The following is a 141,961-nucleotide window of genomic DNA, read 5'->3' as shown; positions in this document are numbered from 1 at the left end:
AGGAGGGCGGGGAGCCTGGAGGGAGAAGAGGGAGGGGATGCAGAGAACAGGGGAAGAATTTTAAGTCTCATGTGCCGCCGCCTTCTTCTCTCTCTGCTGAGTCTGGCTCAAGCTGCTTGTTGCTCATGCCTGCTCCACCCTTGTTCCTTGGGGGGAGACTTCCCTGCTGAGCTCAGCCCCCCACCAGCAGGCTCCCTCACTGGGGCCCTGCACCCCGGGTCCTGGTACGGGCCAGGCGACCCTGCAGGTGTCAGCGAGCGCCTCATTCCATGACAACCTGTAGGCCTAGCACGCTGAAGACATCCAGGCAGGCTCTCCCCGGACACCTCATCTCTCGCCTTCTGTTTAGAACACGCTCTCACGACTGGTCCAGGCAGAGAGACTGCTCTGTGGAAGGTAAGGAAACAGATCCAACAGCCCCCGGGCTTTAACCCCAAGAAGAGCAACAGGTAGATGGTTTAGCACGTGCAAAGTGCTTTATACGCACCGGTTCATTTCATCTCTACAAGCCCGATGGTGATGCGGGTTCATTTGTCTTTTAATGGAGGAGGCAGCTGAAGCACAGAGAGGTGAAGCGGTGTGTCCCAGATCACACAGCCAGTGAAGAGCCACCAGATTTGGAACATGGGTCTCTAATTTTAGACACTGTGCATAGAGCTCCTAAACTACCAGTAGCCCCATCAGGAGAGGGATCAGGCTTAGCCCAAGAGCAGGTTGCAGTGGGGAGAGGCTCAGCTAGACACTGGGCCAAATGGAGGGCACCAGTTGTCTCTAGGAAGCTAGCATGGCAGAAGAGGAAGGTAGGAAAGGGGTCAGCGGCAGATGGCCCGGGGAGGAATCGGAGGGATGAGCAGAGCCTCCGAGCCACGGGAAGAGCTGACTGCCTGCCAGGCATTGTGCCTGGCCCCTTTGTCCTGGAACCCCTCAGACCCCAGACTCTGTGCTGTGTTTCTGAGAAGTAGACCTCCCTCCACTTTCACACTCTTTGAAATCCCCAACAAATGAGATATTGCAATTAACGAGGAATAAAAGCACAGGGGAAAACAGGGCTTCACTGATGAACTACACAGGCCTCCAGCCCATCCTTGGGTGCCCATCCTTGGGTGCCCATCCTTGGGTGCCCGGCCCTGGCCAGACTATCATGTGATCCTCCCCACAAGGATGCTGGATGTCCGCCCACTCTGCAGGGGGCATTGATATGTCAGTGATGGGGCTGGCTTCCCATAGAAGTCTGTGGCCCCAAATCACAGGGTCTCTAACCATTACCCTATACTGCCTGTTGGGCTGATCTATCAAACCTTCAGCCGAGAATCTACTCTGATGATCAAGAAGCCATATCCCTCACTTGGTGTCAGTCAAGCCTGGTTTAAGTCTGCCGTTTTCCAGAGCCTATAGATGGGGGAAGGGACCGAAGTGTGGGAAACGGAAACTCAGAGAGGGTAAGGGACTTTCCCAAGGCCACACAGCAAGAGCACGGGAGCCACAGGACTAGAACTCAAGTCCTGTTTGCCCTGCCTCCTTCCTGCCCCTCCACCCCAGCATACATCCTACACCTCTGAGACCCACCCCCCACCCACCCTGCACCACCACCGCCACCCCCCCCCCCCCCCGCTGGGGGCCTGCCGAACAAGCGTGCAGCCTGGATTTAGATGAGTGTGTTTCGCTTTGCCTGGCAGTCTGCTCAGTGATTGTTCTAAACCTGCGTGTGGGCTTCTCCACTCCCCCAGTCTTCTATTTCTTTCTACGCCCCCAAACAGTGCCCCATCCCCCACCCTCCCCCCTCCAGCACCCAGCACAGCAAGCCGCACTCAGCAGGTGTTAAGGAATGCTTGCCGAGTGAGTAAAGCTTTGGACCATCTGTGGGGGCCAGAGTGGGTGTCAGACTCCCCCACCCCAGGCCAGCACCAGCCCCAGGGTCCCCCAGTAGGTGAGCCCACTGGGGTCCACCAGCCCCAGGACCCACAGGTGTCCCCCAGCAGGTGAGCCCGCTGGCACCCCAGTTGTCACTAGGGATGGGGGAAAAGCACAGGACTTCTGAGAGAAAGAGGCTTAGGAGACCCTTGCTGGGTCCAGAAAGTCAGGGGCAAGCTCTAGGCCAGGAAAGCCAGCACCCCTGGCCTGCGGCAGGCTCTCTCGTGCCTTCCTTGTGCCCTGCCTGTAAGCCTCAGAAGAAGGGGACCCCGGACGCCTCCCCAGTGGGCAGCCTCTCTAGGCTGGTGCCTAGGGAAAGAGAGTTGACACACAGCTCAAATGGCCCCATTTTGAATTTAGAAACTGCGGGGATGTGTGAGCAGTGTAGGCAGCTGGGGAGAAGAGAAGGCTCAGCCGCAGGCTTGCTCATCGGGACAAACTGACTCCCTGGCGTCTTCCAGGAAGTGGGGTGTTGAGACACAAACTGTACTAGGATTCCTGATACCGAGGGCTTCCCCAACCCTGTTGCCCCTGGACCCCAAGCTTCTCCAACCTGAATGCACAGGGCTCACCCGGGGAGCTTGCTACCGTGAGGATTCCCAGTTCACCAGGGGCCCCCCACCCCAGACTCGCCCTTGCAAGGTAGGGAGAATGGCATGTTTCATGAGCCTGCCCCTCCCCCAGCCCCAGCTGCTTCTGGGGCAGGTGGGCTTTGAAACACACCTTGGAAGCTCCTCCTTGGGTCTTGTCCCCAAGGACCGGGAGCACCAGGACAGATCTGGAAGAGGTTCTGGCTTCACATAGGCCCACCCAGAGCCCAGAGCAGGTCCCCTGAGGGGCCCCACAGTCTGCCCTGAGAATTCCCAGACTCCAGGCTGGAGCCAGAGCTCCTGAGAAGGGGTGGCGGCAAGGGCCCAGGAGAGCACAGAGAGGAGCTGTGCAGCAGAGATTGTAGACGCACTAGGCCCCAGGATGGGGGAGACAGACTGTGTGCCGGAGACAAGGAGGTAGTGACCATTCCCCATGGCCAGGACTAACTAACTCTCCTGGGCCAGCCCTGGGGGTGACAGTCACAGCCAGCAGAGCCGGGAGGGACCAGAGATCAGCTCGCCCCTTCACAGAGCGCGACAACGGAGTTTCCATCTCGAACACTTGGAGGATGGTCCCAGCAAGCACATGCCCATAACTTGCTGTGGTACCTCAAGCTCTGGGAACAGTGAACTCAGGGGACGGTGAACGCCGGCTCTGCTTAGTCACAGAGACCCCGGGAAGGACTTCGCGTCTCCCGAATGCACTGTCCCCATCTCCAGTGGGGAGAGCCAGTTAAACCAGGTAAAGCAGCCATCCAGGGACAGTGGCTGCCTTGAGCCCCACATGCAGCAACACCGGAGTGGGGGGTCGGGGCTAGGGACCCCATGCCTGGCACGAGCTCACTGAACCCTCGCGACGGCACCCTGATGAGCGTTCATGCTGTCTCCATGTGGAAAAATCTTAGGGACCTTGTACCAGGATTCAGTCAGTGTAGGGCCGAGCTGGGGTCTGAACCTGGCCTGAGCCCTTCTACACCACATCACGCAGCCTCAAAACTGACAGCACAGAAGCTTGCCAGGGGCTAAAGGCCAGCGTCTGCGCCGCCGGGCACAGCAGGCAGGGACGAGCGCGCCCCACATCTCAGTCCCGGCTGAGATTTCTACTCTCTGGTTCCATCAGCCGCAAACCAGCTCACACAGAGGAGAACGGAATGGAGCAAGACCACACCACAGGTCCCAGAAGACTGGAAAGACTGGAGCCCAGAGGTGCCATGAGGTCTTCCCATTTCATGCCTCCCTGGACTGGCCCATATTTGGGCGAAAGGATGCTGCTTACTATTGTTGGATAACTTCTCCCTCGTCCCACCTCTGGGCCTTTGAACATGCTGATCTCTTCCTCAGAAACATCTTTCCTCCTACAGAGTGCTGCTCGAATAGTACCTTCTCCAGGAAGCTCGTCCAGATTCTCCTGCAAGCACACGGAGCCTGCCCTTGGTCTGCAGCCCAGGCCAGGGCCTGAGTCGCATCCGGGCTGCCGTGTCCCCCTGGGGATCACGGCTCTCCAGCTCTGCGGGTGTCACATGGATCCAGGTGCATGGTAGGGGCTCAGTTAGAGAGAAGGGCACCGAGGGGAACTGAAAGCCTTCAGGATTCTGCCTCATGTATTATATCACGTTTATTCTATCAAGCTTGTTTTCTTGAAATTAAAAAAAAAAATGAATTCTAGGCCTGCCTGTGAATAAGGATTTAAAATTATATCAGTCAGAGAAACCTGATCTTTTCTCTCCCAGTGTCTGGTCGGTTGACCAGCTGCCCTTGTCAACCATATCGGGCTTCTGGTCCACACTGGCTGTCGAATTTGCAAGTCTGTCCAGCCTCCTGAGCCTCTAGCGGCCATCCCTACCCTGCTGGGGAGTCAGGGCAGGGGGAGATCATGGCACATGTTCCTCTGCCTTCCAGGAGCCGCGAGGCTAAGAGCTAGGCTGAACACACACAAACACATCCACACCAGCGTGCTCACTGCTCCAGAAGCCGGGGGCTTGTGGCCCAAGTCCTGCCAAGGAGAGGAAGTGCCAGGAGCCCTCCACATTCTCTCAGCCCTGGCCTTTTCTCCCTCTCCTTTTTAGAACAGTCCTCTTCCCTGTAGGGCCTGCTGGGAGGGTGGACAGCGGGAGTGAGGCAGGTGCCTGCAAAGGCAGGGGTTCCAGCGAGGGGAGGAGCGGCAGGGAACCCCACACGGAGGCCCATGGCAGCCAAACGTGCCAGACAGTTGTCCTGGGGCTCTGCTGGGAAGGCACCTCCTCTGGGAAATGGCTCTGACCTCCCAGCTGCCATAGGGGTCCCTCCTTTGTGCTTCCACACCACCGCCCCCCACCCCCACCCCCGTCCTCATCGTGCATGCGCTTCTGTGACTGTTTACTATCTGTCTTCTCCCAGGAGAATAACATTCCTGGGAGAAGGAGACCCATCAGGTCCCAAGCAACCAGCGGGAACCCAGCAGAGTCCACATGGGCCCAGTGGGGAGCAAGGAATGAATGAATGGAGTCCACACCGGGGATGGGATTTGTGGGGTCTGTGCACAGGTGTCTGCTGGGAACACCTGTGCGTTCTTGCTGTCTGCACTTGGCATTTGACAATCGCCAGTTCTGTATTTTCTTCTCCCTCCTACTTCGTCTTCTAAACCCTGATGCAACACTCCGCCTACATGTACTCACACATGTAGGCACACACCCCCACACAAACCATAGACACATGTACAGTTACACGCACACGACTTACCTACCAACTCTAGGCACATGACACTCACACCCAATAGTACAGTAATACCCATACACCACACACAGCAACACAGGAGCGCTCGCCAGCAAACCACAGCTACACTCTGACCTGCCTGCACACACAGTCCCACAAATGACACCCAGATACACAGACGCAGACATCTGTGCGCGGACAAGCAGGCAGATATACCTTCCCCCTCAAGGACAAACTCTGAGTGGTGGTTCATCCACTTTTCCATCTAGGGATTCCTTCCTTTGTCTTTCCTTCTGCTTTGATTCGCTTCACAATGAACAAAGCACTGTTCCTTGGTTCACTTACCTACCCAACAGCCCTTCTTGAAGACTCCCTCTGCTCCGGTACTGTATGTGAAGACAAGCAGGGCTCAGACCTGCCCCCGAGAGGCTCCCAGGGTACAAGAGGAAACAGACATAGAAAATGCCAACCATAAGGCTGGTGGGATCCCTGGATCAAAGAACTATTTCTTGAGTACTTACTGGGGACTGGGCTTGTGCTGGGCTTTGGGAATCCAGCAGTGAGTAAGGTCCAGTCTCCCTCGTCTCAAGGAAGCTCCAGACCTGGGGGAAGGGAAGAGAGACAGGCCAAGATAGACTATCTTCCTGTGATTTACACAGATCAGTGGCAGCCCGGAGAAGGGAGTGATTAACCCTGTTGGGAGATAATCCAGGAGGGCTTCACGGAGAAGGTGGCACTGGGTTTTGTAGGATGCAGAGCAGTTCACAGGGAAGACTTGAGCCTGGAACAGGTTGGCATTTGATGCAGAACAAAGGCTGAGACCTCAGAAAGCTAGATCAACAGTTCTGTGGGTCTGGACTATAAGGACGAGTATGTGGGTGGTGGTGGGGCGTGGGGTGAGCATGGGAGAGGGGGATACACGGGACAGAGAACAACGTCTCCTTACAGTCGAGGAAACAGGCTCAGGTTGTAAACGCAACTGTCTTTGACCTCTGTTGGACTCTTTCCTGTTCTTGGGACCAGCCGCAAAGCCCACTGCCCGTTCTCTCCCGAAAAGCTCAGAGCTGGTGGGAGACATTACTATTCGCTGCGATGATTATTCTCTAAAGTCCAGCTTGGCAGGTAATCAGCAGCTCAGCAGGCCCGGGGGGGGGGGGGGGATCTGGGCCTTAGAGGTGGAGCAGGGCTCCCAACCCCCCAACCTCCCCCAACCCTCCCAGCCCCCTCTCCCCCAGGCCCAGGCCCCTGCCCAGCAGCTGGTTGGCGGCTGTGGGTCTCGGTCAGCTGAGTTCCTGAGCCAGAGCCCACGTTCCCTTGGGGCTGCCTCATTGCCCCCCCCACCCGCCCCCTGCTGGCTCTTACCCTCTCATTCGGCCCACCTCCCCCTCCCACGGCCAATTAGTCTGCTCAGGCAATTAGCGGTTCCCTTCTCCTCCTGGGTTTCTACTTCCCTCAGGGCGGGGAGCTGGTTCTGGAAGGGGCTGAGTCATTTTCCTGAAAGGAATGCTGCCTGAGGAAGTGGCCGGCTCCCCCTCCCCCTGCGGCGGTGTGATCTCTGGCAACTTCACCTCTCTGAGACTGTTTCCTGGCCTGGTAAATGAGGGTGTTAACCCAACTAGATAATGACTACAAGGGGCTCACACCTGGACAAGTCCCTTGGTCATCCTGGGCCTCAGTTTCCCCCCTGTAGGGGAGGGTGAGGTCAGAGGTCAGTACCTAGTGAGGACAGAGGGACCAATCTGGCTAGCCATTTCTTTTGACCAACACCTTATTTTTTTTTTAAATTCCAAAACTGGCAGACAGTTTCTCCTTTGTTGTCCTGCCTACTGCTCCCTGTGGTGTATTCAATAAATATCTAAAAAAAAAAAAATTGCAATTTGAAGGTGCACCCCGGTATGCCCAGTTCCCACCATTTTCTACTGTCTCACGCCAGCTATCTCCTATGGCCCCCGAGAGCCCCTGAGTTTGAGACCCCTAGACGAGCTGGTCTCAGAGTTTGCACAGGGCTCTTTTCAAGGCTTCTGTGGCCGTGGGCTGGGCCCACCCAGCACAGGACCACTCACCCATGGACCTCCCTCCCCCATTCCAGACCCTCCTCTTCTCCCTCAGACCTGGCACTCCTTCCCTGCCTTCTCCACTAGGGAAAGCCTGCAAGGCTCTCTCCCGTGTTGCCTCCTCTGGGAAGCTGTCCCTGGCTGCCCCGCGTGGAGGACGGGACTCCCTCTTCTGGACTTGCCCCCCGACAGCAAATACCAGGGTATAGTGGAGGTGGCTGGGGCGCTTCTCCCCCTTTCTGTGTACTCAGTAGACACTAAACATTGACCCCCTGATGTCAGCAGGGCCTCGAGCAGGAAGGCAGCCGCTTCCCTCCATCACCTCTATCTGCAGAGCCCCAAGAGGATGCTGGGCACGGTTAGTAGGAGGTCAGTAAATGTTTGTTTCGGGAATCAGCAACAAGGAAGGGCAGGAGGCCTTGCCCATCGCCACCCTAACTCATTTAAAATGCAAGAGGATGGGGCACCCGGGTGGCTCAGTGGGTTAAGCCTCTGCCTTTGCCTCAGGTCATGATGTCAGGGTCCTGGGATGGAGCTCTGCCCGGAGCTTTCTGCTCAGTGGGGAACCTGCTTCCCTCTCTCTCTCTGCCTGCTGCTCTGCCTACTTGTGATCTCTTTCTCTCTCTATCAAATAAATAAATAAGGTCTTTAAAAAAATAAAATAAAATGGAAGAGGAGAGAGAGCTGGCCACCTCGAAGCCCCACACCTCCCAGTAATGATTCCCTCCCTCCGCACCTCTGTAAGACATTACCCCTGACAAAGCAAGGTGCCGGTGCCCTCCTTGCCACCCGTCCCCTGCAGATGGGAGACGCTGTGATGTGTCTTCCCTGCCCTGCACTCCGGTCCAGAGAAGTGCGATGCTTGCTGGGGACCTCCGTACCAATGCTTGCCACCCGCAACCCCCCTCCCGCACCCCGACCCCGAGACCCTCCCCCCCCACCCCACCCTGGGGGCTGCCTCTTTCTCCTGTCACTCAGATAGGGACACAAATCCATCTGTTTGCTTCTTTGTGTCTCTTTGTCGTTCTGTGTTTCCCTCATTCTTACCTCCTGCCTTTCTTTCTGTCTGAGGTCTCCAGTCTCTCCACGCTTCTCTTGTGTCACCTCTGCTGAGCCCTGCCTCTGTCCCCACCTCTCTGTCCATCTGCCTCTCTGTCTCTGTCTCCATGCCCTTTTCTTTCTCCTGGGCTGTCTGTCTGGCTTTCTCTCCGTAATTAGCTTCACTTCTAGCTTTTACTCTCAGGTCTCCTGGGTGGGGGGGGGGGGCAGCGGGACAAGGAGGGAAACATCTTTCCAGCATGCAGAAAATGGGCCAATTAAAGCCACAAGGCTGCTCAAGCAGCCGAACAAGGAGGAAGCAGAAATAGCCCCAGGCGGGTCTAGCTGGAAAAATAACTAAAGAAACTGGGAGAAAGGGCAAAATGGATGCAGAATCCAAAGTCACAGGTGTTCCTTGTCCAGATCCCCCCGGAGGTGGCTCCCTCCCTCCCAGATTCCGAGGGTTGGTTTCTGACTACTGCTTGGCGGGGTGTCCCAGGCTCACCCTTTACTCCTGCCGGACCGGAGGAAGCCTCAGAGCTTGCCAGACCTCCCAGGGCCTCCCCCCAAGTGCAACTGTTCCCCTCACACCTTCAGGCTGAGCTGTGGTGACAGCTGCCCCCTCCCTACCCCAAGGCCTCCTCCAGCCTCTGGGAATACAGGTAGCTGGGAGACCCGGGTGGGGGAGGGGAGAGGAACCCCCCCCCCACCCCCGACCAGTCTAAGGCCTTCTAGCTCCTGCCCTTGGACCCCAGGAATGTGGGGCCTGCTCCACACAGGGCACTGCCAAGCCAGGGATGGGATGGCCGTAGAACAGAGAGAGCCCCGCCGTCTCCTCCTAGGAGCTCCAGGTCCAGTGGGGGCACCAAATAAACAGGTGACAACAGGTGTGGTCCTGTGGAAGAGGTAAAGCATCCCCAAGGACTCTGGTATCTGTCCCCAGCCTGCAGAATCTGCAGGGGGTCCCGCACCAATGGGGGCCGTGGGAGCTGAAGGCTATCTCAAGCAGAGGAACATGGAAGGAGCCGTTAAAGAAAATGAAAGCAGCCCCAGGAAGCCTAGGAGGGCTGGGGGGAGTAAAATGTATGTGGTGGGGGGGGGGGGCTGCTCGCAGTCCAAGACAAAGAGTTTAGAATTTATGCTCAGGACAAAAGGGAGCCACAGAGGACTATAGGCAAGGGAGGGGCACCATGATATGTTCCTTTAGGGAGAGTCTGTGACCTACAGGGGCAGGGGAGGACAGACAAGGCTGGTGGCAGGTGGAGCAGGCCACGTGCTACCACAGACCATCAGGGAAGAGACAATAGGCCCCAAAGAGGCAATGTAAGATGAATTCATTACCCAGTCTATGGTTTTCAGCAGGCCACCAAGGCAGGGGCTGTGATCTGGACCAAGCCCCTTCCTAAACTCTCTCTGTGTCCTCTTCCCACTGCCTTTCCCTCCAGACTGCCAGATTCCCTGGACCTGCCTTGATTTATCCCACCTCTGTGCCTTTGCTCCTTTAGTTTCTTCCTTCTAGAATGTTCTCCCCTCGCTCTCATGGATCTAAATCCTACCCATCCATCAAGATCCAGTTCAAATATCCCCTTCTCCATGCAACCTCCCTCCAGGTTCTCAGGAAACACTACCTCAGCCTCTCTCTCTCTCTTTTTAAAAAGATTTTATTTATTAAAAAAGTTTTTTTTAAAGATTTTATTTATTTATTTGACAGAGAGAGAGATCACAAGTACACAGAGAGGCAGGCAGAGAGAGAGGAGGAAGCAAGCTCCCTGCCGAGGACTTGATTCCAGGACCTTGAGATCATGATCTGAGCCGAAGGCAGAGGCTTAATCCAGCCACCTAGGTGCCCTACCTCAGCCTTGCTCATGGCCCAGGACACTTAGTGCCTTTTGTATCATTTTTTTGTACCTACTCTAGGATCCCCTATGTATTCAGAGCATCTTCAGGGCTGAAATCTGGTCTGATTCAACAGTCCGCAGGATAAGGCCTAACCCAGAAAAACATCTCCACAAAGGCTTGGTGAAGGAAAGAAGAAAGGAGGGAGGAAGGAGGAAGGGAGAAAGGAAAAAGAGAGGAAGGTGGGGTGGGGAGTGAGTGTCTATATTTATGGGCTCACTGTGCCTATGTGAGACTTGAATCACTTTAGCTAGGTAATCCATTTCTCTGGTATTCCCTGCCTAGGTGCGTTTGCAACGTGGCTCCAATGTTCTGAGTCTGATCTATATTCGGGCATTAACATCAGACATCCTGGTTTTCTTCTTTCCCTAAGACTTACTATAACTTCAACCTCATTGTTTCTGCCTAGCCATAGAAATACTGGGAGGGAGGAGAGGAGGGGGGGGATGGAGGGAGGGAGAGATGGGTAGATAACTGGGCGGATGGAGGAGTGAATGACCAAATTAAAAACTAAGAGAAAGCCATCCAAGAACTATGGATGATGAATTGTAAGATACGTGACACCAGCATTTGGTGGAGATCGATCCGATCCTGGCCATGTGTTCATTCATTCCCCCAGCCCTAACTGTGCACCCACCATGTGTCAAACACCATAGCAGACCCTAGGGATCCAGCAGTGAGCAAAATGTATGACGCCTGCCCCCCAGAACTTAGAGTCTAGTGAAGGAAACAGACAAGAAATTGAGGAATTGCCGAGCAATACCATAAGCATTGTGATAGAGAACACGTGGGACCGTGTGGGAAGCTGTCTGCACTCATTCAGAAGTGTCAGGGAAGGCTTCCTGGAAGAAGTGACCTGTAGGCTGGGCAAGGAGAGACTGATGAGCAGCATGTAGGGGGCATAAGCAAGCCCAGCAGAGGGAACAGCACGTTTTGCAAAGCACCAGGAGGGGGAGAGCACAGGACCAATTTTGTTTAGGAAACTAGAAAAGTTCGATCCACAGGAGCACAGAGTGCTGGGGTCAGCAGATGAGCAAAGAAGGGTCATGGAAGCCAGAACTTAGGTCCATGGAAGCCAGGACCTGTGGACCCCCAAGGAGCTCAGGCTCTGTTCTAAAAGTACAGGGTCCCGGGTGGGGGAGTCCCTTGCAAGGTTCAAGCCAGGAGAAATCTGACCACAAACGCAGAAAGACTATCCATTGCATGATGTCTTTTGAAATTCCTCCTGTTATGCAGAAAGATTATTTTCTTCTGATGTTTCCCCATAAATAGTGTTGTTGCCAAATCTATAAATCATCTGGGAAATTAAAAAGCAGGAAATCTTGTGTTGCTTTTCTTGGCGATCAAAAACCAAGGAAATGAAAATTAACCTCATGCTCTCAAATTGAATTTGCTTATTGACAAAGCCGATGTTGTTCTATTTCAGTTTTACCATTTCAAAGGGTTTAAAGGTTCAAAGTTTAAAGTTTAAAAGCCCATAAGGTTAAAAGTTCAGAAATCAAAACTCAGGCCACTTAAAATTATATGAAGCTTCACTGAAGAAAAAGAACCAGAAAGCCAAAACCTATTCTTTTGGTGAAATGGTACATTTTCCGGCTTGGTTACATTTCAGAAATCATTCTCCAGTGTTCACAATGGCTGGGATTAACCTATCTCTGGGAGTATAGAGTTCACATGCTAAATAAATGAACCACTTCCAAAAGCTTAGGTAAATCCAATTTTTTCAAAGTACCATTGGGATTTTCTGCTGTAGCTGCAAAAAAGGGAACCGAAAACAGAATTTGCTGTTTAAAGACAACAGATGCCTGTCCGAAGGCAACCTACACCGGTCTATCCTGCAATCAGCAAGCCTCATTGATCCAGCAGGACAATGGGGTGACTCATAAGCAGAGGTGTGGAGAGGTGGCCCTTCCTTTAGGCAGCCACAGGGAGGGAAAGCCAAGCTGAGAGAAAGCCAACTCAGGGGGCGTGGTTTGCAGACCTGAAGAATGAGGTCAGACATCAGAAGAACCAAAGGTGGTCCTAGGCTGGGAGCAGATCAGGCGCCAAGCTCAGGGGCAGGAAAACACTTAAAGGGAGATGCAAAGGGGCTCGCAAGTGGGAATCCCCACGAGGTCACTAACAGGCTGGATGGATGCCTGCTCCCCGAGTGCTCCCCTCAGCTCCCCCCAGATGCTCCTTGTCTCCTGTGTCTTGTCTCTTTCTTCTTAAACTCAGGGGAAAGGTGGTCCCAAGGCTGTTCGGGACCTGCCTTCTTGGTCTTCTGGTCTACCTATTCTCCCCCAGTTCCTGTCCAGGCTGCCCTCTGGCTACTGACGCCCTAGCCATCCCAGAGATGAAGTCAGCTGTAGGCGCATTTTTTTTTAAAGATTTTATTTATTTATTTGACAGACAGAGATCACAAGTAGGCAGAGAGACAGGCAGAGAGAGGAGGAAGCAGGCCCCCTGCTGAGCAGAGAGCCCGTGGGGCTCCATCCCAGGACCCCGGGATCATGACTTGAGCCGAAGGCTGAGGCTTTGACCCACTGAGCCACCCAGGCGCCCCAGCTGTAGGCACATTTTTGAAAAAAACCAACCATGGTAAGAACACGATGTCCCTAAATAAACACTACAAGCCCCGCCCCTACCCCCACTTCTCCCCAAAGGAGATGGAGCCAGCGCCTGAGTCAAAGATTCCGGGTGAGTGGGGAGGGTCCAGAATGTGGCGGGGAGGCCAGTTGGCTTGTCTGGTCCCCTTCCTCCAGGGTCACACCCTCCAGACTCCAAGAACTAGCTGTGGCTGCTCAGGGCCTGGGGCTGTTCTGCAGGTCTCAGTGGGACTGGTGCCAGGAATAGGTCCAGAGTCAATCCCTGGGCATTCAGCAAGGACCTGGCTTCTGTTTTCCTTTTTATGTTAACGTGTTAATGTGTACTTTTTATTGGGAAACATACTATGTACATTCAAATCATGTTTAAAACATACACATATTTTAAAGAAATGTTTATTAAAAAATAAGCAAGCCCGGATCTACCAGTCTTCTTAAGAAGCCACATTTCCAGAATCTTCTGAGCCCCCTCCCGTGTACCCCCCGTGCACCCTGCCCTGTGCATGCTCCCCACACCCCAGCCCAGTTAGCAGCTGGGCTGAATGTGGTGTTGCTGAGGCTGACACACCCAGCCCCCAGGAAGAGTCCCACAGTAAGAAAACATGAGGTTTCCTAAGCTTGAGGCTATAAGGAAGCACACGGCCAGGGCAAGTCAGGGGTGCCTCAGTGAGGGGGGTCTGAGAAGCATCCCCCACGGTCTGGGCTTGTGCTGGATGAATCTGAGGTGGGCTGGAGAAGGTTCTGGCTCTCAGCCTTTACTGTGTGACTTCTGACAGCCCTGCCTCTGTGTGCCTCAGTTTCCGCAGCTATAACGTGGGAATAACAGTCACCAGTCTCAGTGATCTGTGGTGAGGTCAGTAAATTTCAGGGCTATCCTGGTGACTAGCATGGAGCTGGAGCTCAGCGAACAGAGGCCCCTGTCCCCATCTGGGGGAGAGCTGGAGCCCCAGGCCAGCGGGGTCACCTGCCACCCAGGCTGCTCCTCGATGTGCTCTGTCCCAGCCCCACCCTTGGCAGGTGGGCAGCCCCCAGAGAGTGGGGCACTCCACAGGGCAGGGTAGACAGCCAAAAGGGCGGGGAGAGGGGAGGGATTCTGACAGGAAAGAAGGATAAGAGGCAGGAAGAAAGGAAATGTGGGAAAAAGGAATGAAGGGGAGGAGGGATGAGAAGACCTCCGAGAGGGAGGCCAACAGAGGAAATCTCTCAGCGAGGACCAGAGGCCAGCCCTGCCCCCTGTCCAGGTCTGGGGGAGGGGGAGCTGCTTGGGGTGGGGACAAAGCTGGCCGACCTTGCCAGCTGCTGAACCACTTCTCTCCTCCCCCACCTGCTGCCACAGCGGGATCCCACCAACCTGCCACAATGTCCACTGGGAACAACGGGGAACTGTCAGGAACTGTATCACCAGCTGCCTCCCCAAAAGGAGGTGACAGCAATGTCTCCCTGCCCTGGGCCTCAAGGTCAGCTGCTAGCCCAGTGAAACCATGGGGGAGGGCCCAGCAGCTGGGTCTCCCTCTGTCATGGCTTGTTCCCTGGCACCCCTCCTCCAACCTCTACTTCCTCCAGGCCCTTCTCCGCAGAGGTTCCCCTACATTTGGCTGCTATTTGTTCATTTCGGGATGGGGGGAGGCTGCTGGCTAGGGCAAAAGGCAGTGTGGAGAACACTAGAGTGACAGGACATGTGGGTTTCAGTCCCCACATTGTCACTGTGACAGAGATGGGCAGCTGTCCCTTGTTATCTGTTCTCCCTTTCTTCCTGATGAATGGCAGCCCTAATGCTGGGCTAGGCACAGAGCTGTCCTGAGTAAAGACTGCATTTCCAGCCTCCTTTGCAGGTAGGTGTGGCCACATAACCAAATTTTGGCCAATGCGATATGATTGCACCTGAGACATGTCCTTTTTGGGAAGGGCACACTCTTTTTCAATGCTTCTGTTTTCTTTTCTTTTCTTTTCTTTTTTTTAAAGCTTTTATTTATTTATTTGATAGAGACAGAGTGAAAGAGAGCATGAGAGGAGAGGTCAGAGGTAGAAGCAGACACCCCACGGAGCTGAGAGCCTGATGTGGGACTCAATCCCAGGACTCCAGGATTATGACCTGAGTTGAAGACAGTCACTTAACTGATGGAGCCACCTAGGTGTCCCTCAACCCTTCTATTTTCTAATCTGGAATGCAGACATGATGGCTGCACCTATGGCAGCCTCCTTGGGTCATGAGGTGGAAATCACATGTTCAAGATGGTAGAGCAAATTAGGAGCAGACTAGGTCCTTGATGATTGTAGAGCTACTGTAACAGGCTAGAATGCTTCCCTCTCTTTGCTTACTAGAGAGAGAAATGGGCTTTTAAAACTACTGATTTGGGGTTTCCTTGTGACTTGTAAAAGCTTATAATCCTAATTGGTAGAGTCTGTTAGTTATGGTATTTCCTTAGGCAAGTCATTTTCTGTCTCTGGGCCTCAGGGGATCCACCAGAACAACGAAAGTCTCGAACTTGTAGCTATCGCCAAGGACCTTTCTTGTTTTGACTTTTAAGGTCAGAATCTAAGGTGGAGGTTCATTGCTAATGTTAAAGCCCCCCCTAGTGAACTGGCTTTATAGCCTAACAACAGACTCTGAAAAGTAGAAAAGTTTCCAAGAGCTGAAGGACCATCAAGGCTGAGAGAAAATAATATAAGTAGTTAGAGGCTCATCAGGGCCCTTAAGGTCCTAGCTGAGTGGGGCCCTGCCCACTTCTCTGACCTCATCTTCTGTGATCTCCTGTCTTGCTGCCTATGCTGTAGTCACACTGGCCTTCTTTTCGGGGCACCAAGTTTACACCTACCCCAGGACCTTTGCATCAGCTGTTCCCTCTATCGTGAATGCTCTCCCTCCAGATCCTTATTCAGTCCTCTGCTCATTGTTATCTCCTCAGAGAGCTCCCCCTGAACTCTCCTATCTAAAGAGGAGATACCATCTTCCACCTCCTAACAAAATAATGCTCAGTGCTCTTTATAGCACTTCCAAATAGCTACCATTTTCTTGCTTATTGTTTGCTTCTTTCCCTCTGACTCCTCAAGTAAAATGTAAAGTCCATGAGAGCAGGCACCTAGTGTGTTAGCTGCCAGATCCCCAGGACTCAGAACAGCCCCAGGCATATAGTAAGTGCTCAATAAATCCTCAACAAATAAACACTAATGAGAGTAGAAGGACAAGAACTGACAAGGGAATTGACATTTATTGGGCACCTACTATGTGCTGGGCACCATGCTCATCTCACTCATGCTTTCTTAACACTTTCAGGTGTTTCCAATCTGGAAAGGAGGTTCTCCGATCACAGGGGACTCAAACTGTGATCCCAGAGCTCAAAGCTGTGGGACTGGGAGTGGAGCCCAAGTGCCCTGGATGGAGTCCAGTGGGCTTTTGCTACCCTGGGTAGGCCTGGCTGTGTGCTCTCGGGAGATAAAAGGCATCCTCAGATGTCTTTAATGTCCCCCATTCAGCGCAGCCTCTCTCCACGCTTGCTAAGCAGCTCCTGGCGCCTTCCAGGCAGCCACTTCACTGGCTTTGATTTTCATCGTCGTTCCCATTATCTTCTCAGGAGAATGTGCTGAAGGCTGTGGAATCACACCGGGTGGCGTGAGCAAAGATGCTTCTTCCCCGCTCTGAAATGTGAGGATTGTTTCCTCCAGGAGAGGAAAGAAGATAGCATGGTTTCCAAACAGATCCTCTCCTAGGCCTGCTTCAGGAACTCCACTCCAGCCTGTGTGCCTTCCCCATTTTCACGCTGACCGTGGCAGGGAGACGGCAGTTGAGCCTCGTGCTGGTCTCCTAGCCCCTCTGGGCCTCCATTTTCTCATCTGGGAAATGGGAATAATGGCACCGCCACCGTTGCTGTGTGGTTGAGAGGTCAGTGGGAGGAAGGTGGGTCCAGGGGATTTGGTTTCAAGGCTTCAACCAAAAACATTTCCTTCAGCTAAATAGGAACACCGTGACCTTCATCCTGCAGGCGACCCCACCCCAAAACTTCTCTATCAAAGAAAAGTCTCACTTCAGTCTCTTTAATATGGGTCTCTGGGTGAAGCGTCCAAGTTTGGAGGTGCCTACAGCTGTGGGAGAGGATGGTGGGGAGCATGACAGTTCTCCAAGGAATTTGGAAGGCAGGGGAAAGAACTGCACAGGAAACATCACGTCATTGGCAAAGGTGCCAAGGAAATGTCAGAACAAAATGTGCTGGCTGAGATTTGGAGACGAAAAATCCACTCCTGGCGTCCCTGAGGCAAATCCCTCCACCTCCCAGCATCCATCTCAAGCAGAAGAATTAGTCACTTGTCAGTTCTCTTCAGCACCCTGGACAGCACCCCCAAAGTCACCTTTCAGGTCCCCAGCCCTCATGTACCAGGCACAGGGACGGGCACCACTGCCAAAGGAAGGGACGGCCTCCCCCCACACACACACACCCTTTTCTTCAGGAACTTACCATCTGGTTCAAGGGAGAAGAGTGACAGGCAAGGAACACTCAGTCACACAGCACTGGGTGCTCACTTGTGCTGTGGAAGGACCCTCCCAGCCAGTGTTGGACTTGATTTCCATTCATGAGTTTGGCTGTGACTGAGCAGCTGCTGTGTGCCTGCTTCAGCACCAGACATTGTGGAGAAAAAAAAATACAGATGAATGAAGACCGTGCCTGCCCTTGAAAAGCTTGGGGTTAGTGGAGGAGAGTAGACACCAATCATTACAAGACAGATAAGCAAACTAGCTCCCCCTATTTGGGGGCTTACAATGTGCCAAGCATGATGATATCAATGAGCTAGCTATTGCTTTTAGTCCTATTTTACAGGTGGGGAAACCAAGTCAGCTGCTGAAGGCCACATGTAATGAAGAATAGAGCTGGGACTTCACCCGATGGTCAGGCTCCAAAGTCTGTGATTTAAGCCATGATCACTGTCCATGAGGCAGTGGTGGGGAGGCATTTGGATAAACCTGGAAGAGGCAATGGAGAATTCCTGGAGGACAGGGCACCTGGGCTGAATTTTCCCAGGTGAGGAAGTGGGGGAAGAGCAGAGAGAACAACTGATGTGACACCAGAGAAACACAGCACACTCTAGGGCCTCCTTGTGGCTGCAGCAAAGGGCAGGGGGACAGAGGAGCAGTGGAAGAGAGGCTAGAGGAGTCCCCAAAGGTGGTCTTTTGAGAAATGTTGTACTAAACTGGGGAGTTCCTCTTCATTTTGAGAAAATAAGAGTTTCAAGCCTTGAAGGGAGGTGGTCATATGTGTTTTCTGGAAAGTAGCTGACCCAGCACTGAGGGGCGAACTGGACGGGGACTACCCATAGGTGGGATATCCAGCCAGGGGGATGTTGAGGAAGACCAGGTGAGGGAGGGCAAGGGGAGGCTCGGGTGCGGCAAGGAAGGGCGTAACCACAAGAGCCCTTGAGGAGGACATGACCTTGTGGGTAAGATGATGGGCCCTGGCCATGTACCTCCAGGGTTTCATACCAAGACCAAAAGCAAGGATGCCAGAGCCTCATATAAAGCTCATGCACTTTGTTCAAGAACCTGTTGCTCAAGACCTAGTTACTTTCAATTTACATATAACTCTGACAGAGTTGAGGGTCTGACTCCCAAATGCACAACAGATTAGAGGTGGGAAGTTTTCTAGGATGGAGGAACTGTTAAGAGGTGGGCACACTGACAGCAATGAGATGCTGGCTGACGTTAAGAGACGAAAACTTTTTTAAAAAAGCATAACATGGGCATGTGGGTGGCTCAGTCGGTTAATCAGCTGGCTCTTAATTTCGACTCAGGTCATGATCTCAGGGTCCTGGGCTCGAGCTGTGCCTCAGGCTCCACACTCAGCAAGGAGTCTCTTTCAGATTCTCTCTCTCACTCTGCCCCATCCCTCCCCCCCTCAAATAAATATATCTTTAAGAAAATAAATACAATCATAACTAAGGGGCATCAGTAGATTTTAAAAGCATCAATACAACTTATATTAAAGGATCCTTTAATAAAGTACATAAATAGGTCATATTTTTAAAATATTTTCACCCTAAGTCTAAACTGTAATTTGAAAATTTGAGTAGATAAAAGAGCAGACCCTCAGCTGTACAGGTTGTCCAGCTGCCCCAGGATCCAGGAGACTGAAACCGTTTTGTGCCTTGCATCTTCAGAGCACCTTTCAGAACCCTGTCCTGTCCCTCAGCTCGCCTCATCTTCACACCTACTCCATGAGAAAAATAGGCAGAGGGACCATCGCCGTGTCACGGGTGAAGAACTGAGGCTCCTCTGTTCAGAACCTGCCCAAACAATTCTTCATCCTCAGGATCAGGCCTGGAGCACAGGTCTCCAGAGGCCAGCTAGAGCTCTCCATCCTCCCGGTGGGCCTCCCAAGTCCTCCTTCCCTCCCGGGACAGACCACACCCACCCGCAGTTGCTGTTGCTGATTGGCTGGTAAGATGGCCCTGCCCCACAGCCCGCCCCTTCTATTGACTATGTGTGATGACATCATAAACGTTATTTGCATATCTTCAGCCAATCACCGACACCCTCTTGCAGACCCTCGGTCTCCACAGGGGCGAGCCCTCTCAGTGGGACTGAGTTTGTGAGAAGGAGGACAATTAACTGCCTTCCACGGAACCCTGGCTTGGCCACCTTGCGCCCTGAGTTCTGCGTCAGTTCTCTCCCTGAACGTGCATGGTTGACTGAGGTCCAAACTCTTTTTATTCCCATTCCTCAGATTAAGGAACTTGGTGATCGGGCTACGACATCTGCCACCAACCTCACTGATCCCCAGGGGCGACTCGGCCCACTTGGCTGGCGAAGGCTATCCTGTCGCTCTCTCCCTGCTCCATGTGCATCCCTCCGGAAGCTGCGGCCGTCAAAAGGGAGCACCATGCCTGAAAGAGGAGGACTATTCTTCCGTTGAGGGTATACAAGTGGCTAGTCTCCCCTGCACCGAAGAAGTTCTCAAGGTCCGTTTGTGGGACAACGTAGGGTAATCACACCTCCAAGACTCCAGACACATCCAGATGGGGTACTCTGTGTAGTTGTCTGCTATTAGGAAGGAGGGAAGGAAGGAAGGGGGGGAGGGAGGAGGGAGGGGGCTTCTAAAGTGTAAAAATTTGGCTAAAGTCACTCATATAAGTGGTAAAGAAAGAATCTGAATCCAAGAGTGTCTGACCCAAATAGTGGGTTCTTAACAGGCTTCCAACTGTCTTCCAACAGAGGTACAAGGGAGCCCCCACAGGACTTCGGCCTGAGAAGGTAGCTTCTTCAGACCCCGTTCCCCGCTGGATACACGTACTTGTTGGCTCAGAGGAGCGCCCCCCCCCCCCCGCCCCGGGTGCATCTCCGTCAGAGGAGGAGACTGGCGAGGAAATTCCAGCCAGGGAAGGCATGTGACCAGGTCCTTAGACCCGGAAAGCTGTCTGTTGCGTATTCTGGGGACCCCTGAGTTGAGGGCCCAAAGCAATGCTGGGCCACGGGCTTGAGCACCAAGGTGCCATGTGACCTGGACTGTTGTATGATTAATGAGCTCTGAAGGCTCTTCCCGACCGGCTTTCTTTGAGGCTGACCTTCCAGGGGCTGGAGATGCGCATGCCAGCTGGACACAGATAAGGGAAGACATCTGACCAGCCTCTCAGCAACCCCCCCTTGCCTACATCAGGTGAAGCCCCCAGCTGGGACCCCTCCTATCCGGCTGCTACCTGGAAGCAGGGCGAAGACCATTAGCCTCAGGTTGTCTCCGTCTGCCTGAGTCATCACACAGAGGACAGCACTGAGGGTGCAGTCAGGGAAGCCTTCTGGCGGTGCGGGTGGAGCAGGGGCGGTGTTGGTGGCAGGGAGCTTCTTAGGCTGGCTGGCCGAATGGGCAGACCGGATGGGAGAGTCGGCGAGGTGAAGGGAGAGCAAATGCAGAGGCAGACTTTCCTGGTAGAGAACACTGCCCACTGACACAGGGCAGGTCCGTGACTCAGAGAGCGGGGGACAATGGAGTCCCACTAGAACCTGGGTTTCTTTGCTCCCAGCCCAGTGTTGACCTCAGTCTGAGCCCCAGCCTGCATTCCGCCTTTTTGTCCATCTGGGTGTCAGTAGACAGGGACCTGGGACTGCACTGGGGGTCACCTCTGCCATAGCTGCTGGCCAGGGCCCAGGATGACCACCAGCAACTTCCCCTGTCTCCCATTTGAAGCCCAGAAACCCTGACCCCTCACCAGGCCCTACAATTGAGGCCAGCCTCAATTCTGCACCTTGTCCTTTGGCTCCATCTGGTGGTAAGTTTTTGAAATGACAGCAAGGGAGCCCTTAACGAGAGGTAACGAGAGGTAGCTTGCGGGACCAAGGGGTAAAGGAGGAAAAGTTGGAGGCCGAGGGACAGGAGAAAAGTGAGAGGGGGCGGAAGAGGGAGAAGTCACTGCCTTATGGGTTATATGGATCAGCAGAAGCTTGGGTAAGAGAAGCTAATCTTGGTCCTACCCATTAGCAGCTGTGCACAGCCCCTCCCTGTGTCCCCAGTTTACTCATCTGTGAAATGGGCACGCATAACCCCAACTTTATAGTGTTACCTTTGTTTTAGTTTATTTATTTGTTTTTTTAGTAATCTCTACACTTAGCGTGGGGCTCGAACTCACGACCCCGAGATCAAGGGTTGCACGCTCCACGACTGAGCTGGGAAGGTGCCCCTATAGTGTTACGTACGGCAAGGTGGTGACTGGGGGGCTGGAGGGAACCTTCGGGGTGCTGGAAGTGATCTCAGTCACAGCACTGGCTTCGCGGTTGTAAATGGTCACTGAGCTGCACACTTCAGGCTCATGCACTCTGTATCTTAGAAACATACAGATCAATACAGAGCAATAATAATAATACCGACTCGCAGTGCTTTTGTGAGGATGCAGGGAGACCATGTTACCAAGGGGGTTGGCTTGGAGCCTCACACCCAGTAAGGATGCCCTGAGGGTGACCATTCCCGCCCTGTCATCACGCACTTTCAAATATAGCTTCGCTTCTGGCTTTATTCTTCCGTAAGGTGACCTGCATTTCACAGCTGAGGAACTGAAGATTGGTGGAAAGTGCCCCAGATTGTCTGATTCTGTGTCCCAGGCTTTTTCTCCTGGGGCTTGCCCTCAAGCCAGCATGGGCCATCTGATCTGTTCCTGGGGCCACTGTGTCTGGCAAAGCCCTGGGTCAAGGTGTTGGCCACAAGCCCCCAGGACACCTGGATCTTTTGGGTCACAAGGCACCTGAGGGGCCCCTCTCAAGCAGAGTGAGTGGGAAAGGGCCATGCAGCCCACTGAACAGAGGGTGACGGGGGCAGTGTGGGAGTGTGGGGTGGGTGAGAGAAGCAGGACAGATCTGGGTCTCAATCCGGGCTCTGCTGGGTGACAGAGTCCAGTCGTTTCTCATCTGTGGGCATCGATTTCCTCATCTGACACATGTCCTTCCCGCTGCTTGGGGTTGCCATGCCAGCAGGGTGACACGTGGGGTGGGGTAAAGACACTAGGGTCCTCCTGCTGACCTGGCGAGGCTGGCAAGGCTGAGGACACTGAGGTCAACAGGCTGCAAACCCTACAGGGCTCCCACTTTGTCTTCAGCCCTAGATGAGCTGTGGCATAAACACAGCCCAGGAAAGAGAGGGGAACGAAGGTCTAGGAGTGTAGGGTCCTAAGGCCAGACCAGAAACCAGCTACAGTTAAATGGGAAGATGCAGCCAAAGGGATTGGAGAGCAGGACATCCTAGAACACAGTCCTTTGGTTAACTCAGATCAGCACCCACAGCCTTGGCCCCCACAGCTGCAGCTGACCCGGGGGCCCTCCTCCTAGCCATAGTGATCCAAACTCAGCAGAAGAAACAGGTTCCCAGGGTCAAGTCTGTGGAGGGTGGCCCAGTTTGGCCCTGGCCCGCCATCTAGTGGCCACACTGAGGCACCAGGGTCTGGTCCCGCCTTCCCCTAGGCGGGACTGTACCAGTCTCTGCTTGAAGCCTGGTGGGGGAGCTCCTGGCTGACCCCTGAAGCCCTCTGCTCTGGCGGGCAGCATTACCTACAAAGTGCCTGTTGCCAGGCCCAATGCTACTGAGTGAAGCGAACAGAGGTCTCTCCTGGGGGCAGGGTTGGGGCATCTCTGAGACCATGAGGTCGGGTTGGCTTGGGACAGAGCATTCTAACAGAATTTCCTCTGGGCCACACAGAGCGCACGGCGCTGGCCCGGATCTTACTTTACAAACTCAGACGTGCAAGAAATCACCCATTTCAAGTTTCCTTCCAGATGTTCTTCTGATTTACTCCTCCTCTTGGTCTCACCCGTGAGTGAATGTTCCCCACCCAGGATCACACAAGAACAGACATTTCTGCAGCCCCGAGGATGGGGGGGCCCTCTGGGGGTCATCGAGGTCCGAGAGCACCTGGTCCGTAGAGGCAGGAGAGTCTGCCCAGGTGGGGCAGAGCTCTCGCCGGGGTCTGGCACCCCTCGGTAAGCTATGAAGTCGTCCCTCCTTGGAGGCCCCCCTTGGGTGTCCCAGCAGGCAGGGACTGGCTTCCAGAGACTCTCTGGTCCTGTGGCCTCTGACCCTTAGCAGCCTGGAGCAACTTTTTCTATGTTGCTTCTGTCACTATCCACTTGGCTCTGTTGCTAAGCAACCCCAAACTGTCTGCCTCAGACAGCCGTTTCATTACTAACATCATGGGTCTAGGGGTCAGAAATTTGGACAGGTCACAGTCTGTCTCTGCTCCCTAATACCAGGGGCCTTGGCGGGGAGGCCTGAAGGCTAGGTGTGGGGGACAACCTGATGGCGGAGGTGGGGGGCCATCAGAGGCAGCTGCCTCTCTCAGGGATCTGGGGGTCCACACGGGCTATGGGCTAGAACACCAGGGCTAGAACACCCCTCCATGAGGGGTCTCTGCATGGCTTCGTTGGGGCTTCCCCACAGCACGGTGGCCAGAACCTGAGTATGGGTGTCCAGAGACAGCAAGGCAGAGCCTGTAACCCCCCAAATCACAGTGTCCTCTCCCATACTTTCCGGGGTGAGGCAGTCACCAAGTCGTGCTCAGGGCAAAGGGAGGGACACATGTCCTAGCCCTTGATGGCGGCGGTGTCAGGGTCACCCTACAAGAAGAGCGTGGGATGGGAGATAGGGTAACTGTGTCCAGGCAGCCCTTTGGCCACACCACCGCACCTGGAGGGTCATTGGCTGAGAACGACAGGCAGACTGCTCTCCAACTCCGAAAAGCAAAGCAGCAGGGAATTGGGCAACCACCTGGGCTTGCAGAAGGGGAAAACGCCACAGTAAGAGAGGGAAGATGGAGCTCGGAGCGGAAAGCTCTCCTGTAAGCAGGGAAGCCTCTCCAGAGCCAACGCTGGGTCCTAGGAACAAGTTTCCAGGGTGGAGAAATGGAGCAGGTTGGTTAGAACCAAAAGACGGAACTGGTTCTGTCCTAGGGTAGGAGGTTACGGTCCGAGTGTTTGCTTGGCTGGCTGTCCTCGCTGGCTGAAGGTAGTTCCGTGTGGGGTCCACCTGGGGTTCGGGACACAAGGCGCCTTAGCCAAGCACGAAACACACAAACATGGAGTCTGAACTGTGGCCCGTGATCAGCTCTGCCCCCGAGTCGCCAGGCAATCCCAGCTTTGTCAGGACACAGATGAGTCTCTCAAAGAATGATGGGACTCAAAGTCCAGGCACGGCAGGGGTGGCGAGGCACAAGGTCATGGGGTCAGATACCCCTGGCTCAACACTGGTCTGCACTGTCTGTGTGACCTTGGGCAGATGACGCCTCCAAGCCCTACTAGTTCACCTGCAGCTTGGGGATAATTCAAGTTCATAGAGCCACAGCCTATCTTGGGACGAGGTAAAGCGGTAAGGCAAAACTTGAGTACAGACACGACGACCCTGCAAAGCTCCGTGATTTCCCCCCAGCATGGACATATTCACCTGGTTTTGTGTGTGCAACCGCGAGGAGTGACTCTGATGGAAACCGAACTTGGAAAAACCGAAGAGCTAAAAGGGAGAGGGGCAAAGGGGCAGCCAGGAGCAGATGGCTGGACGGTCACACCATCTGCCCTCGAGAGAATGTCCCAGCCCTAGCCGAGTGGAGGCCCGGGCGGAGGTGTGAATGGGATTCTACGTGGCAGGTCTGCTGCTTGGCTTCTCCCTCTTCTTTTTTCCTATTAACGCTCTCGAATGTGGGTGGGTTAGATTTCTGTGCTCTCGTGAACATCACACTGGGTAACATACACTAAGCCTCCCAAGACAGTTCCCTGCACGTAGTAGGGGCCCATTAAACATGGGCTGATTTGAATCTCCCTCTTGCTCCACATTACAGGTCTGTTTTCAAGACAGCTGTCCCAGTTAACACATCAAAACCTCCCTTGGCAGTAGGTAAATAATGGCTGTCCCACTCCCTCTGCATTTCCCATCCCCATCCCCCAGTGTCCCTGGCCTCTTACCTGGGACTCCCACATCTCCCAATGATCCAAAACCTTGAGGTTGTACCCTGGATCTGTGGGGCCCCCAGGACCTCGTTCAGGCACTTAGGCTGAGGTCTGTTCCTAAGAGTTGTTTCCATGAGCTTCTAGGGTTAAAGATTGCAGGGAACACCCTGCCTACGTGCCCAATGCTCCGTGACAAGCTACTAGAAGGCGCGGACACCTGCTTCCTGCTCTTCTCAGCTAGCGAGTCCTGCTGGGGCCTGCAGATCCCTCACTTGGCCTGGGCTCAGATTCTTGCCCTTGGGGCCGGTTTCTAGAGCCGGTTATGGCCTCTGATGGGTCTGCACCCCTGGGGCGGTGGGCATGAGGATGCGCCAGGGCCGGCAGGAGCACAGAGCTGTGCATAGGCTGGCCCTAGCAGGAGCGGCGGTCTCTGCCGTGACCTGTCGCCTCATTGACCTGACCGGCAGTTGTGGGGAGCCCCAGACCCCGAGCCCGGACAGTGGGTCCCAGGGCCTCTCTTCCAGCACTTTCTTCACTTCCCCCTGAAATGCCTGTGAAGGCAAAGCATGAGCAGGTTACCTGGCAGACTTGGCAAGCAGCCCAAAGCGCCTGCCACAGGTGGGACATTTCTCTGAAGTCTTAGGTTCTGACTCAAGATTACATACAGATTCTGCCTTCTGCTGCATGATGTTTCTGTTTTTGTTTTCTCTAAAAATAGTGCTTGAAATTACTTCCACTGAAGATGATCAACTCTCCGGGAAGGTGTCAGGCTCCTCCTGTGGCTTCATAGACACCCCAGGCTCCCTGCCACCGACCTCTGGGCACTCGGGGCTGGAAACCTGAGAATGCTGGCGTCGCCCCTCAGTGGGCAGGACCTCTGACTTTCCACCTCTGATCTGTGTGTAGACACCCTTCTGGAGCTCCCTCTAATTCCAGTCCCTCTACCACTGTTGCTAGTCTTGACCAGTGTCCTGGGGCCATCAGGAAAGACCGTCTCCTTCTGCCGGGGACCATCCTTCCCCTCCACCCTGCCCAGGAGTGAAAGCAGCTCGGCCACGGAGAAGGGAGCCCTACAATGACAGCTCCTGGGTGGCACTGTTGGCTTTCTGGGAGCCGGCTGCTCCCTGCTCTCCCCGGGGAGATGCCTAGACCTTCCTTTTGTTTTACTTAAGCTGGTAGGAGCTGAGCTTTAGCACTCACAGCTGGGAGAGTCCTGATTAATCAACCTGCTCTAGAGAGCGGACCACTCAGGGAACGTGCTCTTTCTCTTCAAATGCTCGGAGGCCGTCATGGGGACGAGGAAACATGGGTCAGAACCAAGACCGAGATGTAGGGGATGGAATGAGGCAGGTTAAGGATGGGAGAAAGAAGTGCTGTGGGGGCACCTGGGTGGTTCAGTGGGTTAAGGCCTCTGCCTTCGCTCGGGTCATGGTCCCGGGGTCCTGGGATCGAGCCCCACATCAGGCTGTCTGCTCCGCAGGGAGCCTGCTTCCTCTCTCTCTCTCTGCCTGCCTCTCTGCCTACTTGTGATCTTTGTCTGTCAAATAAATAAATAAAACCTTTAAAAAAAAAAAAGAAGTACTGTGAGTCAGATCCTTCAAGAAACAGCAGGTAGTGAGCTCCCTGTCACTGTGGGAATGTAGACAGAAGCTGAGGGCCTCCTGGTAGGGAAAGGGTAGAGGGAGGGATGGAGGGGCTGGGTGGGAAAAGGTGGGCTCTTGGTCCATAAAGTCGTTTAATCCCATGATACTCTAAGCCCTGTCCAAGCATGTCGCCTTTTGGCTCCGGTGATGACACCAGCTGGAACTGACCGCTCCTCTCTCAGAACCTTGTGGTCGGCAGGTGGGTGCAAGGACCGCATGAGACTGTCCTCAGCAAAGGTGTGGGCACCGCTCTCCACCTGTCGGGATTCTAGCGAATAGGAAGACTTGTGACCCTTGCTTGAAGCTCTCCGCCCTTGCCGTGACTTCTGCCCCTTGTGTGTAAGCCTCCCTGCGAGGGGCAGTGCACACAGTCTTGGTGATGCTCAGTTTAGTCCGAAGAATTTTTCATCCCCTCTCTGGCGGGGCAACTTCTCCCCCAGGAAGGAGGAGACCAGAACCAAGACGTGGACCGTGTGTTGCCATTAGAAAAGTGCAGACCAAGTGAAGCGTGCTTAGGAGCTCTGAGTTCCCTGAATCCCACTCTGACCCTGACGGAAATAACCTAGAAAATGTACAAGGCGGGGGGGGGGGCAGGAAGTGGGGATTGCAGGTGCATTAGAATAAGGTAAAGAGACAAGGGCACACCATGGCTTTTGGGGAATTTCTAAACACATCATAGATGAGGTCAGGTTGGAGAACATTCCTGAAAGTGAACCCCAGCCCTGTAGATGACAAACATCCAGTGGGCCAGTAGGGCCAAGGGGCTCTTCTTCTAAAGTGGACAAGAGCACCCAAATGGAGGAACGGCTCCTGGTCTGGCCACGCTGGCACGAGGATCTATACCAGACACCCTGAAGACAAAGGGCCCGGTCAGAGTGCCCCCTGCATCGGTGGCTGCCTGATGGCAGAGCCCCGGCTCCCTAACCAGCACACCTGCTAAGCCCACTCCGGGGCGGGCGGGCGGGCGGGGTATTACTTCAGGCTTCCAGCAGAGGGCGGTAAAGTGCCCCCAGAAGAGGCGCCTTCACCATATCAGCACAGAAACCATCCTGGCTCCTTAAGCTGCAGGAATCTTGGAAATGACGACTCTCCAGACTCAAACTTAAGGGTAAGATTCCTTTTTCTATTTACATAGCTCTAATTTTAGTCAAAGCAATACATCGCTCTTTTTAAATGTCCAGTGGTTCTTTAAGACTTATAACAAAATCCAGGGGCGCCTGGGTGGCTCAGTTGGTTAGGCTTCTGCCTTCCTTCAGCTCAGGTCATGATCCCAGGGTCCCAGGGAATCGAGCCCCGAGCCCCGCATTGGGCTCCTGCTCAGTGGGGAGCCTGCTTCTCCCTCTGCCTCTGCCCCTCTCCCCCACTTGCACGTGCCCTCTTTCTCTCAAATAAATAAAATCTTCAAAAACAAGAAAAAAGACATAACAACATCCAGCATTCTCCTTTCTGCCTCATCCCACCCGCTACTCCCATGCGACCCCTCTTGGTTAGCTGTTTCTAATGTCATTTAATCACCGTATTTCTAACCTGCTCATAGTTCTAGTGCTTGATTTCTCCATTGTAGGCACCACTCTGACTCACGATGATGGAAGATGAAGATTTCTGTTTCTTACAACCCTCCCCAAGCTGACCCCTTGCACACATGCACACACACACTCTCCTCTCCCTCCCAGGGTAATTATTCCCGTATTCTTAAATTAAATCAGTATCTTGCATGTGTATAGATTTCTTCCATCTCTGGACAGATGGGATGCCTGATTTGCCATCATGACTTTCTACCCAGTTGCTCCTGATCAAGATATTCATTGCATGGCAAGAGTGACCATGGACTTGGCCCGTAGAAATCCCTAGTCTTGCCACACACTCCATCATCTGGAAGCCAGTGGCCTCACTAGAGGGTGGAATGGCCTTCAGAAGACTCAGTCCTGCTTGTGCTCTAGAGATGATGTCTTGGGAGGAGGAGGCTCTATCCTAGGTTGCAGAATTTGCTCTCACTCAGCCAATCAACACAAGGCATATCCCCTCCATGTCCACAAGAACCGCGCCAGAAAACAGAGACTGGCTGTGACTCCTCTCCCTGTGATACCTAATAGCCACCTGCAAAATTTCTGTTGCTTATCCCCATGACCATCAACTCTGCTGATATAGGGATCTTTGTTCCCAGGGGAAAAGGCTTCCACTGCTGAACCCAGCAGTGGGCTGCACTCTGTTAGCAGGTAAGACTGGGAATTCTGGGTTCATCCTGCCATTGAACCGACAGGCACATAGAGGAGGCAACTCTACCACCTGACTGATCCTGGTCATCAGATTGCTTGGATTTTTGCAATGAAGGGACGGCCTATGTCTGGAACCCAGAGGACTTTGTGGGGACGCCTCTTAACTCCTCCACATCCAATATAAAAGCTAATGTAAAGCTACTGCAAGCCAAAAAAAAAAAAAAAAAAGGCAGGACCCGTGTTGCCGAATGCCCAGTTGGGCCACAAACCATCTAATATGGAACGTGGCATGGACAGTAGAAGAAGGAAATTGTAAGGTCAGCTCTGAGTGGGTGCCCAGTATGGGAAGCAAGGATGATTGCAATGATGTGTATGGGCTCCTTGCTTATTATGTGTGTGTGTTTATATTTGTATATATTGTTAATTTCCTTTTTGTTCTCTCCCCCTCTCCCCCTAGGATTTCATTAAAGGACTGTTGATGATAGTTGGTTTCACAGTTTAGTCTTTAGGTCATAGGATAGTCAGGTGAGAGTGTGATTCAACCTGAGGGTTAATTACTGTCCCCCATGGATGAGCCGTGTGACTATCACCCCAGGGCTGGAAATGATGAATGTTAGGACAGTGTCTCCCCCTTTGCGACAGTTCCACGCCCACTCTTCTCTCTTCTGCTCTTTGATGCCAGGCTCAATCTGAACATTTCTTCTCTCGCTTGCCAGCTGGCTGTCTGCCATTTGAGGGCGATTAGCTGGAGAGCAGAGGCAAGAGAAGGGAAGGAGGGACTGGCATCCTTTCCTCCTTGCTTGCGTCTATTCCTGTCAGTTTAACCCCAGCAAAGGCTGTTGACCTTGGCAGTGACGCTGGCTCTGGAGGACACTGGTTCCTGTTTCCAGCTTCCTTCAGCAGTCCCAGGACTAGCCTCATTGTATCCCCTTGGAGGTGCTAGCAACAGCTGGGCAGTGCCCCTTCCTTGAGGGTCAGAGTCTCAGTGACATGAGGCTCTCCTCTGAGATCTTGACATGCAACCAGCAGCCGACAGCCCCCTTGCCCCAGGAGTCAAAGTGACAGCTCTGCAGAGCCCTTCCTTTGAGCTCCAGAAACCCCTAATACCAGCCAGGCAGCAGCTCCTCCAGAGAGGTCTGAGCCCCAACCCCACGGGATGCCTCCTCCAAAAATATCGTCTGAGCCAGGACAGGCGGGGTTCGATCCCAGGACCCCAAGATCATGACCTGAGCAGAATTCAGACACTTAACTGATTGCTCAACTCAGGTGCCCCACAAAAACTTTTTTTTTTAAATTACTAATAGTTTGTGATAAATTGTTCAAGGGACTAGCATCTAGAGGAAGAAAACTACAAAATGCTTATGAGCAACATAAAGTATGAGAGAGCCAAAGGAGATCTCTACCATTAGGGGAAGAAAGTTCCAATATTATAAGGATATTGAGCAATAATTGTACATATAAATCTACAGATGTAGGGGAGCCTGCGTGTCTCAGTCGGTTAAGTGTCCAATTCTTAATTTTGGCTCAGGTCATTATCTCAGGGTTGTGAGATCGAGCCCCATGTCGGGCTCTGTGTTCAGTGGGGTATCAGATTAAGTACTCTCTCTCTCTCCTTGTCCCTTCCCCTGCTCGCACACACACACAGACTCTCTCTCTCTAAAATAAATAAATCTCTAAAAAAAATCTACAAATGTTAAGAAATTCCATTCAATATCCTTTAAGGATTTTTTTTAACATAACCAAATAAGTCTAAAGTTTATCAGGAGGAATGAATCAGCAATAGTCAACGAAGTATTGAAAAGAAGGGGAGCCTGCATGACAGTTATTAAAATACATTACAAAAACGCAGCTATTAAAACAGTGCGAACCGGGTTCAGTGAAATGGGTTTCATTGAGTTAAAACTTCTTTCAGGTAGTACTTATACCCTCTGAACAAACTATAAAAGCACAACTATTCTGAGGTACTAAAGAGTGAACAGAAGTCAGAAATGAGCGATATTGACCCATCAAAAGAAGGGAAATAGGTTGAAAAATCATGTCTGTTTTTCACCTGAGAGCACGCTCCTCGGTCCATGCACTAGGGGATGGCGAAAACGGAAGCAGAAAACTCTAATCTCACTGAGGAGGGCAGCTCCTGGAAAGGGCTTGAGGAGTCATGTGATAGAATTCAGGGCAGCCAGAGCAGATAGAATCTGATAGATTCTAATAGATGGCGAATCCCAGAAAGGATGAAGCCATGAGAGGGGGAACAATACAGTGGGTATAAACTCTACAAAATCCCAGGCTGCCCCTGGAGATTCCAAGGTTACTGGTGAAAAGCAAGAATAGAAGTCCAAAGGAAATGGTGGAAGATATCAGCCACTGCCCCTTGGAGAGGAGACAGTTGGTAGTGTGAGTCCAGCCAAGTTAAATCATTGCTGGAATGCATATCAACGCTCCTCCTAGGAAGATAACAGATTTTACACTCTCTCAACATAACATTCACAGTTTTAAAAATTACAGGACATGTAGGAAGAAACAGGAAAATATGACCCAGAGTTCAGGAAAAACTAATTAATAGAAACCAAGGTTTTGGGGTGCTTGGGTAGCTCAGTGGGTTAGGCATCTGCCTTTGGCTCAGGTTATGATCCCAGGGTCCAGGAAGGTTGGGTTTCCTGCTCAGTGGGGAGTCTGCTTCCCCCCATTCCTCTGTTCCCACTCCCCTACTCCTGCTCTCTTTCTTTCTCATAAATAAAACCTTTTTAAAAATTAAAAAAAAAGAAACCGTTTGTGTGACAAAGATGTTAGAATTTGCATAAGGCATTTAAAACATATTATAAATATGCTCAAGAACTTAAAGGAAAAATGCTCACAATGAATAAACAGAAAATTAAGACAGAGAAACAGAAACGCTTGAAGAAGAAGGAAACAGAAATTTTGAAATTGAAAAGTACAATATATGAAATGAAAAATTCACATAACAGATTGGAGTTGGCAGAAGAGCCTGCAAACTTGGGCCTGATAAACAGATTATTCCATCCGAAGGGGGAAAGAGTATGAAATAAACTAAGCAGGCCCTCAGAAATCCATGGGACTTTATTACTTCTCCCAACACGTGTGTGATTAAAGTCTCAGAAGGAAAGGAAATTGATACTGGAGTAGAAGAAAAATATTTGGAACAACCACAGGCTGAAAATGCCCCAAACTTGGTGAAAAATATAATCTACATATCCAGTCAGCTCACTGAATCCTAAGGAAAATAAAAACAAAAGGAAGTCATACTTAGGCACATCATAGTTTAAAGACCAAAGAGAAAGGGGAGGGAACTCTTGAAAGCAGTTAGTAAAAACAAAGCCAACAAAAGACATACTGCGTACAGAGCTGAGCCTATGAGTGAGGGATGACATGTCTTCAGAGACCAGGGAGACAGGAACAGAAGGGACCAGCGTCACTGATGTGCTGAGAGGAAAAAATAAATCCAGAATTATATATCCAGAAAACAATAGCCTTCAAACATGAGGGGAAAAAAGGGTTCACTTTCACTTTCAAAAAAATTTTCACTTGCAAATAAGGGAAAGGCAAGAGAAGTCATTGCCAGCAGACCTGCTCTGTAAAAAATAGTAAAAGAAGTTCTTCAGGCTGTAGGGAAGTTACACCTGAAGGAAACTCAGATTTAGAGAAAGGAGGGAACTCTAGAAATGGCAAACAGGGAAGCAGTTATTGGGAAAACAAGTGTTATTCTCTTAATTTAATTTAAAAGATATAAAATATCATTTAAAAGATTTAATATAATTTAAGTTGATAATTTATATATATTTCATATTACATATAATTTATATTAATATAAAGTATAATTTAATAAGAGTTAAATGATATAATTGAAGTAAAAAATCATAATCCTTTGTCACAGAGTTTATAATGTATATAGGAGTAATATATATGAAAAAAGGAACACAAAGAAACAGGAGACTGTTACAAAGTTCTTATATCCAACGTGAAGGGAGACAATCTCTCTGGGAAGGTAAGGGTTCACACTAGAATCCCTAAAGCAAATACGATAAAATAACACAAGGAAGTGTAGCTGAAAGGTCAATAGGGAAAAGATTGTTTTTAAAATGCTTAATTAACCCAAAATATCAGAGGAAAAAAGGGACAAAGGAACAAAAGATGCATGAGACCTATAGAAAATACACAGCAAAATTGATAGGCCTACATCCAACAATATCAGGGATTAATGTTAAATGCAAATAAATTAAACATTCCAATTAAAAAGCAGAGCTTAGGGTTGCCTGGGTGGCTCAGTAGGCTAAGCGTCTGTCTTCAGCTCAGCTCATGATCCCACCATCCTGGGATCAAGCCCTGTATCCCGCTCCCTGTTCCACGGGGAACCTGCTTTCCCTCTCCCTCTGCCTGTGGCTCTGCCTACTTGTGCTTGCTCCCTTGCTCATTCTCTATCAAATAAATAAATAAAATCTTAAAAACAAAACAGAGCTAATCAGACTTTCAGCTCTTGCTAAAAGAGCAAGAATCCTTACGATTTTCTTTTCTTTTTTTTTTTTTAAAGATTTTATTTATTTGACAGAGAGAGGGAAGGAGAGAAATCACAAGTAGGCAGAGAGGCAGACAGAGGGAGAGGGCGCAGCAGGCTCCCTGCCGAGCAGAGAGCCTGATGTGGGACTCTATCCCAGGACCCCGAGATCATGACCTGAGCCGAAAGCAGAGGCCCAACCCACTGAGCCACCCAGGCGCCCCTCCTTATGATTTTCTTGACGATATTTTCTTTTCCCTAGCTTGCTCTATTGTAAGAATACAGTATATAATACATACAACAAAAACATGGGTTAACTGACTTTTTGTTATCAGGTTTCTGGCCAATGGTAGGTTATTAGTGGTTACATTTGGGGGGAGTCAAAAGTTATATGCAGGGGCACCTGGGCAGCTCAGTGGGTTAAGCCTCTGCCTTCAGCTCGGGCCATGATCCCAGTGTCCTGGGATCGAGGACCACATCAGGCTCTCTGCTCAGTGGGGAGCCTGCTGCCTCCTCTCTCTCTGCCTGTCTCTCTGCCTACTTGTGATCTCTGTCTGTCAAATAAATAAATAAAATCTTCATTAAAAAAAAGTTATATGCAGATTTTCACCTGCTTTGAGAGTTAATGTCCCTAATCCTCCACATTGTTCAAGTTCAACTGTACCTTAATCTAATCATCATTCACAGAATATCACACCAAACAAGTGCAGAGGGCATATCCCTTGCAAGTGCACAGAGAACATTCACCAAGAGAGTCCGTGTGGTGGGCCGTATAATAAGCCTCAAAAATTTCCAAAGTATTGAAATCTTACAAAGTCTGTTCTCTATGAACAATAGAATTAAGTTGGATATTAACAATTAGATACCTAGAAAATTCTCAAATAATGAGAAATTGAACAATGTGTCTTTAAATAACTCATTGGCCAAAGGAGAAATCATAGAGAAAAATCAGAAAATTTTCCAGACTGAATAATAATGAAAATGTAACGTCTCCAAATGTGTAGAATGCAGCTAAAGCCATGCTTAGAAAGAAATGTGTGCTATTAACTGCTTATATTAGACAAGGAGAATAGTTTACATTCAGTGGTATCAATTTCCACCTGAAGAAACAAGGAAAAGATGACCAACTAAACTCTGTATAACTTACAGACTTCAGTTAATAATAAAGCATCAATATTGCTCGTTAACTGTAACTACTGTATCACAGTAATGGGAATGGGAGTGATGGGGAAATGGAGTGAGGGCATGGGAACTCGGTACTGTCTTTTCAATTTTTCTTTAAATTTAAACCTTCAAAATTAAAATCTATTAAAAGGAATATATATTAGCAGACGTAATTCAGCCACACATAAAAGGGGCGGCGCATCATGACCAAGTAAAATTCATTCCAGGAATGTGAATTTGTTTTAACATTCTAAGATCAATCAGTTTAATTCACCCATTTTACCAGTTTATTCTGTTAACAGAATTTGACAGTATTTAATACCCACTCGTGGTTTTTTTTTTTTTAATTTCAACAAATTAGCAGTAGATGGGAACATCTTCCACCTGATAAAGGAGATTTGGATAGATAGATAGTCAGATGGTAGCTAATTTTCTACAAATGAATGACTAGATGTTTTTCCTCCAGAATTAGCAAGACAAGCTATCTGCTCCTATTACTTCTACTCAACATCATACAGATATTGTACAGTGAGCTAGTGCAATAAGGAAAAAAGAGAAGGAATACAAAGAGATTGAAAAGGAGGAAGGAAAACTGTCAAGAGGTTTGTATAGGATTGACATGATCCATGGCCTGAGAGTCTGGCTCGGTCCCAGCAGAGGGACTCTGTTGAAGGGAAGAGGTAATCCATGTTCGTGGTCGCCTGGGTCTGGTATACTGTTTTCTAAACTGAAGGAGATAAAAATGCAAGGTCAATATTCTCCCATGGGAGATTAGCTCTGTCCCGGGGAGCACAGGAAGCTAAGGCAGGAAGCAGTAAAGACAGAGTGAAACTCTTGGCTTAGGTGGTTAAGAGACCAACTCATGCCAGAGGAAGGGTCTGTAAGAACCACACACTAGTTTCTTTCTCAAGATGTGTGTCATATTTTGGACCTGTGTGGTGTGGGAGGTGAAAGTGCTAAGTGTAAAACACCCAAAGGACAGATTTTCCGGGTTCTTAACCAGAAACCTGGGAGGGTCACCGCTGAGGAACAGGGATGAACCAGAAGTGGGCTGAATCCTATTCACACAGCAATCCATCCACTCTATGGCTCAGTCTTAGACTGAGATGATCAGCCTCTCCCCCTATTTTCCCAACAGAGAAAAGAAGAAATCCTTGCTGCTGAAAGATATAATTTATTTAGTCTCCATGGTCCTTTTATACACAATGTCTGGCAGTGACAATTTAAAAAGTGGTAGATATGCAAGGAGGTAGGAAAAAGTCACCCAAAAATAGGAGACCCACTGATGATCCAGATGGTGGAGTTAGCAGGCGGTACATAAAAATAACTATAGCTAATACATGAAAATAAATGGAGGGGCGCCTGGGTGGCTTAGTTGGTTAAGCATCTGCCTTCGGCTCAGCTCATGATCCCAGTTTCCTGGGATCCATGTTGTGGTCCCTGCTCAGCATGGAGCCTGCTTCTCCCTCTGCCTCTGTGCTCTTTCTCTTTCTGTGTGTCAAATAAATAAATAAAATCTTTAAAAAAAATAAATGGAGAAAAAAATGCATTAAATGGTAAAAAGAGAGAGAGAGAATTCTAATAGAGTATTAGAATATTTTTAAAAATCTAATGACTGCTCTGGAATTTTTAAAAAATCAGAATTTAAGAACTTATTGGATGGATTTTTAATAGCAGATTGAACATAGTCCATGATCAGATTAGTGGATTCAAATGAACTCAATAGAAAAATATCCAAATTAAAGTATGCAGAGAAAAACCACATGGGTAGGAGGGACAGAGCAAAGCATAAAGGGAAATAAATATGGAAGGTACATTCAAAAGTTCTAACACACATGTTACTGGAGTGCCACAAAGAAGAGAGGGTCATAAGGCACAATCAGGGTTTGAGAAATGATGCCTGAGACTTTTCCAAACACCACAGATTCAGTTATATGAGGTTATATAAAGCACAGCAAAATCTAAGCAGGTTAAATGTAAAGTAAATCATATGGAGGCTTATAACAAACTGCCGAAAAGCAAAGACAAACCGTAAAAGCAGTCAGAGGTGAAAGGAACTATTTTCTTAAAAGAAGACAACTGACTTGTACTAGAATCTATGGGAGCTAGGGAACAGTAGAGTAATCTTTAAGGTGCCGAAAGAAAAAGCTGCCAACTTAGAATTCTATACCTACCAAAAATGTCCTTTAAAGTCAGAGGGGAAATAAACACAGTTTTGTACAAACAAAAACAGAATTATTGCCAGCAAACCAGCACCGAAAGAAATCAAAAGGAAGTCCTTCAGAATGAATGAAAAGAATCCTGGAGGGAAGGACAGAACCACAGAAAGGAATGAATGGCACCAAAAAAAGATAAATAGGTAGATGAATATAAAAAATATTGATTACTCAACCCAGCAATAGCGATAATGTATCCTAAGCCTGGAGTAAATGTACGAGCACAGATGAAAGGTGATAATGGCACAAAAGACAAGAGGATGTAAAGTTCTTGCCTTGTTCAAGAAGTAAAAGTATCTTAAGGTAGGCTACAACAACACAGGGATGCAACTCAGATCCACTAGAAGAAAAAAATATATATCTAATAAGTGTTAAATATATATCTAACTAAGTGTTAAATCCAACCATGTCAGTAATTGGATTAATTATAAAGGGATAACTGGTTCAATTAAAATTTTAAATTGTCAAGTTGGGCCACAAATACAAGACCCAACTCTCAGGGGTTTATTAGAGACACACAGAATATATGAGCACAAAGGTTAAGTTAAAAAAAAAATGAAAAGAGATATCGCATGAAACTGTTAGCAAAAACCTGGTGATTATGTTACTACCAAACAAAGTAGATTTAAAGGCAAAAAGTATTATAATTATAATTAATTATATTATGTAATAGATAATTATGTATAATTAATATATTTATTAAATATATGATTAATATAATCATATTATGTACTATATAATTAATTATATAATAAATATAGTATAATTATAAATGCAAAAAACAAGAAACTTTTTAAAATTCATATGCTCCCAGATTAAAAGTTTCAACGATTTAAAATTAAAATTACAAAAATTCTTTTTTTTTTCAAGATTTTATTTATTTGACAGAGATCACAAGTAGGCAGAGAGGGAGGCAGAGAGAGACAGGGGAAAGCAGGCTCCCCGCTGAGCAGAGAGCCCGATGCGGGGCTCCATCCCAGGACCCTGGGATCATGACCCCAGCCGAAGGCAGAGGTTTTAACCCACTGAACCACCCAGGTGCCCCTAAAATTACAAAAATTCTTAAAAAGAAATAGAGAAATTCAAAATCAGAGTTATAGATTTTTTTAAAAAAAGATTTTATTTATTTATTTGACAGAGAGAGTTGGCGAGAGAGGGAATACAAGCAGGGGGAGTGGGTGAGGGAGAAGCAGGTTTCCCACTGAGCAGGGAGCCTGAGGCGGGACTCGATCCCAGAACCCTGGGATCATGACCTGAGCTGAAGACAGATGCCTAACGAATGAGCCACCCAGACACCCCAAAGTTATAGATTTTAATGCATTTCTCAGTAAATGATAAAACAAGTGAACAAACAATAAAGTAAAAAAATATGGAATAGTTAAACAAAATGATTAACCAGATTGAGCTACTCAACACATATATAAAACATTATATTCATTAACTTCAGAATGAATACTCTTTTTAAATGCTTGTGGAACATTTACCAAAATAGACTGTATGATGGGCCATAAAGCAAATAACAAAAATTTTCAAAGGGCTAAAATTATACAGAATATGATCAGTACTGGAGTGAAATTCAGTAAAAAACCTATCCAAAAAGACAACTAGAAAATGTCCAAATGTCTCGAAATTAAGCAACACATGCCTAAATAGTCCATAGGTCAAAGAAGTAATCACAATAACAATTAGAAAATATTTTTAACTAAAGGCTAAGGAAAGCTTCTCAGATGCATCATAAAGCAGTGATTACAGAGAGATCGATAGCTTTAGATGTAGTTATTAGAGAAAAAGACACATGGAAAAATCAACTTTTCTAAAATTCTATCTCAGTAAGCTAGAAAAACAAAGGCAAATTACACCTACAGAAAAGTAGAAGGCAAGAACTTATAAAGATGAAAGCAGAAATCAAATTGATTGAAAAAAATAGGTAATAAAGTCAACATAAATTAAAGGTGGGCTTTTTTATATGTAAATAAAATCTATAAACCCCTGGCAATACAGATCAAGAAAAGAGAGAGAGAAAGAGAGAAAACACAGATTATGCGACTGAGAAAAGAGATCATTGCTACAGATCCTACAAACACTAAAAGATACAGTGATATCAAGTACCATTTATTTACTTATCCCAATAAATTTGACAACTTAGATTAAATTAGCAAATTCCTTAAAAACATAACTTACGATATAAGAAAAAGTAGAAGTACTGCAATCTGATATTCATTTAAAAAAACTGAATCTTTAACTAAAAACTCTCCCTCAAAGAAACCTCTAGGGCCAGATATCTTCACTGATGAATTCTTCCAAATATTTAAGGAAGAAAGAACACCAATCATATACAAATACTTTCAGAAAACAGAGACAGAGAAAACACTTCCAAACTTGTTTTATAAAGCTAACATAAGTCTGATAACAAAATCTGACATTTTTATTATTATGTATTATAAGAAAGAAAATGAAAATTACAGGTCAATAACACTCATATATATAAATGTAAATATTGCAAGCAAAATATTAGTAAATCAAATATAGTGACATATAAAAAGGGGAAATAAATCATGACCAAGTGGTTTAGTCCAAGAATGCAAGGTTACTATAACATTCTTTCAATGTAATTCACCACATTAACAGAATGAAGATGAAAACCTACATAATCCTCTCAATAGATACAGACTTATTCTTTGACAAAATTCAATATTTGTTCATAATAAACTACTGGAAAACTGAGAATTAAAAAGGGACTTCTTTAGTCGAATAAACAGTACCCACAAAAACAGTTAGGTAACATCTTTTAATAGTGGAATAGTGAATGTTGTCGCCTGCAGTTAGAAACAAGACAAGGAAGCTAATATCACTGCTCCTATTCAGCATTGTCCTGAAGATTCTAGCCAGTGGAATAAGGCAAGAAAAAAGAAAGGCATAAGACTGGAAGGAAAAAAAGTAAAACTAGCATTTATTCACATACGGCATAGATGGTGTATGTCAACAATTCAAGAGGATTTGGGAAAAAACTATTAGAAAATAAACAAACCTGGAAAGTTTGTTTAAACAAAGTGACTTCACAAATCAATTGCATTTCTGCACCATCTTAAGGCGAATTAGAAATAGAACTTTAGCATACACTATTTAGAAGTGGATTTTTAAAAATCAAATGCCTCAGAATGAAAATAATGAAAAAATTGCAAGATGTGCACACTGAAGTCTATAAAACATTGTTGAGATAAATTAAAGAAGACTAAAAGAACCAGAAAGACATTTCACATGTATTGATTAAAAGACTCAATACTGTTTCTCTCCAAATATCAATTACCTCTCCTAACTGATTTATGGACTCCAAACCCTCTCAATCAAATCCCAGCAGGAAATTAAAAATCTGACTCTACCATATACATGGAAATTCAGGCAATCAAAAAAGCCAAAATGGTCTTGAAGGAGACTCACACCACCAGATATTAATACTTAAAATATAAAGCTACAATGGTTAAGAAGACTATATAGTTTTCGTATAAGGTTAAATAGATAAGAGAAGGAAGTGGGATAGATTCCAGCAACAGACCCACACTTGTATGGTCAACTGATTTTTTTTTTTTAATGGTCAACTGATTTTTGACAATGAGCCACTGCAATTCAAGGGATAAAGGAAGCTTTTTATTTATCTTTTTAAAGATTTTATTTATTTATTTGACAGAGAGGCAGGCAGAGAGAGAGGAGGAAGCAGGCCCCCAGCTGAGCAGAGAGCCCGATGCGGGGCTCGATCCCAGAACCCTGGGATCATGACCTGAGCCGAAAGCAGAGGCTTAAAACCACTGAGCCACCCAGGCGCCCCTAAAGGAAGCTTTTTAAATAAACGTTCAATGTTCTTCCATCCACTGGCTATCCATACAGGTAATAAGAAACCTTGATTCTCACCTTACGTCATACACAAAATCAACTTGAAATGGATCATAGATCTGAATGTGGAAGACAAAAAGAGTCTAAAGCTTTAAGCTAAAAACACAGAAGAATGGGTTTATGGCCTTGGGAGAGGCAAAAAAATTCTCCATCAGGACACCAAAACCATGAACCACAAAACAAGCTTCATTAAATCAAGACTATCTGTTCATTAAAAGATATCAGGAGAGTGAAAACGCAAGCCCCATACTGGGAGAAGATATTCACAATAACATATATGTGAAAAATCAATAAAACAAAGATTAAAAACTCAAATAGACATTGGGCAAAAAACGTAAGCACTTCACAAGAGAGGATGTCCAGATGACCAATGAACACATGAGAAGGTGCTCACCATCATTATTCGTCAAGAAAAAGCCAATGAAAACTACAATGAGATATCACTACACACCCTCCAGAGTGAGTAAGAATAAAGACTGACAATACTAAGTGTTATCAATGATGTGGAACACTTGGAACTCTCTCACCTAATGTTTTGAGGAGTGTAAATTGATAGGATTACTTTGGGGAACTTTTGGACAATTTTGTATAAAGAGAAACATATACACCTAGCTCATCACTGAACAATCTGAATCGAAGGGTAACGACCCAAAAGAGATTACTATACACGTGTCCATCAAAAGCATCCAAAAATGTTTCTAGTAGCTTTGTTCAAAATAGCCAAGAACAGGACAAAACTTACATGCCTACCAACAGTCAAATGGAACCCTGGGATCATCACACAATGGGGTACTATACAGCAATGCAAGCAGCAAACTTCTGCTCTTCTCAACGATATGGGTGAATTTCACAGGCATAATGATGTCCAAAAGGAGTAGATATTAAAGTCTATACACTGATTCTATCATCATGCAGTTCAAGAATTAGCAAAAGTAACTTGTGGTGATAGAATCCAAAGAGTGGTTGCCTCTCAGGGATTTTGTCTGGAAGGAGTCTTCCGTGATGGAAATGCTTGACCATTTCTTGACTTGGGTGCTGGTTATATGGGAACATACGATTTGTGTGCACTAAACCTGATTTGCGTAATTTTCCTTATGGACATTATACTTCATGACAAGCTAAAAAATAGCATGCTAACAAGGAAAGTAGATGACAGTGGGAAGGGGCAATGGGTCGCCACATACTTTGCTGGAATAATTATGAATCCATGCAAAGTTTTGGAGGGAAAATGAAAGAAAAACCTTAATAATAGACATGCTGTTTATCCAGTAATATCATTCTTAGAAAATCCCTAGAACCAGACAAACACGCAAAGATGTGTGCACAAGGGTGTCATGACACAAAGATGTGTGCACAAGAATGTCACTGTCATTATCACGTGGTCATTATTATTACAATATAAAAAAAAAAACTTGACAACACCTGAATGTCTTGCGACATGCTGAATACAAGGCAGCTATTGAAAATCCTATTACAGATGAAAGGTTATGGACTTGTGAAGATGTTCCTGGTAAATTGCGACATAAAAAGAGTCATATGACTCTTGCTTCTTGGTCAAGGCATTTCTTCCTCCATTTCTTCCATCTGCTTAAATTGTGATGAGATTTCTGATGCCTCCTCCCTCTACCAAAGTCAGATTTGATGTTCTGGTTTTTTCTCCTTGTCAGAGGCTGGTCTTCAAGAGAGGAGATGGAATTCTCTTCGCTTCGCCTTAACTCGGTAGGCACCCATGAATTTCGGAAGGGAAATCTCATCCTGTCAGTAGCCAGTTATTATTCCTGGTAATGTTCAGAATAAAGTTGAAAATTTCCCCTTTAGTCTGCCTCTCACAAAAATATCCCATTGAGATTCTTTAAATGGGCTTACTTTTTAAAGAACCTGTTCAGATTTGCAGAAACATTGCAAAGATATTATGGAGTTCTCATATACTCTGTACTGTGTTTCCCCTATTAGCAACATGGACATTAATATGATACATTGGTGACAGTTAACGAACCAATATTGATACATTTTTGTTAACTGAAGTCTAGAGTTAATTCGGATGCTCTTAGTTTTTCCCTGTAGACGTTTTGCTGTGGGATTCCATCCGGGATATGAACTTACTTTAGTTATCATATCTCCTTGAGTTCCTCCTGGCTCTGCCAGTTTCTCAGATGTTCCTTCTTTTGGATGACCTCAATTTTGAGGAGCAATGGTTGGGTATTTATAGACTGTCCCTCTATTGTGGTTTACCTGATGTTCTTCTCATGGTTAGATTGGGGTCATGGGTTTGGGGGAGAAAGCCATCGGGAATTTGATTACATTTAGAGGATAATTTGAACAGAATTGACATTTCCGCAATCCTGAGTTTTCCTTCAGGGATGTGGTCCATTTCTCCAGCTGACTCAAGTCTTATTTCACGATCATCAGTGAAGTTTTAGTTTGCTTCTTGTGGACGTAACATATTTCTTTTTAGGTTGATTTCAAGGTATTTTATAGCTTTTACAGCTATTGTCAGTAGGATCTTTTTAAAGATCCTAAATTACATTGATTTCTTAAATTAACTTTATTTCTCAACTATCCTTTCTGGTCTTCTGGAAAGCCATTGATTTTTGTAAATTTATATTCAGACTAGCCATCCTACTAAACTCATGCAGAGTTTATTACAGTTCTGAATTGAATCTCATGATTTTTTGATAGACAAGAATCTCTTATGCAAATAATTATTTTGCCTCTTTCTTTTAAATATTTAAGCATCTAAGTTCATTTTCTTTTCTTATTACATTCATTAGAAGCTCCAAGGCAGTGGTGATTGGGAATAGAGACAGAAGTATCTTTGGTTTTTCACTGACATCAGCCTTTTGCTTGTTTTTATGATGTTTCCTATACGTTCCTGATAATCTCTTACATTTTGGAAATGTCCTTCTATTCCTATTTTAGTAGGATTTTATATTAGGAGTGAAAATTGAATTTTATCAATGCCTTTTTTGATATGTGAGAATTAATACCTATTTTTTTATATTATCATCTTAGTAATAATTATGACTCTGTTTTGTTTCCCTCCATGGTACTAATTTGCTTTCACGACAAGGCAGGCACCCTCAAGGGATCTTCTCTGCCAGCCTTTGCCCTCTGCAGCTGGGGTAAAGCTCACCTATGCCTCTAGTGCCTCAGAAGGCAAGGCATATATGTGGAAGTCAAACAATGACCCAGCTATGCCATTGCAGACAAAGCTCACATCAGCTACTGATGGTGAGTGCCCAGTGGGGGGGGGGGGGGGACACGGGAAAGGAGAAAGTCAATCTGTTCACCCAGAACCACAGGAAAGGCATATGGATAGGAGGGACCAGGATCCTCATAAGGTTGAGGTCAAGTCTATGGCTGAAAAATATGGGAATCTTTATTCAAAACCTACGCAAGAAGTAGTGAGACCCCCCAGATTGCCGACCTCAACCTCTCCCATGGCAGTTAAGGAGTTAGACCTCTCCTTATACCTGCAGACCACTAGAAATGTCTTTTCTAGAGAAATGGACACAGAATCTTCTAACTTGATTTCACCAGGCATTGAAGAGGGCAGGAAAGTGCTCAATTTAAAACTAGATACTTGGGTGCCTGGGTGGCTCAGTTGGTTAAGTGTCCGACTCCTGATTTTGGCCCAAGCCATGATTTCAGGGTGGTGAGATCAAGCTCTGTGCTGAGCTCTGCACTGGGCATGGAGCCTGCTTAAGATTCTCTCTCTTGGGCGCCTGGGTGGCTCAGTGGATTAAGCCGCTGCCTTCGGCTCAGGTCATGATCTCAGGGTTCTGGGATCGAGTCCCGCATCGGGCTCTCCGCTCTGCAGGGAGCCTGCTTCCTCCTCTCTCTCTGCCTGCCTCTCTGCCTACTTGTGATCTCTCTCTCTGTCAAATAAATAAATAAAATCTTAAAAAAAAAAAAGATTCTCTCTCTTTCCCTCTACCCCTCCCCACCACTCAAAAACAAAATAAAAAGCAAAATAAATAAATAAATAACACAAACACACAAAAACACAGATGCTCAAGCAGAAGTTGGAGACCTCCAGCTTCCTCCCACTCAAGTCCGAAATTAAGGGTCATTTTGACCTGGCATCACTTTGAAGTCACCTAGGACTAGACTTACTATCCCAAGTCCCACCTCTGCTCCCCCCCCCAACACACGCACACACTGGTAGAGTGGAGGATCGCTGTTTGTCAAGGAAGGGAAAGCCTGCATCACATGGACCACAGGAAATCAGCCCACCGTAGCCTCCTGTCCACAAGTCCATCCACCAGGCACACAGAGCCCACTTAGTGTCCCACTCTCAAAAAGGAAAAGGCAGTCAAAGATCACTGGACATTTGAAGAAAACCCCAACATGAAAGAGAAAGTAATAAATAGGGGAGAAAGCAGATAAAGGAAGGAAAGAATCAGATAAAATAGAGAGTGGTGGGAGGGGCGATATTCGTAGGGAAGAGAAAACATGACACCCACTAAAAATAAAGGAAGCTATCAGAAACAGAGAACAAGAAATCTTATTTCTATTTCCTTTTTAAGATTTTATTTATTTGAGAGAGTGTGAGAGAATGAGAAAGTACAAGTGGGGAGAGCAGCAGAGGAAGAGAGAGAGGAGACATGATGCAGGGCTTGATCCCAGACACTAGAATCATGACCAGAGCTGAAGGCAGTCGCTTAACTGATTGAGCCACCCAGTCACAAGAAGTTTTGATTCTTTTTTTTTTAAAGATGTTATTTATTTATTTATTTATTTGACAGACAGAGATCACAAGCAGGCAGAGAGGCAGGCAGATCGAGAGAGGGGGAAGCAGGCTCTGTGATGAGTAGGGAGCCTGACATGGGGCTCGATCCCAGGACCCTGAGATCGGGCAGAGGCTTAACCCACTGAGCCACCCAGGTACCCAAGAAGTTTTGATTCTTAATAAAAATTTAAAATATGAGAACTGAAAAAAATTTTTAAAAGAGTTTAAATGTTGAAAGATAAGGTCATGGAAAGTACAATAAAAAGGCAGAAATTATGGTATATTGATAGAATAAAACACTACTCCACACTAAAAACTAACAGACTGCTGGTTCAAGCAACAGCGTGAATGAATCTCAAATATTGCTGAACAAAGGGTTGTAAAAACATGAACAGAACAAGCAGAAATCAGAAAACAAAATAACAAGAATATGTGACAGAGGGGTTCCTGGGTGACTTAGTCAATTAAGCGTCTGACTTTTGATCAGAGCTCAGATCTTGATCTCAAGGTCATGAGTTCAAGCCCTATGTTGGGCTCCACATTGGCTGTGGAGCCTACTTAAGAAGAAGAAGGAGAAGGTGGAGGAGAAGGAGGAGATGGAGGAGGAGGAGTGGAAGGGTAAGAGGAAGGAGAAGGAGAAGAAAAGAAGGAGGAGGAGGAGGAGAGGAAAGAAGAGGGGAAGGGGGAGGGGGAGGAGGAGGAGGAGAAAGAAGAAGAAAAATATGTAACAGTGTCATAGGTGTCCCATGAAGCTGATGGTATTCATTGTCTGACTCTTTTCAGAAGGTTTGCTGATCCCTGCTAGAGGAAAAAATGTTTCTAGGACAAAACTAAAACTCTGATATATAATCTAACAGATGTGAGGATGTTGAAAATTAGGGTGAAAGGTGTTCTCTATAGTGTTGGAGGGTGGATAGAATCTCAGCTGTTAAAAAATTAGCAAATGAGAAAAGATGATTCTATTATGATCTTTTATAAACTCTAGGAAAAACAAAAAGCTGGAAAGTAAAGGAATTTAATTATAGTGTGTCTTTGGCTCAGCAGCTCACAATATTCATGTAGTCATTACAACAAAAACACTGGGTAGGAACACAACTCAACATTGAGATCTGACTACATTGAGCCTGTGGTGGTGGAAGGTGGGGGCCATCACGGAAAAGAAATTCAAGAAATGAATGAGTTAAAGACTCTCATCTACCACATCAGAAAAATCAACAGATAATATCTAAAACTGATTAACCAAAAGCTAGAAATCTAAGCATAAAATTTAGGAATACGGAGGCAAGTGCTAGCTGCACCAAAATAAATTCCAGATAGATCAAAAATTTAAGCAAAATATTAAAAGTCAATTAGGAGAAAATCAAGGATCACATTTTCACAATTTCCTGAAGGTCCTTCTAACTATGCCCACAAAGCCATAAATACAAGAAAAACAGAAAACATTTGAATTTCCATATAGCAAAGGACATCATAAATAAGCTTACAAAAAATTTCCGAATTAAGAAAATAAATTGCGTTATACATTTCAAACAAAGACTTTTGCTATCCTTAATATGTAAACTACACTTACAAGTCAATAAAAGGACACGAGTTTCTGAATTTAAAATGGACAAAGGATATGATCAAGCAATTCACAAAAGAAGTGTAAAAGATCAACTTGTGAAACTACGTTCATCTTGCTAACAAAATCATTTCACTTAAAACAACAATGAAATATATCACTGGCACATCAAATTATTGAAGCTTAAGCAGATGGGTGACATTCAGCCCGAGGGTGTAGAGAAACCAGCCCACTCATACAAAGTCAGTGAGAACTGACGTCAGTTCGATCTTTGGAGGGCAAGTTGGCAAAATGGCTTCAGAATGTACAGCTGGGCATAAGCTTTGACCCTGAAATTCTACTTCTAAAGCTTATTCAAAGGGAATAAGGAGAGAAGCACACTAACTATACATGTAAGGACATCTACTTCATCATTTTTATAAGAGAAAAATAGGAACTCACCCAAATATTCATTTGTTTCTGTGTCTTTACATTGGTCTCTCCTGGGTCCCCGTGAGCTTCACGTTAGAAGGGGCTCTGTCACACATTATCCGGTGTGTGGTCGGCCTTAGTGTTTTAGGAACAGATGAATGGAGGAGTGAGTCCACGGAAAAGGAGAGGGAAAGAAGGGGAAACCATGTTGAAGGTTATTTTCAGTCATCTAGCTCAGTGATTCTTGTATTTCTTAATTTCATATACTAATAGACAGACATTCCAAAAAATTGAGGGAACTAATTGCTATGCATCTGATAACTTTTTATTTGGCCAAGTAAGGTCACCGGAGGGGGGCAATCCACGAAGCTACCTTCATCGTTTACATATGTGTAACCACCAGTTCCCAAACAAAAGAACATGAACACCACACTAATAGGGAATTCATCATCTCAAATATAAGACCCTTTAACTTGAATGGATTTGCTTTATGAAAGGATCCGCATTGCTCTATGGTTTTCATCTTCTCCACAGTCAGGGAGACATTCTTCTGTGGCAGAGCTGTCTCCACAGACTGGCATGTAGAAACTGGTCTGTTATTTTACAGACTGTGAGACTGAGGCTCTGAGCTGTCTCTAGTCCCCCCCACAGCCAAACAGCAGAAGGGGGACCAGAACCCACATCTCTTGACTCCGGGCCCAGAGCTTCTTCACGACAGTATCTGCGACCCAGCAACGTGGCTGCACTTTCCTAGAATTGAGACTATTTCCCTATGGTGGGTACTTTGGAACTCATCAAACCTGAGATGTGATCTGGGCATAAATGATCTCCGTAAGAGCTCCAGCCCGGGCTTCCATACATCGGGCAGCAGGAAACTCACTATTTGCAGTAATAGTCCCTTTTGTGATGGGAGAGGTCCATTGTTTTGGCCGTTGACCTCCCCTGTCCCCCAACCCCCAGCTGACATCTGTCTGGATGCATTTGCACCCAGCAGTCCTGAATCGCTCCCCCATCTGCACGGGGGTCCTGCAGGTTTTGGAATGTGCGGCATTCAGGAGTCTTTTCCCAGAGTTGGCAGGGACTGGGAAACAGCCTCTCTGATACACCAATCTCCATCCCTCCCTCCTTTCTGATGTCTAATGGACAAGGAGGAAAGCACAATGCTGGGAACATCTTTTATCATTGGCATGATGATTGAATCCAACATTCCCAACCCAATATAGAGAGGAGGAGACAGAGACTTGGGGAGAGAGAGAGCTGTAGAAGCCATCTGTTCCAACACCCCACATTGGGGAGGTTCCCCAACATGCAGGGAGTTGCCTGGATTTTTGAATTTGGGAGCAGGGCTGGAAGTCCAAGATCAAGGCGGCAGCTGATTGCGAGTCCGGTGAGAACGCACTTCCTGGTGCAAAGATGGCTCTCTTCTGTCCGTCCGCTCACATGGCACAAGAGGCGGGAGATCTCTCCAGAACCTCCTTTATAAGGGGCGCTGCTGGAATTCATGAAGGCAGCACCCTTCGGACCCAACCACCCCCCAAAGGCCCCAGCTCCTGATACCGACATCACGGGGATTAGGTTTCAAGATATGAATGGGGAACGGGGTGCAGACATTGAGTCTACAGCACCCAGGAAAAGAGTTTTGGTGTTTCTCCCTGGGCACAAATAAGCCTCCGAAGGTGGGAGGCTCCCCCAGTCACCAGAAGGGATGTCAGAGGCCAGGCAGCCAGAAAAAAGAGATGTGTCCACATCAACCTTATCTCTAATGTGGGGATAATTCAACAAGAGGCCAGTCTACTCACAGGGCACTCAGTAAATGTAGGACGTCCCATGGCAGCCAAGGCGATGGTGTGAAACTTGAATCTGTTTGTACATCTCTCCAGACTGCTGCACCTCCAGTCAACCCAAACTGTGGGAAAAGCACGGGGCCAGATCCCTGCACTACCCCCCCATCTCCTTCCCTGGTCCCCCTCCATGCCACATTCTGGGCATACTGGCCTTCTGCCACCTCAGCTAGGTCCTGCTTCACGCCCCTGCATGGGTGGGCAACTCTTCCCAGCTCGCGGTGGGTCCAGCTTCTTCATCTGTCAAGATCCCACTGAAACACCGCCACCTCAGTGTGGCCTCCCCTGTCCTCAAGAGGTCCTCTGCCACCATCCCACTGTCCCCCACCTCTGCCCTGATCACCTGGATGCATGGTAAACCGTTGTAAGTGGTGCTCGCTTCTGCAGAAACGAAGAGTCTGTTTCCTGCCATACCTCAAAGGGAGGAAATAATGGGGGCTACTTTTGGGGGCATAGGTAGGGGATCGTGGTTTGGGCTTCCTGGGGAGATGCAAGCTGTTTGTCAGTTGTGCAAAAAATAGCAATGCCAATCTAACCCACGGCATTAGCTCTTAGCCATCATCGGCAGCTGGGCGAGGAATCCCTTGGTCTTAAGCCAGTTCCTCCTTCCTTCCAAGAGAGGGATCCCTCAGCTGTTGGGCAAGTGAACAAGACCAGACCAGAAGAGGACCGGGCCTGGCTTAACACAAGGCCGGTGGAATCCAGGTCCCTTCAGAAACTCTTCCAAATGTGGATTTATTGTAAATATTTATTTCTTGCAATTAAAAAGGGGAGGCATCTTTAATAGAAGGCAGACAAAGCAAAGCTGAGTCAGTAGGATTAGAAGTGAGAAAGAGGGAACAAGGAGGAAGCAACTGCCAAAGCTGTTGGGAACAGGAGTGGAATTTGGCTCAGAGCTTCCTGGCAGCCAATGCAAAAAGGGAAACCTGATCAGTTATGGAGCTCTTCTTATTAGCAAAGGACATGCTTGCCAGTTCCACGGGTGAAATGCAGTTGATTTTCAGGTTTTGTGTTTTCCAGGCACTGAATCTTGAGTGAAATTTCTCCCTTGAGGGTTTAGGAGGGATCAACAGTTGATGCCACAAACAACATCCTTGTTTTACAGCAAATGTGGAAGGGAATTGCTAGTGAACCAGGGGCGATTCAGCTCGTATCACTGGATGTATATTTTGCAATATCATTATTGGTAGGTAAGAAAGGCCTCAGATTAGCTTTTCTTTCCAAAGAGCCAAGCTTGGTTCCCTTAGAGCATCTCAGTGTCCTCACAGGGCCCTGGAGGTGACTCGGTTAGTACTTTTTTTTTTTTTTTTTTTTTTTCTGTCAGGGGGAGGTCATGAAGTACCTGACCTCACACCACAAAGTTCTGGTCAAATCCTTTTGTGCGATACCCCCAAGAGAAAAAATTAGGAAATATTTACCATTAGGTTGAAAAGCTGCATTATGGAAAAGGACAATAAATCAGAAGTATCCAGGAGCAGAAGACATTGGGCTAGGGAGTCAAGCAGATCTGAGTTTGAATCTTATCCTACCTCTAACTAGCTGTGTGGCCTTGGGCAAATTTCTTAACCTCTCTGAGCATGGTTTCCCTGTCTGTAAAAACAGTGATGACGATATCTGCCTTGGATTACTGAGTCAAACGGTAATGTCCCGAAAGCGTGTGCAGTGTGTTCTGTTTGCTTCCATCCCCATCTCACCTCCCCTGCTAGTAGTTCCAAGGAATTCAAGTGGAGCTCCCCCCCACACCTACTTCTTTGTTTCAGGCCCAACTCAGCCCACAGAGGGAAGCTGAGGTACAGCCTCACAAGACCTGCCTTGTCCAGACCACTTGTCCATGGCAATGACCTTCAGACCTCAGAGCAACTTTCTGTCCACACTTGCCCAGAGCACCTGTGCTGACCCTTGGGTTGCCATGGAGTCCCTTCGGAGATGGTTCTAGCAACTGTCCCATCTTCGTTTCAGATTCCTTCCTGTGCCTTAGTCTCGATTATGTGGCTATGGGGCAACTTCTTGAGGGCAGAATGTGCCCAAACTCTTTGGGTCTTGTGGGAAGAACCCGGAGCCCACACAGGAAGAATCCCGTGCTCCAGGGGACACGGTGTAGGCAGGAGGCTATGCCTCAGACCTAGGTCTCTGACCTGTGCAGTGTCTCTCTGCTCTCCGAGGGTCACACCTGCGACCCCTGCTCCCCAGCCTGCAATGCCGGAGGACCCAGCCCCACTCCACAGATGCAGCCCTGGGACCCAGTGTTCCTGGCAAGGGAAAGCCACACTGGGCCACACAGATGGGGAGATTTAAATAAAAAAACCAGCACCACAAGATAAAATTCCCTCTTTGCTTCACTTACCAGCTCATTCCCTTAAAGACCTTTTGTGCTTTTTGGAGGCTGTGACCACACTCTCTCTTTATCCACTTGGCTTTCTGAACTCATCTCCAGGTCCTCTGCCCACCTACTCTCCACTCTAGCCACTTCCTGGCTCCAGCTTCTTCCTGTAAGACACAAAGAATTTGGACCAGGGGTCCCACATTCTGCCCTCAAGAAGTTGCCCCATAGCCACATGACCCCATGCCAGTCACCCTGGGCACTTTACCACGTCTAGGTCTTTGCTTGTGCTGTTGGCCTTCCTGAAATGCCATCTTACCGCTGGTGGAAATACCAGTGCCCCCCACCCCCACCCCGCCAACACTTCGAGGCCCACTTCTGACATTGCTTCCTCAGGGAACTCTACTCCTGGAAGAGAACGAACGGCTCCTTCCTCAGTGCTCTTTCATTGCCCAAGCACTCGGCCTCCAGTATAATGCTTAGGACAGTTGGGTGTGCATTAATCACTGAATTATTTCGAGTTCGCTGTGAGTCCCTCCATCTCCCGGCCAGGTGGAGACCTCCTTGAAGGATCCCCCTTAACTATCTTGGTGCTCCCCTGTACCCAATACTCTCCCTGGCATGGAACAGATAGACTCTCTGGGAATGTTTATATTTATATTGGCTGTCATGGAATTACGGCATTAGTTACTGTTCCTTGAGCATCTACTGTGAGCAGCCTGGTGATGGGCCCTTTAAATATGCTTTCATGGCCCCTCACACAGAGCTGGCAGGCAGCTGGAGGGTTACTAGCTCGCCTCACTTGCAGAGGAGGGAACTGAGGCTCAGAGAGGGGAAGTCACTAACTCAGGATCACCCGTTAGAAACTGGATTCCACGAAGCTGTGTTCTTGATGTCAAAGTTAAGGGGGCAAGATGATGTGGTACAATAAGTTTTTTCACTGCCCCCCCCCATCCGACTCCCAGAGCCCCCAGCGCATCCTGGGCCCTGACCATAGACACCCGTCTTAGGGCGGGGCTCCCAGCCAACCGCGAGGTTGACCTGAACTTCATTCCCTTGGGAGGAGGCCTCCCTAAGGTGGTACCCACCAGAGGCCCCCAGTGCCAGCTCTTGCAGGGCTTGGATTGATGGACATTTTGGGGAGCAGGGTGGGGCGCTCCTCACTGGGCAGCGCCCCACCTGGGCGCCTTCTTGGGACTGAATCCCTCGAAGCAAACTCCGACTTGGGGTGGGGGAGGGTTAGGGCTCGCTTTTTAGAGCCAGCGTAGCAAAGCCTCCCTGGGCAGGAGACCTTGCAGTTCCGCCACAAGCCTTGTGGACAATGCCAAGAGAAAGCGGTTATTTTGGGAATGGTTGTCGTGGTTACGCCATCCCGCAGTGTCCCCTGCCCCATGGCCGCCCCACTGGCTTTGTGGGCGCCGAAGGAAGCCTTTCAGACTTTTCAACACTTTGTCTTTATGAAAATTCCGCCCCACCTTTTCCTGGCTACCTTGTCTCTCTGGGATATTGAATCCCATTCACGGATGGAGAAACTGAGAAACTGAGCAACGGAGGGAGGCTTCAATCAACGTCTTTTCCAAATCAGCCAGGGACCCGCCTGCCGGATTCTCAGAATCTCAAACCCTGTAACGAATTTCCATTTGAAGAACACGTGCGGTGCCCGACTTAAAACCGCAGCCCCACAGAACCAGTTAACATTACGAGCGAACCCCCACGTCCCTTACCCTCAGCTTGCCGCGGGTCTCCTATGTTTTACAACTTTAGTTTGTATCTCCAAACTGCTGGGCGTTCAAAGGGTTAAAAGGGACCAGGAGGGGCCCTGCTGCGCGTGATGGGGTGTCTCGAAAGGGTTAAAATTATAAACGCTTTAATCACCCCCGACTATCTGGTTCAAAGTGGGCAGCAACGGGGCCGGGGAGCCAGGGAGCCCCCCCACGGAATGACTTTTTAAAATTTTAGAACTTTTAATTCCGACCAGAAAAAAAAAAAGTGTCCCAGTTCGAAAGTTCTTTTAACCTTTTCTTTTTTCATTTATTTTTTTCTCGATTTCTCCGCGGGCAGGATTATAAAACTCGCCCTCTCCTTTTGGGTTCGAGGAGTTAGGTTCCCCCCTCCGGGCAGCGCGCGGGGCGGGGGCCGAGGGGCCCCCGGGAGTTTTCTCCGGGGCCGGGTTGGGACGCGGCTGGTGAGTCCCGGCTCCGGCCCCTGAATTGGGGGGTCCGCGTCTGCCCCAAACGCCGCTTTCTTCCGTTTTCCATGTCATTTCCTGTACTAATAAGATGGTGGTCAAAGCAGGGGAGGAGAGCAGCAGCGAGTCGCCGCCGCCGCCGCCGCCGCGCCGAGGCTGGCGCTGAAACTTTGCCTCGCCGGGGACCAGCGCGCCCGCAGCGCGGCCGCTCCCGCCGCGGGGGCCGCCAGCCGGGGCCGCGCCGCCTCCGCCGAGCCGCCCGCCGGGCCGCCCGCGCCGCCCCGGGCCCCGCGGCTGCCGCAGCATTCCCGGGAAGGTGAGTCAGCCCCGGTAGCCAATGTGGCCATTGAAAATGGCTTCGGAAAGCGCTCGGCAGTTTGCCAGCGAGCGCGGGGGCCGCGGGTGCTGGGGTTGCGAGCGGCTGCGGGGGGCGCGGGCAGCCGGGGGCCGGCGCGGGTGGCCCGGGGCGGCGCGGGCGCGGGCTTGGGGGGGGCGGTTCGTCCCGGCCCCGAGGTGGGTTAACCCTCGGCAGGTAGCTGCCGCCGCCGCCGCCGCTGCGGGATTCGGGGGCCGCCCCTCCGCCTCCTTCCTCCCCGCTCGCTCCTCGCTCGCTCGCCTTGTTACAATGTAGCCTTTTCTCTGCGCCGACGTTCCGCCCGCTGACGGACGTGGCCGCCGACCAATGGGAGCGGCGGTCCGGGCCGAGTATTCGGAATGAGAACGCGGTGACAGGGGCGGGGCGGAGCACGGAATGCTGGAGGGCTCTATGCGGCCGCTGGCCTAGTTCTCGGGGGCACTTTCGGCTCGCTGCCTGGGGCTGATGTGGGGGTCTCAGGACCTTCAGGAGGCGGTGGGGCCTCTTCCAACGCCGCCCGCGGCGATTTCCCGCGGAAGGTGGCCGAGCCGGAGGCCGTTTCTTTAATATATTTTAAGTCTTAGTTGCCGTGTAGACTCTTCGGGAAATCTCTGTGGAGTGTAGCCTCCATCCCCCACTCGCAATCCCCAAGGTGCTCTCTTCTGCAGGAACTGCAGAAACTTGGCGGCCAGTGACCTTTCTCCGGTCAAGGCCAGCACGCCCTAAGCAAGTCGCCGCAAAGAGCATACACATGCTTGAGCGCTGGGCGATGCTGGTTGAAAAGTTGCTTCTGTCTTGAACTGGGTTGGGCGGGAGGGGTTTGACCCCTGGGATGGGCTGGGACTTAGGAGAGAAAAATGTTCAATCTTTCTTCTTGACGTTGGCTTCATGTGGGGAAAGGCTGTGGTATATAATTTAGAGTGGCTGAGAGGAAACACACCCAGTTCTTTGTGCGCGGGGACAGGAGGCAATAATGAGAGATTGCTCTTCATGCCTGGAAATCCTATAAACTTAGGGGGGTTTGTCTGGGCTGGGGCAAAAGAATTTTCCGTGGAGCCATATGTCAGTGGCACCGAAGCTGACCTTTGTCCGCAGTACCCCTTGAGAGCAAGGGAGGTGTTAGGGATGTGGGATCCGTGGGTCTGAGCCTGTAACAGGCTGTGGTGTCCTTACCTGTGGGGCGGGGGCATGGTGTTCACCCACCAGCTCTCTGAGAGGTGGGCAGAGTTCTGTGTGGCCAGATGTCTGAGAACCTGCTGGGAAGAGTCCCATATGATTGCTTTAGTTTAAGGAAAGTGGTTCTCTGTTGGAGTCCTTCCCCCACCACCGTGTTAGAACTGTATGACTTTGGATTTGGCATGGTTAATTGATCTCTCTGAACCTTGCTTCTCCATTCTGAAAATGGAGCCAACAGAACCTGTGTGGCAAGGCAGTTGTGAGATTGAAGGCAATAGAGATAAAATGCCTAGTCTGTGCTCCACACATGATTCAAGAAGTGTTGTTCTCTATCTGGGATTATCGCGGAACCTACTATCCTGGGACCATCAGAATTGCCCAGCCCAAGACCATCCAATTCCAGACAGGGCCTCCAAGGAGCAGCTGGGGCAGAGGCTAGTTCTCTTTCCTAATGACATTCTCAAAGACGAGGGGCTCCCCTCCCTTGTCCCAAGAGCCGCGATCAGCCATCACAACCATCACTTATATCCAGTGTTGACATGAGTTAGAGTTCTGTCCTCCAGACCCCTTGGATTGATGTGTTTCATAAATTTGTTCTCTTTGGTGTCAGTAAGACTTCTGTCATTTGAATCTTTCCTCTCGAAGACTTGGATATGGAGACGGGGTTTCCCTGGTTCTAGGTCACTGGCAAGTGTGAAGGAAGTCAAGACCATCGGACTAGGAGTCAGGAGTCATACATGTTTATTCAGCTGCCTTGTTGGCCAGTCCCCTTGGCTGTATCATAGTCATGACCAACACACAGCATCCAAGACTGTCCCTTGCCTCCTGTCCGTCCTCAGGAAATATTCTGAGCCTCCTAACTGTCCACCTGCGGCTTCCCCTCCTTGCCAATCTCGCAATCAGAGTGTTTCGTTCCGAAAAAGCTCACATCAGGCCTCCCGTTTCTTGCTTAAAACTCAGAAAAGTCTTCTCAGTGCTTTTGGGATAAAGAACCAAATCGCCCCCATGACCTAAAAAATCTGGAGTGATCTGGCCCCTGCCCCTTCCTCAGCCTCATCTCGCACCCTCCCCCCGGATCTCCCTGCACTCCAAGTTTAGTTCTCTCCTGCATGTGCTCCGCCCTTCTGGAATACTGGACCGCTTATGATCTCATGAATGAGTTGTGGCTGGTAAGGGCAATGTGGAGCAGGAGAGGGTCTGGGTAGTTCTTGATACTAACCGCTAAACATTTCCAGTTCACCCAGGCACAGGGTAGGATTGAATCTGGGGCCCCTTGTGCTTGGGTGGGGCCGTGTGGCTGGTGGGTGAGTTGTGAGCTACAGTGACACAAATCAGGTTGGGCCAAAGCATCTAGTGGCCAGTTCACAAGCCTCCAGAGTGTTCTTTCCCTGTGACGTGGCAGGTAGCCGTAGGTGGGACAGCGGCTGCCTTTGCTAGCCTGGGTCCCTGGGTGGCTGTGTGGCACGGATCCCCTTGATGTCCCACGATGGACATGCAGCTTGAGCGATAACTAAACCTTTGTTATTTGCAACTACTGAGATTTGGGGGTGGTTTGTTACTACAGCATAACCTAGCCCAAACTGGCTGATACTAGGACTAGAGAAACATTCCAGGCAGAGACGAGTACATACACACAGGGACTCAGCAAGGCTCACCATTAGCAGCCAGGGTGACCCTTTGGACAAACAAATGTGAGTCTATCAACCCCTGCCTGGAAAACCTTCAGGGATTCCCATTGCTGTTAGGAGAAAGCTAGAAATCATTTAGCTGCCTTTCAGACCCTGTGTGGACACCGTTTTACGTCCCTCCATTCGCTATGTTCCACCTGACATGGTGTATTGTCCCCTCAGCCCTGACTATGCACCGCATTCCCCCTGCTTAGGCTTCCTCATTGGTCTTTTAGCTTCCAGCTCACCTCTTCAGGGAAGCCCTCCCTGATTAGGTCGAGCCCTCCATGACAGCCTCTCATGGCCCCACATACCTCTCCTTTGCAGCACTCGTCTCTGTAGCGGTTTTACAGTTGTGGGTGTGATTACTGATTCTGGTCTCCCCCTTTCATCAGACCAGGAGCTCTGCGGGGACAGGGCCTGGGTTCGCTGCTCTATTTCCAGGGTCTGCACACAAGGGCTGCTTCTGAAGATTCCCTGAGCATTGACTGCAGGTTCACTGGGTGCTGGGGGCGAGAGACAGGGTAAATGATCCCTGCTTCCTGGGTGTAAGGGCAGGTGGGTCCCGCTGGAAGGAGGCATCGGGCGTTGTGGGCAAACTGGTCTGTAGGGTACAGGTACCAAGCTCCCCACACTTGGAGGTATCCATGCCCCACAAGGACCATGTTTCTGGGAGGTCTGAGAGGACACCCAGGAGGGCAAGAGTGTGAAATTTAACAAACCCTGAGGCTTCTGCTGATCTAGAGAGTATATGATAAGGTGACGGGGCCACAGAGTAGGAGATCCAGGGGTGATGAAAATAATGACAAAGGAGTGAATGTCTCTATGTAGAAAGCCACTCCACAAGGTATGTGTTATTATTGCCATTTCACAAATTGGTAAACTGAGGGCCCAGAAGGTGGCGTAAAAGATCCAGGGTTACACAGGGATATGGCCACGATTGGAACCCTGGCATTCTGATGCCACCTTCTTAAGGATGCCCTCTTAGAATGAGGGCAGAAAACCCCAGACCTACCAAGGAGACACCCCTTTGGAAATGTCACATGGGGTTATAAAACCCTTCTGGAGGGGGGTAAGTTCCTAGGAGGTGACACCCACCTACCCTTAGAGTTTGTGCAAACCGGTTTCTGGCCCAGAGCTGCCTGGTGGTCTTGCTGCCAGGGCTGGTCTGGAACCATCTGGTACATCTCCACCCCTGCTGGGGCCCGAGAATCCTTGGAGGCCCTGGAGCCCCATGTTCTCAGAGTGGGGCCTGGGAGAGGCTTCCCCACAGCTGGCCCAGGGGCTGCGCCGGAAAAATAAGACGTGCAGAAAGGGGGGAAAAAAACAATGAAGAAAAAAGAAAGAAATGTGCTGTTATTTTTAAAAAGCCTGTTTCCTATTGCAGATTTGTCTCTGTGTTGGAAAGCCCAGTGTTCGCGTGGTGCAGCCACACTCATGCTGGTGTCCCTGGCCAGGGCTCTGTAAGAGGGGAGGCCTGGGGCCTCCTTTAGTCCTTCCTTTCTTTATCAGGTGGTCAGGACTCATGGGCCATCCCTGTACCAGGCACTGTGCTGGGCTTGGGGGTGTAAGGGGAACCCAGTCTCTGCCCCTGAACTTATGGACCAGTGTGGGAGGTGAGCAATTAACCAGGCAGTTAAAGATTCTAGTACAAGGATGTAAGGCAGATGGCCACCGACTCTAAGTCAAGGAAAGCTTCCTGGAGGAGGTGGCCTTCGAGCTGGGTTTTGAAGGATTGAGGAGATAGTAGAGAAGGGAGAGGCATTCTAATGTGGGGTATGGCTTGTGCAAAGGCCTGGGCACACAGAAGGGCTTGGAGAAACTCAAGTAGTTCGGTTTCCCTCCCTATAAATGGACACCGTAGGATCAGTCAAGTGCCGCATTCTTTGGACAAAAATTTTTTCCTCCCTGTCCTCATGACCAGATTTAAGAGGAACACATATCATGCCCCCTGAGGTCCCTTCTATATCCATTTTATGGATGGGGAAGCTCATGCAAGTTCAGAGAGGTTAAGTGACTAGCTCCAGATCACCCAGCTGTAATCTAATCTTTCCAGTCACCTTGAGAAACCCACACTTATAAACGTAGCCTCAGGGGTGGCCTACCTGTGTTAGTTAACGATTCCTCGCAGGTCTCCTGGGTGCTTTAAATGTGGGATTTGATTTATAAGCCCTTGGTTTACACAGCTGGTTTTAGGCCCTTCTCCCCACCTGGGAACCTCATGGGTGAGAACTTGGAGGCACATTTGGACAGACCAAGAGTCTCCAATGAAATGACATGGGCTGAAGGAGGAGGGGAGTGGGGAGGGGGCAGAAGGCTGCTGGCTGTCCTGTTCCCTAGCATCAGCCCCAGATCTCTGGTGGGTGCTGAGGAGCAGGGTCCCTTTATGCAAAGCCACACCTGGGCCTCCAGCCTTCAGTGCCTTCTAGAACTTTCCTTTCCACCACTCTCTCTAACCTCCCCAACCCAACCCATAAGGCCAACAGGGACTCCTCCCAACTCATCTTTTTCCAGGTCCCCTGTCAATGGCCCGTGAGGCCTGCGGGCTGGCTCTCGTGAACCCCATTTTAGAGCTGAGTAGATGGGGGCTCCCAGGGGAGAAGTGGCATGCCAGAGGTTGTACTGTTTAGGGAGTGACCAAGCTAAACCCCAAATCTAGGACCCCTTCCTCTGCACCCACTGTCCTGCAATCATCAGAGTAGGATAGGGAATTCTGAGAGCTTTTGGCCCAGTCTCTGTGCCCTGCTTTCCAGAAGGAGTGGCTGTGGGGGTACTGCTTGACTCTGCTGTGACAGCAGCTCACCCCTTCCCAAGGGGACAGAGGTTGCAGACCCCGGTCATGTGCATGAGGACCTGGGGAGGGGGGAGGGGGGAGTGGCCAGCGGGCCTTCTCCGGCTCATGGCGGGGCTGGGGGCCAGAGTGGGACCAGCAGACAAGGCGAGCAACTTGACCTGGGCACCGAGCTGGGCTGGTATGGACGTCACCAAGCAAGTAAATATGGAACCACCCCCACAGTGTCAGCTTTCCCAGAGTGGCTTCTCCCACTATCTCCCACTTTCCCAGAGGGAAAGGGGTGAGGGCCGGGAAGGGATCCTGCTGCCTGATGCTCAGAGGATGGAGATGGCCAGCTTGGGAGGCTCTGGGCCGGCCGACGGGCCTGGGGAGCAGCCCACCGGACCCTCGGCCCCAGCAGGGAATGAGCCTTTCGTGGGGGCGGCTGACTGGGAGCCAGCCCGGGTGGACTCAGCATTGTCATGGCCCAAGGTACAGGGAGGGTGGGCTCTGGAGGGTGGGTGGAGGTGGTGTGGGCAGGGGGGGGCGGCTTTTGCAAGCCGGCAGCTTGTCCCTGATCTCTTAGCCCAGCCCTTCCATGCCCCAACCCAAATAGGGTGGCATTTTCCCAGGATGGTGCAAGATACCTCTTTAGACAGCTGTACTGCAGAGGAAAAGCTGGACCATCCAGAGGGCTGGTATTTAGAGAGGAGGTGAAGAGGTCAGAGGCTCAAGGTGTCCCAGGGCCGGGGGCGGGGTACTTAGACCAGGGTAGGGAGAGCCAGGGGGGTGAAATCTGCGAAGGAAATCAGCAAACTTAGCAGCCAGGGAAGAATTTACTTCCCCCCTTACCCCCCAAATAAGACTTTGGGTCTTGGGTGGAGGAAAAACAGAAAGGGAGGACACAGGGCCAAGTTTTGGGCTGGGTGAGCCAAGGCCTTTATAAACATCAGTAATAGCCAAACTTTGAATGAAGCTTATGAGTGTGGGGTGGGTCCCAGCACATTGCCCCATCCCGCTGGTGTCATTAGCCTTCACTTACAGAGGAGAAAGTGATCCAGAGAAGTGAAATGACTTACCCAAGGCCACACACAGCTATGAAAGGCAGAGCTAGGACCTGAACCCATGTCTCTCTGATTCCGGAGTCTGAGCTCTCCTCCACTGCATGGGAACTGCGGTTGGAGGGTATGCTGGGAGGGAAGGAGGGAAGGGCACCTGGGAGACTTGTAGGCTCCAAGCACCTGATGCCAGGTGGTCCCGAGAAAGCACAGCGTGGGCCAGCTGTGGCATCTAGTGCTCACCCAGGAAAAGGGTAGCGTGGCCCGGCGCCGGTGCTACCCATGTTACTGGGTTGTTGGACCTTCCCATCCCATATTTGGGTCAACAGATGTTCATGGAGTGCCCCCCTTGGCCCTCCAAACATAAACACGTGATTTGATGGGTCCTGTGCCCAGAAAAGGGTGCTCTCCAGACCCCTGCCCACCTGTAAGCGGGGTGTTACTGATCTGCATGTGAGATAGTTACAACATTGAAAGTGTCAAAAAACTCCTATGGCAACTTGACTGTTGCTGCCTCGTTTTTTTTAAAATTGTAATTTACAAAAGCATCAGTTGGCAACAGATTGGAAAACTCTCCTCAAATAGTGTGAGCAGCTCTGGCCCAGATCCTAACTGTGTTTGAAGGTAGGAAGTGTCCTACTTGCTCGTGGATGTGATGGGGAGGGGAGCAAGTCATTCTGCCACCAGCGATGGGAGAGGGAGAGCCTGTTACGCTTCCCAGAGGAAGAGGCAGGGAGCTGGACCTGGAAGGAAGAGTGGAAGTCTGCCAGGTGGAGGAAGAGGGCAGGACATTTTAGGCACCGGAACAGTATGTGCAAAGGCAGACAACATGAGGATAGAGCGGTTCAGGGAAGGGCGAGTGGTCTGGGGTGTTTGGAGAACAAGTAGAGGAGATGGCTCTGGAGAGGGAGGCTAGGGCCAGACTACGAGGGCCTTGAATGCCAGGCTGAGGCGCAACTTAACAAAACTGAGTCCAGGGTGTTCTGGAGGTGGGAGATAGAGTCAGAGCTGAGGATGTTCTTTAAGTGACTGCAGAGGCCATCCAGGTAGTGTTTTCCTTTCTGTCTTCTGCCTTCCGGAAGGCTGTTTCTCGGTGCCCGGTGGCATAAGTTGCTGGAGAGCAGGCCTATCCTTGTTCCTTCTGAGACAGCCAGCCCCATGGTTCTGCTGGTGCCCGGCGGCCCCCGAGTCAGTCCTGACTGGACAGGAGGGCAGTCCTCGGCCATGTGAGCAGCAGGCCTTCCCAGGCTGTCCTCCTGGTCTGTGCGTTGACCTCTGGTGTGGTTGGCTGGCCATGGCAGAGTTCTTTTATCCCCTGCCTGATGCTGCCAGTGCTGTGAGCTGTCAAAGGGAGTGTGCCAGCTGCCCCGAGGAGTCCAGAGCCATGCCAGGGAGTGTGGGCAGGAGGCGGGAAGGCTGAGCTCTGAGGCAGAGATGGGGGCTTGGCCAGGCCTGGGGCCTGGCATGTACTGGTGTGGGGTCCGAATAGGAGGTGAACTGTGGACAGCCGCCTGAAGTGGCCTCCGGCTCAAACTGTCTGTCGGGTCAGGGTCAGGGCTAAAGCCTGCATCTGTGGCCAGAGGAGTGAACGCGTGGTCAAGGGGGACAGTTCACATCCCGTCCCGGGCCAGCTCAGGAGAGCAGATGGGGAGCTGCTGCCGTGGCACAGTCTGGGGAGGAGAGGAGTCCACCCTTCCCATCTGGGGGCTGCTGGGAACAGCCCCTGGAGTGTCTGGGCCTGCATGTGGCCACAGGTCCCCAGAGAAGGCTGGCCTGTGCAGCCCGACCTACACCCTCCTCCTCGGGGGCCCCTGTTCCGAGTGGCCTGGCCTCCCGCTCCCTCCCTGCGGCTCCCCATCAGCTGGGCCCCACAGAGCAGGCAGGACTGTCTGGCTGCCCTTCGGTGGGGAGTCCAGCTGCCCGGGACCCTGCGGGATGGGCTGGGAGGCGTTCGCAGCCTGTCTGGCTGCCGGCTTCAGGACCAGGAGTCACTGAGGGGCTCTGGTTTTGATAGTGGCCTGGGTTGTGCTTGGAGGCATAAGGCTTGTGTCCTCGGACCTCCCTGGCTCTCTGCCTTGGGGGGCTGGCCCCACGCTGGACTCAGCCATAGCCCTCGGGTCTCCCTGAGGTGGGTCAGGTGGCCCCGGGCCCGCTAAGCCTCCTAGCTCAGACTTCATGCTGCTGCCTGCCCTTCCCAGAGCTGGCGCTGTTCCCCAGGAGCAACAGGCAGGACCTCCTTGCTTCTCGGGGGCCCCTTTCCCTGCACAGGACACCTCGAGCCTGTTCTGTGTGGCCCGGTGCCACTTGTATCCCAGATCGGATCCTCTGGGGCTGTGCCCTGGACCCAGGGGCAGGTCTGGCCTTGGGCTCACTGCAGCCTGTCGTGGGCTTCTCGGGACTGAGCATTGCTCTTCCTCTTCCTGATTCCCCTTTGCGGATCTGTCGCTTGCCTCTGCCCCAGTTCCTGGCTACCGGTGAGGCAAGGACTCTTTGGCCTGGCTCCCAGGGTCCCCGCCCCCAGTTTCAGGTAGAAACTGTACTCTTCCTTGGCACCTGCTAGTGGCTCCCTGCCCTCCCTGAGCACCCTGGCCCTCGGCCCAGGACAGTGGCCAAGAAAGGCTCCACTGCTCTTTCGGACTCACTCCTGTCTCCTCTGGTGCGCCCTTGTCTCCGCCTGGAGAATCCCTCTGCTTGCTGCTTCCTGGTCCCCGCCTGGGGCCACAAACGGGCCCCTTTCCAACTGCCCCCAGGCTCCCGGATCTGCAGCAGGTCTAACTGCTTTTGGAGCTCGGTTGTGGCCCCCTCCTTTTCTCAATGCCGTGTCCGTGGTGTGGATGGGGGCCTCACATTTTGTGGGAGTCCACAGAGAAGCTCTGTGGATGACATCCCATGTGGTCTAACGCGGCGGGCTTGGGAGTTAGACCCTGTCTGCCTATTTTGCAAGGTTGCAAAGGTTGAGGCACCACAGGGTTCAGTGACTTTGTCAAGGTCTTATGAGAAGTCAGGGGCAGGGGCTGGGACTCAAACCCGTATCTCTTGGCTCTTTTCTTGACCCCATTGCTGTCTCGCCAGGTAAGGTAAGGGCTCATTGACCTTTGCTTATTAGGTCAATGAGCCCTTACCCCGTTGGGGACTGGGGCTCACCGTGTGGCCACGGTCACAGCTGGGACTCAGTGTCACTGGAGCAATCAGTCTTGGGAGCATTTCTTCTCCTTCTTCCTTCCTGAACTCTTGTCCCCAGTGTGAGGTCCTCCCAGAGACACAGTCCCGACCCTGGGAGCCTGAGGCTAATACCAGGCCTGCTGGCCAGGGGCTGGGGGCCTGCTGGAACTGAAGGGCTGGCTCTAGGAGTCACTGGGGGGAAGGGGAGAGGGAGAAACTGGCCTGTGCATCCCTGCCCAAGTCATTGTGAGGGCCTGCACCTTCCCTGTTCCAGGCGGATGCCAAGCGCTTCCTTAAAGCCACTCTTGATGCAGGGACAATGTGGCCATTGCTCCTACTCGCCTGATAAGCCTCTGAGGCTCAGAAGGGCCAGCTAACCCACCTAGCCCCTGTGTTCTTGAAATTCTTTTGAATCCCTCTGCCCCAGTGCAGACGCTAGCATACCTCCAGGGACCAGTAGCTCACTCGTTCCAGTCAGCCCACTGTGTCTTTTTTATGGTATTTTACTAAGTTTTTAATTATGTAAGGAATATACAAATATATTTTTGTTGTACTAAAATCAAATATTATTTAAAAAGCTAAATATCGTCTTCCTTCATTACCGCAATATTCCAGCCTCCTCTGCAGGGTTAACCATCGCGGTTTATTACTTTGGTATATATCCTTCTAGATATTTCTCTATACATCCACTCACAGAACCTACAGGGAGATGTGCCATCCCAGTACGCATGCGTGTGTGTGTGTGTGTGTGTGTGTGTGTGTGAGTGTGTGTGTGTGTGTGTGTGTGTGTTTAAACAAATGGTTACAGATCATGCCTGTAAATGCTTTTCTCACTTAACATTAGAGCTAGGAAATGTAGTCATGGTTTTACATAGCAAGCTGTCATAATTCCCTTTCTTTCTTTCTTTCTTTCTTTCTTTCTTTCTTTTTTTCTTCTTTCTCTTTCCTTCTCTCTCTCTCTGTCCTCTCTCTAAAGTAGCTACTGCTGGGAATGCTAGCCTGTGGCATTTTAAAAAAATGGTTGTACGATATTTAAAAGCCGTCCACGGAGACTTCTCTGCACGGAACCAAATGTCTCCCTGTAGGGCCCCAACTATTCCTGGGTCTCTTCTTTAGAGGCAAAGAGAAAGGCTGCTCCCCTGTCCCCAGGCAGTCCCCAGACGGCTGGAAATAGTAGCCGCGGCCCCTGGAGACTTTTCTCCTTCACACCAGGGTGCTTCTACCCGCACTCAAAGGGCATGTTCTGGAGTGACCCATCTCTTGAGCGCCTGTCGTGGTAAGTGGACTCTGGGGTCACTTGGCCATGTTGTTCAAGTCCAGGTTGTTTCTGGGAAATCTCCTTAACCTCGACCTCTGTGTGCCTCAGTTTCAGCCTCCGTAAAATGGAGAGGACAATAGTGTCTCTGTCACAGAGCCGCCGTGAGGACGGAGGAAGCGAACACGTGCATTGTGAAGAATGCTGTGCCAGGCACTTCGTCAAAGCCCAGTAATACTCTGTCCTGGGGTCTCTGGTCTGTGTTAGCTGCAGACCCCTCCCCCCACCCCCACGCTGCAGGCAGGGGCCCTGTGACCCGGTGGGCAGCCTGGGATGGCTGTGGCCGCAGCCACGGTTTCATCCCACTGTCCACTCCCTGATTTCCCAGAGGAGGCTGCTGCCTGGGAATGAGGCGGGTGATTGGAATCCTTCCCGGCTCACCCAGCAGGTCCTGGACTAGGACCTACAGGGAGGGAAGGAGGTCAGCCTGACCCTTCACTTGGCGGCGGCGGCCAGGAGCCTGGGTAACATAACCCCACACCTTGGGCAGATTTACCAGCTCTCAATGGAGCCCGTTGTGGCTGGGGATTTGATCTCGCTTGGCCTGCAGGGTGGGCAAGAGAAGAAAGCAGCTTGGGGCCAGCCTCTCCCCGGAGAGGCCTGGGGCCCCTCTGGGCCACACTGGCCCTGGTTTGGGTTTGCCTTTCTGCTCCGGAGGCGAGCCTCTGCCCGTGATGGTATGTTTAGTGCTGGAAAGGATGGCCCTTTTGCCCTTTCCTCCCCTCCTCCCCACCCTGCAGGTTCTAAACCACCTCTCATGCCACTGTCCCGCCAGCTCTCTCATCACAGCCACCCTGTGAAACGGGCAGCCTGGCTGAGGCCATTTCACAGATGCACACACTGCGGCTCAACCATGGAGTGACTTTCCCAGAGCCCCACAGTGGGCCGCCGTGGCGTTGAGAATATACCCAGGCTCTCTGGCTTCGTGTCCAGCTCTTTGTCACGAGGCCACTGAATGCGAGGGTGTTGGCAGAAGGTGACCCACCGATCGGCGGCCTATGCGGTTGATGAGCTCAGAGGGTTGGGATTATTTCCTGAGATAGGAGAAGCACCGTAGCTGGCCCAGGGCCTTGCTCTTCCCTAGCTCTGGCCACAAACCCTCTTGGTGGCCTGAGGTAAGTAGGGGACAGTAGCTGGAGACAGGGTTTGCTCTCTGAGCCTGTCTCCTGTGGTGTGGGCAGAAGACTGCAGTGACCCTTGGGACTCTGGGTGCTCCTCCCAGGGAAGCAGGAGCTCAGCCGTCCTCGGGCCCTTTTTAAGACTGGAGAGAGCAAGGCTCAGAGAGGGCGGGGGCTGCTGTGGGCTGACAGTTGGCAGAGGGGAAGCTCAGACCCCCACTTCCTGATTCCAGATATAGAACCCTTACCAGTCATGCCATTGGGTCACCAAAGACCTTGAGCTGGCCCAGCTCTGAGTTACAAGCATGACTGTTGGGATCAGAGAGATGTGGGCTTGGGTCCTGGGTCAATAGTAACTTCATATTAATTGAACATTTACTATGTGTCTGGTGCTGTTCCAAGTCTTGACCCATAACATTTTACTTAATCTTCAGAATAACCTCATGAAGTGGATACCATTATTATTGTCCATTTACAGCTGAGGAAACTGAGGCACAGACAGGCTAAGTGACTCCTCGGAGTCCTAATGGGGATGACACTGGGATTTGAATCCCAGCAGCGTGGCCCCCAAGGTTGTGTGTGAACCATTCCAATGCTTCTTAAGACCAGGAGGATCCTCCCCACACCCAGGACAAATCATACCTGTCTTCTTCCTGGCAGTGCCTGACCCATGGCCGGTGCTCAGTATACACGTGTCAAGTGAATAAGCAACCGCATCTTTCCGGATGGCAGTGAAGTGAATTCAAAGCTGCCTTTTTCCCAGCATTGCTGGGAAGTGTCTGCTTAGCGTGTTGATAGTGCAAAGTGCTGACGAGCTCAGGGCTTGGGCCATGGCAGTCTCGGGTCCCTCTGGGGAGACATGGGGTTCCGCTGCCACTGAGCTGCTCAGAACCCTGTCCCACGAGTGAGTGGTGCTGCTCTGAGCTACCGCACGGGCAGTCAGCTGCCTGCCCCGGGGGCAGAGGTGAGTTATTTCAGCATGGGTGGCTGTGGGATGTTCCCATGGCTGGCCTCGGGCTTCCTCTGGGCCAAGCCAGGGGCCAGAGGACTGAGGGTGAGCACTGTGACTGCGATCATGAGGGACCCTTGCATTCCTATTGAGCACTCGTGGCCTATGGGAAAACACACGTGTTTTCTTGTCAATTTCCCAAGTCTGTTTCTCACCCAGGCTCAGGAGGTGAGGGGACTTGCAGGTTCCCACAGGCCTAGAGTGGGACTCTGGTCTACTCCCAACAACGACCTTCTAAGGAGCCCCACTCCAGGTGCTCATGTGTCCCCTGTGGGTTCCAAAAGTGCGCTGGGTATCAGACATAACCAGATCACGGGGCCCCGGGAGGTCTCCTGGATGACTCCTGCCTCAGCTGTCCCCCTAGTTGGGGAACTAAAGATTTGCTGTCTTTATAAATAGTTTTGACGGCAGGCTTCCTGTACTGGGACTCAGGAGATGCAATTCCATCCCAGGCTCCACAGGTTTGCTGTGTAGCCTTGAGTAAGCCCCTTCCCCTCTCTGGGCCTTGAAGGACAGCCCTGGAAAGTGGGTCCATGGGGCTCGCTGATCTCCACTGTTCTGTGCTGCTATTAGGGGTATGATTTATACCTTATTTTCTCAACCCCTTTTTAAGAGACTAGGATATTGGGGACCCTTCACCTAGCCAAGCTGGAACAACAGGGCTTGGTTCTGATGTTGACTTGTCCTGATATGGTGAAAAGCACATTTGAGGACTTGCCAGGGAATCCCCGCTGGGTCCACTGCCCTTGGTCCACCATGAGAACTTGAAGTTTGGCAGACAACACCCAGCATGGGGGGAAAGCACATCTTTTGGAGTGCACGAGATCTGGGTTGGATTCTGGCTTTGCCCCTGACCTTTGGCTATCTACCTGACCTCTGAGTGCCTTTGTTTCTCACCTAGGAAGTGGGGAAGGTGAAACCATCCTTCCAGGGTCGAGATGAGGATGGGATGCTCGAGCTTCTCCTCAGTAACCCACTGACACTTAGCAGGTCCCTGGTGGCAGGCATGGGTCTGCTGAGTATGGGGGGAGGGCGGGTGTCAGGACCATTCTGGAAGCCTTGCCAACAGCCCCGGAGGCTGAGTCCTGAAATAGAAGACCCCAGAGACAGAGGCTCCTGATGGCCAGGCTGGCCTCTGCCAGCCCCCAGGAGGCCGCACTGAGCTGGCAGCGTGGGCCTTCCCTCCCTCCTGGGCCTGTTGGCTGCATAAATTACTCGGCAGCCTTTGGGCTAATTTTACCTTCTTGGTTTTCATGAATCATTTCCCATCCGGGGGCATGTGAGAGGAATGGCAGCGGCTTTGCCAGCTGGATGCCCCTGGGCCAGCCGCGGTGAAACGGCCGTGGTGGGCCCTGCTTGCACGCTCTCCGAAGCAAGGACAGGACACCTGGGGACCCCACGAAGGGCTCCCGAGGGCTAGCTCCTTCCAGCTGTGTCCCTGGGCCTTTGGGTTATCAGGACTGGGAGTCAGTGAGCCACAGCAGGTCCCGGAGCTGGAACTTGGGCTAACTCTAAAGGAATTTGGCATTACGTGGGGCCTGACTATGATGGCCCCCAGGGTCCCTTTTGACCTCAGTGGCAAAGCAGTGCGCAGAGAGACCCCTGTGACCTCAGGTGTGTCTACCTGCCCAGCACCAGGAGTTTGCTTGAATGCTGAATTTTCACAGTGACCCAGGGCCAGAGCTGGCAGGTCCTGATGAAATCAAACCCAAGCACCTTGGATGGACTGGGGCTTGGACCGGGGAAGGAATTCATCTAAGGTCTGTTTGATCAGTGGAAGAGGTCAGTCTACTAGTTACTGACAGTTTACCCCTTTGCTGGTAGAACCCCACACGATATAGTTATTCCCATTTTATAGAGGGGTAGCTGAGGGCACAGAAAGGAAGAGAACTCCCCGTCCCCTGCCGCCCCCGGTGACACAGTTATAAGTGGTGGGCAACCATCCACCCTGAGCTGTCTCACCCCTGAGGCCCAAGTTCTGCACCACACTGCCCCACTGAGCGCACTGACAAGGTTGCTCATACCCTCTCATCTGCTTCGTCCACTCACCAAGTGTGTGATGAACGCCTGCCGGGTATCAGGGACCTTCCTGGCCCCAGGGAGACTTGGGAGCAGCCGGAGTGGATGGAGGCTGGTGAGGTCCCACCGCAGCACCCCATCTTGCCTGAGGCCAGGTGCCCAGAGTTCGGCGTCTGCACAGCATGGTGGTCTCAGCCACGTGGGCCGTGAACTCAGATCAGATGCCAGGCCGGGCAGGGAACGCATCTGAGTGGCCCAAGCCGGCTGGAGATCTGGAGAGTTAGCACCTTGCCTGGTTGAGGAGTGCCCCCGCCCTCTGCCCCAGCTCTGGCACACTGTGGCCACGTGGGACCACCTGCCTGCTGTTGCCAGGGCTTCCGATTTTCCTAAAAAAACTGAACATGGGATTTTTACCTAAAATCGTCTGTTTCTTCAGAGTTGGCAACTAAAGCAAAAATAAAAATTGGAAACCAAAACCAAAAGTCAGCCACCAGTTTTTAACGTGTGGATCCTTTCTACAGATGTGTCTCTGGTTGGAGCAGGTTCTAATTATCCCCCCAAGAGCCACCTCTCTCGGGAAATCCTTCACTACCTGTCACGAAGCCCCATACCCTACCCCCTGATTGTTGTTGGTCACCCTCCATGCAAGACTGCCACCCGGGCGTAGCGGTGAAAGCATGGCTTTGACTTGAGTAGATTCCAGACGGCTGCTGTGCAGCCTTGCTCCAGGCACTTGTCTTCTCTGAGCCTCTATTTCCTGTCTGAAAAACAAGTAAGGTAAACTGTACTCGCTGGGTTTTTGAAAGGACTAAAGACCATAAGACAGAAACTCAAGTCAATCAGGATTAGGCAAACATGGAATTTATGCAAAGTCCAGGATCAGGAACAGTTGGATCCAGGGCTCACACAGAGTCCTTGGGACTTGGTTTGTTCATCTTACTCTGCTTTCTTTTGTACTGACTCCATTCATAGGCAGGCTAGTGTCCATGGTGTCACAGTGGCTGGCTACAAGCAGATCTATAGTGACATCCCATCCTTTCAGCACTCCCTCTTTCCAGCAGATTCCTCCAAAGCCCCCAAATCGCCACTCGTGATTGGCTGAGCCCTTTACCCTTCCTTACACCATTCCCTATGAGTTGCAGATTTAAGCACTGATTGGTTGGTCCTATCCCAGAATGGAGCATTTGGAGAAGGGGACTCTCCAAGGACACCAGGCTCCTTGGTGCCAGAAGGGGGACTGGAGGCTAGCAGGAAAACCTACAGACATTCTGCCCAGGCTGCAAGCCTCACGAGGGCGAGGACCCAGTTCACCCTGGGGTTCCTAGCACCTAGGACAGTGCCTGGCAGGCAAGAAAGTCAAGCAAATGAATAGCCTCCACAGAGTGCATTGAGCCCCTGGCACAGAGCCTCGCATCAGCCACACCGTGCCCCTCCTGCCTCCTTCCTGGAGGGCCAGGAGAACGGTCTTGCACCCTTACCAGCTTCACCTGTCGATGGAGTGTCATGGTTCTGCAGTGCCCGCTCAGTACGGAGCTTGCCAGCTTAGCTGGGGGAGCCCCAGGACACGCGCTTGTTAGGACCATCCCGACAAAGTGTAATTATACTCATTGGCGATCACAGCACCTTGCATTCAGAGATATCATTTCCTCCAAATCCTCTCATTCCTTGCTTCTTTACTGCGCATGTCCAGATGATTTATGTTTGTTACTGTTCTGAGACCCGGCTACAGGTAGAGCTCCAATTTCAGCAGCTGTAAGAAGGGGCTGTAATCCACCCTGCAGGGCTGTGGGGAAGATTAGGCGACATAATGAAAAGGTGGAACACCAGGGGCGCAGGGGTTAGACAAAGTGGGTGCTCAGGCGAGCCCAGGTTCCCTGTGAATGCCTTCAGATCAAGGTCTCCCCAGGAGTCTTTCCACAGTGACCTTAGTGAATGACCACTGGGGGCACAGGGAGAGACAGACAGACACGCCCATATGTGCATGTGGAGAGTTAGGGAAGGACCCCAGTCTTCTGGCCAGAACTCTACGGATCAGCAGGATGATTGACTCCAGCATGGGGAAGAGTAAGGTCATTACATGGGGGCGCTGATTACTGCACCCCAAGTCCCGTGGGGTGACATGGTGGACCCAGACGGTGACTGTGTGAGCAGTGGGTCACACAGCACCGGAAGAACTCGGTGCTAAGGGCCTGGCACCTCGGGTAGCCAGCAATGAACAAACCGGTTCCCTTCCTCTGGGCCCGGGCACCGTGCTGCCGTCTCTTTGACCTACTTAATTACCTACGTGACCAACATGGCTCAGCGTCGGAGGTGGGGAGGCCTTAACAGTTCACACACTCAGCAGGGATGCTCAGGACCCTCGGACTACCTCGCTACCCCCCCCCCCCCCACATGCCTTACTTGTCCAAAGATGGGGCGGCTACTGGCCTGGCTACTGACAGTGAGCTCCTGGGGGATGTAGTCATTACTCTTGGTGACGACAGGTGCTGTGGCTTTGGGCACCCTGCCGTTGCAATGGGTGCTTCCCAACTTTTCTGCTCATGCCCGTCACCTAGGGCAGCCTCTAATAAGCGGCGTCCCTGCTGCTGGTCTGCGGGCCACACACTGAGAAGCCAGGATTTAGGTGACTTTTGAGGTTTCTTTTGAGATTCTGGGCAAGACAGGATGAATAGAACAATAGCCAGGGAGAAGGGCAGGGGTGGGAAGGAGCAGTGAGGGAGGAGGAGGAGGAGACCTCAGGAGAGGTAAAGGAGGGTGCCAGGCCCCCTGGACCCCTCACAGTCCCCAAGTGACTCCCTCCCTGGGCCTTTCCCTCTGATCTCATGGTGCAGTAGGACCCTATCCTTGGAGCCAAAAACACCATGTGGGGGAGAAAGGAGGGCTGGGTGAGGGGCAGCTGCCCAGCACAGACCATGGCTGTGGGTTCCTATCTCCCACTGCCTTCCTCTGGGAGGCCTTGAGCAAGTCACTCCCACTCTGGGCCTCCAGCTCCTTGCAAGGAAAGCAGGTCCTTGGACCCAGCGGTCTGGGGGCAGGCTTTCAGCTCCAATAGCCCAGAGGAGGCGGTGGGACATAAAAGTTCAAGTTCACTTTCCCCAGCCCTACGCTTTAAAAGCCAGAGGGGACTTGGGTGCAGAGGGCTTCAACTCCCTACCTTGCCGTCCTCGTTAGCATCTGGGAGAGGGGACCTGAGGAGCTAATCAAACTAGAGGTTCTGGGGGTCTCCAGCATCTGTCAGTCTGGGAAACCATCAGTGTGGCATGGCCCTGACCTTCCTTAAATGATTCTACACATCCAGGCCTCTTTCAAATATGGCTGCCTACCCTCCTGAGGCGTCATGTGCAAGTGTGTCCTCCCCAAGACCCTGGCTGCCTCAGCCCAGAGACCTCACACTGGGGCAGCTGGACCCCGGCCCTCCACAAGCACCCCTTCTTCTCCCCCAAGCCTCATGTGTCTGTGCACAGCTTGGTACTTGGGATCTTATAGCCACGTCGGCCTGGAGGGAATGGGTGTGGACTTCAGAGTCCCCTTCCAGGGGCCAGCAGGTGGTAGGAAGGAGCCCCCTCTGCTCGCCCCCCTCCATCAGCAGATGCCTTCTCCCCTTCTGCTCCCCGCCTGGGAGGGAGCAAGACCACCCCCAGCTTACTTTTGATACCATGAATGCTAAGATGCCTTTTAAAATTTGTTGTTTGGCAAAAAAGATAGGAGAGCGTAATAAACTTCCTCCATAATCAATAACTCAGAGGCATTACTAATCTGTTTTTTAAATCAGAAATGCATGCATCTGGGGGAAACCCGGTGAGAAGTAAGGCCCTTTCCTCCACTAGACCTCAGCCCCAGCAGCTGTCACAGCTCACGGCTCTTCTGCGCGGACGTGAGCATGAATACCTGTGCTTTCTATTTTATGGAAATAGGGCATGTTTATTTTACATAACATTTATCCAGCTTACTCGCTTTGCTTCCGATGCCATTCTGAGTATATTGCAAATATTAACTCGTTCAGTTCTCCAGACAGCCTTACCAAGTAGGTGGTTTATTCATGTCCCCCAAGCACAGAGAAGCTAAGCACACCCCCCCCCCAACATGACACAATGTTAAGTGAAACAGTTGGGAGTTGAACCCCCAGTAGCCAGGCATTGGGATCCACGCTCTCAACCAGGCCTCGCTGCTGGCTGTCTCAGGAAGCATATGGTCTTTACCTTGGTTTTGTTTTTACCACCGATTATGTAATCCATTCAACAAATGTTTATCGTGTGCTCACTTTGCACCAGGCACTGTCCTACTTGCAGGGGATACAGCAATCAACAGAAGATAAACATCTCTGCCTTCCTGGCCTTTACATGCTGGCTGGGGAGATGGCAAAGAATATAAATGAGGGCTACGTAAATTTGCCGGTGTGAGTCGAGTGCAGGAGAAAAATATAGCAGGGAAAGCGGGGTAGGACTTGCCCAGGGACTGCAGTTTTGTCCAGGTGGCAGAGAATGTGGCATTGGGTAAAGGCCTGAAGGGATGAGGGAATGAGCCCTGTGGGTACCTGGGGAAGGAGCCTTCCTGGCAAAGGGAACAGCCAGTGCGAAGGCATAAGATGGGAGCCATGCCATGGGGCACAGCAGTAGGAACGGGGTCACAGAGGGCAGACTGTGTCTCTCTGGGCAGCTTTGCTGGGTGCTGGGCATGTGATGGGCTCCGAGAAGGATTTGGAGCAGGGACCCATTTGATCGGACTGGTTGGAACAGATTCACCCTTGCTGCGGGCTGGAGAATGGACAGCAGGGGCAGAGTGGACCCAGGGAGACAGCCAGGCTGCCCCTACACCCCCCTGGCCTAAGGGAGAAGGGGCTCAGGCCGTGGTGGTGGCGTTTCTTCTATCCCTTCCTGCTTTGTCCAGAGACCCTGTCGTTGACTTGCCTGGCCTCCAGATGGACTTGTTGGTTATTTCCAGTCTTTTGCTATTCTAGACTGTACTGCAGTGAATCGCTTGCCCATGTGTCTCAGTGAAATTCCTAGAAGTGAAATTGGAGGACAGAAGATTATGTGCATCTTGTAAAGGTTCCCAGGCTTCTACAGCGCTCCATAAATACACCAGCTTCTGCTCCCACCGGCAGCGCGGTGAGCGAGAGAGGGCTCGGGTTAGAGCTTCAGGTCAGGCCTCGGGCTTGGGGAGAGCCATGGCTTGGGGGCTATGCTGCAGGCCTTCCCAATCTGCCCCTTTGGAGGTCAAGGCACTGTGGAGGCGGACTCCTCACAGAGGCACAGCCAGAGATCAGGACCCCAGCCAGAGCAGGTTGGGAGGAGGCTGTCCCTGTGGGGCGGATGGTGATGGCTGTGTCTAGTAGAGGGCTGTCCTGGAGGGGCTTGAGCAACACGGGGGCCGAGCAGGAAGTGAAGTAGGACAGATTCCATAAGCAGTCGATTCTGTTAGTCAGTTCAAGTCCTGGTCTCTGAGGCACAGCCTGACACCAACCAATTCTCTAATTCTGTGACACCGATGATGTGCCCAATGACTCCTTTCAGTTCTAAGCCTCAGCACCCAGAGCCAAGCATTGATCCCACAGATGGAAGGCTCAGTCCCACCAGACGGTCCCCACCTCAGACACCAGCTGAGCGTCCTGGGACACCCGTGATTCTGACCAACATAAATTGGGCGTTTCCACCACCTCCTCCTCAGGTTCTATGATTTGCCAGAATGACTCACAGAACTGAGGAAAGGGTTTTATGAACAATCACCCGTTTCCGATAAAGGGTATAAGCCAGAAGGAAGAGATGCGCAGTGGAGGGTGTGCGGGAGGGTTGCATAGAGCTTTCCTGCCCCCTCCAGGCCCCCTCCACTGCCCTCCCAGCACTGCTCCCTGTTCACCACCCAGGAAGGTCTCTGAATCTTGCTCAAGAACTTCTGAGGCAACTAACTGAATGAGAGAAAATATTTGCAAACCAGCTATCAGAGAAGGGAATTCATATCCAAAAGACATAAAGAACTCCTACGATCCAACAGCCAAAAACCCCAAACAAATGGATTCAAAAATAGGCAGAGGATCTGAATAGACATTTTTCCACAGAAGACACATGGGGCAACAGGTACACGAGTCAACACCACTCATCATCGGGGGAGTGCAAATCACAACCACAATGAATATCTCAACACTTGTCCGAACGGCTGTCATCAGGAAGGCGAGAGAGAGAGCATGAGCGTTGGCCGGGAGGTAACAGGGAAGGAGCCCTCATGCACTGCTTTGGGAATATCAACTGGTGTGGCCACTGTGGAAGACGATATGAAGGTCCCTCAAAAAAAAAAAAAAAAAAAGGAAATATCCTATGATCCAGTAATTCCACTTCTGGGTATGTACCCAAAGAAAACAAAAACACTGATTTGAAATAATATCTGCACCCCTATGATCATGGCCGCACCGTGTGTGGGGCCAAGGCTTGGGAACAACCCAACTGCCCATGGCCAGATGAGTGGATGAAGATGTGGTAGAGATATAAAATGGAATATTATTTATCCAAATGAAAGAATGAAATCTTGCTGTTGGTGACCCCATGGATGGACCCTGAGAGCATTAAGTCCAACAAGTCAGACAAAGACAAATACAGTAGGATCTCCCGTAGGTGTGGAATCAGAGCAAATCATAACCAAGCTCACAGATACAGAAAACAGACTCCAGGTTGCCGGAGGAGAGTGGGGGGTGAGGCGAAAGGGGAGGAAGAGTGACAGAAGGGACAGACTTCTAGTTTATTTTATAACTAGTTTATTTATAAAATCAAGAAGTCCTGGGGATGTAATGTGCAATGGTGGCTATAGTTAATAACACTGTGTTGCATATTTGGAAGTTGCTACAAGAGTAGGTCTTAAGTGTTTTCGTCACAAGAAAACGAATTCCGTAACCACAATAGATGTTAACTTGACTTACTGTGATCATTTCGCAATATGTACAGATAGCAGACCAGTATGTGGTGCACCTGGAACGAATATACTGTTGTATGTCCATCACATGTCAATTTAAAAACCAAAGAACTTTTGTAGACCCCCATCTCCAGGCCCCTCCCCTCCCAGGAGGTCAGTGGGTGGGGCCGGAAGTTCTAACTTTGAGTTTCCGGTTCTTAACCCTAACCTGGTTCTGGTGACCAGTCCCATGCAGGGGCTCTGTAGGGGCCCCACCCTTACTTAGTCACTTACCAGCATAAACTCAGGGGAGCTAGAAAGGGGCTCCTTACGAATAACAAAAGACACTCCTATTACTTGGGAAATTCCAGGGGTTTTAGGTGCTCTCTGCCAGGAACTGGGGACAAAGAACAAACATTACTTATTACACATAACGTAATTACACATAAAGTTATTACACATAAAGTACACACAAAGCTGGTACAGCTTCATCCTCGGGGGCTTCCCGCCAAAGGCCTTTGCACAACGTGTCTGCTATTCGCGACAATGGCTGTGTGCTTCCTTGTTCAAGTCATGAAATAGAAGTCCCTTTCTTCCCTCCGACGGGCCTAAGTAGGTCAGGTATCTGACCTGGGGAGGGGAATGACAGGTGCTGATGAATGAAAGGCCAGGTTCATGATCTAATAACTGGGGAGGGGGATGGTATCACCGTAATAGGCTTAGATTAGTTGGAAGCCCACACCTGGAGCTGAGAATAGCCTCAGCTTCTCCTAATCTCAGCAGGTCCTGGGAGGGGCATGTCATACCTGAACAATGTCCGGTTCTATTAGTGGGGAGGAATGGGGGATGGGATCCAGGTAAGCCACCGGCAGGGTCTACTGTGAGAAGCAAACACACACACACACACACACACACACACACACACAAGGTGCCACCCTTGATCACCTCTGTGCTTGTCTCAGGGAGCTCTTCCAACCTCATTCTGTCAAAATCTGATCAAGGATGGAGTCAACCTGTTACCCTGAAAAGGTTCCTCAGGAGGGACCACCTTGGGAGAATGTGTTTTCTTGCCCATCCCCCTCTCCCCCCACAGCCAGCTGTGCTCACTGGAAACTGCTCCGCAGATGAAGACCTGAAACCCAGCTGGCTGGACCCCAGTTCTCCAGCTGCATGATCAGGGGCTACACTGACTGGGCCAGAGTTTCCCCCCATGGGAGCTCTTGGCTCTTAGGACCCCTTCAGATATTTTCCCTTTGTTTCTACCAACGTATAAATACACACAGAAAAATCCGCATTTTCTATTTTCACAAACTTCACACACCCAGTGGACTAGCACCAAGATCAAGAAATAGAGCATAGCCAGCCTCTGAGAAGCCCCTGGCTTATCCCTTTCTAGTTCTTTCCAAGGATTACCACGCACACTTCCAACAACACCAGTTTGGCCCATTTTTTTTTTTTTTTAACTTTATATAACTGGAATCATATGGTATGTACATTTGGGGTCTCACTTCTCAGCATTGCGGCTTCATACCATAGCACGGAGCTGTGGTTTGTTCAGTCTCGTTGCTGCATAGTAATTGACCCACCGAGGTATTCTGTAAACATAAAGAAGCTTAATGAATATTGTACAGTTCCCTGTAATCAGCAAGGCAAATGAATGAGCGGGCCAGATCTCTTTGCTTTTCCTTAGGATGATAGTAACTAAGAAGTGTGGTTGCTGGTTATCACATGCCAGTGTGTATAGGAAAAGCTAGGAAAAGGAATGAATTTTTTTTTAGATGTATTTATTTATTTCAGAGACCGAGAGAGAGGGGCCGAGGGAGGGGCAGAAAGAGAGGGACAGACAGTCTTAAGCGGACTCCCTGCTGAGCACAGAGCCCAGTGCGGGGCTAGATCTCATGACCCTGAGGTCAGGAACTGAGCCTGAACCAAGAGTCAGGATGCTTAACTGACTGGGCCACCCAAGGTGCCCCGAATATGAATGAATGATCATACAACATATACAGCCTTTTCGGTAGACGAAATCTTTCAAAATGGGAATCATAAAGTAAAAATAGAAGTCTTTCATGGTAGAAATATTGGGGTCCTTACTGATCGATTAGTCAGTTTGCATTCATTCATCAAATGGGCAGTATGCCTGGCATTCAGCCTCTAACTTGGAGTCCTCCTTCCTCCAGTCAGTTGGTTGGGTCTCAGCATCCAGGGACAAGTGGGTGAGGAGGCAGAACCTTAAACATTATCTTCTCCAGCAGTTTCTAAATTAAATGATGGTAAAGAGTTCCCTGAAAGAGTTTTTAAGTGACATTTTTTTCCCTCCTAAGCAAAAAGAAGAAAAGAGACACTCTTTTTCTTTAACACGCTGTGCCAAGTAACCACAAGCGATCCCCCAGAATATATCCTCCCAGACCTGTGTGTGCAAATCCATATGTGTATATATTTCTAAAATGGGATTATTTTGTATCTATCTTTTCACAATTTGCATTTTTAAAAAAGATTTTACTTTCTAGAGAAGTTCTAGATTCACAATAATGTGAGGGGGAGAAAGCATAGAGTTTTCACATTCCCCCCATCCCCACACGCCTGCTATGGGCCCTCCTCCCACCCCTTCCCACCCCTCCACCCCCCCCCCCCCCGCACCCCTCCACCCCCCAACCACCCCCACCCCCCCACCCCCCACCCCCCCCCACCCCCCCACCCCCGCTGTGGGAGAGTACGGGGAAGGGTACATTGTTACAACTCATGCACATGAACTGACACACCATGCTTGCCCAGAGTCTGTGGTTTACATTAAGGCTCCCTGTTGGTGCTGGACAGTCTATGGATTTAAACAGATGTACCCAACTGTGGACCCATGGGTCCACAATTATCCTACCACACAGAGTAGTTTCACTGCCCTAAAAATCCTTTGTGCTCCTGCCTGTTCATCCTTCCCTCCTGCTAACCCTGGCTAACCACTGAACTTTTGACCATCTCCATCGTTTTGCCTTTTCCAGAATGTCCTGTAGTTGGAATCACACAGCAGAGAGCCGTTCAAATTATCTTCTTTCACTTATGACTTTCACTTTTCATTAACAATATGTTGGGTGTGTTGTTTCCGTGTCAATAAATATTCTTCTAAAGCACTGTTAATTGCTGCCTAATATTTCACTGTATGCTATATATTAATTTCTCTCCTATTTTCATGGTGTATATGTTTCCCTGGGGTTGTTTGTTTCTTACTAAAAATAGTGTTGCAGAGGACAGCCTTGTGGGTACATCTTTGCATACCGCTTAATTACGTCCTTAGGAGAAATTCCTAGACTTGGGGTTGCTCCTACGAAGTTTTTGCTCATTTCAAGTCTTTTGATATATGTGGCCAAATTGCCCTCCAGAAAGTTCATACTGATTAATTTTTCCAACCAGAAGAGTATGTAGGGTCTTTCCCTCACACTTTTGCCAACTTGGAATATTATTGAGATTTTTAAAATCTTTGCTAACTTAATAGAGGAAAAATGAGTTTATTTTAATCTATATTTATTTGGGTATGAAAGTTTTGTGGTTTTCCATAAAGCATATGGGCCATTTGTCTTCTTTTACAAATTGTTTTTTTAATAGTATTTCCCATTTTTTCTGTTGGGATGATCATCTTTGTAGTATAGATTTTTAAAAAGTGTTTCTCTTCTAAAGGTAGTAACTGCTTATAAATGCCCCCTTTTTGGTGTCAAAAAAATTTTTATCAATGTGCCCACCTGATGCTCTACTTTTAAAACAACAAATAAAATGAATGATAACAAAAACTCATATTTATAGAGTGCTTATTATATGCCAGGCGTTATGCTGTGTAAAACAGCCTTATGAGACAGGTTCTGTTCCGCTGGACAGATGGGGAAACTAAGGTAGGAGTGGTTCATTTTCTCCAGGTTACATACCTTGTAAGTGGTTGTGCGGGTATCGTTTGATTAACCAAATGCGTGGTGACATTCGGCTTCCAGGAATTCAATAACATTTAACAGTAAGTGTATCATTCATTCATCCTAGAAGTATCTCCATACATTTACAACTCTGTTTTACATGTAAATTAAAGGCATATATTTGTTCTAAGGGCAGTGTTTGCTGGACATGTTATTGAACATGTAAGAATTCTGTGCTCTTCCTCTGTTACCCCCGTGGTTTACCGTTAAGAACCACATCGGACCTTTGATTTTTTCAAGAAGGGGAAACTGAGGCTCAGGACAAGGCAGGAAGGAACTTGCACAAGGTCATCTAGAAAGTTTACGGCACAGCCAGGACTAAAACCCAGAGCTCAGGATACCCAGCCCAGGTCCCTGTGTGGCTTGGCCCCGCCTTCTAATCTCCAGTCCCTTGGGTATCAGAGGGAAGTACAAGGATGCTGTGCTGGTCCTGGTGCAGACCCGTCACATTCTCTGGGTGCCAGCCGCTAGGGAAACCGAGAGGGCATGGATTCCCAGTCCTCGGGCCACATCGGCTGCCGGGCATTCCAGGACCCTGGCACCCCGCCGAGGGTGAAAACAGAGCTGCTGCTTCCCGAGTTGCCTTCTGCCCCCTCCTCTTGGGTTTGCATCTCATTGCTGGGTTTGCAACATGCCTAATCTCTGCGTGTGCAGACTCAGAGGAGCCAGCTGAGAGGAAGCATTGCCAGCAGCTCGGAGTCCTCCACAAGACCTGCTGACCACCCCTCCCCCAAACCCCTTGCTGGACGAACAGGTCCAGAGCGGCCTGCAGACACGGCTCCTGGAGCTTCAGCGGGCTCAGGCTTTATGGCGCCCACTGAGATGGACCCAGTGAAGGACACTAGCCTGGGGTGTTCTCTCTCTCTCCAGATGGAAGTTCTGCCACATCCCGCCCCACCCCCACAGCCTTCCTTACAGACACAGAAATCAGCTGTAGTGCGCATCATGCAAGTGAGGCTCGATTCTGGTTCCCCCAGGCAGCCAGACTCTTCCAAGAATGGAGAGAACTTAATTGTGCGGTCAATAAATAAATATCAAATACTGAGTACTCTGCAACCCATCATAGTTCCCTTTTTGCTCGAGCTGCTGGGAGACTCAGAACTGAATGGGCAGCTAGATGACTAGCCATCTTCTTTTTTTTTTTTAATTAATTAATTTATTTTTATTTTTTTAATAAACATATAATGTATTTTTATCCCCATGGGTACAGGTCTGTGAATCGCCAGGTTTACACACTTCACAGCACTCATCATAGCACATACCCTCCCCAATGTCCATAATCCCACCCCCCTCCCTCCCCCCCTCCCCCCAGCAACCCTCAGTTTGTTTTGTGAGATTAAAAGTCATTTGTGGTTTGTCTCCCTCCTGATCCCATCTTGTTTCATTTATTTTCCTACCCCCCCAACCCCCCACGTTGCATCTCCACTTCCTCATATCAGGGAGATCATATGATAGTTGTCTTTCTCCGATTGACTTATTTCACTAAGCATGATACCCTCTAGTTCCATCCATGTCGTCACAAATGGCAAGATTTCATTTCTTTTGATGGCTGCATAGTATTCCACTGTGTATATGTACCACATCTTCTTTATCCATTCATCTGTTGATGGACGTCTAGGTTCTTTCCATAGTTTGGCTATTGTACACATTGCTGCTGACTAGCCATCTTCTAACAGATGCTTGGTATAATTGGCATCAAGCTTTCTCCATGAAATCTCTGTCCCGTTAAGGATTCTGTGTTTGTGTTACAAATCATCACAATGCCTTTACGTGATGAAGGTAGGATGCTAGTGAAAAATTAAACATGAAAGAAAATGGCCAGTAGACATCTCTACTTTGAGATGGAAATGCTTTTCTCAGAGAGATGGTTTTCGGTTTAAGACTCAGAAGAGTGGCTGTACATCTCTTTTCCCCTCTCTCCCTCCCTTCTCTCTCTCACTGTCCATCCTTTCTTCTCTTTTTCCCTCCTTCCCTTCCCCTTTTTGGGTCCCCCCCGCCCAACACACATCTTCTTCCTGCTCACCCCTTGCCTCTGCCTCTGGGTGGCGAGTTTAATACTAACATCCTTTACAGACCCGTAGCACTTGGCCCTTCCCAGGGCCTCACCCCAGCCTTTACCTCATTTATTCCTCATGGGGATTGCCTGGCAATTATGATTTCCATTTTACCAAGGAAGACACTAAGGCCTGGTGAGTTTAAGTGATGTGTGCATGCTCACAGCATACCCTCTTCCTATCAGGTTCAGATCCAGGATGCATGAGTCTAATTCCATCACACTCTCTGCTGAACCTCACTGCCTCTCAAGGCCAGCCTCACCCACCGGGCCACCCACGTTGCCTGGCCAAGATCCCTGAGAGTACCCCAGAGAGAAGGGGATTCAAAACAATAACCTCCCCATCCTTTTGAGATCTCTTTAAGAGCCGAGATTCTCAGTGGGGCCAGCAGGACCTAAGGGGGGGGTAGTGAATTACGACATGGACCATCTGGTCAATCATTTAGTAAACATTGATAATGAGCTATGTGCTAGGCAAGGCTGAGACTAGGGTGCGGCAACAAGACACCTTAGGTGCCAAATTCAAGGACGCATTCACTTTCAGGTACCGTTCCTACAAGTGTAGGACCCGGAGAGGCGGTTCTCCTTAAAGTTTCTGCCCTGGCATGTTGCTTGCCTTTCACTAGTTCTGCCCTGGTGCTGGGCACGGTTACAAGTACTGGCTCTTCAGTGGTCAGTGCCTGCCCTCATGGAACTTACCATGTATTATGGGAAACAGGCATTAATCAAATAGTTGTGCGAACAAAAGACTAAGGGTGACAAGTGTCATGCAGAAATGGACATGGGGCTGGAGGTATTATGGCAGTAGGGGGTGGAGGGGGGTGGGGAACAACAGTGAGAGCTGAAGGATTGTAGGCATTTTTCAGGTGTGCTCCGAGGAGAGGACACAGCAAGTTCACAGGCGCCACAGCAGGTTGGAGGTGGCATGGGGGCAGGGCCGGGGGAGGAGGAGGCGCATGCTGGTGAAGGATGGAGGGGCCAGAGCAGGAGAAATGCAAAATGGTCCCAAGCAGTCTGTTTCTAATAAATTGCCAGAGTCTGCAAATGATTGACTTAAAAAAAACAAATCCAATCCAATGGAGAGAATTCAAAGCCACCTCTTAATGAGGTCACTCATACCCACCTTCCTGATCAGCTTCCTTCCTGGGCAGGTATGCAGAGACTGTGCCTAACCCCCTCCAAATTCATCTTCGTCCATTTCCATACAGCAATGTCTGTGATAGACTCTAACGCTAGCCATGTTTTGCAGCTGAACAAAGGCCACAGACGGGGTGGCCTAAACGAGATTTATTTCTCACAGTTTCGGAGTCCGGGAAGTCCAAGATCAAGGTGCAAGCCATTTTGGTTCCTGGGGAGAGTTCTCTTCCTGGTTTGCACACTGATGCCTTCTCGTCCTCACCTGGGGCATAGAGAAAGCCAGCTCTGGTGTCTCTTCCTTTTGGATTTGGGCTCCACTTTTGTGACCTCATTTCATCTTTACCAACTCCTCACAGGTCCTGTCTCCAAATACAGCCACATAAGGGCTTAGGGCACCAACATACGGGGGTGGGAGAGCACACAAACTTTCAGTCCCTAACACCTGCGGGTGTGTGGTGGGGGGGTTGTCACACAGCCAATCACTGGGATTTGAACACAGACAGTGCCCCTTTGGGAACCTAGTATTGTGTGTGAATGCTCCCCCTCCCAGTGAGAAGTGCTTCTCAGGGAAGGAAGCCTTCAGTTATCCTTTACAAATCCTTAGGACCTTGCCCCTGCCTGGCAGCTGGACTTGTGTGCCGCTGATCCCACCCCAGGGTGATCCCGGTGATCTTTCTGGAAGAAGCTGGGCTGAGAGTGTGGCATGGAGGTGTACCAGACCTGAAACGTAACGCTTGAATCTGGGGGTTCTCCTGTTTCCAGTTTACTCAGAGCAGGCCCCCAGCTCCAGTCTAGACTCCATCAGGAACGGACTGCGTGACCTTGGGGGAGTCCCTCGACATCTTCCCGCCCTGGGTTCCTGTCGGGTGACCGCAACCCTCCTCCCTTGACAGGTGGCTGAGGGCCATTCGGTGGGCCAGGAGGTCGGTGCCCCCCTCCCACCGCCGCAGGCGCCTGGTCCCCACCCCGCACCGCACAGGTGGGGAAGGGGCGGCGTGCGGCGCGCCCAGCGGGTGGGGGGCAAGCAGGGATCTGTGGTGTGGCCCGGTTCGCCAAAGGCCGCGCCGCAGCCACTCAGAGTCCGCTGCGGCCGCAGGGAGGGAGCGCTGGGGGCCGCCCGCGCACGTCGCCGGCCGGCTCCCCACGCCCGCCCTCTAAAGGCTCGGCACCAACCCCCACTCCCCGCGCTCCCGGCCACCCCAGAAGCCCGCCCGGCGCCCCCCGCCTCCCGCCCCGCGGGGGGCTGCACTCCCTCCTCCCCTCGGGTGGGCCCCCGGCCGCCGCCCCTCCCGGGCGCCCGGTCCCTCCTGCTCCCCGCGCGCCCCCCTCCCGGCCGCCAGCCAACTGCGTGCCCCCGGGGCCGGCAAGAAGCCACATGCCCCCGCAAGGAATGCCGGGCCTGGCGGGCGGGGGGCGGCGCTGGGCAGGGCCGGGCCGGGCAGGGCAGGGAGCTCCCCGCCCGGAAGGTTGGTGAGAGGGAGAGAGCGGCCCGCGCCCTCCCCAGCCCCCGGGCGCCGCCCCTGCGCCCGGCCGCGGGACCTCACACTTTCCCCGCCGGACACGCGGGCGGGACGCCCCGCGGGGCTGCGGGGGCCGGGGGCGGGGGGGTGGCGGCGGCCCGGGGGCCGGGGAGGGGCGACTCGTCCCGCCCCGGGCAGCCCCCGCCCCCCTCCGCGCGCCCCCCCCCCCCAGGCCCTGCCGGCTCGGAGGAGGGGGCAGGCCGTCGTGTTTCCCCGCACCCCTCCCAGCCGCCGCTGGCTTTGGGGCCCCGGTGGGGAGCAGGGGGCTGATTAGCCGAGGAGCAGGGGTGTGGCCAGCGGGGCCCCGGGTAGTGAGTCACACACGCCGCTGGCCCAGTCCCGGGCCGCGAGCGCGGTCCCAGTCCTAGCCGCGCGCCACCCTGGCCCGAAGAGTGTCCCCGGGCTTGGCATGAGGACCCCGGGGTGCCGAGGGAGGGGCTGAAGCCTGGCGCGGTGGTGGAGGAGGGCGGTAAGCGGCGGGCTGGGGAGACTCCCCTAGAGAGAGCGGGTGGGGCTTGGAGTCAGGGCTGGCCCTGCCGGCCCGCACCAGGACCCCCAGGCCCGCCTGTACCTGCTCTGAGCTGGCAGAGCGGGCTTGGCCACATTCCCTGGCAGTCCCTGGGTGAGGGGGCTGCGCAGCCTGGTGCCGAGGGGCCAGGGTGCTCTGTCAGTCCCTCCTTGGCTCCAGCTGGACCTGAGTGGGTCCCTCTCCTGGTCCCCCATTGCAGACTTTTGTGCGGAGACTTATGTGGAAGTCTCATATCCTTTGCCCTTTCTTTGGTCTCGGGGTCCATGCTGTGCTATCCAGTCCTGTCCCCTGGCCTGAGCTGCCCCTTGGCCTCTGACCCCATGGGGCTGGTGGCTCCAGTCGTCCCCAGGACCAGCCCAGGATAGAAATGGCATTTCCTCTTGGCCGGGCTACAGCTGTTTTTGTTGTCTCTGTTCTCAAGCGTTTCCTCTGGGGATGGCAGGGAGGGTAACCAGACTCCATGGGACCCCCGCTTGCCCTCTCTGACACTCACCCTTCTTCCCCTGTCTCTTTGATCCTCTTCCTGTGCTGGTCCCGCCTTCGTGTCCCCAGGACAGAATGACTGACAACATGAAGGATTGCCTGGCCCAGACCAAGGCGGCTGTGGGGGATATGGTGACCGTGGTGAAGACCGAGGTCTGCTCCCCACTCCGAGACCAGGAGTATGGCCAGCCCTGGTGAGGCCCTTATGTGGGGGCAGGAGAGGGAGAAGTGGGGAATCTTGGGCTGGGTTGGTTGCACGCCCTGGGGAGAGTTCCCACTCCCGGCCCACAATCCTTCGCCTGCTCTGAGCAGCTCCTGGGAGAAAATGTGAGCGAGCACAGGCCCTAGAAGACCAGAAGAACCCACATGGTGGCCCTAGAGGGCCTAGGCCCAGGTCTCCGAACACCTACCTTTTCAAAATCCCCTGCCCTGAACAGGCTGGCACTCCATCGCCCGCCCCACATCCCCATGTCCCCGTGGCCTCCTGGCCCGGGCCATGGCTTCTCTGCCCACCAGCTTCCCACTCTCTGATGGCTTCTTTGCTTCCTTTACTGGCCCCTGGCCTGGCCAGCTCTAGGAGACCAGACCCCTCACCCATGGAAGTGGAGCCCAAGAAACTGAAGGGGAAGCGTGAGCTCATCATGCCCAAAAGCTTCCAGCAAGTGGACTTCTGGTGTAAGTGGAGCCTGGGGCTGTTCCTGCCTTTCCCTCCCTTCACCCCTTCACCCTGCTCCCCCACGCCCATACCCCATCTCTGCTTAGGGAATTTGCAGCCATAGGACTAATGATAGGCACTTGCCTATGATGTATCAGAGACCGGTCCAGGCTTCCGTTAATCCTCACCCTTAACCACTGAAGTGGCCCTTATTGGTCCCATTTTCCGGGGAGGACCCTGGGGCTTGGTGGGGGCTGAGAGCCCTGCTTCGGGTGCCACAGCCCTCAGATGCACACAGTTGCCGTTCCAACCCAGGCCCATCTGCCTCCAGAGCTAGGCTGTAAACTCGAAACAAAGGGAGCTCCTGGCCTCCTTCTCACTGGCAGGCGTGTCTGCTGAGCCCCCAGGGAGGGGAATGGGTTTTTACCACGGAAGACTCAGGGACTTGTGGCTGGCTGGGGTGGAGCCAGGGCCGGGACTCGTGAGTCCCATGCAGTGTGCTTTCCACTGCCTGATGCCGTCCTCAGGGTGGGCCTCCCTGCAGCCCCTCAGCCTCCGCCGTGGGTGTCCCGCCTCCCCGCAACAACTGAGGCTCTTTCGCTCTTTCCGTCCCTTCAGTCTGCGAGTCCTGCCAGGAGTACTTTGTGGATGAGTGCCCGAACCACGGTCCCCCAGTGTTTGTGTCCGACACGCCAGTGCCCGTGGGCATCCCAGACAGGGCTGCCCTCACCATCCCGCAGGGCATGGAGGTGGTCAAGGAAGCCAGTGGGGAGAATGACGTGCGATGCATAAATGAGGTCATCCCCAAGGGCCACATCTTCGGCCCCTATGAGGGGCAGATCTCCACCCAGGACAAATCAGCTGGCTTCTTCTCCTGGCTGGTGAGTGTCCCCTGGCCCGTGCCGTGGGAGAGGGTGCTAAGGAGCGTGGAAGGAAACCAGCAGGGGGAGCCATATGCTGGCCCAACCTGGACCTAGAGCTTTCCTGCCATCCATCCAGGATGCGGGGAAGAAGGATCTCCCTATCCCCTTGTCCTGGCTGAGTAGGTGTGCCACCCTGGGTGGCTGATGGCCATGCTGAGGGCCCCGCCTGGCTGGGGTCGTTAGTAGAATCTGTGGGGCTCTAGGGAACCCATGGCCGGCCAGCCAGGCAGAACTCAGGGCGATTTCCCCGTGAAGGTTCATGTGTGTGTGTGTCTGGCGGGCCATTGTGTGGCATTTACAAAGGGTTGACCCAGGCCCTCCTCCGCAGTGGGTGACTTGGGCCTGGGGGCTGTGGGAATGCAGAGCATGACATTCAGCCCAAAAAGCAGTGATGCCAGGTGCTGGGCTGGGTACTGGGTACTGGAGGAAGTATGGCCTTCCTCTCAGGGAGGGGATGGTCTGGGGCAGAGAACAGATACTGGACAGGTACGTGCACACAAGATCATTGCTAGGGAAGGGGGAAGATGGGACACTCTTGGAGTAGAGGGAGATGGTGATGTTCATGGTGCTCGGGGATCTGGGGCCTGGAGTCCAAGTTCGTTATGTCAGCCAGCTTTGCTCTTTACTATCAAAGGTGACCTTGGACGAGTCATTTAACTTCTCTGTGCCTGTTCTGTAATAGAATAATTATAATTGGTGGTGGAGAGGAAATAGGTCAATACTATGAAGTTTTTAGAGCCATGCCTGCCTTCAGGGAGCATGCAGTGAGTATCAGCTATTATTATTGTTGTTGTTGGCCTCCTTGAGGGGTTTGGGCAGGATTTCCTTCAGCTTGAGACTTGAGGACTGAGTAGCAGTCTGGGGACGGGAGATGGAAGAATGCTGTAGGCACACAGAGCCGCTGAGTGAGGGGAGCTCCCGACAGGTCTGGTGTGGTGTTAGCAATGAGCTCAGGAGTCAGTATGATTTCTCTGCGAGAAATCAGCAGAGGAGGAGGCAGGGGCAGATCACGCTACATTTCCTGAGTCCGGGTAAGTGTGTGCTTCTCCTGTGGGCCGGGGGAAAACACTGAAGCAGGCGAGGCAGAGGCCTTGCAGAATGGGCAGGTTAGGTAGCAGAATGGAGAACGGGGATGGGCAGGCAAAGATGCTGGTTTCAACTTGGGTGCTGGAGGCAGGCACATTTGCAAGAGGTTTAGGAAGGAGAATCTCTGAGATTTATTAACGAATGGGATGTGGAGGTGAGGAAGAGGGTTTCTAATGATCTGAAGAGGAAAGATTATTAGGAATGACTCTTGACTCTCGGGAGTCAAGCTTGAACAGAGAGGGAAGAAGGCAGAGCCTGTAGAGAAAGTCAGGCTAGGGAGTAGGAAGATCATTCATTAGTCATTAATTAAACCCTTCTTGTGGGGCTTCTCTGTGCTAGGCATTGAACTGACCTTGGGGATATAGTGATGGGCCAGATCAGACATCAGTCGGCCCTCATAGGCTTCTTATGGGGAAGCTGGAATGACTCAAACAATAAGATAAATAAATGTAAAATCATGATTCAGGAGATGAAGAGACAGTGAGGCTAGGAGAAAAGGGAACAACCAGAGGAATTAATGTGACCAAAGGTCAGGGAAAGTTTCCTGATAGTGGAGCTGTGATTGACAGGAGAGAATGCCCACCAGATGGACAGAACAGCATGTGCAAAGGCCCTGTGGCAGGAGCAAATGGCACATTTGCATGACAAGAAGGTCGTCGTACCTGGAGTGCAGCAAACACAGGGGCCCGGGATGGGGAGAGAGAAACTTGGAAGTCTAGGGCCCAGTAGACCAAACTGGGACTTCTGCTCTTTAAGAACAATAAGTTTTGTTTATGTTTTGAAAGGGTGACTTTGGGTGCAGCGTGGAGAACAGATCAGGGGTGGGGGCATTGGTGGAGAATGGATGCCCACATCCCAGTTAGAGGACTACATTCATTCTCCACATTGGTGATAGTGGAGGCTTGAGCGAGAGTGGGGTGGCGATGTGGAGACAGGTGAACTGGTTTGTGACCCGGTTCAGGGATGAGCGAGATTGACTGGAAAACAGATCAGTTGGCCTAAGTAAGGGAGAGGGAATTGGCCGGAACAAGTCCTTCAGTGTTCTGCTCTCAGCAGGTCAGGAAGGCGGCTTTTAGAAGTGAAATGCAGGGCAGGGCCTGGGTGGAGGGCGAGATCCCCTTTCTGGTTTTGGACTCGCAGAGCTTGGAGTGATGGCAAGGTCCCCAGTGGCCCTGTCAACTAGGCAGTTAGCTACGTGTGCGTGGAGCTGGGAGAGGAGGTTTGCGGTGTCAGTTCCTGAGCCACCTGGATGTAGGTGTCGGTAGGGCTGCAGAGGACAGCCCCCAGGGAGAACAGGTGAACAAGAGGTGGAGAGGGCCTAGGGCTAGCGGTCCAGGAGGGGAACGTGATCCTGCAAGGGAGATAGGAATTGCAGCCTGAGAGGTGGGGAGGCCAGAAGGGCCAAAAAGAGAAGGGCTCAGAAGTGTCCACTGGATTTTATGCCAGAGAAGTCACCAGCGACCTTGACAAGAACTACTCGGTCAGACAGTGGTTCTTGGTCTGGGGCAGTTGGTGCCCCCCCACGCCCTGCCCACCCCAGACATTTGGTAACGCCTGAAGACATTTTTGGCCATCATAACTTGGGATGGGGATATGCTACTGGCATCTGGAAGGCAGAGACCGGGGATGCTGCTAAACCTTTCACAGTGCATGGGACAGCCTTGTCCCATGAAGAATGATCCGGTCTCAGGCGCTGATGGTGCTGTGGTGAAGCCCTTCGAGAGAGCGGCAAGGTGGGAACACTGTTAGAACCCAGGCGACCAGTAGACCCACTTCTCGGAAGCTGGAACAGCAGTGAGATCAGTGTAGGAGAGACAGGAGCTGGGAGAGGGGACGACTGCAAGCAGACCCGGGGGCAGGGGGCTTTGTTCAGAGAAAGACAGTAACATCGTTGAAAAACCTGGTCGGGGCTGTCCTCCTGGAGAGCTGGTTGACTCCAGAGGAGCGATGAGGTAAGGTGGACAAGCTCTTCTATGACCAAGAAGGTTCAGATGGAGACGTTGCCTATGGAAGGGAGACAGCTCAACAGTATTGCTGTCGCTAGAGGGATATCCTAGAGACTCGGAGCCATTGGAGGGAGGGGAGTGTAGTAGGCCTAATCATGGCTTCTCTGAGGATGGCCGTGTCCTGACCCCTGAAACCCTGCCTGTGTCCTCATAGATGGCCAAAGGGACTCTCCGGAGGGTATTACATTAAGGCTCTTGAGATAGGGAGATTATCTTGGATTATGGAGGTGGGCCCCATGGAATTACAAGCATTCTTATAAGACGGAGAAAAGAGAATCAGACTCAGAAAAGATGGGAAGATGTTATCCCGCTGGCCTTGAAGATAGAAGAAGGAGCCAGGAGCCAAGGAATGCAGGTTCCCTTTAGAAGCTAGAAAAGGCAAGGAAGTAGAATCTTCCCTTAAGCATCCAGGAACTCAGCCCTGCCGACACCTTGATTTTTAGGCCTTCCAACCTCTGGAACTGTGAGGTAATAAACGGGCGGTGTTTGAAGCTACGATGTTGTGGCAGTTTGTTAAGAAGGGTTAGGAGATGAATGCAGTGGGCTTGCGTGTGGAGGGGGGGGGGTGGGGACATCTGTCGACACATGCAGAGAGCTGGAGATTGCTGGCCTGAGCCAGGGGAGTGGCAAAGGTGAGTTCAGGCGCGGTGAGCGAGCTGCAGGTGCCCATGGCTAGGAGACGCTCAGGTGGGCGGTCCAAGGACAGGTCGGCGCATGCGGGTAAGCTCAGGACAGGGGCCTGGGCGGAGGGCACACGAAGCATGTGCCTAGGTGCCACTGGGCTTGCACAGGGCACGGGGCTCTGTATCCTGGCTACAGGCAGTTTCAAGATGGAAGCCATGCTGCTGGGGATGGAGAGATGAGTGGGAGGGGAGGAGAGAGCCAGCAAGGCTGGCTGGCTTGTTTTGAAAGTCTGGCTGCTCGAAAGCAAGGATTCTAGGCTAGCTGGGTGCTACATTACTCCTCTGACAGCCCCACAGGTGAAGGTCGCTGGCCTTCTGGTTCCGAGGATGGGTCCCAGGACTGAAGAGTTTAAGCACGTGACCCCAACTCGCAAGGTTGACGCACGGTAGACTGTGGCTCCCCACAAAGATAGCGCCTTTCCACAGTGCCAGGCTTTCAGGATGGGAGGCGAGGAGCTCTATTCCCAACCAGGTACCATTGAGGCGGAGTGTCGTTGGCGGTTGTAGTCCTTGTAGAAGGTTGTGGGGCCAGGGAGGAGGGGAATGGCTTTTGACTGGGCAGACTGGAGATGGGTCTTGAAGGATGGGTAGAGGTTCAGCAGAGGCAAAAATCTAAGGCTTTGCTCCTTCCCCCGCCCACAAGAATCTACACCTTGGGACAGCTCAGCTGGGCAAGCAGCCTCCCTCGGTTTGCGGCACTCGGCTGCGGTCTGGAGGAAAGGAAGAGGAGGAACCCCTGGAGTTCGCAACCTGGTGGTAGACCAGCTCTACCAGTGGAGAGTGGGCGTGGCCTGCAGTTCAGGGCTCAGGAGGTGGGCAGCCCTGTTGCCCTGCTGGAGGGTCCTTCCTAGGGCCTTGGAGCTGCTGTGAGCTGTGACGTGGGGATGGGTGTAGGGGAGGGAGTGGCCAGAGATCACAGGGCCATGTGGAGGCTCTGACCTTCGTGATCCAGAGAGGTGAGATGCCCTGAGAGAACAGATAGGCAAGATGGCTCAAGAAAGCAGAGCCCTGTGTATGTGTGTGCGCATGCGTGCGTGCACGTGCGTGTCCTCAGTCAGGCTTTGAGTTGGGGAAAAGCAGGAATGAGGAACAGCTCTGCCTGCTCAGTTGCTGCGCTGGTTGAACGGAAGGGGGTGGGGAAAGGTGGGGTGAACCACAGCGCTGATTTTGGAACGGGATATGGAAGCATGGTATCTCAGATGAACTGCATTCATTGGTTAGATGCTGTCTCATAGCCGTTCTCGATGTCTTTCTTGACCTTCTGCCTGCCTTCTAAAGCTCTGGCCTTCCTCCAGCACATTTCCTTCCACGGGGCCTCAGTGTGCACACTCTACTCCAGTGGAAATAACGACAGAGCTAAGGAGGAGCGTGCCTGTTCCCGCTTCTTTAGCACTTACGAAGTTTCTGGGTCTGTGTTCATCACTTGACAGCATGATCTCATTTGATCCTAATGATGCCCCCAGAAAGTAGGTATTATACTACCCATTGTACCACTGGGAAAACTGAGGCCTGGAGAGGGAAGTCAGTCTGCCCAAAACTAAGCAGCTAATGAGTAGCAGAGCTGCGGTTCTAACCTAACAGTCTTGACTCCAGAACCTGCCCTCTTTTCTGCCTCCTGGGCCTTCTCCGCCTGCCTTATCTCGCCTCTTCCACTCCATTGGCCTTGCCTGACTTTATTCTACTCATCCTTCCTGCCCAGTACTCGTTCCCTCTCCGTCTCCCCTCCGCCCAGAGGAAACCTGGTCCCACAGGCCAGGGCCTGACTCTAGACGGACCAGGTGGCCATGTCCACTTTGCATCTCTCCATGGCCTGGCCTCCTCTGCCAGAGTTCTGCCCGGACCTCTGGCTGCTTAGAAAAGACATGCTCCCTTCCTCTGCCTTCTCATCTCGCTGGAAATGATAAATCCCAGAAGTTCTTGCCAGGCCTGCCAGGCCGCCCTCGGCCAGTGGCGGCCAGCGACCATGCTGCTGGCCTGGGGTGTTTGGGAGTGCGGGCAGCCGTGCGGTTTGGAAATAGGAGGAAGAAAGAGGAGGCCAGCACAGGGTTTCCATTTACATTTCTTGCTTAGACTCCGTCTTGTTCCAGAAGGGATTTAGGGTAGCTTAGTAGGATACATAAAATAGAACATCATAGCATATTAAAACTGAGAGTGACAGAAGAAAGCAAAGCAAGAACGGAGACCCTAAGCAGAGGCAGGAATGAGGCTAAAAATGCAGACCAAAATGACCCTTGTGTGTGCTTTTCGCTCTAGGGGGTCCAAATCCGGCAGCCACTGGGGAAAAGGGAAGCCTGGTCAGCTACCAGCACCTTCTGTCCATACCGTGAAAAGTCCCCGGATAGCTCCTGGGGAGGTCTGCCCTTCTGGGTACTGATACTGGACGGGAGATTTCCCGGGGGTCCTTATAATGAGGACGCCATGGGGGGGCCTTCCTCACCTGCTGTCGGTCAGCCCCTCTGCTTGCTAGCTCCTACTATGCTCGGGGGAAACCGAGGTGAAATGGTATTTCCAGTGTTCTCCATTTCAAGTTCCATTGTAAAATGGAGGCTTATTTCAAAACTTGAAACTGGATGTGCAGAAGCTCATGACACAGCGTCCAGAACAGAGTCTGAAAACCCCCGAGTGACTGGGATAGAGGGACACAGAAGCAGACAGTAGCAGGAGATGTCAGCGGGAGCATGCAGGTGTCACTGAGTTTGGGAGAGCTCTGCGAAGGCGAGAATAAGGGGCTTGTCCAGGAAGAAAAGAAGGAACACCTGAGACAGGTTGACGTGTGTGTGTGTATATGTGTATGAGCAGGTACTTCCCATGCTTATCTGCTCATTTTTTATTAACTCTTTATTTTGCCATTTTCACACTCCATGGAAAAGTTACAAGGGTAATAACACCCACATACCCTGCACCTAATTCACCCATTGCTAACATTTTGTAACAGTTGCTTGAATCTCTCCTATATACAAGGACAGGCGCGTTTGCATGCATGCTCTTTTGTGTTTTCTTTTTGTTTTGTGTTCTGAGCTGCTTGAGAGATGGTTATAGACATCAGCCTTTATGGGGCACGCGCTCTCCATCCCTGCTACGCAACTCTACAGTCGTGGGGCAAAAGCAGCCAGAGACAGTAGATGAATGAACGAGCATGGCTGTGTTCCGATAAAACTTTATTTGTGAATGCCAGATGTGAATATCCTGTAACTTCAAATGCAACTCACATCTCCTCTACGTTTCACACATAAAACCATATAAATGAAATTAATATAAAAAAAATTTTTGTAATCATAAGAACTGCAGCCACCATGCATTGCTCCCAGCTGTACAAAAGCAGACAGGGGCTGCATTTGAGCTGTAGCCATGGTTTGCTGACTGCTGTCCTCTGTCCCCACGATAGAATTATTATATGCAGGAAATTTAACCGTGGTTACCGTACTGTCTCAACTGGAGTCCATAGTCACATCTTGCCTGTGGCCCTGGGGAAGTGGCCTTTACAGTCTTTCCCCCATCCTGGACCCACTCAAGCATCCCATGCCGCATTTAATGGTCACGTCTCATTAGTCTCCTTCATTCTAGAAGAGTTCCCCTGCGTCATTTTTGTTTTGTTTTGTTTTGTTTTGTTTTCTCTCTCTCTCTCTCTCAGGATATTGACATCTTGGAGAAGTCCTGGGCAGTGGTTTGCAGAACGTTGCATGGTTTAGATTTGCCTGATTGTTTCCTCATGATAGATGCAGATTGTAGCTTTTTGGCATGGAAGGTGTTGTGTCTTTCTCCCTGTAGATAGTGGGAGGCACGTGAGGTCAGTTTGTCTTATCTTTTACCCAGTCGTTTTAGCAACTGTTAATGATTCTTGCCTGCATCATCTATTATTCATGGCTTGAAATGATTTGCATTCTACATTTACTACGGGACATCCTTCTATTAAAAAAAAAATTGCTCAACTTTCTCCTCCACCTCATCCCTCATTTTTAAAGTTATTTTTAGCATCACAATGGACTCTTGAATCCTTTCTTTCTTCCGTGTGTTCTAGTCCATTCCTGTCATTATTCATTCTGATGTTTAAATTGCCCTAGATTTGGCCAGCGGGAGCCCATTCAGACTGGCTCCTTGTCCTTATTTTCATACTTCCCTTACTTTCTGGAGCAAGAAGATGTTCTAGCCATCTCTCCCAGGAGTCCTAATTTGTTTTAGTGGAAATGGCATGCAGAACACAAGATCCCAAGGCACTAAGTGTGTGCGTGGCCACTGCGGTCTCCTGGCTTTTAGGCCTGAACTAGGTGTCAAGGGATGAGTTGCAGTGAGTGACCGATGGTGTCAGGGACTGAGGGAACACAGACGTGAGCAGCGGGGGGCACGGGGCACATTGAGGGATGAAAGGTGATGAGGGATAGCAAAAGTACAGAGTGTGCTTAGAAGGAAGAGTGGAAGATGATGCTAGAAAAAAGTTGCTTTTCTCGTGTTCTAAGATGCGAGGGATCCTTAAAACACTATCAATTCAATATCAGCTCTTCCAGGAAAAAAAAGTATGTACCAGAGTCTTAAGATTCCGCTTAAGATCAGAAGCATTAAATGGGCTTGTCTCATATAACTATTTGACAAATGCTGGTTGTTTGTTTATGAATCACAAACTGAAACAAAGATTCCCCACAAATATGTACTATGTTGGTGAACTTGTTTTGGCTAGAACTGTCTGTTGTTCTCCTAACCTATTATTCTGGAATAAAAGAGCGAGAAAAACTATTCTGAGCTGGCACAGTATGTCCAGTGTAAAGGAGCTCCTAACTTGACCTGCACCATGCCTTGTCTTCTCAGCACTTCTGCTGTGGTGGTTTTCTCACCTGGGTCATATTGAGGTGACTTTTTAAATATAGGAATAACTATGGTCACTGTGCTCTCTGTTACATACCCAGGGCTTACTTATTCCACTTTGACCGTCTTCACTCCCCCACTCCCCACCCTCTGCCTCTGGCAACCGCCAATCTGTTCTCCATATCTAGGAGTTCGGGTTTTGATGTTTTTCTTTTTTAGATTCCACATATAGGTGAGATCACCTGGTGTTTGCCTGTGTCTGACTCATTTCACTCAGCATCATACACGGAAGGTCCATCCATGTCGTTGCAAATGGCAAGATTTCATTCTTTTTCATGGATGAATAACACTCCGTTGTAGATCTCTACCACACCTTCCCTGTTCCTTTATCTGCCGAGGGATACCTGGGTTATCCCCGTGTCTTTTTTTTTTTTTTAAAGATTTTATTTCTTTATTTGACAGAGAGAAATCACAAGCAGGCAGAGAGGCAAACAGAGAGAGAGGCAGGGAAGCAGGCTCCCCGCTGAGCGGAGAACCCGATGTGGGGCTCGATCCCAGGACCCTGAGATCATGACCCGAGCCGAAGGCAGAGGCTTAACCCACTGAGCCACCCAGGCGCCCCATCCCCGTGTCTTGGCCGTAGTAAGCAATGCTGCAGGGAAGACGGGAGGCACAAAATTTTCACATTAAGTGTTTCTGTTTCTAAGAAAGAAATTGCTGGATCACGTGGTAGTTCTATTTTTAAGTGTTTGAGGAACCTCTGCACTCATTTCCGTGGTGGCTGTGTCCGTGTACGTTCCCAAAGCCGTGCTCAGGAGTTCCCTTCTCTCCACATCCTGGCCAGCGCTTGATCTCCGTTGTCACCTTGATGCTAACCGTTCTAACAGGCCTACAGGGATAGCGCTTTGTGGTTTTAATCTGCATTTCCGTCCTGACCAGAGAACTTCAGCACCTTTTCCTGTATCTGTTGGTCAGGTGACTTTTAATGTAGCGGGGTGTGGGTATTGGTGGTGTCCCAATGTTACATTAATCTTAGGTTAACGTAATTTGAAAAGGTATGAACATAGATCTAGATGAAACAACGTTTCTTCTCTCTCTCTCTCTTCTTAAAACATTTTATTTATTTATTTGACAGAGAGAGAGCACAAGTAGGTAGAATGGTAGGCCGAGGGAAAGGGAGAAGTAGGCCCTCCGCTGAGCAGGGAGCCTGATGTGGGGCTCAATCCCAGGACTTTAGGATCACGACCTGAGCTGAAGGCAGCCACCCAACCAACTGAGCCACCCAGGCACCCCCATTTCTTCTAACTCTTAAACAGCTACAACTACCCAAGACAGACTTACAAATATAAAATGAACAGAACGATATACCAACCAACATAATTCAATCGAAGGAAATCAGTGTAGTGTGTCAGATGGTGTTTTCCTGGAACAAAACTCCCATTTATCAGGTGACCCCTGTATTTTCTTCGTTTGTCTCTAAAACACTGGGGAATCTTTTAGTGCACCTGCCTCAATGGTTCCTAACCTATTCTTTGCCAGAAAGCATCTCATGTTCCTCAAGTTTGCATTTATTCTTCTTTTGCTAGCTCGCGGCAGACAGCAGTAAGTACTGTCATCTGGTCAGCTGTGTGTCCAGAATTCGGTGACCTAGAACTGGTGTTGCACACTTTTTGTGTAAAGGGCCGGATCGTAAATATTTTAGGCTCCGTGGACCCCACATGTCCTCCTCAGTTCTGCCCTTGTCGTGGGAGAATAGTCAGGTCTGGTGTGTTCTAGTAAAACTGTTTATGGATGCCACGATTTGAATTCCGTATACCTTTCACATGATGAGATATTCTTCCCTTGGTTTATTTCCAGCCACTGAGAAATGCACAAACCGTTCTTCACCGTTCGGCCATCCAACACAGACGGCAGCTGGATTTCCCTTGCAGGCCATAGTTTGCCGACCCGCTCTGTAGAGTAGCAGTCTTGCATGCTTGCTCGTGTATCTGCTGGCCCAGCTGCCGGTCCTCATTTATAGTCTGGGGTGTCTGGGGTGTCTGGGGTGTCTGCGGTGTCTGCTGCGGGACCGCGAGGGGCTGATTTCACTGGGTGCAGCTGGGCCACTGAGCCACAAGCCACGGGGAGAACTTGTGGCCTCACCGTGGAGCCAAGTCTGTTCCATGTTCTGGGCCCGGGCTGAAGGAGCAGGGGCTCCTGGGGAAGCTCTTCTCCCGGTCAAGGCAGAGGCCCGAGAGGCAAGCCCACCCTTGCAAGCACATTTCCAGTCTTTGCTTGCTTGGTGTGTGCTAACATCCCATCGGCCAGACAAGTCACACAGCTGAAGCCAAGCCAGAGAAGGGAGGCACCTGGAGAAGAAGTCCCCACCACCTGTAAAAGAGAACCCCATGCAGAATCACATGGCTGAGGCCCGTGGGGAGGGGCAGGAATTGGGGCCAAGAATTCAGTCGACCACAGGTACCAACCGAGTTCCAAGCACAGTACTCTTTGGGATGGGAATCTCCTAGTGATTCCCATATACTGATTTATTTTAATGAAAACATTAAATTAAAAATTCTTAGTGTGAGCTTTTGGATCTTAAAAACATATCCAAAGGCCCTCGTTTTGAGAGACACTAATTTCTAGTGAACTTCCTGGTTTTAATAATAGGGGACTTGGGGTCTTCCGGTGTTCGAAAATTCCTTTAGGATGGGTCTTGTTGGAGCCCGATTTGGCAGCCTTAAACTCCCGGGGGGTCCTCAGCAAAAGCTAGTGAGGCTTGGCGGACAGCAATACCTCTAACAGCCACCAAATCGCTGCTGTTCGTTGGCCGCTGAAGGATTTGTGAGCCTTAATTCTGTATCCTTGGAACAGTACCAGCGGACAGGTGTCCCTCTTCCCCTTTGTCCCAATTGGGAAACTGGAACTTCAAGGGCCAGGTTGCTTGTCCAAGGCCATGCAGCTAATCGTGGGGGTCAGGACTTCAAACCAAAACTCGAGCTCATCTCCAACCCCATACATGGATGCCCATATGCCATCCCCTTGGTACTCCCACTCACACAGAAACTCCTGTTTCTCTAGGGAGAACTTCTCAAGCAGATAGTAGAACATGGTTTCCTTTTCCTTCTCTGATTGCTGATGATGAATATTTGGCAGATTTCTTTTCTTTTAAGATTTTATTTATTTATTTCAGCAAGCAAGCATGAGCAGGAGGAGAGGGAGAGGGAGACAGGCACACACCCCCGCTCCCCCCCTTCCCTGCTGAGCACCAAGTCTGACATGGGGCTGGATCCCAGGACCCTGAGATCGAGACCCAAGCTGAAATCAAGAGTCAGATGTTTAACCGACTGAGACACCTGGGTGCCGCTTGGCAGATTTCTTAAAAGCACTTTATTCCAATGTAGTCACATACCACACAGTTTTCCCATTTAAAGTGTATAATTTCGTGGTGTTCAGTATATTCTCCTCTGTATACAGCCACTGCCCCCGTCAGCGAGAGGACCCTCTCATCACCTCAAGAAGAAACTCTGTCTTTAGCCGTCACCCCTCTCCCCTTTCCAGCCCTAAGGAACCACTGATTTGCTCTGTCTCTAGAGATGTCCCAGTTCTGGACTTCCCTACAAAGGAGATCGTAGGAGATCAGGGGATTCATGCGAACGAGTAGGTGGCCTGTCGTGACTGGCTTCTTGCACTTAGCTTGATGTTTTCCAGGTGCCTCCCTGTTGTGACACGTTGTCCCTGTGGATGTAGCATTATCGTTCCTTTCTGTGGCCTTTCTGTTCCACAGCATGGACATACCACATTTGGTTCATCTGTTTGCCTGTCGACAGACAGCGGGGTTGGTTCCATCTTTGGCTCTTTGCTCCTGTTCATGCTGGTGTGCGAGTTTCTGTGTGGACGGATTTCCTCTCGGGCGTCTACCTAGGAGCGGAATTGCTGGGTTAATCAACTCCATGTTAATGAACTCTATGTTTAATCATCTGAGGACCTGCCAGACAGTGTCCCAGAGCAGCTGGACCATTTTGCCCCTCACTGGCCGTCTGTGAGGACAGAGTCCTTCTCATCCCTGCCAACACCTGCAAGTGACCAGTGTTTTGATCCTAGTCACCTCATGGATGTGAGATGCTGTCTCAGAGCTTTGCTTTGTTCTTTGCTTTTTTAATGACTCTTGTTCATTTCTCTGGTGACTGGGGGCAAGCCACCCATGGCGAAGGAGCTGCTTTTCTCTGGACCATTCCATGGGTGCTTTTCACATCAGCCCTGTCCGCTGCTTCCCTCTGCCCCCATCAGCCTAGAAGACCCTTGACATCTGTGGCATGTTTAAAGTTGGTTTCTATTCCCTTTCCCTCTGCCTACAGGCCCATTCTAACCCTGCTGCTATTCCAGTCCTTTTGCCCAAGGGCTCAGACCACTGGTTTCACCAATGGGCAGATTTATGGAGGTTGAGCGTGTTCAGAGTTAAGGAGTAGTTAGCCCTGAGGCTGGTAACGAGGGGGGGGGGACCTTGAGTGGACCTGGGTGGGGAAGACCTGTCTGAGTTGCTTAAGGGGCTTTGGACTCAGACGTTCCTACCACTTGCGGGATGTGCGTCTTGGGGCTAGGCGCTTACTCTCCTGGAGCCCTAGATTTCCTCTGCATAAAATGGGGATGCAGAGTCCACCAGAACACACCCTTGTGAGTTGTGAGTCTCGAGGTTTGTTGTAGGCAGATACATAGTGGGTGATGAGCAGATCAGGGATCTCCGTGTTATCTCCAGTTAGTGTCACAGGGGCATGGTGAGTGATATTACAGTGTACGAAACCTGGATGTGGGATTTGGGATTGTATGTAAACATGCCTCATTAATCAGGCCTCTAGGCCTTTTTTTGAAATTTGATAAAAGAGAGTTTTAGAATGATAAGAAGAAGCACTAACTCCATTAGCAGTTAAAAGGCGGAGGAGGGTGGGTTAGATCTTGTACTCAAGCCCCCAGAGTAGCCTAGGAAGTTATATACCAATATTCCCCAAATGCTGCTCTCATTTTAAGAGACCTCCCCTTCGCCTTGCCAAAGCCCATCTGTAGACACCAGGCTAGGAGGCCAGGGCCTAAATTATCTCAGAGCCACTCCCCCCGCCGTCCCTCCCCCAACCCCCTGCTTCCAGCCTAAGTGTTCAGTTCAAGTTCAGGTTTGGGCCCGCCTCTTTTTCACTCTGCCATTTCAGCTCGCTAGGCTGGGAAGTGGCTGGAGAACAGAGGCGATGCTGTCTGCCTCCTGGGGTTCTGGGAGGAGCATCTGAGATGCGCAGAAGTGCTCTGTCAACTGTGAATAGCTTCATCAATCATTTTTGTAGCCGCTTTGCTTTAAGAAGAGGTGCAGGGCTGAAAATCAGAATGCTTTATGGATCCGTGGGTTCCTGGAAGTTGCAAGCAAATCAGGTTGTTGAAAACCTAATCTCTGCAGCATCCAGTGATGGCACCGTTCAGAGGAGCCCAACAGTGAACCCTTGACGGCAGGGAATGTTCTGTCACCAAGCAGAATGTTCCTCTGTATTAAAATGCAGATCTTCACACAGCAAATCTCCTCAAGCCTGCAGCAAAACTGGAAATTTTGAGGGGGTCCCCAGGACTTCCCTGGTCAATTCTGATGAGGTCCTTAAAGGGAGCGTGGGGAAAAGGCCCATCTCTCTGCAGAGTGCATTAAGAGGCGGGCTGCACCAGCAGAGGCTGAAATTTGAACAAACTCTGGCTTCATCACACGTTTCTTTTGTGGCCCCAGGCAAATTACCGAGTGGTCCTGAACCTCAGTTTTCTAATCCGCAAAATGGGAACCATGATGGTAGCTCATTCACAGAGTTGTGAGAATCCATAAAACAGTGTGTCAGACTCCATGGCACAGTGAGATTGATTTTTTCATTTGGTTTTGTTTTTAAACTGGCTGTTTATTTTTTTAAAAATATTTATTTATCCTCTCTCTCTCTCTCTGCCTGTCTCTCTGCCTACTTGTCAAATAAATAAATCTTAAAAAAAAAAAAAAAAAAAAAAAAAAAAAGGGGCGCCTGGGTGGCTCAGCGGGTTAAAGCCTCTGCCTTCGGCTCAGGTCATGATCCCAGGGTCCTGGGATCGAGCCCCGCATCGGGCTCTCTGCTTGGCTGGGAGCCTGCTTCCTCCTCTCTCTCTCTGCCTGTCTCTCTGCCTACTTGTCAAATAAATAAATCTTAAAAAAAAAAATAAATAAATAAAAATATTTATTTATTTATTTTAAGGAGAAAGAACATGCACGCATGCATCTGCACACTAGCCAGGGGCCGGTGGGCAGAGGGAGAGGGAGAGAGAGCATCTCAAGCAGACACCCTGCTGAGCACCGAGCCTGATGCGGGGCTCGATCCCACCAACCCGAGCTGAAATCAAGAGTCAGACGCTCAACCGACTGAGCCACCCAGGTGCTCTCGAAATGGCTTTTTGAATGGTAGCCACTGGTGTTTCGTTACCAATGTCTTTGTTAGTCGTTACTATGGTGAGGGAGGCACAGGGAGACCAGCCTTCTGCCAACTGGGTCCCGAGCATCTGACCCTGGCTGACCATTCCTGAGCCATCTTGGTCTCAGCTGTCTACTCAGGATGGCCTGGGTTTCTCAGTAACGTGTGACGTGCTCTGCAAGCTCTGTGAGATCCTGCCCCCTCCTGCCCCTTCTGCCCAGAACACCCTCACTTTCCTCTTCTTCAAGACCTTCTCTTGGATTCCGCATTTCCCAGGAAGGTTCTCAACTGACTCTCAGACACTGGCCACAGCTCTGAGCTCCCCTTTCCTCAGCTTTGCCTGCCACCATGCTGCCCACACACTGTCACAGTGGTCTCTCTTCTGTGGCTCCCTGGACTGTGAGGTTTGTGAGAGCAAAGGCATTGTCTCCCTGGATCACCATTTTATCCGCAGAGCCAGACATGGTGACCGCCCCCTCAGTGATAGCTGTTAAGTGAATGAATGAATGATTGGTTTGAGAAAATCCTGATATGTGGGAAAGATAAGGCCAGAACTGTCCCTCAGTAAACCTCTAGATCTGAGCCGGCATCAGAGGCCTGAAGCAGTCCCCCCGTCCTCCCAGCTCCCACCTCCCCCAGAGCCCCTCTGCCCAGTTGAAGCCGTAAAGAGGCAGATTACAGCAACTCACTGTTGACCCAAAGACCTCCCACTGCCCAGAATTAATGATAATTAACAATCTGTCTCTTCATTAAGAGCCCAGAGACTGTGATTGCAGTCAGAACCCAAATTCCAGTCATGACAACTGTTTCCTGAGCGCCTCCCACATGGGTCATTACGGCAGGGCTGCTGTGTTGGCCTTTATGCCATTTTACAGATGTGAAAGCTGAAGCCAGGTCACTCACTTGTAATGGTGAAGCCAACATTCTAGCTCATTCCTCTGGCTCCATGGCTCTCAGTGCCCGCCGAGTGCTCCTGCTACTGGCTACAGGGCCAAGAGATGCTTTTCTTTTTCCCCAGGAGAGAGAGGAACAATCAGAAAATGATAATGTCAGGGGGACTCATTATGATAAAGTACAGGGTTCTGCGACGTTCCAGGGGAAGGTCCCCGAGGACTGGGGCACCATCTGGGGAGACTGTTGGGGCACGGATGCAGGGCCGTGTGAAGCCTGAGCTGCATGCTCTCTCTTTTGGTCTATTTGCATATTTTAGTATATGTGCTGCCGAAGCGAGCACTATCTGCGAAATTTAAACCACAAGAGCAGTATAACCTCATAAATAGACAAATGAAGTAAAAGCCTCATCCTGCTTTCTTCTTTTGCTTTCCTCTAGAGGTAACCAGAGTTGAGAGCTTGAAATGTGTTTCCCAGACTTTCTGCACACGTACAGACACACGTTGGTCATGTGGTGGTGGGGGTGGGGGGAGTGTGTGCCAATTTCCATGGTGTAAATGCTCCCGCCGTGGCCGATTTCAGGGTACCCGCATGAGGTCATGGAAGCAGGCCGTGGGCAGACACAGGCGCTAGCCACCATTCCGTAGCATTTCTCCTGTGCAGGTGCAGCAGAAGCCCATTTCCCTCAAGAACACTGATGACAGTGAAATAGAAAATAATTAGGAAGTGGTAAGCGTTCAGTATTTATTACTCTTAAAATAGCATTTCTGGAATTGTAAGTTTATATAATTAAATTTCTAATAACAGCTGGTTCATAAAATTCTGGAAGATTCCAGAGTCTGCACTCATTAGCCAGTGCAAGCCAGCTCCAGCACACGACTCATTTCCTTTTCCCTAAAATATTAACATTAGACCTTTTTTCCCCCCTTTAATTTGCTTTTTCCTTAAAAGGCTCTTCAGCCACCCATTCATTTGTTCAGCCAGGATTCTGTCCCATGCCATGTGCTGTGTGGTGGGTCGGGGCCCAGGCCACCATCATGAATTGGATAGCCATGTGCTTTGCACTCATTCACTTATGGTCCAGTGAGGGAGACAGTCGATGGCCAAGCTGACAGATAAACACTGTCAATGTCAAAATTGCACCGTGCAATTAGGTCTGTAAAAGGAAGTGACAGGTGATGTCATAGAGATAATGCCATTGGGAGGGTGGCATGTGGTAGGCAGGAAACCGCAGGGGAGAGCCTGCTTTAGGTTCAGGTCAGGAAAAGCTTCTTCAGGGGAGGTGACAGTAACTGAGACCCGAAAGTTAAGAAGGGACCAGTCATGCAAAAGTCAGTGGGAAAAAGGTACAAAAGGGTAGATTCAGTGGGACGCCATATCTGTGAACTGTACAAACCTGCAAAACTATTCTGTACATTTTTTCTAGAAAGCTCCTTGTGTGGTAAAAATGGGAAGGCTCCCCACCAGCCTCATGATGGTGGTTAACCTTGGAGAGAGGGGGTGAAATTGGAGGCAGAGATCGTCTTCAACTATGTCAAGGTGTTTTCTTGAGGCGAGCGAGGTGGGGGATAGATACAGCTGGAGGTCATTCTGGACGGCAGCCACATTATAATTTCTGAATCCGTGAAAAATTTCATGATTGTGAATTTTTTAAGAGTGGGACAGAGAGGTCGTAGGCAGTGAACCCTCCCGGCGGAAAGGCTCACTGTCAGGGCCTATGGCCACCGCACGTGAAGGGGAGGACGGAGATGCCCGTCGGGGAGGTAGGGAGACACGGGCCCTGGAGGCTGTGACCCCAGGTGCAGATTTTATTGTAAGCACTGCAGACGCCCCTGGGTGAGTGACATCCGTAAAAATGATAGTGGCTACTCTGAGGAGAACTGGTGGGGTGTCTGGAGCCCCATCAGGGGAGGAGAGTTAGGGTTTCCTGTGTTCATCTGGAAGAGAGCTAACGGCTCAGACCAGCATGGAAGCAGGACACCGTGGAACTAGAGGGGAAGTTTTGACATGCAATGGCAGGACTTGCTGAGGGATTGGATGGAGGCGGGGCGGGGGGGGGGGGGGGGCGATGAGAGAGCAAGGGATGACGGGTAACTTGTTTTTGTTTTTGTTTTTAACAGCCTTTCCAAGACATAATTCACATACTGTACAGTTCACCCATAGGAAGTATACCATTCACTGGTTTTTGATAGTAGGGATGGCTTTCTTTTTGAAACCTGAGTGTGTGGTGGTTTCAGATACTGTGATGAGGAATGTAGGAGAGGACCGGGCTTGGGGGTGGTCCTGGGGGAGTGGGTACCTTGGGGAACATAAGTTTGAGGTGCCCGTGAGACAGCCAAGGAAAGGAAGTCACGTGGGAAGTCAAATAGTCACCTCTGGGGCTTGAGGATTGTGAGTAATGAACAAGTTGAGAGTCTGGAGATGGATGGGACTATCCAGAGGAACGGTATGGGTAAAGAAGGTGTGTGTGGAAGGGGCAAAGGAGCTTTTAGTCCAATGCACTGAGAGTTCATGCTTTGACCAGCCCCCACCTTTTTTCCCCAAATATTACAGTGAGAGTCCCCCCACCAAAAAAGATAAATCCTCCCACCAAGACCAAATCTCCAAAACTAATGAAGACAGTGTTAAAAAGACAGCCTCTGAGTATGAATGACAAATGAATTCACTCTAAAATGAAAATTATATTCTGAAAGTGAATTTAAAATAACTGTTTAGGATTTGTATCAGGAATGGGTTTGACTGTGAGTAATAATGGTAGCTCGAGCTAAATAGGAGTTAAATTTTCTGTTATGAATATAGTCTAGGCCTGGTGTTATGGCTCTGCCCACTAAGCACTCAGGGAACCAAGCTTGACCCCAGCTCAGAGTGTATCCTCAGAGTGTAAGTTGGTTGCTAGAACTCCAGCCATTACGTCTGCATTCCAGGCAGTAGCATAGTGGAAAGGCATGTATCAGCTGTCTTATGAAGAAGTTTTTGGGAAACTGACACTTGACCCTTCCACCCACATCCTATTGGCCAGAACTTAGCTAGCAGAGAAACCAAGAAACATATCCTGGTTTGGTTTTGTTTTGTTTAAGCTTATTTATTTATTTAGTGATCTCTACACCTCACGTGGGGCTCTAACCCGTGATCCCAAGATCAAGAGTCGTATACTCCCCTGATAGAGCCAGTCAGGTGTCCCAAAATGTATTGTGTTATTACAAATAGCCAGGTGCCCAATTCTAATCCAGGGGTTCTGTTACCATGGACAAAGGAGATAATAGATAATGACGGATAATTAGCAGCCTCAGCCTTATGATCCTTGAAGAAATAAAGGAAGTATAGTGCACATTAAAAAGAACAAAACAGTGGATTTTTGTTTGTTTGTTTGAATTTCAAACCTCTGCTCTTAGAAAGGTATTATTAAGAGAATGAATAAACAAGCCTTAGATTAGGAGAAAGTATTCATATATCCTATGTCTCATGATGGACTGGATCCAAAAAATATTTTTAAAGAACTCTCAAAACTTAATAATAAAGAAAAAAACAACCGATTTTAAAATGAGCAAAGATTCGGGGCGCCTGGGTGGCTCAGTGGGTTAAGCCTCTGCATGATCTCAGGTCATGATTCAGGTCCTGGGATCAAGCCCTGCATTGGGCTCTCTGCTCAGCAGGGAGCCTGCTTCCCCCTATCTCTCTGCCTGCCTCTCTGCCTACTTATGATCTCTCTCTCTCAAATAAATTAAAAAAATAAAATAAAATAAAATAAAATGAGCAAAGATTCCAGTAGACTCTTCCCCAGAGAAGATATGTAGCTGACAAGTAACTGCATGAAAAGATGCTCAAAATCATTAATCATCAGAAAAATAAAATTAAAGCCACAGAGATATTGCTTCATGCCTATCAGAATGGCTAAATTAAAAAGACTGTCCATACCAAGTGTTGGCAAGGATGTGGACCAGCTGGTGGGTCCATACGCTGTTGTATGGGAATGTAAAATGTTGCAGCCACTTTGGGAAAACAGTTTAACAGTTTCTTAAAAGTTATACATATACTTACCATGGGACTCAGCCATTCGATTTCAAGGTATTTGCCCACCAGAGATGTGTGTGTCTACAGAAAGACTTTTAACTGGATTCTCTTACCAGATTTACTTGTAAGAACCAGAAACTAGACAGCACCCAAATATCATCAAGAAGTAGATAAAAAGCAAATTATGGCACACCCAATCGGTGGAATACTACTTCCCAGTACAAAGGAATGAAGTCTGGTACACACATCAGTATGAACAGATCTCAAGATAATTGTGCTGAGAACATGGCTTCTATTTGATTTCATTTATATAAAATCCTAGAAAATGCAAAGTAATTTATGGTGACTAGAAGCTCACTGGTTGCCTGTGGACTGGGAATGGGAGGGATGGAGGGAGGTAGGAGGGGAAGATTCTGGGGCATAAGGAAATTTGGGGGTGATGGGTATGTTTGTTTTCTTGATTGTGGCAATGGGTGTACACAATTGTCAAAGTTTATCAAATGGCACATTATATGTCAATTACAGTTCAGTAAAGCTGTTAAGAGAGGGAAACAGAAGGAATGTGACTTTGTGAAACAGAGATAGAATGAAGAAAAGATAGATATGAAGATTCTGGGAATGAAAAATATTCATTGCATTAAAAGTGCTCATTTTAGCTTTGCGCAGTGGCAGTATCGTAGCCAATGAGGTTTATCTGAGGCACGATTATTGCTAATTAAAAGTGCTCATTTAAAAAGAAAGGAAAAAGAAAAGGAAAACAGTAATAAGGGGGTAAATTCTCGACTGGACACAGTCAAAGAGAGAATTAGTGAATCGGAAGAGAGTTCTGAGGAATATTTTCAGAGCACTGCCTGGAAAAAGGGAGAGAGAAAAATAGAAAAAGCTAGTCAAAAGACATGGGGGATAGTCCCAAATATGTTTAATAGAAATTCTACACATAGAGAAAATGCCTGGAGAAAATGACTAAAAAGCTGTACTCAAAAATGTAAGAGTTTCTCAGAATTTTCCAGAATGGAAGAAGAGATATGTGTTCACCAAGTAATATGCTTGTTGAGTAATAAGAATTTTAAGGGAGTAAATCCTCCACTTCAAAAATAGAGGGAAATTGCACTAAATAAAAAATGAAGGGAAAATCTTAAATTTCGCCCTTGACAGCCTTTCCACAAAAGAACAACAGTAGTTTCCTGAACAGCCTATAGCAGCCTTTTGGGCAATCTTCCAAGGGCTGAAAGACAATGAAACAGTCTGCCTAGAACTCCATACCCAGCTGAACTCTGATTCAAGAGTGATGAGGAAATCAGGACATTTTACAGAAGAGAAGGGACCAGCCCATCCCTGTGGCTCTCAACCAGCTCGAGGCTGGGGAGAGGAGGAAGCCCCTCTCACATGTGCTCAGACATCCAGTGCTGGGGGAAGCTAGAGGGAAAGAAGAAGGGCTGGCTCTAACTTTCATCATTGTAGTACGGGGCTCCTGGAAGTGCTGCTTTTCTGCCATGTCTCTGGTCTTCTGTTAGGACAGGAGAAGGAGATGGGATTCCTGGCCTCCGCTCGGTTTTCAGTCCTGCAGCAGTAGAGGCATTGTAGAGGAGGGCAAGCGGAAGGGAGGGAGACCCTGGCTTGGAGAGGATTCCAGGGACAAGAGAGCCACTCAAGAGTGGCGCCTTCTAGATTCTCTCTCTGTCTTCCAGATTGTGGACAAGAATAACCGCTACAAGTCTATAGATGGGTCAGACGAGACTAAAGCTAACTGGATGAGGTGAGTCCTGCTTTCTGCTGATTTCCCAGGAGCCTTTCTCAAACTCCAGAAAGGAAGCCAGGGGAGTGTGCTGGAGCCTACGAGGTCTCCAGCGGTGGAGGCCCCTGAAGGCCCCGGGACTGCTGTTTGCAGGGTTTGGGATGTAGGTAGCTCTGGGAGGACCCTTTTGCTTCCCCAGCCTTCCATCAGGACACTCTGGAGGAAGCCTGTGGGTTACAGATGGACCCCTAACATCTACACATTCATCCTTGTGTTTGGAGTGCCCAGGGCCCCCAGCTCTGGGCAGCATTCCCACCAAGAAGGGGGCTTCCCTCTCCTGGGACTCTGACCCCCTCACAGGGCCGTCTCCTGCTGTGGGGTTGCAGGACTCATCCCAGTGCAGCTGCCAGCACTTGTTGAAGTGGCCCCGTGGAAAAGGAGGCTTCTGGCACAGTCTAGCTCGGTTTTCCATGGTACTCACCACCCAGGCATGAGTACTTTCAAGAGTGGTTTTACTGTGTTGCCGTGTTTGGGACAGAAGTTTGCGCCAGAAGGATCCTTCCTGGCCAGCCAGAGAGAGCAGGAGACTGGCCCAGGGCTGCTCAGGGGCGGCGGAACTGAGCCTGGAACTGAGGACTCTGCCCATAGCTCTCCTGTTGGGTCTGTGCTGCTGGCCCAGGCAGGGGTTGCCAGGCCCCCGCCCAGAGGGGTCTGTGCACTGTGTGGGAGGTCGGGCTTGCACTGGTGCCTCCCTGGTGCCCCTCTCTAGGCCCCAGGAGCTGTGATAGGGGGTTTGAGCTGGGTTGAGAGGGGAGGGCCTCAAATGGCCACCACGGATTGGGCCTTCTGTGGGCATTTGCGTGGTTCTGTGACCCTTGGCGGCTGGGGTATGTGGGAGAGGTTGTGCCCAGAGGGAGGGCCATCAGGAACTTCCTAAGAAGGAGTGTGCTGTATTTCAACTCTGCCACCTTCCCAGCAAACAAGAAGTTGGTTGGAGGTGGGGAGGCTATGATGAGGTCTGCTGTCCCCTTCCCCAAGCCTTCCTGCCCACCTGTGCTCCCCACCTGAGAGCTACAGATGGGGAGCATGGGGAGAGGGCGGGGAGGGAGAGAGGGACTGTGGTTTACACTCTCCAGAGCACGCTAGGATTCGTCCTCTTATTTGTCAGGGTACCTGTTCTCACTGCCACTTAACACGGACGGAAACAGAGGTGCCCAGGGACAGGTGGACCCTTCCCTCCAGCCCCTTTCACATCATCTGGAGAGCTTGTGCCCTGCAGGGGTCTCTAAGAAGGCCATGGTCACACTCCTAACTGCCTTCTCCCTGACCACTGGGTGCCAGTCAGCCTGGCCCATGGAAGTCCCACCCATTTGCAGAGCTGACCATGGAACGGGGCGCCCTTGACGGCCTTCGATGACGTGGGCCTCCCAGTCCTCCCAGACTCCCTCCTTCCACCGTGGAAATCATTTTCTGTACCGCACTTGTTGAATGAAGACACAGACAGTGTGCTGCCAGGGCCCAGAGGACAGAGCAGGGGGCCTTTGAGTTGGGCCTGGGTTGGATTGCTGGGTTGTATTTGAGGGCACTGTGACCAGGGACACAGAAGCGGGGACCAGACTGGAGGCCTGGGCGTCTTCCCTGTGGCTCCTGCCTAGCTCTAGGTGAGCAAAGGAGAGTATGTCTGAGTGCGGCCTGGCTTCAGGGCCTTTCTGCACGGTAAGCTTGGCCTGCCGAGCTGATTCCGTGCCACGCCTCCACCCATCTCTGATCTTTCACTCTGGGGACAGGCTTGACCACAACCCCCAGGAAAGACATCATCTGAACTAGCTGGACGATCCTCTGACACCCCAGAGATTCTGACTTCATCGGGCCAAGGATGAGCCCATGGTACTGGTATTTCTAAAGCTCGCCATAGTGAGGCTGACGCGCTGCTCGTGTTGAGAACCCCTACTCTATCCTGCCCTTCCTGCCACAGCGGTACAGCTGAGGCCCAGAGCGGGGCAAGGTCATACGCAAGGTCATACTTCAGGGGCAGAACCAGAACCTGAACCCAGCTCTGGACTTCTGGGCCTGCGTTCTTTCTGCTTGTGCACAGGGCCCAGGCGAAAGCATGGCCTCCTGGGCTCTGTGTGGTGTGGGTTCTGCTCCTGCAGCCTTGCTGGCATGGGGTCTGGCCTGTCAGCCAGCCCCGATCTGATGCGAGATGGTGCCAGGTGGGGCCCCTCTCTTTCAACAGTCAAGGAGTAGGGGTGGTTGGGAGTGTGGTTTGTTGCCACGGAGATGTCCCTCTCGTGGTAATTGGAGGGGAAAGCCAGTTTCATCCTGGGAACCTGCCCTTCCCCTTAATGTACAGCTTCCTTTTGCGCTTGCTCATTCCAGTGTGCAGACATCTTCTCTTGTACCGTGACAACTTCGGGTCTTGTGCGTGATTGAATTGAGTTGATGAGTTTTTTCAAAAAATTAAGTGGCGGGCCGGGAGGAGAACGGGCATCAACATAATGATTGTTGGCTTTACGGCCTCCCTATGCTGGGGACTCTGCGTTCATGAGATCGGTGGTCTGAAACCAGGGGCTCTTTTGCTTTGAGACATGCTGGGTGGTCACAAGTCTTGGGGCGAATGCTACTGGTTTCTATCAGGCAGAAGCCAAGGATGCTGAGAAACGTCCCACATGGCCCAAAATGCCCATTCCCACTCACAGAGAAGTTTCTAGCCCCAAATGCCAATAGTGGAGAGACTGAAGACCTCCCCCAGGAATTCCTCCTGGCAGCCCTAGAAGCCAGTCCTAGAACTACTGCCCTCATTTAATAGAGGGGGAAGCTGGTTTGCACAGGAGACTCCACATCTAGCTCCAGGTCTGTCTGAGTGCGGGCGCGGGCCCCTGTCACGGTCTTGGCCCGGTAGCAAAGCCCCAGCCTTCCCTTCTCCTGAGCTACGGTGCTCTGAGTAGGTGGGGTGGGGAAGTGAGGGCTGAAGGATCTTTGCATGCCCCCCCCCCCCGCCTCTTGCCGCGGTTGTGGGAGCGGCAGGAGGAGGGATCAGGCTTGGGGTTCCCCTCTTGGGTGGTCTCAAGGTCTCGCCAGTCAAACAGCCCCTGGCTACTCTGTGCGGTTGGAAACCAGGGTCACTCCTGGCCTGTGTCAGAGTGGAACTGGTCTCCCGGTGGGCGCTCACGGGCTGCTCACCTTCTCCTCCGGAGCTGCCAAAAGGCCACAGTGACCCACCCCCAGAGAGCGGCTGCTAGCCAGCGCCAAGGTCGGAGGGGAGTGACCACACCCCCAGAGGTGGGGACCTGCGGGGCACTTGGGAGCCAGGGAGGGAGATGAAGAGAGCCACAGGACAGAGTGAGCTTTCTGTGACCACACCCTAATCACAGGCGTCACCAGTGAGGCCACAGGCCGGGACGCCCACTGTAAATAGTCTGCAGGGGCAATAGTCTGCCCCTAACCCCGGTAAGGACGCTTTGTTCCTCTGGAGGGCTTTAAAGCTCTCGGACGTCGCTCTGCTTTCCCCTCCCTAGTAACGACCCCGAGGTCTGCGCGCCTATAACTTCTGACCCGGCGGGGAGAGGGATCCGGGAGAGGCCAAGTGCACAGCCGGGGCTCTCCCCGCTAGCCAGGGCTGGCAGGGCCTGCCACGGAAGGCATCTGACTCAGGCCATGTTCCCACCCGCTACGCCGCACCCCTCCTGCTCTTCTGCCCCCTGAGGAGTAGGGGAAGGGGCCTCTGGTTAGGAGGAGGGTGTGGTGGTGGTGAGCGGGCGAGGGTGCCCAGGTGCCTCCTGGCTCCCCCACTGGGGGCCGGCAATTAGGAAGGAGGAGGACCACCAGCCCTGATGGTCATTTACCCAATTGTGCTTTGTGGGATATTCAACCCAAGGAATGTGGCGCCCCTGGCCGAGCGCAAGAGGAAACCCAAGTTCTCCAAGGAGGAGCTGGACATTCTGGTCACGGAGGTGACCCACCACGAAGCGGTTCTCTTTGGGAGGGAGACCATGCGGCTGTCCCATGCCGACAGGGACAAGATTTGGGAAGGCATAGCTCGGAAAATCACCTCCATCAGCCAGGTCCCCCGCTCCGTCAAGGACATTAAGCACAGATGGGATGACATGAAACGGAGGACCAAGGACAAGCTGGCCTTCATGCAGCAGTCCCTGTCGGGCCCCGGGGCTGGGGGCCGGGCCCCCACCATCGTGCTCACTGCCCACGAGAGGGCCATCGAGTCAACCCTGCTCACAGCCCATTCCGGGCACAACTTCTCCAGGGCAGAACTGGATGGCACCGACAGCCCGTCAACCAGCTGTGAGTACCGCCGGCCTCCCCTCCCGGCCTCCCCACTGCCTGCTCCCCGGCCTTCTCCTCCTCAGCCATCCCCCCCCCGCCTTCCCTGGCCCTCTCCTCTCTTCTGTCCCTCCCTGTCTCATCCAGTCTTCCCATGTACCCTTCCCTCCTTCTCCCGCTTGGTCTTCCCCGCCCCTTTCCGTTCATTCATTCTAGAATATTTCCTGAACTCTGTGCCAGGAGCTGTGCCGGGAGCTGGGAAGACAGAGTTGTATATAAAACCTACAGCACCCCTGCCCTTGGGTCATCCCTAGACTCGTGGGAATACACGAGCTTTAAGTCGTTGTACGAGGACAGCCGTTAGGAAGAGATCAAGGGTGTTCGCAGGAAGTCCTGAGAGCGAGGCTGACTTCCCAGGCACACGCCCTAGGCCACCTGCTCAGTGTCCCTTGGGCTCTGCGCAGACAAGGTCACGGTGCTGACTTTACCGGGCTGCTCTTGCTTTCCCGAAGATCATAGTCATTTCTGAACAAGGGGCCCTGCATTCACATTTTGCATTTGGCCCCGCCAGTTCCCTCGCCGCCCTGTCTGATGGCCAGGGACCCTGGATCTGTCTCTCCCTGGGGGGCGGGGGAGGGCTCCCAGGAGCGGCCTTGGAACTGGGAGGCACAGGGTGAGTAAGAGTTAACGGGCCTCTGCAGCATGGGGCTCGGGGAGGGGAGCAGGGAGCCTCCAGGCCGAGAACTGCATGTACAGAGGCCCCGCATCAGGAAGGCGCTTGGCACGTTCCAGGACTGAGAGGAGCCAGGGAAACCCAGTGTAGCAGGCGCGGGGGAGGGGGCGCGGGAGGGGGCGCGGGAGGAAGCCAGCCAAGTCTTCAGGGCCCAGGCCAGGGTGCAGGGGGTGGGGTGGGGGGAATCAGTCTTTTCTCTCTCTTTTCCTAATGTCTTGACTTCTGTGTTCTTTTGCGGCGGCCCGCTCCCACTCCCCGCATTCCTCTGCCTCTCCTCCCCGCTAAGGCACTCTCAGATCTGTTTGTCTCACCAGGTCCGCTCCCTGTCCCTACTGCCCCCACGTCCCCCTCCACCTCTCTTCTGCCCCGTTCTCCTGGGCTTCCTGTGTCCCAGGGTGGACTTGGATGCCACCGACTTGACTGGAATCTCCAGGCCCAGCAGGCTCTAGTTGGGGCTGTAGATCGAGCGGAGGCTCCCCTGACAGGGGCGGGGGAGCAGTCAAGACCCTTCTGTGCTGGGGCCGCACCCCCTTCAGTTCTGGCTTCTGCACATGCCCGCCCCCCACCCTCAGCCCACAGTCCCAATGGGAGCCCGGCCTCTGAGAAAGGGAGCAGGGCAGGGGGACTACAGGGAAGTCAGCGGCTGGCCAGCCTGGGGAGGGTGATTCACAAAGACCCTACTTCCCTTCCAAGGCCCCATGCCGTTGTCGGGATTGGGATTGTGCTAGTTTCCTGTTTGGCTAGCGCTCGTGACAGGTGGCCATTCAGGGCCAGTTCTTCAGGACTCAGAAAGGAACAGAGACCGTCCCGTCTGACTTCCTCGCTATGTAGACAAGGCAGCTGAGCTCCAGAGACGAGGCAGCCCCCGAGCTAGATTCTGAACCAGAACTTGAGCCTGGGTCTGCCAGCTCCCCGTGAATCTGTGTTTTGCTAAATTGTGGGTGATTCTGCCCAGTTATGAGAAAACGAAGGGGGTCTACAAGTCAGTGAAGTCCGTTCCCTCCATCCTGCCCTGCTCTCTCCTCCATCTCCCTAACACATAGGGTAATGAGGTTCCCAAATGTGACCTGGGCTGGGCAGGGGGTGCGGGACCCCTCCCCTGCAGGCTTGGCCAGTCCTCCTTTCCTGGTCAGTGGACCAGCTGTTACAGCACGAGACCAGGGGCTCTGGGGAAGGAGGCCCTGGAAGGGAGAGAGCACCGTCACCTCAGCCCCGCCCTCTCCTTCCAGCCCTGCCACGCCAGAACGGGCGTCCTGGGATCCCCGGGGTGGGGAGGATGGCAACTGTCCCACCGGGTGCGGTTTGAGTAATTGGGCTCTTCCCGAGCCCGCCTGAGGGAGGCCCTGGGACCCCGTGGAGGCATGCGTGTGGCTGGAGTCAGCATGAGTCTCTGTCCTCCCCGTCACCTCGCCTGAGGGTGGTTCCGCATTTAGCCCCCCTGGGATGCCCAGGGAACCCGTATATTTTTTATTCCTATCATGGGAATCCGCTCCTGATCCGGCTCCCAAGAGAGCCGAGGCCTGAGTGTGTGGGGGCTGGGCCCCTCTCCCTGTGACTGGCTGCAAGGAGTCGTCTGTGCCAGGGCGCCTGCAAGCTGTCAGACACTCCCGGGTGGCCCACCAGGGGGGCGGGTCGAGGGGGACATCAGGGCTGGCCGCCGGGGTGGCTCCCCTGCTAGACACGCTCCAGTCAGCTCCCTCCCACGCCACCCTGTGCATCGGCCCCCTGTGGCCGCTTAGAGCTGCAGATTCTTGCCAGACCACAAGGGGGCGCAAGCAAGTCCACCGCGGCCGCATGGAGGCTGGAGCCTTTTGGCAGGTGTGGCTCCTGAGGCTTTCGCCAAGCTCCCTCCTGGAGGCTCTCTTGTTTAGTTTCCCTGGCAACCCTGCTAGGTGGGCAGGTGGTTGGGTAGGTGGACAGAGCAGGTATCAGCTTTGCTCTGCGGAAACTGAGTCCCAGACAGATGAAGGGAGCCACAGGGTCGACCTGGGCTCCCCAAGACAGCCCTGACCTGGGCTATCCCGCCAAAGTGGTGCGGCTCCGAAAAGAGGAAGGGGGACCTGGGCAGTCCTCGCGCCCGCCCTTCTCCCCAGGGGCGCTTGGCTCCCGCGCCTCAGGGATTTGGGGAGCAGGTGCTTCTCTGGGGGTGGATGGCACTGAGTGAGCCTCAGGGGTGGTGGGGCAGGGGGACCAGCGAGTGACCTGGGGGTGGGCCCAAGCCCAGGGCTGCCCCCTGTCTTTCTGTTGTAATCATCTGCCCTTCTCTGTTTCTGTCCCCCAAGATGATGAAGATGAGGAAGCCCCCGGGCCCTCGAGGCAGCCTCTGCGGGCGTCCCTGCAGCGGTCCGCGGAGGAAGAGGCCCGCCTGGCCAGGCCCACCCTGCTCCGCTCCTCCTCCTCCTCGGACCAGTCTGAGATGGTGGGTCCCAAGCCGGAGGCCCTGCCTCGGCCCTCACCCCAGGCCCAGGCTGCCTGCAGGACCCCTCGGCCACACCTCAGCCCGCCCAGCACAGGCCTTGACTGGCAGCTCCTCCACGCCCACGTCCGGCAGACCGAGGCGCTCCAGCAGACCTGCCAGGAGCTGGTGACCGTGCACCGGGACATGGCGAACAGCATGCACGCCATCGGCCAGACCATGGCCGAGCTGTCCAGCCGCGTCGGTCAGATGTGCCAGACGCTGACAGAGATCCGAGACGGTGTTCGGGCTTCTCAGCGGGGGCCCGATGGGGTCACGCCCACAGGCTCGACCGCTCAGGCCCAGGCTCCCCCGGCAGAGCCCCCGCAGGCGGCCCCGGCCCCGGCCCCGGCGGCCCCGGTGGCCCCGGCACGGACTACCAGGTCTCGGAAGAGAAAGCACAATTGCTAACGCAGCCTGTCCACAGGAGGAGGAAGAGAGACGGAGGACAGGGGCCCGGCTCCGACACAGGAGCCCCTCTTGTGTCCGGGACCGATGGCACCTGTAGGATACCGGGGAGCCCGCCATCTCCTCCCCACGTGCAGCTCAGCGGCCCTGGGCTCCCACAGAGCGCGCTCCAGCCCTGCACACTCGTCTTTGGCAGAGGCTGAAGATGTGGACGAAGCTGCCTGCGGGCGCTTGCTCGTGCCAGAGAGGCGGCCTCCCCAGATCTGTACCGCGGCGGCGGGCCTCGTGGGGACACAGGCAGCAGGAGCGGGCAGCGTCTGAATGGGGAATCCTGCCTGCCGGCCTCGGAGCTGCCACAGCCGCCTCCCACGCCCAGATCCTGCTGCTTCCCAAGGGGGTGAAGCTTGAGGACGGGCAGGAGCAGCAGAGCCCCTGCCACAAGGGGCCCGTGCTCTCCTTCCCTGGGGCTCCGAGTGCACCCGGGGGGGTGCCCCTGCCTTGGCCTTGTGCTTGCCCTTGCGGTGCGTGTGCTCAGCTGCTGCGCTTGCCTTTTGTGGAGTGGGGAGACGAATGGGATGGCGTCGGAGGAAGGAGAAGATGCCCCGGCGTTCTCAGGGCACCTTCCGCTTTCCCTGCATTTGCAGATGTGTGATCTCAGTGGGTCCTCAGGACAGCTGGAGAGGCAGCCGAGCCGGGTGTTTCTGGCACCGTCAAGACCAGCATCACCTGCATTTCATAGATGACAGATGACGCAACAGTTAGTCCAGGTGTGGGGCAGCGGGGTGGGGGGCAGGCGGGCCAGGAAACCGGGTCTGTGGATTCGCCCGGCTCCCCTGGTCAAAGGCCAGATCTGGAGTTGGGAGGGGTGGTGCTCCTTGCCTCCACTCTCCTGGGTGCCCCTAGGAGGCAACAGCAGCATTTAGGAAGTGAGTCCCTGACACCACCCTGGCATTAAGGCCCGGGTGCTGGGAAGAGGCAGGGCCCGAGCCTTGGCACCCACAAGGTGACTCCTCCTGTGGCTTCTAGAAGAACCCAGCCGAGCTCCTGTCCCATCCAAGCTCCAGCATGCCTCGCCTCCGCTTGCTTGGGCTGCATATGCGTTAGCTACCCACGTGTCTAGCTTCATGTTTCATTGCGGAGTGTGGACAGACAGCCAGGTTTCTCGAGTCAGGGAGGGTGGTGGGGTGGCACCTGCAAGCTTAGCTCTCCCCAACGTGTAGCTCAGCTCTGTGTCCTCTTTGCCCTGGCCCAAGGCTGACCGCAGCAGAAGCTCTCCTCCTGCCCCCCCCCCCACCGTTCCCACGTCTGCCCCCTAGAGCCATGGTGGGGGTGGGAGGACCGCTCTCTCCAGTGCCTGCTGTGGCTGTTCCTGGAGTGCTGCTTCTAAAGCCAGACCACGCTTTGTCCCATGTTGAGAGCATGGGGGACACCGGCAATGTCCCTGTGTCCTCAGCTCCATCTCCCCGCTCTGTGGTTCTTTGGGGGCTCCTGCTACCCCAGACCGAACAGTCCCCTGTCCGACAGCCCAGTGGCTTGATCCTTGCCTGGCATCCCCTGCCCTCCAATGCTGGAATCCAAGGTTGCCTTCCCAAGTCTTTTTGTTAAGATGGCAATAAAAAGAAATTGATCTCACACTTGGAATGCACCCAGTCTCCAGGATCTTTCTTTGGTGTATATTCTCTTTCTTCGCTTCCCATGAAAACCTCAAGGCCCACAGAGCAGGGGTTAGGTGACCGAGGGAAAGCATGCCAGCCAGAGGGGCTCCAGGGCCGCCGGCATTTCCTGGTTCCGAAAGGACTCAGATGCCCTGCACCCGGCGCCGTGCTAGCTAGCCCCGTGAGGACAGGAGCGGAATGGGGGAGCAGAGCGAGACGAAGCAGCCACATAGGAAACCGCCCAGCCATGCTTGAAGCCTCTGCACAGCACAAGCAGGGCATGACTAAGTGACTTTTACCTTCTGCTCCTTAAAAACAGGGGTCCTGGAAAAACAAAAGTCACCATTTCTGACAGGAGACTCTAGAAGGCTCAGGGGCTATCCATTTGCCAGTGTACTTCAGGGACCAGCCTGAGGCATGAACTTTTTGGGGGGACATCTCCCCACTGATCCTGGTATCTGTCACAAGGCAGGACCCCGCCCACCGAGAGCTGAGGCTTTCAAAGTAGCCAGAGCAGTTCCTCCGGGTCCCTTTGGCAGTCTCCTCAGAAGAGAAGGGACCTCCTAACCTGGGTGTTGCCCAGGTTTACTCCCAGTCACACAGAGAGGACCTCCCAAGCAGGAAATCCCCAAGTCCCGACCAGGGATCTATCCCCTCTCTAGAAGGTTCCAGCGCCCCTTTGACCTCCTGGAATCCAGCTCATTCTCTTCTATTCTCGGCCGGAAAGCAGGGCCATGGAAATCAAACTTAATCCCATTTCTGCCACAGGCAAAGATACTGGGAAGCTGGGATCTTCTCCAGCCCCATCCAGGTGCTGAGCAGGAACTGACAGGCCCCTCCCTCTATTCCTGGGGAGGGAAGGGATCAAGTTGGAAGCAAAGGGGACAGAGAGATGAAGAGCCTGTGAACTTGAGACAAAGTTTCTTTAGTTTCTTTTTGTTGGCTTTAGTGGGGACTGTGGGTTTAGCTCATCAAAACAGGAAGGCGAAAGTGGGGCCAGTGGTTGGAAGTGAGTGGGCAGCCAATTTCAGCCTAAGATAGGGAAGTCCCACCTACGGGCCTGATGCCTCCAGCCGCCTTGAGAGCTGGCTGGGTGATGTTCAGGTGGAGGCCGGGTGCCCATCTGACCCAAAGACCCACCCCACTCAGAGACCTAAATGTGAGTGAGAAAACAGAACCCAAGCCCTTCTCAGTCCCTCTTTCCCATTTCTGGCTCCGCGGCTGGTGTAGTTTCCTTCCCATCAGAGACATACCCACTGAGCAGGACTGTCGAGCCTGGCCTTTATGTGCCCCCACTCCAACAAAATGGCTGCCTCGTGGGTTATTTTCTCTCTTCTGTTGGAACTGATAGTCATTTCCTGACCCAGCTAGAAAATATGGCGCACTTGATAAGACACAGTGGGGGAGGTATAAAAAGTGTTGTCTTAGTGCTTATCTATCCAGTACCCAAAGTCCGCAAGGAGGTCAGAATAAAAACAATCCATTCTCATCATGAAACGTTCAGTCCAGAAAACACGCACCCCCCCATCCCCTTGATTGCTTCAAAGGCCGTCAGCTTCGTGGGTCTGACTTGAAAAGCCATCAGATGAGCCCTAGCATTTGTAGAGTGGCCTGCGTTAGTCATTTTCTGCCTCCTTCTGACATACTCTGTGCCTTTTCTCCAACGAAGTAGTGACCTGGAAACAGCAGATCTGGAGATTTTCACTCTCCAGAAGACTTGTCTTCCAGGGAGGGCTCTCGGAATGGGACAGGCGTGGCTCTTCATAAAGGGATTGTCGTATGGGGACAGGAGGATTCTGGGAGTGGATCAAACCATTGAGTGTTACTGCAAAATATTTGTAAGAGGGAGATCTAATTAGAGGTCATTTATGTTGGGACTCAGCTTGGCCCCATTTACCATCTTGAGGGGACTGGTTGTTAACAATTTGATGGGAGTTGCCATATATGTCCTATTTCAAGGGCCAAGTTTCAGAACAACCAAATACAACCAGATGCTGAACAAATTCTGATCTGTCTTGGAAGATGGGATTGCTACAAAGACTTGGAGTTCTCTTCTAAACCTTGATTCTTATCGGGCAGGAAACCACCAGGCGTAGAAAGGGAAATTAACCTGAATCTTTCTAAAGCTTCGGACCTAGTCTTGAAGTTGTTCTTTTGAAGAAATGCGTGAGAGTTACGTGTTCCTCACCTCTTTTTCTCCTAAAGTTGAATGCCAGAGAAAATAATTCTAGGTTTTAGAGCTCGATGATTGCTTAAATACCCCCCAAAAAGAGAAGAGTGTCTCTTTCCTTGTGCTTTGTGGTCCAAGTGACTCTTGGGAGGGAAGGTGGATGAATGGTTTGCCTTCCGAATCCGGGAGGAGGAAACTTTGGATCTACCCCAGTTCTTTGCTAACCACAAGGGTGATTAATTGTGGATGTCAAATCCCAAGCTCTCACTGAATTGGGGACTGGAAAATATTTTGCACATTCAGAAGAAATCTCAGTTCTGGGGGAAAGCAGACCGCTGTGCTAGAGAGTTGTGACGTGGAAGTATTCATTCGGGAAGACTTCTTTAGGCCGGGGGTCCTCTTTTCCTTTCCCCAAGTTCATCCTTAGCGGCATGACTGGGCGTCATGGATATCACAGTATTATCGTCACAGCTCAGGGAGACCAGTGCTCATGTCTGATGCTGACAAGCACAGATGCGTTGAGGCTAAGTTCCTGGACTCAAGCAAGTTCTGGGGATCTAAACTCCCCAAATCCTGCAAGTATAACTGCCCCCTGGCAGGGTGGAGGCTGCTTCTTCTCTCAACAGGGGTGAGGCAGCCAAAAACTCACGTTTGCCCTCCGGCCATCCTTGGCCTTACTCCCACAACCCGGGGATCCGTGCTGCAGCCGGTTGCTAGGGGGATTGGTCCCTGGTCTCTAGTGGTCCCCTTGTAAGGTCATGGCCTCCTCCAGGGTCGAGTAGAACAGAGTCCACAGGGGACTGTCCCCGACAACACGGAGCAATGTAGATTGGCAATGCGGCTGGCTGCCAGGACAGCACCAGTCCTGGAATTGGCGTTCGTGCGTGTCTTTTTTTTTTAGGGGGTGGCCGTGGGGGTAACTGTAGTAATTGCTTAACAAGGAAAACTTGGAAAATACAGAGAAAAAAACTGATAAAGCAGATCCCCCTGTAATGGGTAATCAATCACTGGTAAAACAGCGGTGTATTTCCTTCAAGTAGTTTCCCGAGGCGTGTTTTGAAGGCATGACTGGAACCGTAAAGTCAACAGTTTCCGATCCTACTGTTGTCACCCTGTGTTCTATCGGGACCGTTTTTCCACGTCGTGAAAAATCCTTTGCAAACATTTTCTTTAGATAAGTAACAACATTCCATCATACGAACATACCATGGTTTACTGAACTGTTTCTCCAGTATTAGAGGTTTCAATGTCTTTGCTTTTGCACGATTGTAAACAGTGACCCAGGCAGGGCGACGGGAGCACAGTGTGTCTACTTGGTCTGCATCTCATGGTCCCTTTTTAAGTTTTGCAAAAATTGTGACAAAGCATACATATCATAAAACTGACCATTTTAACCACTTTTTTTTTTCAGGTGTACAGTTCGGTAGCATTCATTTCATTTACACTGGGCACCCATCACTACCGTCCCTCTCCAGAGCTCTTTTCGTCTTGTCCAACTGAGACAGGATACCCATTAAACCCTAACTCCCCAATCCCCAGCCGCCACCCCCCCGCGCCCCACCCCACACCCCACTATTGTACTTTCTGTCTCCCTGAATTTAACTATTCTATTCGGACTAAGTACCTCATATAAATGGAATCTTATGGTATTTGTCCTTTTGTGACCTGCTTATTTCACTTAGTATGTATCTTCAAGGTTCTTTCATGTGCTAGCATATATAAGAATTTCCCTCCTTTTTCAAGCCGAGTAATAACGCAGTGTGTGCGTACCCCACATTCTGTTTATCCATTTATCCACTAGTGGACGCGGGGGTTGCTTCCACCACCCGACTATTGTGAATCGTGCTGCTAGGAAGGTGGGTCCACGAATACTTGTTCGAGTCTGTATTACCAAATTTGTGTCCCAAAGGGCCAGGCCAATTTACTTTCTACCGTTAGTATGGGAAATGCTTTTCTAGCCAATATGGATCTTATTGTTAAAAAAAAAAAAAGAGAGAGAAATCTGTGCCAATGAGACAAGTTGCTGCTTTGTGTTTCTTATCAGCGATGCTGAATACTTTCCATTTGTTCATTTGTTCATGACCCCCGTGGATTTTTTTCTGTGAATTACTCCTTACCCTGGACTGCTCTACAGACAGCTCTCTGGGTTAAGCCAGTCAGACAGATCTTGATTTCTTCCCTGTCTTTTGAGACAAACTATAACCTAAGGGGAAAAAGTTTATTTTTCCAAATTTCCTAGATCCTTGAGATGTCAAATAATTTCCTCTTTTGATCTCTATGCCTCCACTTCTCTGTACGTGTTATGTCATCTCATCTTTTAGAGGAGGCAGGTTGGATGTTGGAAATGTGATTTCAGGGAGAGCTGGGGAAGGGAGAGATACTGAGGGTTTGGCGGAACTTTCAATGTTATCTGCGTGTCACTGGGTTGGTGCTTCACAGACTCACGGAGGAGCCATGAGTTCTACAGGCGAAAATAGAGACTCAAAGCTTCACCTCCCATTTATTAGCTGTGTGACCTTGGGCAAGTCACTTACCTTCTCTGAGCCTTAGTTTCCTTACCTTAAAATAACTTAGATTAGTGAGTGGTTGCTAATCCTCTCTTGTCACTTATCTACCTCCATCTTCTGTCTGGATTGGACACCCACTTTTTAAAGATATTAATCTTCCGCATTTATTAATTGCCCTTTTAAGCACCCTCGTCACATGAGTTATTTCTGCTGGGCTTTGTGAAATACTGGAAAGAGTCTGAGAACCCCACACTCCCCACAATCGGAGGCCTGTGGGTGTCTGGGAATCCCTGCACTTAAAAGTTAGTGAGGAAGAAATGACCTGATCTTTCCGGTTTGCTGTCATTTTTGTATCTGGTGTTGAATTGTATATTTACCAGAATCTGGGAGGTAGGCAGGGCAGCTGTCATTTCTAGGCTCCGAAAACAAAGATTCTCAGGGGCTCAAAGACTTGCTCAAGGTCACACAAAAAGGTGAGGTTGAGACCAGGAACGGGCCACTAGCTGGTGTCCCAATCCTGGACAGGCAGCTGCCCCTGGACTTTTCAGCACATGCCACATGCGGTGGACCGCTGACCTCCCACACCTGCCCGGCACCGTGCCTGGCCCCGGCAGGCACTCAGCGATGAGTGGCCTGTGTGTCCTCACCTGTCCCCCTCGCCCCCAGGTACGTGGTCATCTCCCGGGAGGAGAGGGAGCAGAACCTGCTGGCCTTCCAGCACAGCGAGCGCATCTACTTCCGAGCGTGCCGGGACATCCGGCCTGGGGAACGGCTCCGGGTCTGGTACAGCGAGGACTACATGAGGCGTCTACACAGCATGTCCCAGGAAACCATCCACCGCAATCTGGCCAGAGGTGAGTGCCCACCCCGAGGCGAGGGCCACGCCTGCCACCCAACACAGGGGAAGCCAGCTTCTCTGGCTCTTCCTAAGAAAGCCAATGGGAAAAGCAGCCGACCAGCAACGGGGGGACCCAGAGGGACTTCGGGGGGTGGGGGGGGTGAGCAACTGGTCTGGGTGTGAGCGACAGCTCTGGGCATGGTGGCATGCACTCCTGCGTGTTGTCCTACCTCAGAAACCCTGTTACAGACATTTGAGAGTATCCAAAGAGACGAAGCCCCAGAGCTAAGCACATACGTTTCATCAAAATTGATCCTCTTTGCCCAAGTCAAATGGACGGAAAGGTGCTAGAAGGTGCCACTGGCTCAGTAGTAGCAAACATTGACTAAGTGGGTCTCACGCACAAAGCTGCTGTTCTGTCGCATGCACGTGCTTATCAGGACGGGAGTGCTCACCTCATGAGCATGCCGGGAGAACACATCCAGAGCAATGCCCACCTTGACCCCTGTAAGCCCTCAACTGTGAGTTCTTAATTCTAAGGATCCCCTGTGGACTGTGATCCCCATCTCACAACTGCAGAAACCGAGCATCAGATAAATACAGTGATTCCCCCAACCCCCCCACCCCCGCCCCGGGGTCACGTGGCTGGGAAGAGCAGTGCGGGGTTTCTCGTGCACATTGGTCTCAGTGCAGGGTCTAGCCTCTAACTTAGAGTGTTATAGGCCTCTCCGACCAAACTAGTTCCTTCCCTGCCTCCTCCTGGTCTCCTTGGAAGGCTAAGTCCCATGCTGTGCACGAACAGTCCCTGTTAGAAGGAGAAGGCTGGAGGGAGGTGGGAAGGAGACCGTAGGTGTGGGTGATGGCTTGGTGGGTGAGATGTCCATCTAGGCTCCATTTAAATGAGTCATTGGAAGGTGGCTTAAAATACTCCCCCGCCCCTAGCCCTTTGCCTCTCTACCATATCCTCAGTCTGGCCAAGGCAAACTGGTGAGTCTGGCTCCTTCTTTCCAGGGGACCTTCCTTGTGCTAAAAATACACATTCAAATATTCAAATACCCAGAGTCCATGTGGTTCCAGGAACCAGGGCTATCCCCAAGCCCGATCATATCACATTCCTGAGCAACCTACTTATTGGAAATAAATCTTCATGTGGAGTGTGAGTGGAGACGAGGAAGAGGGAGTGGGGTGGCCCATTGCAATTAAGCTATTTTTAGAAACAAAACAGAATAAAGCAGATTGTGGACATTGAATGCACAGCTACTGCCTGACTTGGTAAAAGGTATCTGTGATTGGATGGGCAGTGACAAGGCCCAGTAGACATACCCACTTCCTGTCTTCTTCGGATCTGGGGGTTGGGCACAGGCCGATTTCTCTCGGGAAGGCATGTTTCTATGATGAGATTGCCACGGTTTCCATTTGACCTCTGAAGATGCCTTATGTAAGCGTGTCTGGTACTTAGTAGGAGCTCAATAAATCTTTGTCGAATGGATAAAAGAAGAAATGAATGAAGACATCCAAGAAGTCTCCATGAGAACCGTATCACCAGAAGAAAAGAAAACCAAGAGAAGTCATATCTGAGGACACAGGTTTCATCCCTTGGCTGTAATCTTCTTGAATTCTTCAGGATCTATAATGTCCTTTCCCCCCTCCCCGTGTCTTCTCCAAAGCACCTCAAGCTGCAGTCGTCCTGAGAGAGCCCAGAGACCCAAGGGGAATGCTCAGAGAAGGGAGTGAGCTTTCAGGAGTGGTTCAAAGGAGGCGTGGCAGAGAGATTTGAAATGAGATCCATGAAGACTTGCAAAGATACAGGAGGAAGGAGGGTCTGTTCCTGGCCAGGCTGAGCAGTAGGAAACAGGAAGGAGACCGAAAGGCACCGTGTGGGGCAGGGCCAGAGCAGGGGAGGGGGGTGGGGGGGGGTTGGTCCTAAAGCTCTTGGGAGCAGTGGTGAGCTCAGTGGCCTTTGGATGCGGTGATGCCTCTGTAGCCAGTAGCTTCGGCAGACTGAATAGCTAGCTGGTGGAGGCTTAGACTGCTGTGCCAGCCCCGCTCCAGAAAGGGGATTCCTACCCTCAATCACTGAAGGTCTTGCATGGAAGGAGGTTTCTTTGTAATTGGAGGCTGGGGCCCTGAGAAAGGCCAGAGCATGAATTATTAGTCCTTCTTAAGTAGGGACATTACTCGGAGCCCAGAACTGTTTCCTGAAGACAGTGTAAATTATGCCTTTGTGGTTATCTTGTAAGAACAGAACGCATCTGATAAAGTGTTTTCAAAAAATTTATGTTATTTGATCTACTTTGAGTTACTGATTCACTTTGTGGTGTTTTCCCCCATATTTTATGGAGGCTTTGAGATCAATTTCATTGCCGCTTAAAGGTTTTTTTCAGCCCCTAGATTTTTCTGGAAGGCTTGAGCCCCCAAGAAGTCTCCCATGCATCCTAGAAAATCTGAGTGACCTTGTCTTTGAGCAGAGAGGCATGAGGACTCCCTGGTGATGTGTAGCTTTGACCTCCCGACATCCTCAGCTCTTTGCTGCCTGACTGGTCCATGAGAAGTGACAGGGTGGCCCTTGATGTTTAGAGATTCTAAATGGGCAAGTGTCACATCTGATGTATAATGCAAACGTGGCTTTTTTTTTTTTTTATACAAGCGTTCATCTTCACGCTTTCTGTACCTCAGCTGTTATGGAAGTGTAGGCTGTGAGAGTCACCTGACTTCCAGTGACCTTGAACATGAGGCTGCTCCTCAGGCATTCATGTGAGGTCAAAAGAGGGGCGTCCTGAATAAATTAGCCTCTTTTTGCTGTTACCTATAGGAAACACAGATTTCCTACATGGCCCAGGACACAGCCCCCCTCGCCAGCTGTGGGAAGCCAGGGCTCTGTCTTCTGGAACACCTGGATCACTCACAGAGACCCCTTCCCCTTCACTCAGAGGTTTTTTAGCAAACCCAGCTCCCAGAAGCCTAATGGCAATGTATATTTGGGACAAGCCCTTGCCCAGAGTCATCTCCCAGGGCCCTGCCCTGATCGAGGAAGGCTTTGTGATTTCCCAGTCCCATGGGCTGTTGTCAGGACCTTCTGAGGGTCCCCCTTGAGCATCTGTATCCCCCCAGGGAACCCACTTCTGTAGCCATTTATGAAACTATGTCAGCTGCTTTAAAGAATCAGGCTAAAATTACTGTTGGGAGCTCACCAGCATCTTTGAAGTCAGTCACATGATGGCAAGAGATAGAAAAGGGAACGTCCCTTGAAGGATCAGGTAAGGAGACACAGCTGTATTTCAAGAATGCTTTGGGTCAGTGCAGTCACGCTGCTCTTTATGTTGTTGGAGGCTGCCCCCCCACACACACACTGGGAGCCCTCAGTCACTGGAGGGCCCCCCTTCCCTTTCCTCCCTACCTCAGTTGTCAGGGAGAACCACAGACGTTCAGGTCACTCTCACGTGTACCTCGTCCTCCGATATCCTCAGCGAGTTAGAAAGGATGGTTGCCATGGGTCAGACTTGGCCCTATGGGGCCATCTGGAAGCAGGCAGGGAGCAGGGAGGAGCGGACGCGGTGTTTCCTGCGTACCTTTTACCAAGTCGAAGCAGACGTCTTCCAATTGCCAGGCCTGGACAAGAAGCCCAGAGGGTAGGGATCCACACGCACTGAGCTCTGAGGTCTGCTCCCACCTGCCCGGTCTGATTGGTGGGGTGTCCGCTTCTAGGGTGACCGCACTCCCAACTGCCCTTCCCTCCAGCATTCCCTGGACCTATAAATGTGCAGCGTACAGACATAAGTCTCCTTCGAAATGGTCTTTTTCAAGATTTCTTCCCACTTTTTTGGGTCCCACTCTAGACCCTATGACCCACTGAGTGGCCTGCCTCTCCCTTTCTGTCACACCTGCCCCCCACAAGGCCAGCCCCAGAGGAATGTGTCCAGTGAACTGGCTAGCAGGAGGCCTGCTTTGTTTTCTGTCGGTTTCTCCCACTTTGGGGCTTTTCCCCCACATCCTCACACCCTGGTTTTCCTTCCTAGGAGAGAAGAGGTTGCAGAGGGAGAAGTCTGAGCAGGCTCTGGATAACCCAGAAGACCTGAGGGGTCCCATTCAGCTACCCGTGTTGAGACAGGGCAAAAGTCCGTACAAGCGTGGCTTTGACGAGGGGGACGCACACCCCCAGGCCAAGAAGAAGAAGATTGACCTCATTTTCAAGGATGTATTGGAGGCTTCGCTGGAGTCTGCAAAGGCAGAAGCTCGTCAGTTGGCTTTGAGCACCTCGCTGGTCATCAGGAAGGTCCCCAAGTACCAGGACGACGCCTACAGTCGGTGTGCAATGAGCGTGTCCCATGGAGTGCAGAATGTCAGCCGGACCCCGGGGGAAGGGGACTGGAAGATCCCGCAGGGGACTTCTAAGGAGCCAGGCCCGTTGGAGGATGAAGAGGAGGAGCCTTCGTCCTTCAAGGCCGACAGTCCTGCCGAGGCCTCCCTTGCGTCCGACCCTCACGAGCTTCCCACCACCTCCTTTTGCCCTAACTGTATCCGCCTAAAGAAGAAGGTCCGGGAACTCCAGGCCGAACTAGACATGCTTAAGTCCGGGAAGCTTCCCGAGCCCCCCGTATTGCCAACACAGGTACTGGAGCTCCCAGAGTTCTCGGACCCTGCAGGTAAGTTGGTATGGTTGAGATGGTGGTCGGAGGGAAGAACACCCCGTGGGCAGTGTGAGGGGGCCAGGCGTGCTCTGTGGGAGCCACGTTCGGGGAGCCCCATGCCCGCAGGTGCCTGCCTCAGACAGGCTGCTCCACAGCCCCCGGGGGGTGCTTTGTGTCTCGCCCTTGTATCCTCCTCGTCAATAAAGGAAGTTCCACTGCAGGAGGGGTGTGTGCTGTGTTCTTGACCCGTTGCCCTTCTCTGGCGGTCCTGGGGGTGTCTTAGCCCCATGCTCAACTTCCAAACCCAGTCTTTGTCTCTGCCCCCTCCTGAGCAGGGCAGCTCACAGTTGGGGTCGGTGGGGAGAGCTCCCGGCCTTCTCGAACTCAGCCCTGGGACACGGCCTCGTTCTTCTCCTCCCGAGTTGCTGTTCTGCCACACATGATCCTCTCTCCCCTGTCTGGAATTCCAGAAGGCCTGGGACATGCGACCCGTGGCTGCACACCTTGGCCCTTTTCTGTTGGCTGCCTGGATGTTCTAGAGCTGGTCGACAACCAGGAAGGTTTTTTCAGTACACAGCTGCAGCCGAGACCGAGTATTTACATAGCATTTCCTATTTTAACCACATCCCTTAGCTCAGAATGAGGTGTTTCAGATATTCAAAGCATGCGTCTTAACTCAGCTGCATTCTGATCCTGAAATAAGCTGGGGCCGTGGCAAGCTGCCTGCGTTGGAGGGCAGCACACCTCCCTGACCACGTTAGCGCCCAGAGAAAGAAACGGAGCCCCACGACTTGGCTGTCTGTGTGACCCTGACAGGCTGGGTGCGCTGTGTTCTCTCCCGCGGGCTGCTCCCACAGCTGTCCCAGCGGCTCAGCTGGTAGAGAAGGTGGAGTTCCTTGAGCGCCCACTAGTGGAGGGTAAAGGCAGGCCGCCTGGAGCAGGAAGGCCACCAGGCGTGATCCCCGGAGAGCAAATGCCACACGCGGAGAACAGGAGTGCGCATTAAAATAAATGAATAAATAAATAAATAAATAAATTCTAGTCTGGGATTCAGTCCGTCCCCAGATCTGGCCTCTGTTTCGCATGGTGTGCCACCGACCTCTCGCGCGGAGCCCCTGCTCATGCTGGAACCACCTGCCGTTTTGGCCACCCGGGGTTCAATGCTTCCTTCCCATTTGTCTTCCAGCCTCCGAGAGCCTAGTCTCCGGCCCCGCCCTCATGGAGGACGACGACCAGGAGGTCGATTCTGCCGACGAGTCCGTGTCCAACGACATGATGACCGCTGCCGACGAGCCCTCCAAGCTGTCCTCCGCCAGCGGGCGCCGCATCCGCCGCTTCAAGCAGGAGTGGCTGAAGAAGTTCTGGTTCCTGCGGTACTCCCCGACCCTCAACGAGATGTGGTGCCACGTATGCCGCCAGTACACCGTGCAGTCGTCCCGCACGTCGGCCTTCATCATCGGCTCCAAGCAGTTCAAGATCCACACCATCAAGCTGCACAGCCAGAGCAACCTGCACAAGAAGTGTCTGCAGCTGTACAAGCTGCGGATGCACCCCGAGAAGACGGAGGAGATGTGCCGCAACATGACCCTGCTCTTCAACACCGCCTACCACCTGGCGCTCGAGGGCCGGCCCTACCTGGACTTCCGGCCGCTGGCCGAGCTCCTGCGCAAGTGCGAGCTCAAGGTGGTGGACCAGTACATGAACGAGGGTGACTGCCAGATCCTCATTCACCACATCGCGCGCGCGCTGCGCGAGGACCTGGTGGAGCGCGTCCGCCAGTCGCCGTGCCTCAGCATCATCCTGGACGGCCAGAGCGACGACCTGCTGGCCGACACGGTGGCCGTCTACGTCCAGTACACCAGCAGCGACGGGCCCCCGGCCACCGAGTTCCTGTCCCTGCAGGAGCTGGGCTTCTCCAGCACCGAGAGCTACCTGCAGGCGCTCGACCGGGCCTTCTCGGCTCTGGGCATCCGGCTGCAGGACGAGAAGCCCACTGTGGGCCTGGGCATCGACGGGGCCAACGTCACGGCCAGCCTGCGCGCCAGCATGTTCATGACCATCCGCAAGACGCTGCCCTGGCTGCTGTGCCTGCCCTTCATGGTACACCGGCCCCACCTGGAGATCCTGGACGCCATCAGCGGCAAGGAGCTGCCCTGCCTGGAGGAGCTGGAGAACAACCTGAAGCAGTTGCTGAGTTTCTACCGGTACTCGCCGCGCCTCATGGGCGAGCTGCGGTCCACGGCATCCACCCTGTGCGAGGAGACGGAGTTCCTGGGGGACATCCGCGCCGTGAGGTGGATCATTGGGGAGCAGAACGTCCTCAACGCCCTCATCAAAGACTACCTGGAGGTGGTGGCCCACCTCAAGGACGTCAGCAGCCAGACGCAGCGGGCCGACGCGTCGGCCATCGCGCTGGCCCTGCTTCAGTTCCTCATGGACTACCAGTCCGTCAAGCTCATCTACTTCCTCCTGGACGTGATCGCCGTGCTCTCGCGCCTGGCCTACGTCTTCCAGGGCGAGTACCTCCTGGTGTCGCAGGTGGACGACAAGATCGAGGAGGCCATCCAGGAGGTCAGCCGCCTGGCCGACTCCCCCGGGGAGTACCTGCAGGAGTTCGAGGAGAACTTCCGGGAGAGCTTCAATGGGATCGCCATGAAGAACCTCAGGGTGGCCGAGGCCAAGTTCCAGTCCGTCAGGGAGAAGATCTGCCAGAAGACCCAGGTGATCCTGGCTCAGAGGTTTGATTCCCGCAGCCGGATCTTCGTGAAGGCCTGCCAGGTGTTCGACCTGGCCGCCTGGCCCAGGAACAGCGAGGAGCTCCTGAGCTACGGCAAGGAGGACATGGTACAGATATTCGATCACCTGGAGGCCATCCCGACCTTCTCCCGGGATGTCTGCAGGGAGGGGCTGGACCCCCGGGGCAGCCTGCTGATGGAGTGGCGGGAGCTCAAGGCGGATTACTATACCAAAAATGGCTTCAAAGACCTGATCGGCCACATCTGCAAGTACAAACAGCGCTTCCCGCTCTTGAACAAGATCATCCAGGTCCTCAAAGTCCTCCCCACGTCCACCGCCTGCTGCGAGAAAGGCCGCAACGCCCTGCAGCGAGTCCGCAAAAACCACCGCTCCCGCCTGACCCTGGAGCAGCTCAGCGACCTGCTGACCATCGCTGTGAACGGACCGCCGATAGCCAACTTCGACGCCAAGCGAGCCCTGGACAGCTGGTTTGAGGAGAAGTCTGGCAACAGTTACGCGCTGTCCGCCGAGGTCCTCAGCAGGATGTCGGTGCTGGAGCAGAAGCCTGTGCTGCAGACCGTGGACCATGGGTCTGAGTTTTACCCAGACATCTAGGGGACCGGCGACCCAGAGTTCACTAAGCTGTTGAATATTTTTTTAATCTATACTCATAAGCTTTGATATATTATATTATATATATATTATATTATATATATATATATATACACACATATATATATATATAAACCCACACTGAAAATTTTTAAAAACCAAGGTAATACATCCACCAGAAGCCACTGGGAGCTTTCAGAAAGGAACGATGTTGGAAACGGACTCTCCTCTACACGATCTGGCAGCTGTAGCCTCCGTGGCCATCCTTTTCCCTCACGGAAGCCCGTGCTGGGGCCACACGCGTTCCCGCCTCACAGCCAACCAACAGCCCGAAGCTAAAGTGACTGGTCTCTGGCATCCGGTCTAGGTGGTTCGTTGTACGTTTTTGCTTGGGGCTGGAGCGGTTTGGGTTTGGGTTTCTGTTCTTGCCTTTCCTTTTCTCATTCGGTCTGCGACGGGGTCGTCGGCCCCTTCATGGCCACGCTGGTGGAGCTGAATCCCATCTCTGATTCGGGACGGGGTGGGTGGTGTATCTAGATCGGGGCGTGTGACTCTTTCCCTCTCCCCGCTGATTTCAGCTCGACAGGTCTGTATGCATTTCCTGAGGAGCGTTCCTTCACTGTCTTAGAAACAAACGTGTCGGTCAAACTGTGACACCAAATACTTGCCCACCTCTGTAGCCTCTCCTGTCCCTGGGTTATGGATTCCATCCTTCCAGAACCCCCAGATCCTAAAGATCTTACCTGTTATCCTGAAGGCAAAATTGCCTTACCACCGAGCTTGAAATCCTGGGGCAGGGACAAGGTGTGCTTGTCTATGGGGGGGGGGGTATTTTTTGCATTCCTATTCTTACGTAGTGTGGGATAAAATAATATAATTCCAATCAGATCCAGGACTGTGGGGGAAGTGAAGAGCCAAGAAATCCAGACCCTAACAGGGCAGCGATTTGGGGCTAAAAACAAGTAAAATGAAAGGTATGTATTTCATTTACATGAATTATTTATGCTCTGTCTTTATAATCACAGAATGTGTCGGGGGTATTTTTGTTGTTGTTGTTCCTTTAATAATCAAATGCCTGCTCTAGTTCAGTGGCAGGAGATGTCAATGCAAGTTGTGTCCCGGGTTACGCGTGACCCAAAGGAGGGTCTCTAGAGCTCGAGGCCTTCTTTGGTGACAAGGCTGGTAATGAACCCTTGGACCTGGCAGAAGGCAGTGGGAAAACGGGCATTGCACCCACGCCGGGGAAGGCTTCCTTCTTTTGAACAGGGTAGAGATGTCCTAAAGGAAAAGGAATAAGCAAGAGGTCAGACAGGACTCTCAAGGCATCAGCCTACACACACATACACACACACACATGCGTGAGTGCACATGCACACACACCTACACACACACAACCATGATATAAGCTTTAGAAATAGCCACTTGCCTACTCCCTGGGGCAAGTAGTGGTTTAAGCTAGAGGAGTCTGATCAATGCTCTTTTGTTCATTTAACTACCAGTATACCTCGCAAGGGAGTTCTTAAAAAAAAAAAATGTGCGTGAGCTGTTAAAAATTTCTGTTCATGTTTCCACATCTGATTTATGCATATTGGGTATGCAGAGATCTTGTATTGTGGATACAGGTCCTGTGTGGGGGAGGGAGGAAGAGCTGTGTCGTCCATGGTCAGTTCTACAGGGACCCGCCCCTCTCTCTTGGCAGAGGGTGGGTGAAGGACGGCGTGATGTGGCCACAAGCAAGGCCCCCACGTCCCAACCTGCCTGGCTCAAACATGAAACTGTGGTGGCTTCCTTCCTTCTGGGTTTATCTTGTTTCCGAGGCCTCATGCCACTGTCGAGAACCATAGTGGAAATGTCATCAACACTGAACATGTCACTCCCCCTTCCTTCTCGTGCCCAGTCCCCTCACCCCCCACACGTCCCCTCCCTCACCCCTATGGTCTTGGTGCTAAGATAACTTTAGAATCATTGCTGCTAGTCAATAGCTTTTCATTATATAAATATATTATATATATATTATATATTATTTTTGAAACTTTTTTGTTCATTTTCAACAGTGATGTAGCATGTTAAAAAAACAAGAAACAAACAAACAAACAAAACTGGTTTTCTCCGACTGTCCCACTGCCAGGCCTCATATGCTGCCTTCTTCAACGAATCAATGCACCCTTGCCTGGTGACATTCACCCCCCCGCCAGCCTCCTCCCTGGTCCCACATTCTTTCCCACTGTCCTCTGAACAAGGAGAGAGCAGGGACTAGCAAGGAAATGCCCAGAGCTCTTTCTGAGGCTTTGGAATTCCCAGCCTTGTACTGTGTCCCTACTTTAAGCTGATGAGCCTCCCCCCACTCAACTAAACTCCCCCCACTGCCTGCTTTTCCCCATTCGGGTCGGTAATTGTGGTCACGTGGATACTGTTGCAAAGCACAAGGTTTCACCTGTCCCTCCTTGACATCGTCTCCACCACACACGCAAACTGTCACGTCCGTGGGAGCTTTCTTTGAACATCGCACAGAGTAACTAAGCTGGGTTGAGGGCAGAGATGGCTGGCAAGGGGGCCTTGGTGGGGGCCAGAAACAGTAGGATGGGATCCTTTCTTCTAGCCACCAGATGCCTTACACCTTCTCCTTTCCCCTTCTGCCCCTCTCCACCCCCAATGCTGGGAACTATCCCCTGGGTCACTCATTTGAAAACTAGGAAGAATCATTTATGTCTCCCTGAGCACTAGTCAGGGCTCTGGCTGTTTCAAGAGGGCAGTGGCCAAAATGACCTCAAATTTTTATCTGGGGTGGGGGACAAAATCCTTTGGGCCTATGCCAGCAACTACCCCGGGTCTCCCGAGAGAGCTGGGAGCTGGTAAGCTGCCTCGGGGCTCGAAGCTAGAAGCTGCTGGCAGCGCTGGACGGCAGGTGTCCATGCATCAGGTTTGAAGTTTGGCAAGGTGCTCTAAAACTCGGGAGCTCAGGACTTCTGTTGAATCCAGCCAGGCCTGGGCTATGTCAGGCACTCTGAAGGTCACTTTGCCTTGGGACAGGGAGTAACCGGGGAACAAATTGGGTGACATACCACTGCAATTCACACAGGGTCTTTTTCAACCTGGATGCTCCTAGGAGGCTCAGTGCTGCCATCCCCTGAATGCTGCCTGTGATTTCTAGCCTAGGAGTTTCCACTCTTCCTCCTCCTTGGGAAAGACTCCTGGGCTATTGAGACCCACGGGGTCTAGCCTCGGGAACCAAATGCTTACCTAGCCTAATCTCTCTTTGATGGGCATAAAAAGCTGTGGCCGGCCGGTCCTGGCATCTCGAATGTGATCACTTCAGATGCGATCGAACCCTGCAGCTCAGCTCCTGGCTTCAAAGGACATGTTTGTCTCTGAGGTTGACTTGTCCTAGTGGGGCTGGCTGACTAGTGACTTTCTTTGGCTCATAGAGGCAGGTGGGAAGCGAGTTCAGGTCACAGCCATTTATGTCAAGCAGATACACTGCAGAGTCCGGGAGCCCCAAGCCCTCGTCATGAAGATGGTTTGCTTCCCCTCCGTGGAGGAAAAAGACACCCATGGCCATCCAGTACCTGTGAACCCTGAGGACAGCCAAGCTCTGTCAATAACTCTTGCCACGGGGAATGCCCATGTTTTGCCTGCCTGGTTGAAGGTTAAGAGTCCAGGCATCCAAAACACCTGCTTTTTCTGTTTGTTTTTTTCACATCCTGTAATGCAGGGCAGATCCTTACTTTCTCATCCTCTCTGGAGAATGAGAGCAAGCTCGAGCTCCAGGGTGTCTGCACGGCCGGCCTGGGTGCTGAGCCCTGAGTCTAGGGCAGTCGGGGGTCTCGCCGCAGCCCCCGCTGTATGTTTCCATGTTGAGTCGTCTTGCTTGCTGAGCCCCCTCTCCTTGACCTGCTCGTGTCAACCCTGTCATTCGGAGGAAGAAGCTTATAATTATTTAAGGTCGTGTTTAAATGTTTTCCCTTTGTTTGGACATGATACCAAGAAGGAGAAAAGAGGGAAAAAGCATGTTGGATGCCAAAAACGATCGTGGTGACACCAGAATGGACTACAGGCTTGGCCCAGCCAGGCGTAGGGTTCCTGGTCACCTGGAGCCTTACGGGGTCCAGGAGGCAGCCTGGGAGTTGAAGTAGAACGTGTAGATTCCTCCCCCTGCCTTCCCCCCGCCCCCTTTCCAGGAAGAGGATTCTGCATCTGGATCTGGTTTTGGCGTGTGGTCTGAGTAGAATTGGTGCTTTATCTGGGTCCCACACCCAGTCTGTGATGAGGGCTCCAGTGACACTGGGCCTCATGCCCCTTTGCCCCCTTTAGGTGGCTGCGCTCGCCTGGCCAGCCTGGGGTAGCCGTGGGCAGGGAGGCCAGGCCCCCTTAGGTGGGCGTGGCATGTTTGGAAGGCAGGTGACCTTGGGACGGTCCCATTCCAGACACCAGCCTCCTGGGGGAGGTGGTGCTGGGTCATGGGTTGTGGTCTGGTTTCTTCTTCAGGTCCTGAGGAGGGAGGATTTTGTCCAGAGAAACACAGGGCCCTTGGAGGGAGACCCCTCTCTTGCTCTCTGTTCACAGGGTCCTTTAGCTGAGTGGATGGAGCTGTGATATTTTTTAAGGAGCCTCTGAGGTGATCCTTGTGCATTAGCCAGAGGAAGAAAAAGTGCCCTTTGGGGAGGAAAATGGTACGGCCCTCCTCTTCCATCTGGCTTTCCCTCCCCCCACCCCCAATCCCCCCGAAGTGGTGTTTTCTGCAAATACCTATGCAATCCAGTCTCCCTAGGAGCGTGAGCGCATGGAAGCAGGGGGTGTGTGCAGTGTGTAATACAAATATTACAGCATATATATTGTATATACGGACATATACAGTATGGATACACGCGAGTAAGAGATTAAATCACGTCTATATATCTATAAATAATATCCTATATATTTATACATTTCTATGTTTTAAATAGATATAAAAATAGAGTCTATAGAGAGCTGGGAGAGCAACGGGAAAGCCTGTCGCGGAGGCGGGCTGAGGTCGGGGCGGGGGGGGGGGGGGGCAGGAGGCGGAGCCTCTGCGGTGGGAGCTGCCTGAGCAGCAGGCAGGTGTGCAGGGCCTGGGGCCTCCTCCCCAGAGGAGGGGACAGTGACCGGCTCCCCGCCCTCTCCATGCACTTTCTCGCCTTCCCTGCAGGCTTGGGCTGAGGCAGAAGGAGACTCGCGCTCCAGCCGCAGGGCCCCCCATCCCTCCTCACCCCTCCCCCATATTCCTCCTCACCACCGCCCCCCCCACCCCCACCCGCCCCCCGCCATCCAACGCTTTGGTGGTCAGTGCCGCTTGCCACGAGGACGTGGTCTCTGGGCCCTGGTGGAGGGACCACTGCACAATTTCCCCAATGCCCTCCCATCCCACACCCCTCCCCCCGGAAGGAGCAGCACTGGTGGCAATAGGAAAGGTGCCAATTGGACGGGGCGGCGGGGGCGGGGGGTGCCCAAGGAGGAGGCCGCCCTCCCCACCTTAGGTGCTTCTGCTGCCCCCTAGAGGCCAGGCCTCTGGAGGAAGGGCGGCCCAGCCTCCCTCACCCCCTCCAGCACCCCCTCCACCACCTCGGCCTGGTGGGGGGTGGGGCGGGGCGAGGGGTGAGGCGGGCAGCAGGAGTGCCAGCCAGTGCTGCCCGCCTCCGTGCAGGGGCTCTCCGGCCCCGGGCACGGGGGGGCACCAGAGAAAGGTGGGACAGACCTACCCACACACTCATAACTTCAGTGGCAACTCAAGTTCCGAAGCCGGGCTTTGGCTCAGCCCACTTTGCACAGCTGCTGCTGCTGGCTGTACTCAGGACAACGCTCCCCCCTCTCCCGCGTGGAGGTCCAGCGACCCCCGCAGCCCACCGCCACCATAACAGGCGGGTTTAGTTCATGTACACTGTTCTCATTCTGGGACTCGGCGCCGCGGCTGAGCCGGGTGCCCCAAGCTTATCCGCTTCCGCTGGGGAGGATGCCATCCCTGGCTTGTCCCTGCTGCCACCCGAGGCGGGGAGGGCATGTCTGGAGGCCCGGGGGAGGGGGGCACTGGTGCGGTCGGCAGACCGACGGAGGGCTCCCGCGGCCCTGACTGAATCAGGAGCCCGTGTAGCTTCCAGATTTCTCTCTACCGTTTCTCCGCCCTGCAGGGAGGAGAGGAGGGGCTGATGGCGCCGCGGGTGAGGGGAGACAGCCCGCGTTGGCTGCATCCTCCGCTCCCTGGACTGGCCCCGGCCTTTCAGCTCTCCACAGGCACTTACCTCTGACCCCGAGCCTCCTCTGACCCCCACGTCCTCCTCTCTCCTGCCATCTACCAACGTACCTCAGTCTCCAGCAGATCCACCCCTACCCCTGTTGTCCGGGTCGGGTCTGTTCTGCCAATGCCCACCTCTTCTCCCCTCCACATCTGCCTGGGTCTCCTTGAGCCACAGCTGGCTGCCAGCCGGGGCCGGGACACCCTCCAGTGCCTCCAGAGAGACCAGGCCAGCCCCTGCCTCGGCGGTGGGTCAGACCCGTGGCCAGGGGTGGGCATCCCAGGGGAGCAACCCACGATGCACTGTACCTCAGAGAGAGAGAGCATAGCCTGGACCTCACGGGCACCGGGCCGCCCCCCGTCCAGGGGAGGACAGCCGGTTACAATACCGCTCGCAAGAAGACAAGGGCCAGGCTGCCCTCGGGCACCCCTCCGTCTTCACTTTGGTCTCTGGGGAAGAGCCAGCAGTCCAGTCTGCTCTTTTTTGGGCCCTCTCTCCTTCTCTCCACCCCCATGCTGCTGAACCGGTTCATTTCAATCACAAAGGAAAAATAAAGTGGGGGTGGGGGGAAATACCTAGGAGTCTATTATCACATACATATTAATATGTTAATACTTTCTTTCTTAAAAAAAAAAAAAAACCTCTCGATGTTATTATTTTGCAGACTACGCTTTATAGTACCTGTGTGACGGGCCTAGAACACTGGATACAAATAGAGCTATGTTGGTTTATCATAATATGTACGCAGAAACTTTCCTTTTGTCATATTATCCTTGTAATGTAAGAAGATTGTTAATAAAAGCATTTAAATTTACTCGCCAAAGTCAAATCTCTGCCTCCTTGCCTCCATCCCAGGCCTGGGCTCTAGGCCATTCAGAATGGGTCCCATCTCAAGGGCTCCCAGGTCAGGCTGGGAGCCTGCCTGCTGCCCCATTGGAAGGAACTAGAAGAAGCCCCTTCCTGACTCTTTTTCCCCAGTGAGGTCCATTTCCAGCAGGTAACCTACATGCCTCACCCACCCATCTGACCCAAAGGAGATGTAACTAAAACCATTTAAAAAATAAATCTAACTGCCCCCACATGCCTTTAAGCCACAAAAGCTCTTGGAGGAAGCGCGCAGAGCTGTTGCCGACGGACTTGTTCTGATTCTCCCTCCGACTGCCTTGCTCCATTCTCTACATGCTGTCCTGCCCTCGAAAGCATTTCCCCGGTGGTTTGCTAACGTCACTGACCTGGTGATGGGTGATCAGTACCGCTTTGTCCAAATTGTTTTAGAATGAAGATGGGCATAAATTCAATAAAAACACAGGTAAGTGTTTTTATTCCTTCTTCTCAGGATGCGAAGCTCTCCTACTCTCAGTGTCTGCTTCCCTTAGTCTGGCTTCTTTTAGGAGCCGATCCCTCTCCCCCTTTCTTAACCTCTGTCTTCTTAGTGCCTGCCATCTTCCTCCCAGCCGGTGACCTTCCCAGCCCCTCCAGTTGGTCAATCAGCGGCTGTTGTGAAAGCCACTGCACAGTTCCCATGGAATGTTCTGGTTCTCTTCTTTTCCCAGAGGAGGGGGAGGAAGGAAGAAGGAACAAAGGGGTTTAGCTGTCCGTGTCTAAGCAGCCCAGGTGAACCAGGGTCAGCCTGCACCGCACGGTTGGCCATCCAGATTTGACGTATTGGCAACTGTGTCTGGAGTTTGTGAATGATTCCATCACCGGGAAGCAAAGAACGGAAAGATCATCCATCTGCACTTGACCATGAGGTCGTTCTCCCCAAAGCAGGGTTTGGCAGATGGGGTAAAGACCATGAAGTCTAGCCCACTCCCTTCCTTCCCCCTTCTTCCCAGCTGCTCCCCAGCAACCCTCTCCAAGATGCAAAGGACAAGTTGAGTTCAACTCAGAGAGAAGATTCAGGATGCTGGCCAGTCTCCCAAACACCTGAGGAGCTCCCACGGGACAGTTTCTACAGTGATCTTTTGAAAACACAGATCTAGTCATGGTGTCCTCTCTGCTTAACCCTCTCCAGTGGTTTCGCATTTCCCTTGGAGTGCATTCCAAAGTCCGCGAGCTTGACCATTGCCTTGTGTAGTCCAGCCCCTGCCTACCTCCTGGCCTCAGCTTGTGTCCTTCGCACAGAGCTCTGGACACACTGCCCACACTGCCCTGCTCTCTTCCTCAAGCTCACCGAGCTCTTCTCTGCCTCAAGACCTCCCAATACCCTCCACCCAGGATGGTTTCCCCCAGGACGGTTGTATGGCTGAACTCATCTCGTCTTTTTTTATTTATTTTTTTATTTGACAGAGAGATCACAGGCAGGCAGAGAGACAGGGGGAAGCAGGCTCCCCGCCGAGCAGAGAGCCCAATGTGGGGCTCGACCCCAGGACCCTGAGATCATGACCTGAGCCGAAGGCAGAGGCTTAACCCACTGAGCCACCCAGGCGCCCCAACTCTTCTTGTCTTTTAGGGTCCCTCTCTAGATAGCCACCCTCCAGGCACTGTTCAGTGTTCCCCCTGGTATTTCCTTTCATGACATTATCTCTGTGTGCCACCGTGTATGTGTGTGTATGATTGTTCTATGTCTAGTCTTCCCCCTTGAGATTGTAAAGCCCACAAGGGAAAAGTGGAGACTTTTTAATATCCCAGTGTGCAGCTCTGTCACATAGTAGGTATTTAATCGATGTTCAGTGAAAGGATGAACGAATGACTTTAAGCAGCCCCTTGACAAAAGTATAATCCCATTAATGCTGTATCTGCCACCGGGGGAAGTCCTGGATTCTTCCACTTCCTCTGTCTCTGCACTGGTTTCTTCATTTGATCAGGATGACCAGCACCCGACCCCTGACTACATCTGACCTTGACCCCACCTCTTCTCTAAACAATGCTGCTGGTGGCCCCTGAGGTGCTCCCTTGAGTGATACTCCACTCCAACTTGCTCTTGTCCCCTGAATAATGGCCCCTCCCAATGCAGGCAACTGTCCCCTCTTTTCCCCAGGAAAGAGAACTTTCCAGCTCTTTCCAGCTTGGCAATTCTCAGTCTACGGTGCTAGGCAAGATTTGAAAGCCACTGTGAGTGCATCTAAGTTACCTTTGCAGTGAAGAGTCTTGGTCACTGGCTGTGTATCAGAGCCTGGACTTAGGGTTCGAGAACACCCCATTCAGTACCCCCTCTGCCTCTTATAAGCTATCACTTATCTGAGTCTGTGTCTAAAGTGCCCAGCACAGAGCAGTGGGCTACTACATGCTGTATGTCATCATTATCGTTATATTGTTGATGTAGGTGCTAGAAAGCTGTGTGGTTTCCCACTGCCGTCCTGGTTCCCCTGGAATTCCTGCAGCTACCCTGGATGAGTAGATTGCCTGTGACTTGTAATATAGAGCCACGACACTTCCTCTGCCTGCTGACTTGGACGCCTCTGCCTCAATGGGTGCGGG

General features: G+C 51.5%; 1 protein-coding gene and 1 pseudogene across 6 annotated transcripts; both read left to right on the top strand.

Moving 5' to 3' along the window:
* The first annotated feature begins 53,846 nt into the window (after positions 1 to 53,846).
* Positions 53,847 to 134,216, top strand: PRDM11 (PR/SET domain 11). Of its 6 annotated transcripts, none has more exons than XR_006820049.1 (8): positions 53,847 to 54,165; positions 86,122 to 86,246; positions 86,624 to 86,727; positions 87,326 to 87,588; positions 109,227 to 109,294; positions 113,151 to 113,572; positions 116,567 to 117,914; positions 130,011 to 130,022. XR_006820049.1 is itself a non-coding variant. In XM_046016804.1 (8 exons), the coding sequence occupies exons 2-8, from the start codon at positions 86,128 to 86,130 to the stop codon at positions 132,294 to 132,296; spliced, it is 3,534 nt and encodes a 1,177-aa protein (XP_045872760.1). In that variant the 5' UTR covers positions 53,847 to 54,165; positions 86,122 to 86,127; the 3' UTR covers positions 132,297 to 134,216. The 6 variants fall into 6 exon arrangements, 5 of the variants coding, with proteins under 5 accessions (XP_045872760.1, XP_045872765.1, XP_045872761.1 ...); XM_046016804.1 differs by lacking the exons at positions 113,151 to 113,572; positions 116,567 to 117,914; positions 130,011 to 130,022 and adding exons at positions 124,146 to 124,333; positions 128,334 to 128,960; positions 130,132 to 134,216; XM_046016805.1 differs by lacking the exons at positions 53,847 to 54,165; positions 113,151 to 113,572; positions 116,567 to 117,914; positions 130,011 to 130,022 and adding exons at positions 85,130 to 85,509; positions 124,146 to 124,333; positions 128,334 to 128,960; positions 130,132 to 134,216.
* LOC123950095 lies at positions 108,193 to 108,365 on the top strand (annotated as a pseudogene).
* Positions 134,217 to 141,961: the final 7,745 nt, after the last annotated feature.

The sequence above is a fragment of the Meles meles genome, chromosome 8, assembly GCF_922984935.1.
Source record: "Meles meles chromosome 8, mMelMel3.1 paternal haplotype, whole genome shotgun sequence".
Classification (NCBI taxonomy): domain Eukaryota; kingdom Metazoa; phylum Chordata; class Mammalia; order Carnivora; family Mustelidae; genus Meles; species Meles meles.
The sequence above is the reverse complement of the archived record's forward strand: the minus strand, read 5'-3'. Positions and strand labels throughout refer to the sequence as shown.

Coding starts and splice junctions, on each gene's coding strand:
- PRDM11 (XM_046016804.1), top strand. CDS start 86,128: ATGACTGACAACATGAAGGATTGCCTGGCCCAGACCAAGGCGGCTGTG. Junction 87,589..109,226: donor CTGGCTTCTTCTCCTGGCTG/GTGAGTGTCCCC, acceptor TCTGTCTTCCAG/ATTGTGGACAAGAATAACCG. Junction 109,295..124,145: donor ACTAAAGCTAACTGGATGAG/GTGAGTCCTGCT, acceptor CCTCGCCCCCAG/GTACGTGGTCATCTCCCGGG.